Genomic DNA, 143,340 nt, shown 5'->3' with positions numbered 1-143,340 from the left:
ATTATGTTGGTGCAGAGGTCTATTAAAAGACAATAATGTTTTGATTCAAATGGTAAAAAAAGTAAATAAATATACAAAGTAGTAAATATTTTCCAGATCCTGTTCCAGAGGATCCTATATGAAGACAGTAGTATTTTTCAGATTGTGAAAAAATGTGATTAAAGAGGAATTAAGCTCACCCTGTATAGCTTATAAAAGTATATGCAATACTATCACAGAGTACATGAAATCAGGTAGGTTCTCTGGGACTGGGTGTAGTAAGGGGATGACAAAAAATGTTGCCATGTTTTTCAATATACATGAGCTAATGTTTTTTCTAAAAATATTAGCTTATCTGATGCTTTAATGCATCCAGTATCCTTTATGCAAATAACTTTCTCTTGATATCTTTTGATGAGTTAATTCTTACTATTAGTTGTGAGAAGAACCATGTAATAAACAGCCATGTAAAGATGATGAAGCCTCTACAAACATATTTTTGAGCCTGGTATTTATTCTGTACTCTATATAGCAAAGTATAAAGGGACTAGAAGATGAAGCCAGGTCAGGAATGAGATTTTTATTACTTATGCACAAACATGCCAGGGTAAACTAAGTATATTTGTGAAGTCTGGTTTTTTTTTGGTCAAACTACAGAATAGAGGGTTACCCCTTTTGTACACTTGAACAAAGGCTTTTAAGGACTGGCTTAAATGAGTAACAAGCTGCCTATTAATCCCCAAAATGATGATATAGCAGTCCTCCATATTTAATCACCTGTTCTCTGTTCATATTTATTTTTTGGGGGTGGTTGGGGCTATAAGATGGTGTACTGTAGGTCAGACATCTCCCAAATGAAAAATGCTAACCAGAAATGTGAACCCTTTTCCACATTTGAAGTTACTGAAAACTTACGAATACAAAAAAAAAAAAAGGGAAAGTCCAGGAGACCACAAACTACAGAAGAGAAACTTGCAGGATCAGACACAGTTTAAATAACCTTGTTGAAAACGTACAGTAAAGTTTAAATATAAAGCTAAACATAGCGTTGCATAGGAACTCGAACAGGAAGTGGACTGAAAAACAATTACGAGCAAAAAGGGAAATGAACAAGTCTATCTGATCTTTCCAGCTGACTTAAATGTGAACACTAAAAAAAAAAAATAAAACAGTGACAACTAATTTGTGATGTAAAATTATTCCTGTTTTAATTAAATTAAAATAAATGAATATAATTAATTATCTAGGTTGGGAGACGCATCTACCCAGACAGAATTCCTCTCTTAGACCCACTGAGGGGAAGGAGGTGGATCAGGCTGACCTAAATTTGGTTCACTGAAACCAAGGGTAAGATTTTCAATGCTGTCCAAGAGATTTCAACTATATCCCGTCTTCCGACTCCCTGGCTATGATCCCTGGAGCCTTGCAATGACTTTTCTTCTACCCATACTATTTTTCCTGCTGTGGTACAGCATGTGAAGTCCATATGCTATGATTTTATTTGGGTTGTCTACTTGTTAACGACATTATATCAAGTAAGGTGTGGGTCAGAAGTTACTCTTATACTACTGCCCACCACATTTTTTTGATTCTGTGCTCAGTGTCCTTTTGAAAGTTCATGAAATGGAAGCAAGAAAGCTTTTGTTTCTGCTGGGTTTAGTCCCTAGCCTGTATTAAAAATTGTAATACAGAGCTGCTGTTCGGGTTATGGAAGAACAGCGTTTCTGATATATTAAACAAAGACAGCAGACTTTCCAAGATTTTTTTATGTAATCTCCTGGCCTGCCAAGTGGCCCAGCACATGGTGTATGCAGATGCACTAGAAGACAGACAACTTTCATACCATAAATTCCTTTGCTGCTCTTCTGCTGTGAATGACAACAATATTTTCCACTCATTTCAATGGCAACAATTCCAGTCTTATCACAGATTGCCAGTTTAGTTACTCATGCTTAAAGTAGTTTGAATTTTAGAATAACTTTTTCTGACCCTCTTTTCCTTTTTGTTTCTTTGCTCCACAACCCCCTCTCCTCCCCTTATTTTTTTTTTAAAAAAAAAAAAAGCAATTTGCTTTCTGCCATTTGGTTTCTCAGCAGGGCTGTTATCAGCACTAGTCACTAAGGGAGGACAGCTGGCAAGGGAGAGAAAAAGTCAGATCCTTAAGAACGTAACCGTGGATTTAAACATGTGAGCCTGCACCATAAATTATTTTGTTATGCAATTTGTATCAAACTCACTCCGTAAGTCAGGGGTATACCCTGCAGCATGTGAAGTTCATGGAAACAGACAAATAAGAGCCAGAAGCACACACTTATACAGATAAAGCAAACGATGAGACCATTTGTTGCAGAGCGGCATTTGTAATTCTGAGAACTCTCCCCTCATTCTGAAGCAGATAAAGTGGTTTGCAGAAAAAAGACAAGACTCACAGCTGGAGGAAACACAGGTGTCAAAGTCTGTTGTTACTGCTTTTGTTGTGGCTCTAAACAGACAGGCATTTTGATATGCAAGAAAGACAAAAAAAAAAAATAGATGCTTGGTCTAAGTCAGCCCAGGATTAAATGGGTTCAGCAGCCAGGTGGGTCATATTTTCCTCTTGCTTATTCTTTGTGTGATTAAGTCTTTCCTGCTGAAAGCAACCCAGATACTGTCATGCGAGATGAAGATCTGGACCACTGGTTTCAACCCGACTTCAGCAGCAGTTTCAGATCTGGCTTCAGTAAGAACTGTCCTTAGACTAGAGCTGAATTTGACTCACCGCAAGGAAACTTTTTAAGCCCCCTTTGCTGGTTTTTCTGCCTGGGCATTATCTTGCTGGCTTGCTCTAACACAGTCAGCAGCACAGTTTCAAACTGAAGACACCAGTATAAAGGGGAGCTGGAGCTTCCTGAAACCACTGCCTAAAAAGTCAGCTTGCCCCACGTACAAACCAGTTGACACAATTACTGATATTCCCCTTTGGTTCAAACCTGTACTAACTAGCAAACCTTGACAGCTGCCTCTGTTCTTTCCTATTACAAGGCTCAGAGGAGAAAGTTGCAGGGAATCACACTCTGCACTGGCATCCCAACGGTTTAATTGAAGACGAACACTTTGTTCAACTCTTGTCCTTTTCCCTGGGGTGGCCAGCATTGCTTCAAATGCCTGCTGACTTAAATGGCGACAGCTGCAGGACACAGACTCATGTATCACAAGCTGCGTGCAATAGGAGATAGCTGAAGGGCAGAACTTCAAAGACGCTGGTTGTAACCACTCGGACAGCACAGGGCTGCTGCCACTGCCAGTTGGTAGCTCCAAGCTCAGATGTGGGGCCGTGGCCTCACAAGCAATTGGACATTTGCCACATCTTGGAGGTGCCATATATCTATCCCAGAGAGAGGCCGGAAGACAGAGGTGGGTACAGTGCTGACTGCTTTAACTTTTCTATTGGCCTTGTTTGGTTCCTCCAAGACCTGATGTACACCAACGTGGGGATCCTTCTCTTTTGAGGAAGGAACTGCAGAAGAACTGACCTGATTTTTGCTTGCTTCCTCCAACACATCAGCTTCAAAAGATATGTTGAAACTTTTGAGGAATAAGAATAACCACAGTTTAAATATTATTTCTTGGCACCTGAAGAGTAGCTCACAATTATTCTGCCTTCACAGGAAAATTATCCACATCCTGATCAACATCAAAAACCTCAGGCACTATTGGCTGAGAAAGGCATATTGACCTCTAACGCTAATTTGGATGTATAATTTATTTTCATACACATGGAGATTCTAGACTCTACAGGGCAATGCAGATTACTGGGTGTATGGTAATAGTGCTGAAATGGTACCTTACTTACCATGCTTAGAAAATGCCTTCATGGGGCTTGCCAAATCGCTTTCCACATTTCCGTCGTTACATATGAGATTCAGACCTCCTCACCCACATACATTTTATGTTTCTAGAGGTTGGCATCAAGCCTCTCTCTTGCTCTGTGACCTCTCATACTAGTTTCCCTTGGCAAAAAGGGCTTCGGGGAAAGACGCAAGGCTGCTCTGCAGCTAGAAATAGTCTATTAAGTTGGGCCCTCCCTCAAAGCAGCTGGGTTGGAAGGTGCACTTTCCCTGGCTGCAGCCTCACCTCATTTACTTCCATCCCAAAACCAAACCCACAGAGAAAAAAGTTGAGCAGCTTCCCTTCTCACTGCTAGAGAATGAAGGAACTACAGCAGGATTAAAAACAAACATCACAGACACGTTATTTAACTGCGGAGCCACAACAACAGCCCTATGTTCTTATTTCCTTCCCAAATTCTGCTTCTGGGATCATGTCATTAACAATCTGTCAATGTTCCAAATTAAGAGCAAATGAAAGGTATAACAACCACAACTGGTGGCCTAGTGTTGTTGGATGTTTTGCATAATTTACTAGCCCCCCCTACCCCCTTTTCTTTTTCCCTGCTGAAAACAGTGGGTTAATCCACTCAGTCACATAGGGCCTGCAGAGTTGTGGTCCAGATGCAATTGGTTCTCAGGAGTCTTCCATAGGTTCTTGACCCTGTAAACTATTTTGGACCAATTTCTTCAGGAATCCATATGGTTTTGTACCAGAGATACTGTCCAACAATGGACCTCTACGGATGCCATGTTTTCCTGTGATCTAAACAGGGATGTTCTGGAGATACATTGTAATTTCTGGCACAGTACACTTGAACCACTTCTTGTTCCCACAACACACCGGGCAATTCTGTTTAATTCTGATGCTTAAGCTCGGTAGAATGCTTGTCAGCAGGTATAGTTGTCATAACTCATTAATGGATAGCTTATAGCAGATTTGCCGATAGAAAATGAACTCCTTTTACTATTTCTGCCCAATTAGGAAGATTCTTCTTTATTCAGGTAGTGAGGAACTATGACTACAAGCACAGGCACCAAGAGACCTCATTCCAAAATCAACACAAGCGGTTAGGGTGAACGACACATTACTAGTGGAGCTTGAAGAACACAGATATGCTGACCGATACAAGGCATATTGGACTAAGTTTGTTTATCTCTTGCAGGGTGAAATTTTGCCTCCAGATAGATCCATACAGCACTATTATTTTAGACACAAACTTGGCCCACTAGCCTCATGTTAACTGTTCAGGAGTCTGTAGTGTAAAAAAAACTCGTGAAGTGTTGAGAGTACCACATACCTAGAGCCACAGAAGGGTGTCCCCACAGCAGTACAAGGGACAGAGAAATCCATGCAAAGATTTCTCGTGGCAAGGCATGATAATGGGAGAAAACATCCCTGCGCTTCTTTTGTCTTTCCAGAGCAAGGAACATTCCACCTGTCAGCTGTCTGCCAAGTTCCAGGAGGCTGGAAGCAAGCTGGAAATCATACTACCACAACTGCAGTTGAAGGAAGATCTGACTTAAAACCTTGCTACAATGAAAATCCATCTACCAGTACTGGTCACCAGTACATTAACAGGTTCTAGTATCAGTACGAGCAGCAGAAATTTGAAGGCATACCAGAAATTTTAAAGAGTGCCTACTAACTTCCAGAACTCTAACAATGCAACAAGGAATAATAAAAGAATATCTGGTATACTTGCAAATATTTTTCTGTCTTCAGCTGATGAGTTAGGTGCAGAATCCTTTTGGCCACATGAATGCAGTGTTATGACACTATATAGAGTCTTTTAAAAAGTGAACCTTAGAGATCCAAATTTCAGAAGGCAAATTATGAGAAAGATATATCTTTCAACTATGATTTTTTCAGGCAACTTATGACTGGAAACAATTGGAGTTGGTCGCACTGCAAGCTGTTGTAAGTCTGTACCATTCTGCATTCTGTCCTCAGGCAGCCATATCAGTTAGGAGGCATGTTACAGCTTTTTATTTATTCTAACCTGCTTTGTTGTTTTCTGCAGCACAGAGATCATTAAGAAAGAAGTTTTTCAGATACAGAAAAACATAACCCAAATTTTTAATGACCTCTCTAGTTCAGCTTCCCACTGCATATGCAGCTAATTATTTTTCACTTGCACATTTCCTAGGCCTTTTTTCATTCTGATCAGCCATGGAAACTAAGAGCTACTAATAAAAAGTGACCAGTCCTCTAAAGATTCTGGCCCCTGGGGAGAGGATGTACTACGTGCTCAACCTGTGAGGCATTCTTCTGCTCCTAACCTTTGAAAGGTCTGAAGACAGAATGGAGGTGTCATCTCTAAAATCAGATTTCCCTGTTCAGATTTGGATTCCAAACCAAGGCAGGAAGAGCAGAAGTGAATACTCCTGGGATTTCTGAGCTGCACCTGGCTATGCCTCCTTCGGCATTCATTCCATACACACAAGTGAAGAGGACAGAATTTGAGACAGAGGAGGCTCTTTCAGAGCAGAGGGGAATTTTGCAAGCGTTTAGGGGAATAAAAGTAAGTCAGAAGCATTATAACTCTGTCAATAATGCATTATACTTGAAAGGGCCTGGGTATATCTATCACTTAGCAAGTTACAGTCTCCCTTTTAAGGGAATCTCTGTATATAAAACCCTTACCTGATCTGATGGACCAGTGCTTTCAAACTAGTCAGCACCTGCTCTCAAACTTGATATACTCTCAAACTGTTTTAAGTGAAGCCAAAGGATCAAGACTTAATTAGCAGTGAAATACTTCTTATACTGATCAGTTTGCTCCAGATCTCCTGAGGGACATAGATTTGTCTCTATCTGGAATCTCCACCCTACCCTCAGCTGCTTGTTAGGAGGTTTGCATTTTGTCATTTGGCAGACACTTACCTGCCGCATGTGCTGCGATGGAAGAGTGCTTTTGGCAGCAGAGGCTGCATGGCTCTGGAAGAAGGTGAGGCAAGTTGTAGCAGCTTCATCTCTTAAGAGCGTTCCAGCTCTGCCAAACCAAACAAGACAAGGTGACATGCTTTTCTTGCTGCTCCTTAGTAGACAGACTCATTAGTTTTTTGCTGGTCCCATAAGTTGCGGGGGTTTTTAATTTTTCCTTTTTTTCCTGCAGGGATAACAGTCATTCAGGTGTAACGCTTCAATTAAAAGGCTTTCCTTCTCTGGCAGTCACAGCAGTGAGAGTCACACCTCTGCTTAGGAAAAAAGCTTTGCTTCCAGCAGAAGCACTAAAGATGAAGGTGTAGTCATTAAGGGTGGGATTTTCACAGGTGTTTGATGGTATCAGGTGCCCAATTCAGTCTCAGGCTTTTGTATTTCAGGCAATATAAAGGTACCAAGTATTGTCAGAAGGGAATGATGATACAAAAATTGAGGCAATAGGAGTCCGAACGCCTTTACTGAATGGTTCCTGTTAATAACAGAAAGAACATAACAAACTCCATCACACTCTAGAACAGCTGGGCCCTGATGTCTTGCTTGCTTGCTGTGGCAAGGACACTTTTTTGGTCACTTAGATAACACAAAGTGAGCTAACCTTGTCATTCCCTTAATTTTAACAAGTCTCTAAACACATCTGTCTAAATATCCATGACCCGGAGGGGAAAAAGAATATATTTAAAATACACAATGGGTGCCAAATCTAACTCATCAGTCTCTGCTGGGATTCCTGAGAGTCTTGGGAGGTGGGACCTGAAGCAGTTTATTTTGGCATCGTTCTCAGCTAGGGAATCTTTTGATAACAGTGACTCTGGAATGGACCGATGCTTTGAGAATAAAGTGGGGTAAGCATTAATGGGAGAGCAGAGGGAAGTCTTATACTGCAAAAGCAGGGAAAAAGTGATAAAATTCATCTGACTTCCACTGCTTTTCATTCAAGGACAATAAGAAGGAAAGAAAAGGAGTAAAACACAGTTCAAACTTCCAGTCAAAAAAAAATGAGACAAAAAAGTGAGAAAGTCCTTTTTATCATCGAGGTAATCCTTCTGACTACACAGGATTGCACTTATCGCAGTTTAGGTGCTTTGTCCAGCATCCCCTTCAGTCTCCAGACAGAAGGAAACTATACCAATCTATTGGTATTGGTTTTGAGATGTTTTTCTTTGAATAAAAATGTTTCCATCAATAATTTCAGGCTACTAGCACTGCCTCTTGTAGCTCTGCCCCAGGATTCAGCCCAAGGAACAAGAAACAAAGGAAATAAAGAAAAAAAGTGCTCCTGTAGTTGGAAAGCTCATTTACCTTTTGTCTTCTATACTCATTTTATGGTTCCAGTGTTTTTTAAAATACTGTTTGATCTGGCAAGCAGTCCTAAGGTCTTACTAAAGTTCCGTTTCCCTTTCTAAAGCACGAAACCAACAGAGTAATCAAGGTAACCGTCAGTTATCTATCACTTTTTTCAAGTTGTAGCTGCAACTAGGATGTCAAGAAAAGAACTGGGCAAAAGAGTTTTCAGCTAAATGTGGTTTCTTATCTTCCCACAGCTATTTTAAACATCAGGCCGATGTTTTTAGCTTTGTCTGGAGAAGGAAAAAAAAAAAAATTGTTGCTAGATTTAAAAGTCTTCCAGAGTAACTGGAGAGATGTCACTCAGGCACTCAGCTGGGCTGTGGCGGATCTGGGACCCATCTCCTCCTTTGCCTGAGCAGCGTATGAGCCAGTGCACGCTGGGGTATTAACCTATCTGCCAGGCTGTCAGCCTGGGGCCTAGGGTCAGGCTGTCTCAGTCTCTCCTGCTGAAGCTGCTCTATTTTACATAGAATAAATCATTCATTAGGGCTCAGACAGTGCGCAAAACAACTTCATCACTAAATGGTTAGACGAGTCATGGGGGATGCAGGCAAGGATTGCGGTCCCTGCTTCAGGAGAAGCTTACGCTCAAATTAAGTAGTCAGTGTAACACAGATCTCATTTGTCCTAGGTGAGTGCACTAAGACACAAAATGATTCCCCCCATGGCCTCCAAAATATTTCAAGTATTATCCCAATAGAAGCAGAACAAGAGGAATTAAGAACTTCTCTCTCCTCCACCTAAATAAAAGCCCTAATATCTGAGTGGTAATGATTTAAATGTCCTCAAGCTGAGGAAGGAATTTAACTGTGGCCTCCCACATACAAAATAAATGCCGTAATCACTGGGTTCTTGCATGAAAGCATTTACATCTATTTTGTCGTTTCCTCTCCTTGAAAGTGACATAAAACAAAACATACATTTGATGCTATTTCGTGCTGAATGAGAAAAATCCGGTGGAAAAAAAATACTACACCACTGAAATTAACTTTTAGTTAAACTCAGCTGAATCTCTTCTCTAATTTTTCCCATTTAGCTACCAACCAACATGTAATACCAGTGGTTCACACAGGCATAGCCCAAGTCTTTGTTAATCAATGAGGTGATTTAACTAAAACCTTTTGTAAACAATCTGTTTGAAAAGCCAACACTTTCCTGTGTCGGAATATCCAGCCCTTCTTTCTTAGGGACTTATGTTTGAACACGGGAATTGAAAAAAAAAAAAAAAAAAGCAGTTATTGATTCAATCTTGTCTTGTTCAGTCTCAACTTGTAAGGAATTTCAATTAATTAAATTGGCTACAAATATATAAAAATATGTGCATATATGTGCGTGTGTGTGTTTGTATTTTGCTTTGAGAGAGAGAGATCAGCTAGGAAATCACCTGTTTCCCACTACTGGCACCAGGTTCTCAGAGTTATGCAGTCCTCATTTGTATTGCCTGCAGGTGGTTCACCAGGGCACTGGGTTAAGCCTCTGTCCCATCAGCCAGACAGGCTGGTACACTGTGTCCAGGATTTCACCTGTAATGTTGGGAAAAAAAGGAACGTTCTTAAATTTTTCATGATCTATGGACTACCTCTTCATGTTTTGTCTCTTGTTTTTGACATCTTCATCATGCCCTCTCACTTCTGCTCCTGCTTTTCAGAGTCCCTACCTAGGATCTGTCTCGGTGATTCTCTGCTGTTGACCAATTTGGCAAGACACCGAAATCCTCATCCCCCACTTCTAGATTCACCCACCTGAATGGCATCTCCAAAAAAAATTAAAAAGCATTCCTTATTCATAACTGGACAAAAGGTTCTTGCCATAGATACTGACAATGTCCATCTCATTTAATTAGAAGTTTTATGCTTGGATAATGAAAGGTGCTGAAAACATGTTCACTTATTAGTCCTGACAGGAATAGGGTTGGTACAATCCCTACCAGGACATCCATAGGAAAAATTGCCTTTTTACGCTCTGTTTTATAGTCCTCCACCTCTCTAGAAGGGGAGAGAATATGGAGAGTCTTGAAGTATGTGTCCTTTCCTGAAAACAAAGGAAGGTTTCTGAAAGATGACTGGTATTATCCTCACTGTCCTTTTTAGCTAAAACTAAAAGGAGTTTCTTGGCATGTGAATAAAACAACTGGCCGTAGTTTACAAAGACTATAAAGACTGAAATTGAGCTTGCTGAAAATTGAGCTTTTCAGTCAAAATTCTTTTGTATTTTAAATGATGAAAAGAGGAGAAAAATGAAAGTGCTCTGTCCTTTCAGGAAAGTCGGAGCTCCAGGCAGGAGCTGACATCCCCAGAGGCAGGCTGGTGGGACACTGGGAAGGCAGACCAGCAGGACAGCCAGCACGCCTGCCATCCCATGTGTCAACGAACTCAATGGGTTCCTGGAAAATAATTTGATTTCACCCAGCCAGCCCTTCCCTACAGCAAAGCGTTGAGTTTGAACATTCGGGCTGAATTTTTGAACAACCCTTGCTTCCCAAGTACCCTTTTTCTGCATTCCTTTTGTACCACCATTTTGCATGGGCCATACACGACATAAAGTAACTGGGACTGGTAGATGCAGTTCTACGTGTTACTAGTACCTTTTAATAGCACGAAACAGTTCAGTTCCCTTTGAAGGATGTCAGATGGTTTGTCACAGTACATTTTGGTGGTAGATAGAAATCTTATGACACGTCTAGTCAGTGGAGTACATCTTTCCTGGAAGGAATTACTTTTTATTCACTCAGGCACCCAGTCAATACCTGGTTCACACTATGCCTAGCACAGAGGGTAGGTGTCTGCGTGTATGCATGCATGCAGATATGGACCCATTTGTGGGTAAACAGAGCGGCAACGCTGCCCTGAAGAGTCTATATTCTTTTAAAGCTTTTACAATCTTTCGACACATCTGTCACATAACTCTCCCTCTTAGCATCCTGCTGACCTCTGCAAACTCACGAGCGCTAACCCGCTTCTTTACACCTGCCTGCTGTAGCCATTCGTCCCTTTACGGCTGCCGTATCAGGCACAGATGAAGTTTGCATGCTACGGACTAAGCTTCAGCAAATCCAAAGGCATTGGTGAGCTTGTGGTGTTACCAGAGAGACCTTTGAAACCTGCAGGCAGGTCTGCTGAGCCACTTTTTTTCCAACCACAGCTTGCCGTGGCCTGTGGTTATTCACCATTAAGGCCTATTCAGCAGCAGGACTAAAACACAGAGGCAGTAAATCCCGCTGAAAGCTCCTCCATATATGACACACTTTATTATAAGAGAATAAGGGGTTCAGCTCTGTTGGACCAAATCAAGTTGGCCTGTGTTAAGTACCACATTTTAGATTCAAATCCCTGCTAAACCCTCTGCTTACGCTCGTGGTTAACATTATTTTTATATCTGTCTTCAGAAATGAAAGACAGAAGCAGCTCACACATAGCAGCAACAGCATCAGCAGCTTTTAAAGGCCGACTCCATAGATTAAAGGGTGATACACTGAGCACCACCACCCCAGTGTCTACTGATTAGGTTGGGAGAAAAGCTGAGTGACAAACATGTTTCCAATCTGCCTAGCCCATGCAGCGAAATGGAGCAATCTGGCCTGAAAAGGGATTTAGACTTTTGTTGTGCGCAAGGGGGGAAAAAGCTGATTTAAATCCATCAACAATGCTCTCCCTCTTGGTGATCTCAGAGATAAGGAACAGAGTCTGGACACAGTTCATATCCTACCTCTCACCAGGCCCCACACTTCCACTCAAAGACAAAAGCTGGCAGATGAGGGTAAAGGATGCTGTCTTGCTATTGAGCAGCCTGCTCACTTAAAAACATGTTGTACAATGCATGGAGCCTGCCTGGGGCATTTGATCTAGCAATTTTTAAAGTGAGAGTGAATCCCCAGCCCATAGGAAGAGAAATATAAGGCCTTTTAGTTCACCAAGAACATTGCTATTAATTACGTGGCGCTGTGGATGTATAGCACTGCATGCGTAAAAAGGATCTTTAGAGACAGACAGAAAGGTCTTGCTCCAACTTGTTTACAGTCTAAACCAGAAAGACATTACACCAGAGAATAACGACAGCCTACAGCTCTTGTGTGGGGTAGGCAGAGGTAGAAGTGGGGCGGACAAAGAAGAGACATGGCAAAAAACAAAGGCGAAGGAAATCATGTTTCTAAGAGAGAGAGCTATTAGATCCCCTTACAAGGAAAGCAAATCACATGGTTTCCTTTATTCTGGTTATTTAATATATGCCATTCTGTGCATTTCAGTGTGACTGCCATAAGGATTGAGCCATTACATTCTCTCTTTATCTCTTGTCACAAGGACTGAGAATGAGGTGATAACCCATTTTTCTGAAACCTCTCTCAGACCCTTGGAGGGAAAAAAAAAAAAAAAAAGATTTTGCCTTGTTTCATCTGAAAGAGATGAAAAGGTTAAAAAAAAATGCAGTTCTGGTTGCCTATAAGCATATCCGCTCTTTGCTTATTTTTAATTGACTTCGTTTTTTCAAATAAAAGCGAATGAAAGAAGGGATGCATGCGCGGAAAGTCAATCCGTGCAAAAGGCAAAGGCTTGTTTTCTTGTGGCAGAAATGCAGATGATGCCCTCTGACAGTTGTGAAGAACACCAACAAAATGGTTGCTGGAAAATAGCAGCAATCACCTCTGTTACTCCATGGATGCCCCTCGCCATAGGCATTAGTGCAGAGCTTTCTCGTTCACAATTATTAAAACAGACTTCAGCAAGCCCTTATTGCTGCCATGTTTGGAGAGCAGCATTCAGATGCAGATTGCCTTAAATCCCATCAACCCATTCAAGCGTTTGTACGCAAGTGTGTCTGCCTCTGCGTGTACGTGTGCATGTGTTTGGGTGCATTTATCCACATCCTCAGTGCTCACTGTGCGCACACCTTCTCTTCACCCCCTCATTCGGAGAGAAAGAGCTAATATTGTCAAAGACGAGAATGTGAAATTTTCCAAGCTACTTTGTCAGATGTTCGTGTGTGCGTCTTATAAATATTTCATACCAAATATTTAACATTATTCCTTCCCCAATCGGATCAGCTTTGAAATGCTCCTCAAAGTGAATTCTCCCCTAACAATGGCTTGACGCAAAAGCCTTTTTTCTCTCTTAAGAAGAGGAGGCTGCACATGGTCTGCTACCATAGCAGCATGAATAGTTCTTATTTAATGGAAAATAAAAGATACTTTACATTAATTCAGTGGGGGATGGAAAGCTGGGCACATGCGTACCTTGTGCTTCAAACATGGAGGAGCATCATACCTTGACCTCCCCTCCTCTGGTCCCATGATTATTACCCAGCTTGCATTAGAACTGTAATGGGAAGTGACAAGTTTATGTAAATGATCCACACAAGGATTTTACTCTTGTAAAACAGAGCAGTTACTCTGGGCTTTCTAATTATTTCATGCCTTGTGGTTCTGTGATGGGGCAGAGATGACTATTACTTGAAAAGTATATTGTGATTGACAAGCCACTGTCCCCCTGGAACTCATTAAGGCCTGCGCTTTGCAAGAGGGGGTAGAAAACCCTACCAGGCACACCACATGCACACAAGCACGCGCGCACACTCGCCCCAGTGCCGGTTGCTCTTTCAGATCATTTGTTGGGATTTTTGCGCTGGTAGAGAGAAGCGCAATCTGCATGTATCTCAAACAAGTACCACCTCCTGGCTACAAATTGACCAATTATCCTCCGCTCTCCCATTTTGAGTTTAAAATCTAAGGTTATCGGCAACAGACCTGGCAGGCGTACAACGGTCTTTGGATTTTAGCGTGCTGGATGGAAGAAGTCAGTTGTTTCACAACACAGCGCTCAGCAGAGTGGGGAGCGGAGAGGGGCTGGGGTAAGGGAAGAAGGCTGCTATAAAAGCTGTCACTAGTGCGTTTCTGCTGCCACGCAATTTGTGCAAGTGCTTTCCAGTACGTATGGAGAGCCATTCTGCTGCCTCGGCATGACCTGTTCGCCTTTCTTTCTTAATTGATTTTTCTGGCCTTCAAACTTGCAAACAAAATGACAATTTGTTTGGTGAAAGTAGAGCCCCTGTCTTTTGAAACGTACACCACGCTCCAACCATGGAGAGAGGAAAAATCCTATTCAGCAGCTGCATTAATGCTTCCCATTGTAGAAGTGGTTTTGAATTCTGCTGCTGGTTTGGGATGTAACACAGTTTAGCATAAAATCAATTCATTGTTAACTCCATAGTGGTTGGATCTTATGGGCATGCAGCATTTCTTACTTTTAGTTTACTTCTGATTGAAGTAAACCCTCTGTGAGGCTTAAGAAAGGCACACGGCCCACTTGAATTCTTCCATTAAAGAGCACTAGCACTTTGCTTACTTCAAGTTGTTTCAATCTTTACAGATAACAATAATAATAAAAATAAAATAATAGTAATAAAAAACTTGATGTCTTTTCAGTTTCAACCAGGAGTTGGATACTTAATTCACTACCTTTCTAGCAACCCACTTGACTATATCTGCAGGAGAAATTTATGATCTCACTAGTATGTTCCATAATAGCATTGCAGTGAGATAACAACCACCCATCATCTCTGTATAATACCTTTGTTATGTCTAATTTGTCAGTAGATTTCCCTCCAAAACAACTAGGTCATGGATAGTCAATTAAAAAATAATAATAATAAGATTCCTCATGATCCAACATATAAAGCTTAGGCCAAAAGCTGTACATCATTGATACAAATATCAGCATAAAGGTAGAAACATGGGAAAAGAGAAGAACAAAAATAGAAAGGAAAAAAAAAAAAAAAGGAACACATGGAAAAATCTCTGAGGTCAGTTATATTTTAGAGCAGTGAGAAGTGAATACACCAGGGACTAAGGTGGATTTTCAAACACGCTGAGCATTGGCTTAATTTGTCTCCTTTGAGGTGACTCCTCCATTATGAGTCTCATAAGTGCAGACGTAGATTAGTGCAAGGATAGTCAAGCTCTGCCTTTTGAGGTACATGTAGTTTGCAAGCAGCTCAAGAGCACTCTCAGGCTGACAATCAGTCATATGGCCAGGAACAAAGCTAAGTAGTCCTGTAACTTCCGTGCCAACCCAAATCTGTGGCTGTAGGAGGAGGTGAGTTAGCAGGGAGCACAGAGGCCACTATTGCTAAGTTTCTTTGGTGTGCGGTTTTATAATCTCCATCCCTGCTTTTCCAATGAGAGACCACAATCATCTTTTGCTGGTGAACTGCATCCACTGCTTCCCCATCCTTGGCTCTCCAAGATACAACTCTCATGGCTTCCAGCCTCTTGAGGAATTTGGCATATGGCTCACTGGGGAGGGAAGTGGCTTACCGTCACTCCGGGTGCTCACCTGGTGCATATCTCTGTTGAGTCAGACTTCTTGGAAGTGACAGGAAGAACCTCGTTTGACATCTGATTTTGCAGGCCAGCTGCTAGAAAATACATAGTTTTATGTATAAGCTTAGCAAGTGCAAACCAAGAAACTCTTTATCTGCAAAGCAGAACTGTCCACTAGCCATTTACCACCAGCACAATACTTTTCTACTAAGCAAATTTTATCTTATCTCTGCTCAACCCATTCAAGGTAACACTCCAGCAATAGCTCATGCTCTCCTTGAGTGTCCTTCAGAGGCAGCAGTGGAGAGCTTCTGTGCTTGTGTTGTTTTTTTTTTATTGGTACATTTCCATAGCAGCTGAATCTATTGCTTATGCATCTTCAATAGCAGAAAATGCATGGGCTACAGGTAAGCCTTCTGCTGCTGTGATTCCCATCCACAATTGGATTACAGGGCAGCTTCTAAATACCTGTTCCAAGAACCAAACTGAAAACAGTGGAGCCCTGAAAAGGCAGAGGACCCTTGAAACTGAATCTTTTGGGGGTTTGGACCCTTCTGTATCCAGGGGTTAAGCAGACACTTTTTCCGTCCTACTGAAAAAAAATTTGTCACTGCTGTAACCAATTCATCTCTGACCACAGAAATGCAGAAAGAGTGGATAGAGTTCCAGCTGAAAACATTTCAATAGACAAGAGCATTGTAGCCACTTCTACAGGTACTGTCAAAAACTTAATGAATAGAAAAGAGCCTAACTACAACCTGAGGAGAAAGCTCAACCAAATTCACAGAGCCACTTGGCACTGAAAGGGACTGGCCAAAATCTATCATATGTTCAATTATGGTCATAATCAACGTGCCTTTATTTTAACAGCCCACTTGCTCTCAAAACTATCATTTTGAGGAGTACAAGATACATATTTAAAGACTGAGCTCTAGCAAGTCTTAATCATGAACACACAGCATCAGCAACAGGCACTAACTCCGTAGGAAGTGCAGCAGAGAAGAAACTAACAGTTTATTCAGAAAACATCTTGAAGTGTTTGGTTGTAAAGAGGCTGAGCCATTTGCTGCAGTGCTGGTGGTAATCAGGCCTATTACGTTACGCAGAAGAGCTGCTGTCAGTGAAAGTCATGGCATAAGTGCCTACAGCCTATACTTCACTGAGTCTATAAGATTATCTATGGAAAAAGTTAAGATGGCACAGTTCATATACGTACGTTAGTTCAAATATTTATGGAAACTGCGCTTGTAAATCATCCCAGTGAAAATTCAAGCTAACATACTGCTGGCATGTTTATCTAGTCACAGTGGAAGTGCCTGACCTTTGCATTGCTTTATGTGGGTAATACAAACTGCTGTTAGTGACATTTAGGTTAAGTTTGCTGACTTTGGAAGTCGTATCGTGGAAGTCACATATTATTTCCCCTATCTCAAATCTCAAACTGGTCAAGCCCAAAACTCTGCTTTGCACTGGGAAAAAGGTATACACATACTAAATCTATATGTGTATGCATATGTATATATGCAAGTACATATTTATAATATTTAGTTGTATATACTATAAAACTATCTATGCATAACTATAAAATGTGCAGGTGTTTATGGTCATGAGTCCTGGCTACTTTAAGTAGCCAGGAGATACAACCAGAGGAAGAGTTTTAAACTTGAACTATCCATTTGGTTTAATTACATTATAATATCAGAAGCTACAGCTAAATACATTGATAATCTAAATCCTACCTACATGTAGCAAGACAAATTCTGTCAACTTCATTAGCTGAAGCTTAGAAGTGTTCCGTGTTAAACACAACCACATCCTGAAGGTCTCAGTAAAGAACATTTATTAGACACCAGTCCTAAGCATTTGGGAGTAAAACAGAGACCATCCTGTTTCATCACAGAAGAAAAATCATGCAAGGTTTCAAATCCAGCTGCAATTAAATCATTTGGATCTAAAATCTGTGGCTGGCCCTTCTGTCTACATCTCTGCTCTTTACCTTGCCCCCATCCTGCTGTGAAACGTGCAATAATTGCAGAGCAGATTAGTTTTTTTTTTTTTTTGACTTCTTTTTTTTTTTTTTAAGAGCATGACATGGTCATTATTAATGTGGCCTGGTATTAGTCTGTTTTTCTTTTCATCTTTATCAGACATCTATCTCTCTCTCAGAGGTCTTGTTTACATAAAACAGTGCACTTGGATGCATGGTGCTTAATGAGTTTCTGTATAACCAGAACAGAGTGAGCAAAGTATGCCACTCTTTCTAATTATGAATCATTTGACTGCATTAAGAGAAAGAAAACTTGAGGAAATGATGCCAGAAAGCTTCTTACCATGTTGGTTTTTTTTTTATTTATTGTTAAAAAGAACAGCCATAAATTATGAGTTAGGACAATGTTGCTTTGGCTCCAAGCAGAAGCAGTAGGAAGAGAAAAAACCCCAACTGTGCTCCTATTTCATGCTACAGGATCAGTGAGTGGTTCCTTCCTACATCCAGAAGGCTCTGCCAAGGATGGTATAATAAAATCAGTCAAACTCTGGTCTGGGTGGGTCTGTCTGAACTGGGGATGCTGAGAACACTTCCCAGCTACAGCCACACATTTTCTCTTGGATGCTGATGGGCCTTGGGTGCACACAGGCAGTCTGATACCCCCGATTTCCTTTGGACGAAAACTTAGGCATCAGGGCAGCGATGGAGTCGTGCTGTGCCCGTGCTCTGGCCTGCAGCCCACTGCAGAGCTCACCAACCTCGCTGCCTGCAGCACCCAGGCATCCTTTGCAGCTCAACAGACCTGGGCATTTCACCACAAACTGCTAGAATTAGGAAGATTCTCGCATTTTGAACTTTAAAATTGCCCATTTGGTAAGATATTCCTCTCTCCAGTGGAATTTCCTGTTAAAATCAAAGCCTTGGTTAGCTGTAAGAACAAGGTAGATAAACTACCCTAGCTTCCCATTTGACTTGTGGAGCATTATGCATTTGCTGTGAGGTAGGACCATTGGGAAAATCACAAGCCACGCAGAGTGCAAGAGCTCTGAAGCTAGAGACGTGTTATAAGACGTCAGAACTAACAAGGGTTATAGCAGAGAAAGAGTTAACCCAGTCATGTTAAAGAAAGAAAATGCTGAGTGCTTTAGGAAACCTCTTTGGCTCTGCTTATAGGTGTAATTTGGCCAGTACATTGGTGTTGATCGCAGGCTGAGGAGACATCTTTTAATGTTAATTATTTTGGGTTTTGTCTACATGCATCATCTTTTTTGGAGTTAAAAGGTCACCTTTTTATTTAATTATATCCAATTTATTTCTCTGGATAAAGACTGATACTATGCAAGCACGCAGGATTACAAATCATGATACACACTTGAGAAAACAGAAAGACGGAGATGAAAAGAATTCCAGATAGTCACGAAACAACATTAAAACATAACTCGGTGTGTTTAAAAGACTGGTCTTGCCTTGTAGCTAAGAGCATCAGCACAGTGCAGATAACTTTGTATTCCTACTGAGTGAGGGACATGAAACTAGCACTTTGCTCAAGAAATGCCACTTAGAGGGCTTGGAGTTCTTAAGTCCAAGAGCTTGGGAAAACAAAAGCCTGCAATAGCTACAGAAAGTCTCAGTTGGTGTTGGGAATATGATAAAAAGAAGCAGAGGGTCCAGGAAAAGAAAATTAAGTACTTCAAGAGTCAGAAGAGTTTCAGAAACCCAAAGCAGAAAGGAAACAAATAATAGTAAACCATAAAAAAAAAACACTTTTTTTTTTTTTTAACATATAGAAAGACTTATTTTGATGTTTATGGAGCAAGAAGAGGCAGGATCCTTCTTTTGTTTAGCTTATGGTTGAATTCAAAAGCAACTGCAAGAGAAAGCCCAAGTGTGTTGGGTGTTTCACATGTTCATCTTAGACTGAAATGCTCCCGAGCAGTACGCTGTTCCATTTCAGTGCAGCAAAAAAATCCCAGGCTTTCTAGTCAGATAGGCTATTTATTTCTGCAACAGTCTGATTATTATGAATCTGCTCCCACAGGCTTCATGCAACCCCTTCCTTAAGACTATTTCCTATAGCTCCATAATCCACAACTCTGTTCCACATAATAACAGGCTAATCACTGCCCTACTTTTAAAAATGCAAAATATTTTTGACATGCTGCATAATGGTACTTCCCAAACAGCCCATAAACCTGTCCAGAGGATTCCTCCTTCATTTCCTTGCTTTGCTGTTATCTTTCTCAGCATCTTGTCTTGTAGAGTTCAATTTAGATTGCGATGTCTTTGGGCCAGAGGCCACGTAAATCACCTGTGGCTCCACACAAATATTAAGTAACAGCAGAGCCTGACTTTGGAGCCATAAAATGCTTTCCAGACTCGAAATCCTAGAAGTCATCTCAGACTTCCAGGCATTCCAAGGCGGGTGACAAACACACTACTCCACAGTCAATCAAATAAGTGAGAAGAGAAGGTGAGGGAAAAGGGAAATTTTTCCAGAGCCTTCCTGAGCATTTTCACTCCATTGCGTGAGTCTTCAAGCTACAAATTCAGGTTCCTGATCACACAGGTTTGCATCCTAACTTTTTTTTGAAACCAAAACTTTAAATCCTGCTTCTGTTTAGGTCTAAGATAATTTAGTATTATCAGGCAGGCTTTGCATCTAAGACACGTGGTACTCTCACAAATGTTTACCATTGGGGACTTTGCCATCAAAATTAACATGTGCTCACACAATGAACTTGGCATCCTTTGGGCAGTCGCCTTCCTTCACAGTATTAGGGTCTGCAGGAGGTCCACACTTATCTGATAAAAGTTATGTTACATTGCAAGAAGTGCCAAAAGTCCGAATTTTGCCAGTGTCTTCAAAAAGCTGTGGCAAGGAAAAGCAGCCTGAAGCAAGGAATGTGTAATTCAAGCACACAATAAAAGTGTTGAGATCTTAAGGAGAAAGGAAATTACTTAAACCCCCACTTCACCATGTGATATCCCAGTGCCCAATCACAAGAAAAGGTACAGGTAAAGAGGAAGAATAAAAGCTCATTCCATCTTGAGCAAAACATGTCTGGGAAAAAACTTTCTGGGTCACCCAGGCACCTCTCTTAACCAAAAGGCAAGGAAAACTCGCTGTAGGAACTCCTGAGGGCATAAGAGCCATGAAAGAAATTACAGAAGTTAGTTTTCAGGCAGACTCATGCTGCAGTGTGTGGAATAACGCTTCCCTTTGATCAGCTTTATCCAAAGAAACTCCCTGGCATGAAACAAAGAAGGCATTCAGGGATGTCTCACTGGTCCATGTCAGGATGCAGTGGTTGCCTGCAGCTGCGGCGTGAACCAAAGCCTCCTGATCCTGTTCTGTCAGCTTCGCATCCAATTTTTGCTATCCGTGAATGAAATGCAAGGATGAGGTTAGGAGTCTTGCTCCTAGTTCTTTTGTTTGTTTTTTTTGTGTGTGTGTATGTGTTGTTTTTTTCCCCTCTCTCCAGTCATAGAGTAAAAGAGACGGCAACACACACCCAAAGCATGAGTCATGTACATGTACTAGCAGCAAACAGCCATTGTTTCAAACTGTCCTAGGGACGTGGATTGCAAAGTCCAGATTTGGCTCTGGATTTTTTCCCCCCCCAAATCAGAGCTTTTCAGATGCAGAGCTTAGTTTGGTTCGATGCTTATGTAAGAGAGGTTGGTCCTGGTACACCACAAAGGCCTCCTGCCCTCCCCGGAGGAGAATCCCACCCTTCAAATTGCAGTGCACAGGAAACGAGGGGAAGAGAATGGAGACATGCATGGCCAAATCCCCCTCATTTTGCCTTAGGGGGTTGCACATGTGCAAGCCGTTCAGTCTGCGCTGTGTGCTGTACCACTTCAGCACAGAAGTCTGTTTTCCTGTGACTTTTTGCCGGCATGCTAGACACTGAAAGCTGATGCAACAGAATGGGAATAGGGAGCAGGTAATTTGCGCCCTTCTGTTAGGGAGCAAGCAACTTGTTAATAACGTGTCTTCCAGGCTCAGCACTTTGTCTAGTGCAGCTCCGCTTTATCCAGTCTTATCCCACATAAAACACTTCATTAAAATGCAGTTAGGGTTATCAGCACTTGCTGCACAGATACACATCAAACACTTGGCCTTTGCATAATAGGGTGCCCGGCTCCCGTGTATTAGAAGAACAACTCCTAAACTCCAGGCTGTGAGGTGGGAATTACCTACTCGCCCCAAACACATTCAAGTATTCCCATATAAAAAGCATTCCTACTAGAGGAAATAAGTCATAGTACATCAGTAGCGTGTTGTACAGGCTCTCCCACTATAAGATAACTGGGAAACACAGACGTGAATGTTATTTTTCTTAGCACTTGGAAGTTGCCATGGATATCTGGTTTGTATAACAATGCCCCCTTAATGACAGTGGACACAGGACAAGTCTCAGGTACCAGGACATACCGAGTAAGAGATGCACGCGAATGGTGCTCACAGAGGCGAGCACCACAACTCCTTTAGCTCCACAGCTCCTGCAAGAAACTGCAATTTTGATCTGCTCTGAAGAGCTGATACGGTGCCTGGCTGTCTTTGTTGTAAGAGTCTGGGAATTTCCTGCAAAGCATGTAATATGCTTGAGGCATCAAGTTTTTAGCATTTATTTGCCAAAAAAAGGGTGTATTATTTGGCATTTTTCCATGGTGACTTAATTCAAGGGCTATGAACAAAATGGAAATGGAAAACACCTTTCAGTTACAAAATGCCACTCACATGCACTCTGAATCCTGATAGCTTAAGCCACAATAAGCACCGTAAGAACCAAGACGAAACCCCAGAGAACTTCATAGCAGTTAAATGTTAGCATCATTAAGCTAAGGACAACAGAGCCCTTTAGTCCAGTGGCCGATGCAGTGGGGTCAGTGTGAAGAATATTGGCGTTTGTCCCCACTCTGGGATCCTGGGGTGAATAACGTCCCTGCACCTCGTCCCAGCTTCCCCATCACGAGGAGATGAAGCTTAACCTACCCTGTGGTCAGAGATGGGGCAGGATTTAATACATAATACTGCAATCTCAGTTTACCTCAAGTCCTTAAAGTTTCTTATTGCCTTTTCTGGAGTTACGGGATTCTGTAAAAGTCTTCCTTTGCTTAAAATAGGTTTCAGCCTTTCTTCATTATGAAGTGTGATGCCACAAGCCTTGAGTTTTCAGGAAGGCGACAGAGAGGTGGCCGCGTTATCAATAACCTAATCTTATTTAAGAGCTTGCCTTGCTTTGAACATGGAGATTGCAATACCCCATACAGGAAAAGTAGTTTTGAGATACCTAAATGAAACACTACAGAACCAGGTCTTTCAGATTTTTTTTTGTCTGTTTGTGATTTCTTTGTGTTGAACTCTCCATATCCCAAACTACCATGAGGGGCAGCTGCTGAGTGTTTTTTTGTTGTTTGGGTTTTTTTTCCTTTCATCGTAGTCCTTTATGCAGACTCCACAGAAATGGAGGCACTATCATCACTAGCGATTTCGATAAATGTCTCGGTCCTGACCTTAATTCATCTTTTAACAGGCCTGAAGAGTTGCTAACCCAAATCTTAAGCTACCAGGATAACTTCAAGAACGGCTCCAGTTTGGTACAGAGCCACCTGTCCAAGTCAGGACGGACACAAAAAACTTCTTTTTTCTTTATTTCTTTTAATAACTGTCCCAGTGTGGAGAACAGGATGGTCCTATAACACTCATACCCTGTGAAGACACTAAATCCTCTTGCCTCTGCCTGCCTTGCTTCTCAGACTGGGATTTCCTGCAAGGAACGGTGAAACCCGCTGGTTGCTCAAATCAGCTACTTGGTCTGATGAACTTCCGCAGACAAATTTTCATGTCTGAAACAATCAAGCTATGGTCAAAGCTTTAAGTATCATGAAATAGATACGAGGCCAGCAGGGCGCTCAGGAGTTGATCACACAGTACTCAACATTTTGGAGAGCCCGGATTTATCACAGTCATTGCCAGCATTCATTTAAAACTGATCCTTTAATGCAAATGTTGGCTGCAGATTTCCTTGAGGATATTTGTAGGATTACAAGTTTACATGCAGAGATAGCTGGACTGATTGTTAGATAGCAAACAAGGGACGAGTGTCCTCGGACTTTCTACGAAGTAATGCTCTTCCAGTTACTATCTGATTAGTTCCAAATCTTCATATAATGCAAGCTATAGTATCCCATCTTACTCAACAAGCATTTCAAAGCCTAGTTCGCTACACAGTTCTGTAGAAAAATGCTACAGATTTTTAAATAAACTCTTAAATTGCTGTTGTCATTGTCTTGACTTTCATTGTGTTGAATCTCATACAGCCAGCTGATGTTCAAATGTGTTTTGTGATTTCAATCTTCTCCCTTAGGCTTACCCACAAAACTCTACCACATACTTATTCAGCAAATTAACTAAATTATTTCCTTCCCGAAGAAAAGCTTAGATCTTCATGGGGAAGGCTGATGGGTTTTGGCAGAAAAGTCTGGAATTATAGAGTCACTGACTAACTGTAAATCAGCTACAACCACGGATCAAGGAAGTGTGGATTCAAAGAAGACCATAGTGAGACAAATCCTGACTTTGTTCATAATCTGTAACTTCACTGACATCAGCTGAACTACTCCAAGTTAGTGAAATTTAGCTCCAACTTCTTCAAATTCTCAGGCCCACAGTACGCCAAGTTATACATATCCCTCACAGAAACTTTCTTTTCACCACAGCCAATTTGCTCGGCCAAATTGCTCCCTTTCGTGTCCATTAAACATACTGATCATAAGCAATATACATCAAATAACCTATACGTTAAAATTTTGATTTTTTTTTAATCTTTAAGAAGTGTTGTGAAGTTCATTATACACAAAAATCAGAACAGGGCAAATTCTCACTCAACACATCAACTTTGAGGAGCCACATTTAAGCAATAAGGGAGTCCTCACTGCAGCCATGAGGAGCAGCACAAGTCACAGGAGCTTTGGAAGCGACACGTTTTGATGGCCAGACATGGACACGCCAGTCTCTCTGGACAGGAAAGCTTAACATCCCTTTTTTCCTAGGCCTGATGCCACTGTCAGTCCCATTTACACAACCTCAGCTGGATAACCCGTTCTGAGTCCTCTAACTATTGACCCATATGGCCTTCAAGTCAAAGGTGTGGAGCCTCTGCAGCAAGGATGTCCTTTCCCCTGTAGCCCCCCTTCCCCTTTTCCTCCAGCTCTGGATATGCCCAACAGGACTATAAGGCAACCAGCTGACCGAGAGGATTACCCTTCTTTTAGCAGCAGCAGGAGCTATCTCGTGGCCATCCATCCATTGCACACAGGAAAGGGAAGATGGATGGCCTCGCTGGGGATCACAAAGCCCATGCAATCCCGTGCAGCACACTTCTCAGCACTGTTTCAGAGGCTCTTGGCTGCAGGTTCATGCTTTGACCATAAATTTCAGTACATACCCCTCACCAAACCTACATAGCTCCTGGGTGGCCTTTTTGACAGACACTGGAGGCTGTCCCCCACCACATACCCCAGCGGAGGGATCATCCGTGGCAGAGCTTGGGTTGGGAATGAAGGGTCTCTGTTTCCTTCATTTGTAACGGAGGGATTTGAGCAGGAGCTGAATCCTGTCAAGCGCTTCCTGTCCTGCACACACCCTTGTCAAAGAGCTCTTCGGAGAATACAGAAAGAGGATTAATGCTAATAGGTATCTGCCTGTCATTTCAAAACCTCAAGCAGCACTTGCTGGATTTTTCTCCATAAAACTCTAGTGCCCAGTAGCGTGAGGGCACCTTGGTGGTGACTCTAGGGGGGATAGCTCAGCAAGCCACAAGGCAACATGCAGCAAAGTGACCCTGAGGGGTACGAGTGCAGACCATGGCCCAGACACCAGACTGCAGTGAAGCCTTCTGGAGCAGGAAAAAGGCACCTGTCTAAAGCCATTCTGCCACCAAAGTAGGTTTACCCAATTCATTCCTTTCAATCATGGGCTGTAATTCATTCCGCCGTGCATTTTAGAAAGAGCCACCGTGGGACTGCATTCCCTCAGCGTCAGTAACACAACACTAGCCCCGCAGTCCTCCTTACGCAGCACCTGCGCTCAGACTTGCACCTGTGTAACAGACACTACATTTCTGGGACCAGGCTAATAGCTTCATTGGTCAAGCCCTAATGAAGTGCCCAATCTTAACCCCAAAGGAACCTTCAAGAGGAGCAACTTGTGATCCTCAGGAGTTCTGTTTTACTTAAATGAAATTACCAGAGCAATGGCAGAGCCCTTGGATATGTCCCATGTAACTCTTGGAACAGGGCAGCACAGGAAGACACGAGGTGTAAGGAATTGATAAGACCAAGAGCTCACCAGCTGATCACACACATTAACACTCAGCTCTCAAAGAACAAGGCTGCCTTTCAAAATCCCTGTGGATTACTGACAATGCACAAGGGGAGGCCACCCATTTGCAATGCCTTGAATTTTTCTTTGCTTTGGCAAGGGGAGGACTGTCAGGACATTCATGCTGAACCTCTTTGAAGAATACCCTAAGGACTCAAAGATGAGTTCCTCTGGCTCCAGGGACAATTCCCCTACCACTGTACTCAGCAGTCTCTTGTCCTCAGCTTCCTTCCTTCCCCTACATTCCTAGCTCACCTTCTGCACCTCCTCCAGCTATCCTAAAGAAGCGGCCTCCCAAAATCTAGGTGAGGTGTGAAATTTGACTTCAGAGCCCCCCCACTGGCAAACTTCACATTAGTCAGACGGCCAGCCCAAGTACCCAACACCTACTCTTCATTTGACACGCTTCTGCCCTTTTAGTGGTATAACTAATGGTGGGTTTGGCATTACACCAACAGCAAACACACCAGTCCTCTTTATTCCATTAGTTTTTTTCTTTTATTATTTTTCAGACCTAGAAAAATGCAAATTTATTTTTTCCTCCTCCCTTGGGTGACATGCTCTTTGAAAGCCACAAAAAGGCCTGCAAGATACTTGCCAGCAACTGGGAAGCAGAATGTGTTTTAGAATAGAGAAATCGCCAGACACTGAGGTTTGGTGCTCTTCCTACGCAGTTAGCAACTTCTATATCTTTTGCAGATTACGCTTTGTTTATATTTACATGTGCTTTAGCAAAGAAAATCAGGATTTTTTTTTTCCTTTTTTACACTAAATGAGCATTTCTATAAAGCTCAACACCAACCAGACTAGGCATCAGAAAGGAGTGCATGGATATATTTAAGACACTGTCAAAAATAGACACTGTATAAAGTATTCCAGTTGAGTGTGGGGAAAGGACGTGTCTGAACCCTAACTGTGAAGAAAAGAAGAAAAAGAGGACTATTCCAGCTGTTTGTGTAAAAACAAAAAACTGCAGAGAGTAGAGAAACTGGCCAGGCTTGTAGCTGTGAAGGCCAGCACTCCCTGTCAGCCCCAGGCCGACAGGCTTTTATTCTTTAATGGCTTCATGCCCTCTAATTAAGTTTTCCAAGTACAATCCTTTTGAACAAATGTTTACATTTGTCTTGTTAATTCCCTTTACTTAATAATCAGAGGCCCCTGCAGTTACCTCGACACACGGAAGATAAACCAAAGACATGATCATATCAGGGGGGTTGACATTTAAATACCTGATTTGCACAAACATATCAAAAGTGAACACCTGCAGACATAAAAAATGGATGAGCAAAACTGACAATGCACATTTAAACTGCAACTCTGAAAACACAACTTGGGGGATTATAAACTAAGGCATGACATGGTCTCACTAAACACCTTATTTAGAGCTTTTTAAAAATACCTTGCCTGATTTTTTCTTTAAAAACAGAGTTACCCAGAAAAGGAGGAAAGATGCCTTTTACTTATGACATATCGGACTCAGTCATTTGTTGTCTGTGCTGCTCTCCTCTGGAGAAGTCATTAAATCTCATTTGGGCTATATTTTCTCAACTAAATGGGGGTAAACAGCACTTCCCTATGTCACCAGAGTGCTGTAAAGGAGTAGGCCCTTGAACAGTTTTGAGCAGGTCAGAGCTGTGATGATTTAACTACAGAAGTGCCTGGACAGCTGGACAACTGAACTAGAGGCAAGAGAGGCAAACAGATTAGAAAAGACAAGCAGAAAATAACTTGTTCTTCATAACTTATCTATCCTGAGAGGTAGCATTGAAATCTAGGCCTCTAAGAAAAGGAGCATAGAGCCACAGAAAAATGCATAGTTGTGTGGGAATCAGTAACATTGGTTTGCTAAATTTTTTGTTTGTGGGTTCTTGTGATGGGAAACGACATAAAAGAGATCATTGCTGCTCCTACTCTGAAAGAAAAACCCCAAAGATAAAAGCCAAGGAGAAAGACAAAAGAGGCTAAGGGGGATGGAAAATGTATCGTGTCTTTTCACGCAAGAGTTGAGGATATGGATTAGCAGAGACATGAGATGGTTGGTCAGAGGGTTGTAGCATGGCAGATGTGGCAACTACCAGTTCAACTGAGGGCTGTCAGACCGATGAAGGCAGTGCCACAGCTAGCTTCATGTTGTCCAGGGCTGCTAACGGGAGCATCACACGATCCCACCAGGCAGTCAGTCATCAGCAAGGTGAGAGGCTCTCAGCTTGCCACTCAGCAGAACGAGGGTCCCAGTTCTCCTCCACAGCAGGCATACCTTCACCACGAGTCTACTAGATATTTTCACCAAAAGCACGATGCCCGCCTATAGTTTAACTTGTAATGGGTGTTCAAGTTTTTTCCTCCCTCCTATCTTATATACCACATACCTGCCTAGAGCAACATTTTATGGACAGATATAAAACTTAGATAATGAAGGTTCATTGTAAAAGTGCTGGCACAACTGTTATGAACATTGGACAAGCTGGCGCCTCTGTAATTAAGTAGATATTTAAATGGGCAGTTGCTTGTTCAGTAGCATGACCATTTGAATACAAGGTGTGTAGGTCATTTCTCAACACCTCATGCTACCACCTTATCCGGCCAGCTTTCACCAAATGTGAATGACCACAGGAACTGCTTTTTGCAGTAGCAAAGGAAATGCTGGTGTTATGTCATCCTCACTTGCTTCACGCCAGGAGCCACATGCCAAGCTACTAGAAGCAGCCCAACAAAATGGCTGTCTGTCCTCGGCACTAGAATCATGAAATTTAGTGAGTCCTTCTTCTAATGGCAACCTGTTGCAGCTCTGGGAAGCTGCACCTTCATCTGTTTTCTGCTCTTTCTCCAAGGGACCTGCTTATACCTTCTTAAGGCAGCATTTCTTGATTCTGGTGCTTCCCCCCATGCCAGCTCAGCTGTGCTCCCTTTGCTAGTTGTGACATGTAAGGTACCCAAGCAGCTCACCAGCCAGTGCTGCCTGCAAGCAACATGTTCTTCTGATGCACTTGCTGGACTGGAAGTACTCCAAGCAGCCTTTGCTCTTGTTTACCAGGTCCAGTTTCAGAGAGTTGTCTTAAAATCTGGGGGAAGGAGGGAGGTTTGAAAGTACTGAACCACCTATAAACAGCGCTACATGGACTGACTTTCTTAGGGTTTGCTGAGACCTTGCTTTGCATAAATCCCCTTATTTTCCTTAAGGAAGTAAAAGCTGAGGCAGGAAAAACAATTTACTGTCCGGAGCCAATATCTTTTCTGACTTGAAATTTCTTAAGCTTTTTGATACAAGAACTGAAGGACAATATTTAAAATGGTCTATCTCAGAGGAAAATACAAATCCTTAAATTTTGTGAAACAGCTGATACAAAAATAAACTCCTAAGATACTGGCATCACTGAATTCTCTTTTTAAGACACATGTGCACACTTCATCTACCTCTGCAGGCGGAAACCTATGTGCTTGCTACATGTCTCTGTTCTTGCTTTCTCCAAATATAATCAAACTCACTTTCTTCACACGCATTCTGCCTTTTACCAGATAGGTGCTGTAGGGTCTCAAACACCTAATCTGTCTTAAGACATTGTTTTTTTTTTAGAATGCCACTGCTTATTTCTTCTTGATGAGCTCTCCCCTCTTTCTTGTTTTGGCATTGCCCCTTATTACACAAACTTTGAGAAGTAGCTTATCTTGCATCTTTCTTTCTCGCTTATTTCTCTCCATCCCTCTGTATTAAATTAAACAATATCATTATGCAGTAAACAGCCCAATAACCCAAGTCAGCATATGGTATTCATAAGCTGTTACTGTGCAGCTCTAAATCTGTCACAGCCCCCATTAAGTACCCTGGGCTGTGCAGCAAAGATACGACTTCAACCGCAGCAGAAAAACCACCCTCCCAGAACGAAACAAAGGTCCAAAAATCACTGGCCTGGCCTTCACAGTGGTCGATCCTGGTGCTTTCAAACAGGAGCACTCAGAGCACAGCTGACAATACGAACGCTGCTGCCGGGCCAATGCACCTGTCCCAAAGCCTGCCCCTGGGACATCCTTACTCCCAGACCAGCAGGAGGAAGGTGTTATGGACCACCAGAAGAATTTTTTTGATGCAGACAAAGGTGCTGGCACGTTTCTCCCCAGTTGGCTTCGCAGCACATTTGGCTCACAGGGCACGTCCTGCCCTGCACATGCCAAACTGCTGCCTTCCTGCGCGCTTTGCAAGAAAAACAGGAGATGACAACAGGTTGTCACTACCAGGCCACTAACAAAGTTCTCGTTACACATATCCAAATCAAATCGTACCATGAGCATGGATAGAGTCTGCTCACACCATCCAGAACAGGGCCACAGAGCACAGCCTGCTTCTGCCGGTAGGCCTGAGCTCTCGACACTCCCCCATCACAAGAGCACACAAACCGTCTCGTTACCAAACTTCAAATGAAGGAATCATCTCATCAACATGGCCATCGAGTCTGATGGCTCAGTTAGTTGTACATGCACAGACAGTGGCAAAGGCAGAAAAAAAACAACAAAAAAGCACGATACACTCCTACGATGTGCTTGGTGGCGCTATACAGGTTACTTCTGGAGCTGTATTAACATATGACCTACATTTCAAAAATTAATTTTGTTCTTCAGTTAGGTGTTCAGGTTTTATTTTTACTCCTGCAGGCAATTGGTACTATTGCATGTGTATTAATATATCAGCTCCACCAGGCGTTTCCCCTCCCCTCCAGTGTTTGGAAGGGAGGTTGAAGCAGCAAGGGGAGGGTCTTCTCATAATCAAGGTCCAAGCATTGCTGACTCTCCCGTTCTGCACACTGCAACACCTCTGTCAGCAAAACAGCACCAGCAACTGATGAGTGTTCACACGGGACCACTCAAAGCTCTAAGGACAAAGAATTATCTCTATTGGAAATGGAGAAGGAGGAAGAAACTAAATGAGAAGGCAGAGCCAGTTAAGATTTGCAAGAAAGAAATTATAAAAGGCTATAAAAAAAATCAAAAGGAGAAAAGGAAAAATAAGATGATCAGAGCTGGAGGAGGGTTGGAAGAATTAAAGGTTTATACAAACATTTGAAGGGTAGAGCACAAATTTTGAGAGCAAGGGGAGTTGATATGAAATTATAATAGATGTATTTTTGAAATTGCCTAATAAGCAGAAACTTTCAAAAATAGGATGTGGTATTTGAGTTCTGCTCCTTTCTTTTACAGGTAAGGTTATATATGGGAATGCTACAGGCTGGGATGATATCTTAATGGGTGTGGGGAATTATGACACGTAGACAATTAAACAACTTCTGAGAAAGAGTTTAAAGGTGGTTGGGAAGTGAGAAAATACAAGGAGAAAAAACAGATACACTGAGTCTCAAGCAAAGAGTGAGTGATTGCAGCAATTGTCACCCGGCAGACCACTTAAAAATTACTTGGTAATTTCAGACACCAAGGAAATCAGAGGAATTAGTACTGAGCCCCTCGTGTTAAAGGTGAAATCTGTTATTTGAAAGACTTCTGTGTATACTTGTGGCATTCAGTCTGGGGCCAGCTGTCAGAGGCTGCATCATACCCTCTGAATCAGTACTTGAGAGGAGGACACTACAGAGGCTAACAGACTGAAATAGGATACTTACACAAGAACTAATCTCTTCACTGAAGAAACTCCCCCTTCCCTATCTGGGAAATTTTGTTCAATCCACTTCGTTTCACAGCATCTTTTGTACCTTTTACCTGCAACCAGTTTCAGAGAGCTCGTATCATTTAAACTACCAAATGGATATTAAAATACTGTTCTCCTTTTCGTTTGGTAGCGGTTTGGAGCAGAAGCTGTCCGGTTACTGTGCCTAATCCGGTGAGCCCTGGCCAATACAAGCAACCTCTAGCTTCTGGCTGAACTAGCCCTTCGGGGGCTCATCACCTGCCCTGATGTGTACTACTCTCAATTAAAGATATCAGTGGGTCCCACCTAAATCATTCCCTAGCCAGAGACAGGAAGGAATGTCACGCAACTCCCATCAGGCAACCTACATGGATGCACACCCTCCATCAAACGGCACCACGTGTGCTCCTCACACAGCGATGCTGCCATCTGGGTCACGCAGCAGGACTGGGTTCCCTTGCTTGTGTGCTGGGACGGGAGAGGATTTGCATGACTTTTAAGGCTGGAGTAACAGGGAGCAGATTAGCAGGACCGGGGGACTGCTGGACAGGGAACTCTAGCAAGTCGTACCCACACCACAAGCACTGGGACACTATCTTCAGTCTGCACAATATCCTGTGCAAGGTGGGATGCCCTCGTGACCTACATGGCAGAACTGTTTATCATCTTCATTATTTTCTTGCCCTCCTGTCCCCCACATAAAGCTTGAATAATATCCATGCTTTCCACACTACTCGTGGAAACTGTGGATATTCTTTAATTTTCCTTTTTTTTTTTTTTTTTTCCTTCAGAGTAGGCATTTTCTTTTCTCAGTTTGGATAACTCCAAGACAAATTTAACAAGAAACTCCTTCCGTAATGCCCTCAGGAGAAAAAAGAAGAAAAGTGAGGTTTAGACATAAATGAAAGATGACAGCTAAATCTTTAAAATCATAGAAACACTAATCTCTGTTAACTACAGTATCTGCAGATCACGTGAGTTCACTGATCAGAGCGTGCTATTTGTCCTTCTAAGTAAAGAGATGCGTTTTGAAAAGCTCCAGTGTGAGCCAGTGGTATTGTACTTCGTGAAAATAATTAAAATGATAACTGTAATCACTACCAAGAAATACTTACAATTTAATTAAAGGCAAGGATTCTTTGTCAGTGTCTAACTAGAGCTCTCAATGGATGTGATTTTCAGAAACACTGTAATTCCAGAGGGAAAAAAGTAATTTTGGTCTTTTTCTTTGCTAAGTTACCAACTCATGAGAACAGATGATAATACACAAGCATATCTAGTTCTCAGAGGGATTTTTAGGTCATCAAATCTAGTCCCTTGTTCCACAAAGGAGACACACCATATAACCTTTTTTATAAACACATACCCAAACCAGTGCTGGCTGCAGTGGTGTCCTTCAGCAGTACTGGAGGAGACGTGTGCTGGTAGGTGGTGGGTCACAGGGTCAGCTTCTGTAAACACCTAGTCCCACAAAAGCAAGCAGCTGAAGCTTGAGAAGCTTGACTCTGGAAACACTCCTTGAAAGGTTAGACACAGATGCCTCTCTCTTCTTTTAAATGTCATGCTCAGCAATGCAAACCAAAACAAGTAACGCTCCTACTCGCACCCATTATCATCAGCAGCGCTTGTCAAAAGATGATCAGTATCATTCATGTATGGGAAACCAAATGAGCATTAAACAAATTCAAGCTTTAGGGCTCTTCCTTTGCGAGATATCATCAGATATTAGCCACTATTTCTTGCCTCATCACATGCCGATCCCTTCAGTAATCAGGATTTTAATTACACAGATCTGTCTCTGGGTATTTTTCTAGCATAACTACTAAAAGGCACAAGTGTACTGAACTTGTGGCTATAGAAGAGATGTGCGTTACAGACAAAATCCAAATCGGAATAAGGTTTTTAAACTCCCCAAAGTTTGGGTGTGCAGAGATCTACGGCTTTATATCAAGCTGTTTAAAGATTTGGTTTTGTGGCTTTTTTTTTTACTCTGACCCTAGGAGTTTGATAATTAGATACGTATGCATATGTCTGCATATGCAGACATTTGCCAGCTTGATATGAAAGATGTTAACACTGGGAGTTTGCAAAGTGCTGGCTCTTGCCTTTGAAAACTTGTTGCAGGGAAACCTGACAGAGCATCTGACCTGTGACATTCAACTCAGAACAGGATAACTTCAAGCAGCTCTGAAGCCTGGTTACTTCTGCTAAACACTCCACTTTGATTGCTTAATAACCCCTGTCTGGTAAGCCTTCAGCCTGAACCAGGAAAACCCCCAGGTCCAGGCCCTTTCAGCATTTTCCCATTCCTGCCCCTGGTCTCAAACACAATCAAAGAGAGCCTGACACTCTAAAGATCAAAACTATGGATAAGCTCAGCTCTGTTTCAGGGGAAGCAGGGGGAAGGCTTTAACCTTGTCCAAGCACAAGGATTTTGCAAATCTCTCCACAGGGCCTATGTTCCCATCTTTTCAAGGTGGAATAGTTTTGCAGTGACACATGGACAGCGGCTACTTTCATTAATTTTTGTACTTGCTACAGAAAGAAACAAAATAGTGTTTGCTAAGGCTGGAGACAAAGTGATTTCAGCCTTTGAGACACAGAAGACTTGTTAGCATCCTACCTGAGCAGCTGACATCACCCTGTGCTAAGAAAAGCTTGGAGCAGATTGCTCCCAGGACAAGAGCTGGACTCACAATGAACCAATACAGGAAAACGTGATCGGACATGAGCCTCAAGCCCTTCCTGCTGCAGAAAAATTAGTTCACAGTTTAACTTCTTTATTAGCCAGCTTTTACTACCACTCAAAGGCAATATATGGATTAAATTAAGATCCTTAACAAGATAGTTAAACATTACCAAAGCCCTGGAACTGAATTAAGATTAAAAGATAGATTCAAGGGATGCGGGGAGGAAGAGGCAGACAGTGATGCTTAGTAGACAGAAATATCCACAGATGCAACTGAGGAGCAGAGCTAGCCACCTTACATTTTGGTTAAATAACTTGGGAGAAAGCATGTTGCGGCATAGGAAAACTAGAAAATCCCAACCCTTTTCTTACTATTCACAACTTATGCTTTTTTACTTCCATTATTTCTCTCTCCTCCTCAAAGTGCAAGGCCCTCTCTTCCAGCAGTTTCACAAACAAGTTTTGTCTTAATCTCTTTAGGATGGATGTTACAGATGCTGCAATGCCCATAACTCAGAAGTTTTTTTCAGAAGAGGTAGGCTTACAGTCCAGGTGCTCGGAAGATCTCCTCCGAATAGCCCGTCTCTGCATCCACTATAGGGAGATTAAGCCCCTAATTCACAGCACTTTCAATGCCTGAAGCCAGCTGATGCAAAGCCTTCCCGCTGTGATACCGCTCCTGCTCCCCTTAGAGCATCCTGCGTGCAGCGCTCTGGTTTGGAGGTCGTGGGGAAGACCTTCAGTTCACATCCAAAGACATGATTTAAAGCAACGTTGAGCACTTGCCAACTTCCATCTCTGAAGGCAAGGCAGAGAGACTGCTGGAGATCATTCAAAGACAAAATTATAGAAGTCTTTCACAGTAACATGGTGCTGATGCAACCATGTCTTCCAAAACTGAGTGATGCCTCCACTTTCATATCGCTGGGGCCACGTGGTGAGCAATGCAGAAAACACCAAAGCCAACTCTTCTGCAGCAGACCAGAGCTCATACGAGACAGGCTTCGGTTGCTTTTAATTTTAATTTTTGGGTTGCTTTTAATTTGTAAAATATACAGCTTGCCCTAATTTATACACACTGCAGCATTAGACAATTAGACATGCTGAAGTATTATTATTCGCCTGATTCACAGCGGAGCGTCCTCGGTCTCCGCTCCCCTTCTCTCCCCTGAGTGTGGACCATTATCCTCATTTTTGCAACTCATATAGAATAGGCATCCTGCAACTATAATTAGTCCATTCCTTGCTTGTTTTAATCGTTGTATTTTCTAAACTAAATCTACTGTTCTCAACTATCTTAATTATTGGCAAATTTTTGCCTGCCTAGGACACTTGTTTCAATCACTTCTCCCCTATTTTCATGTTTTTGTTGGGGAAGGAAAGATGCTCAATTTCTTGACTAAAATCAAACTTAAAGTCAAACTTAACTTCTGAGCTTAGGTATACTATATATATTCTCATTTTCAAAAATTACTAATCTTTTCCAGAAAGTGTCAAAAAGCAGAAGAAAGGCAGCTGGAGAAAAAGTATTTGCAGCTGCTTTATAAAGCAACTCTATGAGGTTTACAACTTTTTCCCAAGACAGAAACAGTGTTTTCCCCATGACCTCAAGTAAAATGAATATAACGCACGGATCACCAACAGTAATGCGTGTGCAGCCAGACACTTGTAAAATGTTGGTAAACTTTGCCAGAGACAGCACATGTAAGAAGCACAAAACACAGCAGCATACTGTGAAATGCAGTACATATGGAATGCTTGAGAACGTGCACAGGAAAACTTTTCTTTCCTGACATTATTTTGAGTGGTATGCTACTTTAAGGTAAAGGCAGCACCCCATACTCATGCCAACAAATCGGGTCATGTGTTTATGTATTCCTATTTATTCACAATATTAGATGTTTGAGAGACTTTAAATTGCTTGCTGCGACTATTTTTTTGTGTGTGTGTCTAAACCTACACTGCATTAGTTACCATTAATCCTGCTGTGTAGCTCCCAAATGGGGAGAAAAATAACCACTTTCTTGAAAAATGCCTAAAAATGACACTACTTTAACATCCATCATCGTACTCCTGCCTAGCCCTAAGGACTTCTTGTGTAATCCTTTGAGAAACTTGGAATATCTGTCACTAATAGTAGAAACATCCTATTTTAGATCTACATACTTGAGATACTTTAGATCTAGTTTTAGTTTATCCCTAAACATTTTCTGCACATCAGGCGTTTATAATTTTTGAAGAGGCAAGTAGGGAAGAAAGAAGGAAATAGGTGGCCAGCTAAACTGTAGCCTAAGTTATTTTCTGAAGATTTTTCAAGTAAATTCTGGTGAATTTATTAATAAGGTGGGGAAAAAAATTGTAATTTGTCACATGAAACTTACCATGCCAAACACTGGAATGGACTATTAAAACAGAAACCCCTAGCCTACAAATTTACTGTTATCATTGAATAATATTAACTAGCAACTCCCTCATGCTGGGATGAACATAACCTTTGTATGCTTTTTCTGAAGTGATCTCTGCATTAAAGTACTCTCACTTCTGAGGATCAGTATTCCTGGAACTAGACAGGCATGTTTCCGGATTGCCAAAAGTAGAAATAAAGAATAATTCAGCCTATCTGATCAAGGCAACTTCATGTTCTGCTCAGGATCCTTTCAAAAAATATGTGACTGGATTAAATTTTGGATCTATTTGGATAGTTCAGAGTTTTTCTGTCTCAAAGGGGGACTGAATGGCTCAAGTAATAATATCTTGTCTGGCAAAAGCTGGTGAATTTGCTGCAACTGACTTTAACAATTCAGATCTTCCTTATTTCTTTACTCACTCTTCAGGCAGGACACGAGTACTGGGAGTTAAAATCTGCAAGGATTGCTTCTCAGAGCTGAACAGTTTTGTTGCTCTGAAGATCTATTCCATTTTTACTAACGCTTACTCATTAGAAGTAGCACATCTGAGCAGAGATATGGCCAAAAGGGATAGATATCTCCACTCAAAAAAAAACAAAACAAAAAAACACAGAAAAGCTTTAACCATAGATTAAAATGGCCAACCTCAGACAACAGCAAGGCTTAGTTGAGAACAGCCAGGTGTATCGCCATTGCAAGTACCTGAGAGGCATCAGTAGTTTCCTAGCAGCCTCTTGTGCCATTCCCAGTTTCTGGAGCTCAGCAGTGCCACCACTTACAGCCCCTCAGAGGTGGGGAGGCAGGCAGCCCCTGCACTCTGCACTGCATCGGTGGGGAGCCCAGCAGGCTTCTGGTGCATCCATGCTCTTGTTCCTTATGCGGACTTCCTGCAGCAGAAGGGAACAGGCTGTTCATCATTACAGTCAGCCACCATCTGTAGCTAAAACATCAGATGGCAAAAAAAAAAATAGGAGAGGGGAGTTGCTAATCTCTTCCAACCCTATTTTTTCAACAAGACTGAGATGTGAAGTGAAAGGAAAGATAACTGGGGTAGAGTGAAACTTCAGTCTACAGAGCCAGGTGGCCAAACGCATCCAATGGCTCATAGATGGCCTGTCTCTAGCAGGGTTCCTGCTAGAGCCTGTTCTTAAACACACCTTGAGAACCCAGCATTAGATGAAATTATGTTTGTCTATGACAGAAGTCACTGGTTGATGCAAAATATATTTCATACTAGCCAAATCGCAGAACAAAAGTCTGCAGGCAAGAAAACAACATTACACAGAAAAGAATGAAACTAGTAGCCCAAACTGAAACACCATTTCCAAATCCTATGTCATTGATGATCACGATGAACAAACATTAAAAACAAAAATCTGCAAAAATCCAGCCCAACAAATGCAGATGTTTTTCTTAAGGATCTCCGTAGCCCATTCATGAAATTGGGCAATTACCTTACAGGGTTAATAACAGAGTTTAAGCTTGGGACTATTTCAAACAAACTTGTTCCAAAAGACCCAGAGAACAGAAAAAAAAAAAAAAAACTAGAAAAAAATCCAAGACTGTGTATTTAATCCACAGCCTGAGTGGAAGCAATATGATTTGTGATTGGGATGTGACCGGAGTCATTGAACACATCAGTATTAACAGAACTCTTCAGCCCCAAAATGAACTAGCAAGAAGATAACCAAGTATCCAGCAGCTTGAGCCTTGTATTCTTCAAACACTATGCCAAGTACTCAAGAAACTTAACATGATTTGGATCTCTACCTGTTGGATAGCAGGTCAGTCTTTCATCAGAGTCACAGACCTCTGAATATCCACATGCACATTCATTCTCAGCTGGTGGAGCAGAGCACACATGGCAGCCTGTTTACCTGACACAGTAGCCTACTTTGCAAAAATAGAATGTCCCTAGTCAAAAAATATCAAAAACTTGAAGGAGTTAGGTCAACTCCAGTCTTACAATGAACTGGGCAACTGGGAGGAGAGCATTGCTCATGAAACAGACAAAAGAAAACCTTCTCAGTATCTGATTTATTCCTCCACGCATTTGTTATTCTTTGGGTTTTATTTCTAGACCAGTATTAAATATCCTAGGCTATGTCTCCAGCACTTCTGGAAATTAATCCAACTTAGAGTTGTCTCTAGCACATCTATACCATGCTTCAGTATGAAAAACCTGGGGACAATGGGGCTTTCTCATTCTCAGGAATATAAAAGCAACTTAGGATGCACTTCGGAATCTGTTCAGGAAAACCATTCCATAAATGTTCTAGTTCGACTACAGGAAACCATGACTGTTGCTCTCTGTTATGCCATTTGGCCCATCTTCAATTTTATTTTTTTTAATACTCTTCAATAAACTACTAGATCTATATCAATGATAAAAGGGAGAATCATTAGAATTCTGGTATAATTATTAGGATAATATATATGCAAAACTACAGATGAATGAAATAGAGAAGCTAAACAGATACAGTACATAGAATCTAAAATATCTCTCTGCTGAGTTGCAATGGAGATGAATAAAGATAGACCTTTTTACAGTATTTTGCTGGGGATAAATAATGCAATTAATCATGTGCGCATGAGTTTGGAGGAGAGAAAGAATATTATCCCTTCATGTTCTGTACACTGGAAGGTTAAACATCATTTCAAAGTGTTTCTTGGCTGAATCTAGTATTCCGCTCTTTTGAGGAAAGTTGCTGGATCCCACTTAAAAGACTGATAATCCGGCAAAGAGGAAGACCACATTACCACAAGTGACTAAGAAACCCTCTGACTATCAATTAGTAGACAACATTAACCAACAGGCCTGGCAAACTCTAAAAAATAAGTTAGCATTATCTTATGGTAATTGCAGGACATGCTACTGTTTAAATCACATACTGAACATGATAGATCAGTTCCCAGTAAGGAAAATCTCTTGGGTATGTACTCTAAAACCCTCACTCACCACAGCAAGAAGTTTCACGATCTGTCCCTTACACATTGACTTTATGTCTGAAGTTGGACTGCGGCAATGAGTGATTTTTCAGGTTGGCAACAAAAAGGGAAGGACAGGATAGGATTCTGGCTGCATCCATTCGAAAGACTTAATTTATTTTCTCACAGTAGTGGAAAAAAAAAAAACATTTTGCTGGGCACTTAACTTTTTTTTGTATGAAAATTTGTGAGTGCTCAGAGGGAAAGCAAATGAAGCAAAGGGACAAACCCACAAAACTGCAGAAGGCCGGCAGCAGCTGTAGCCATATCCCACTTAGAAGTGGACAGCACACTGACCTGCCTCAAACCTCTTCTCTGTCTGAGGGACAATGAATCCTTACCACATACCTCTCACAAGAACAAGCTGCCAAAATGGTACCTGGTGCTACAGGAGACAGGGACCCAGGAAGATGGTGCTAGTGGGCACTGCATGGTCTGATAGCAACGAGGAACCACTCAGAGAGGCAGAAGCCAAAATAACCCCGCTGTGTCCTACAAACAGGCTTGCAGGGTTCAGCAGGGGTGGTGACTGCCTCTGAAATGCTTGGCTTTCACCAAATTACTAGTCTCTCATATCAAGTGCTTAGATAACAGTTGAGAAAGCAATAGTAGGATCAGCTATTTTGTCCGAACAGGCACCAAGACAACGACTTTCAGAGAGCAGGCCTCCACTTTCCACCTACCCTCACTACCTTCCCCTCCCTCCACCCCCAACCCATCTACCCAAAAAGCTTATCACAAGCCCTATAACTTAACCTAATACGTGGAAAAAAACATAACTTGAGGAAAATACTCTTCTCTACGTTTTCCTCAGCCTACTCCTGTTGGTCCCCTCTGTGAGGAGGCAAGCAATTCACAGGCTAACTCATCCCACAGGACCAACATGAAGCCAGGAAGGGGACCAGTAAAACCGCTGTCTTGCACTTGCGGAGGGCTGACTTTGAGCTGTTCAGGACACTGGTTGGCAGAGTGCCTTGGGAGGAGGTTCTGAAGGGCAGGGGAGTCCAGGAAGGCTGGGCACTCTTCAAGAAGGAAATCTTAATGGCTCAGGAGCAATCTGTACCCACGTGCCCAAAGATGAGCCGGTGTGGAAGAAGACCAGCCTGGCTGAGCAGAGAGTTGTGGCTTGAGCTTAGGAGAAAAAAGAGGGTTTATAATCTTTGGAAAAGAGGGCGGGCCACTCAGGAGGACTATAAGGATGTTGCGAGGCTGTGCAGGGACAAAATGAGAAGGGCCAAAGCTCATCTGGAGCTCAATCTGGCTACTGCTGTTAAAGATAACAAAAAATGTTTTTACAAATACATCAACACCAAAAGGAGGACTAAGGAGAATCTCCATCCTTTACTGGATGTGGGGGGACACTTAGTTACAAGGGATGAGGAAAAAGATGAGGTGCTTAATGCCTTCTTTGCCTCAGTCTTTAGCAGCAAAACCAGTTGTTCTCTGGATACCCAGTACCCTGAGCTGGTGGAAGGGGATGGGGAGCAGGATGTGGCCCTCACTATCCACGAGGAAATGGTTGGTGACCTGCTACAGCGCTTGGATGTACGCAAGTCGATGGGGCCGGATGGGATCCACCCAAGGGTACTGAGAGAACTGGAGGAGGAGCTGGCCAAGCCGCTTTCCATCATTTATCGGCAGTCCCGGCTATCAGGGGAGGTCCCAGTCGACTGGAGACTAGCAAATGTGATGCCCATCTACGAGAAGGGTTGGAGGGTAGACCCGGTGAACTATAGGCCTGTTAGTATGACATCAGTGCCAGGGAAGCTCATGGTGCAGATTACCTTGAGTGTCATCATGTGGCACTTACAGGGCAACCAGGCGACCAGGCCCAGTCAGCATGGGTTTATGAAGGGCAGGTCCTGCTTCATGAACCTGATCTCCTTCTACGACAAAGTGACACGCTTAGTGGATGAGGGAAAGGCTGTGGATGTGGTCTACCTTGACCTCAGTAAGGCTTTTGACACCGTTTCCCACAACATTCTCCTCAAGAAACTGTCTGCCCATTGCTTGGACTGGCGTACGCTTCGCTGGGTTAGAAACTGGCTGGATAGCCAGGCCCAAAGAGTCGTGGTGAATGGAGTCAAATCCAGTTGGAGGCCGGTCACTAGTGGAACCCCCCAGGGCTTGGTACTGGGGCCAGTCCTCTTTAATATCTTTATCGGTGATCTGGATGAGGGGATCGAGTGCACCCTCAGTAAGTTTGCAGATGACACCAAGCTAAGTGCGTGTGTCGATCTGCTCAAGGGCAGGAAGGCTCTGCAGGAGGATCTGGATAGGCTGGACCGATGGGCTGAGGTCAACTGTATGAAGTTCAACAAGGCCAAGTGCCGGGTCCTGCACCTGGGGCGCAACAACCCCAAGCAGAACTACAGGCTGGGAGATGAGTGGCTGGAAAGCTGCCTGGCCGAGAGGGACCTGGGAGTACTGGTTGGTAGTCGGCTGAATATGAGCCAGCAGTGTGCTCAGGTGGCCAAGAAGGCCAACAGCATCCTGGCTTGCATAAGAAGCAGTATGGCCAGCAGGTCTAGGGAAGTGATTGTCCCCCTGTACTCGGCTCTGGTGAGGCCGCACCTCGAGTACTGTGTTCAGTTTTGGGCCCCTCGCTACAAGGAGGTGCTTGAGAGAGTCCAGAGAAGGGCAACGAGGCTGGTGAGGGGTCTGGAGAACAAGGCTTAGGAGGAGCGGCTGAGGGAGCTGGGGTTGTTCAGCCTGGAGAAGAGGAGGCTCAGGGGCGACTTTATCACTCTCTACAGGTATCTTAAAGGAGGCTGTAGCGAGGTGGGGGTTGGTCTGTTCTCCCATGTGCCCGGTGACAGGACAAGGGGGAATGGGCTAAAGTTGCGCCAGGGGAGGTTTAGGTTGGATATTAGGGAGAACTTCTTTACTGAAAGGGTTGTTAGGCATTGGAATAGGCTGCCCAGGGAAGTGGTTGAGTCACCCTCCCTGGAGGTCTTTAAGAGACATTTAGATGTTGAGCTTAGTGATCTGGTTTAGTGGAGGACTTGTTAGTGTTAGGTAAGAGGTTGGACTGGATGATCTTGGAGGTCTCTTCCAACCTAGAAGATTCTGTGAGATTCTGTTATCTGCCCTCAGAAAAGGTGCTGCCAACATTTCCATGAGCAAGCTGGCTGAAGACTTGCCTACTTGCATGGTTGTCAAAGCCTCCTGAGGTCTTTTCCTTCTGTTCTCATAGGAGAAGGATCAGTTCCTGCTCTCCACTTTTGGGAGATTAAGCCCTAAGGATAGGCTGTTGTATTATTGAAAATATCTTTCCAACTGTGTCACTCATCACACCGAAGTATTCCTGCTTTGGAGTTCCAGAAAGTCTTCTGTGATCCTCCCTCAGCATGCTCTGAGCTCCGATGATCTGCAACCACCAGATAGCATTGATGCCCCCTAATGAAAGCAAGCCCTTCCTTTTTCCTGGCTGTGAGGCAGACTCTGACTCAGCAGAAGCTACTGTATGGATAAACATAGTGGGCCAGATTCTTCTTGACATGAGCAGCCCTTTCACACCCTTCTGGCAACGCCAAAGGGCCCCGATGTGATCACAAATGTGCTTTATACCCGCTTTAAGGTCTCGTTGCAGTGCCAGGAACATGTGAGGAAGCCTCAGAATAAATGAAATCAGGCCCGGTAAGGACAGAAATGCTACAATGGCATTTCTGTGGGAACTTTCCCAAAAGTCATCTCCCACTGAAACTCTACGCTAGGCTGATGCTCATTCTACTGGTCACATGTGGCTCCCAGATCTTTTCAGTTCATCAGCCTCTGAACATATGTGATGGCGTCTCTGTGTGGTGGAAAAAAAAAAAAGAAAAGGTGGCTCCGCTTCCAACTCCACAAAGGATATGAGCAAGCTGTGTATGCTTCTGCAGCCCTTGTCAGTCAGTAAAATTAGATCCTTACAGCCCTCTCGCTTGAAGACATGTAGCTAGCTAAACATCAGGCAGTGCAGGGCTGTATTTGAGGCATGAGTACAGCAGCAGAATGATAAGAAAGCTGGACTGGTTTCTGGCATTGCCAAGATCTTTCTGATAGCTGGTAATCTCAACCAGCAGCAGCAAACAGAGGACAAGGATTGTGTGGAGATATAATAGGCACTTCTCAAACTATTAATTCTAATATAGTACTTCCTTTTTATGACCTCTGGTGAGCTTTAAATAAAACATAGCAACAAAATACCTGCATTTGTAATTATTTTAAAGTATATATCCATGGTTTTGTTTCTTGCTTGCTTTTGAGCTTTAAGATGAAAGCAAACAGCCTGGGGTTATTCTGAAGATAATCTAGGTATATGAAACTTTTGTTAATTTTACCTATAGGAAAAATAGCCTACTTCTTTCCAAACCTTCAAAATAAGGTTTCATACTACTACCAATGCAACATAATGAACTGATTGTTTGGGAAGTGCAAGAGGGGCTAATTTTCCAGAGATTGCTAGTGCCGTCTGTGGTGCAATAGGGTACCTTCTAAATGCTGAAGATTACACTCAAGCCTTTTAGAGCACTGCTGCCATTCCATGCAAATTCCTTTGCTAATTTTATATCAGAAACATTTGCAGTGATCTTTTTAACCTCTGTCTGTGTCCCCAATGAGAGGGAAGCTGACTGAAAAATGTAAAGAGACCGATGAGCACATCTATGAAATTTAAACTGAGGACCACCCCCCCCCCCAAAGATATATTCATCACTTTTGACATTCACTGACTCTTTTCCTTTAAAATAAAAAGTCAAGAGCTTTAAAGAAAAATTAGGGAAAGCCGCCTGAAAGGGTTAAACTTTTTCCCTACAGCCTCTCTAAGCGGAACTGATATTCTTAGTCTGACTTAAGGATATGGAATAGAAAGGCTGCCAACATCTGTTGTGGTCAGAGACAGATAAAAGAGACTAATTCAGAGCTGGAAGAACCCATGTACAGCATTCTGTGTTGCATTACCCTCTGCATAAAAGCACGCAAAATAGCATTTGATAGTATGGAAGATAGGTGCTCACCTAAACTTCTCCACCATAGGGACCTAGGAGTTTCACACATATGTAAGTTCCCTCATCACCGCAGAGAGGGAGAGAAAGCACAACATGACACATTTAGCTTCTAACTGGGGAACTCTGGGGCTGAAAATATTTCAGAAACACTGAGTTTATAATCACACTGCTATGTAATAGGACCATATGAATGAAACAGAAAGGAGACAGGTCATTTGGGAGCTCACAGGTATTGGGAGCGATATCAATTTAGCCTGCTGGCCATTAAAAACTTAGCACAGAACAAATTAGGATACTAATTAACTTTGGAAGTGGATTAACCCAAACTCCATGAAGGCACTCAGAGCAAGAGGATCCACAGAGGCTTGAAGAGCTAATATGATTTACAGTCACACCCCAATTCAGTTCTTAAATGTACTTCATGTAGACAAGCCTTCAAATTACTGTAATCAGCAATTATTTCCAAGGAAGCCAATGGCATTATGACAGTATATAACAGGCATACAGTCAAAATCAGGCCCATAGACTACAAACTGCAAAACAATTGCATCCATCTATATTTACTTTTGCCAGGATTGATCTCACTGTAGGACAGGAACTTCGATATCTGAAGTGCAGTTTGAATGACAGCCATTTTACTGCAGGAAAAGAACATTTTACATACAGGCAACTTAATTACATTACAAGTGAGACTACAAGTGACACCAAACGTGTAAAGTCTAAATGCTCTTCTGCTGTGAGTTCTGCTGTCCTTATTCCAAACAAGCATCCAGCTTGCCTCTTTCATAGTAAAGCAAGATTTATACCTCACCTTTTGTATGCATCAGTAGCTAGGATGCACATGGAATTAAAACTCCCTGTCAGGAGTGGGTGTTGCTTTCAGGAGCACAGAGCAGCAGGAGCCAGAGGCACCGGGCCCAGCTTCTGAGAAGCGCAGAACTAAAGAAGTCCTGCCCTAATTTCTGCTCCTATGAGGTGATCTAGTCCTTACTCTAATGGACAACTGAACTGAGCAATATTTCTTTTTCACCACTTACACCCTGACATACCCCTAAAAACATCTCCCTTAGCTTTCAGAAAACATGCAGAACATTGGCAGATATAGCATCACCGATCAAAACTCTACCAGTTTAGAGAAATTCTCCTTTAGCTACCTCCATCCATTTTAAAATTTTCTTTGCACATCTTGGCAGTTAGAACTTCACCAAACATTTCTTGCTTGATATAACAAAAGAGAACCAGATTATGAAGTACTGGCTTACATCTGCACTAGATCAATAATTAAGGATTCTTAACATAAACACCAGTTTCTTCTCATAGTTGCATAATCATGCAAGCCTTTCACAAAACAGGTGTAAACTTAAAAGCTGGCTTTGTGAACTCATTCCTTCATTGCTGAACTCTTAATTAAATCTGATTTTTCAACTCAATAGCATGTTTGTGTGTTAAATATACAGATTATTAAATCATACTGAGTTTTTACCACCATTACAGATACACTTTTTTGCAACATTAAAAGCCTCCAAATGTTCTAAATTATTGAGTATTTAGTCACACGTTTTTCCCCCCAAATATATGTTTTGAATAACTGATCTTTACTTCAGATGCATGGAGATCAATGATTTAAAACATATTTTGAGGTTTAAACAACTACACCATGATTACCTCTTCCGTAATCTCAGACTGCATATCTCAGAATCAAGATGCACACTGGCAAAGACATCTCACTATAACTAAATGAAGCATCTGATACAGCTTTTAAATCCCACTGCATTTCTCAGTTGCTAAACAATATGCCCAGTAGGCTAATAGCAGTCTGTGCAAGGTCTGATCCCATGGGATTTTGCCATCCAAAATCTGCCAGCCTCTAGATCTGTATTTCTATGACTGTGAAGGCAGCTCCCCGTAAGGAGACATGGTTTGTGCAAGAAGTAGGAGGATTTCGTACACCACACAAGTTCTTCATGTTCCACAGTCCAAAATAGACTTATCTGGAGCCAATTTACTGAATTTAATTTATACCAGACCCGTGCTGGAATGACTTGCACTCTTGCGGCTCTTCAGATGTATATCCAATAGGGAGCTATCACTCTGCATGAGTTTTAATACAGAGGTCCAAGTACAAAATCCAGTACCCTGAGACACCATGTGGCTTAGGAGCTTTCCTTGAGAGAAGCAGAGCCAATAGCTCAGCAGCCAGGTTATATACATTATGGAGTTCTTCCACTTGTAACAGGTATAATATGGGTTATTTTCTTTTTAGGATTTGACAGTCTTCTCCAACAAATAACGAGGTCAAATAGTTAATCACTTTTTCAGCCTAAAAAGTTTTCAACTTAGCTATTATTTCAGAAATACAGGCCTAGTCCTTAGAGATGCTGAGCATTGGCTACACTATTGGAACAAATGCATAAGGAATATACAATTTTCTTCTGAATCTGTACAGCCCTCATAGCCTTTTTCACAGTGCTTATAAGCATGAAATTCCAAAGACACTATACAAGTCTTGTACAGAACTGGACACGAGATGTATAGATTACATGCATGTAGCCTGAACAACAGTTTGTACATAATTAAATACACCAAACTTGAAATCTCATTCTAAAGAGTTTTGTTCTCTTTACTAGAGAAAGGTCTTCTGCATATAATCTGGAACAACAGGCAGCCAAACAACTACATTGTACTCACCAACATGAGCTGTGCATTCTTTAAATTTACTTCTCAGGCAATTTCAATACTGATCCATTCTGCAGCTGAAAAATAAGGAAGTGGGAAACCACTTTTTATGTAAACAACCAGCATGAAGCAAGAATAGTCAGTAAAGAATATCCACTGTCTTTGAAAGAGCAGTGCTTCGGAAAGCATACACAGAAGGTATGTCTTTACTGCACCCTGCAATGCAGTGAAGCTTTTAGTGAAAGAATTCCCACCCATACCAGAAGCAACCCAGGCAAGGCAGCATAAAGCTCAGCAGGTGACCTCCTGATACTCACTGAAAGAGACCCACCATAAGCAGAATTTAGTTAATTTCGTTGCAATTGCAGCACCTAGAAGTCCTTAACATAAAGAAGCATGACATTCTCATTACATTTTCCTTCAGACTGATAGGATCAGCTTTTGTGCAACACTTTCCAAATATTAATATATAGAAATTAGATTATATTCACCTGCATGTACACCTTAGAACATACCACTGCTGTACTATCAAAAGGCAACTTTTAGCAGCCTCGCAACAGCACTGTGTCCTCACTATATGCCTGCATTTCAGCAGGGGGATGAGATGCTTTGAACCTAATGCTACAAAGTCAGTCAGTGAGGGAGCAAAGAGGCAAACTTACACCTGCAACACCATAGGTCACAACCCTGATTTCTAGAGCAACCATTTTCCTTGGACACAGGAAAGGAGCTCCCCTGTACTTCGGTGTCCGCAGTCCCTAAACTGCAAAGGGAGACACACAGCTTGTGGGGTAGCAGAGCAGCAGGAAGTTCTTCACTGAAATTAAAACAAGTAGATTTTCACTGCTTAAACATGCAAATGGCTTACACATTACTGCAACATAGCAGGATCATATTAATTTTAATAGGCCTGCTTCCCCACTGGAAAGCACTAGAGATCTTTCCTGGATATTTTTTGCTAAAATAGCTCAAATTGTTACACTGTCAGGCATGGTATCAGTGTTTAAGGCTCTCCTGTTGCAAACACTCACCCACAAGCAGCAGTCTTACCTGCTTTGATATTTATCAATGATAGGAAAGCCCTTTTAAATCCTCACAGTAGAAGAAACAGTGTAATGACCCTAAAGTCAGGGAAATGTAGTTACTGATTAGCAACAGCCCAAGAAAAACAAGTGTCTGCAGGAGAAGAAAAAAAAAGGCAGTCTGAGGACCTTCAGAAGTTTATCTCAAAGACATCTGAAAGCCCAGAGAGTATTTTTGTTTGCTAACAGTGCAACTATGAATGTGTTTTCCTCAAACGCCTGTGCACCAGCACCTCGATTCAGACCCGCCTCTCATGAGGAGACTCACAGCAGCCATGTCTTACCTGCCCTCACCAGACACCTACCAACCACCCTCCTCCAGAGCCTGCCACAAGGAAGGAATAACATCCCACCCCAGGACAGCAAAGCTGGGGGGGCAAGGAGGATTTCAGACATTTTCTGCTGTTTTTTGCTGTGCCCATGCAGTTCCCTCACTCCCTCAGGCCAACACCAGGCGGCCATTATCTGCTCTAGGCCAGTCACAGCTGGTTCAGTCAGCAGCATGAGAACCCTGCTACACACCAAAACCTGACTATTGCCCCCCAAAATCATCACCCCCAAACTTGAAAACACACACTGCATCCCTTTGTCCCTTCCCAGACCTTTTCACCAAAGGTTTTACCAAAAAGGCAGCAGCTACAGGGTAGGAGACACTCCTTGCTCCCCCTCTTCCAAAAGAGCAGATACTTCTGAAGGCTGCTGTGTTGGTGGAACTGTTTCTAGGCTATTAAGTTGGTATAAGTATTTGAACAGCATTTTGCAATATATTAATAATATTAATATATGCAGATATATTTTGGCCTTATTCTCCCACACTGCATCTAAGGTGTGTAAGCTGGTAGGAATATCACCTTCAGGAAAGTGACAAATATTATTACTCTCACAAAACCACACATTGAATATAAGATGGCTATGAAGAACACAAGCTTGTTGTAGACCATCGATATTTTGAATAAGTTAAAATAATAACATCCATTCAACATGAAAGCCTGTCTCTAACAGCACCTCTACTTGGCACCAAACAGTCATAAGAGTCAAGAACCATATCTCAAAAGCCTTGTAGTTAAAGATAAATATATATGTATTTCTCAAAGAAATCTTGCAGGATCAGTAAATATTATGCTCTTACTTCATAGAGAGATAGACTTCTCTGTGCCTTTTTGAACAGACATAGACAAGGCCTGCAAAGTTAAAAAGTAAAAGCTCTAGCAAGACTAGGGATTAGAGTAAAAAAAATATGGAGAGTTTGCCTCAGTTTTTCAACTACGCATTTAATCAAAAAATACTATTTCTATTCAAAAGATACTTAAACAGCTCAGACGTTTCCTAACCGCTCTTCCATCATAGCCCCAACTTTCCTCCATGATGCAATATCTTCTCCCTTAGCAAGGAGGCAGTGACCATGCACAGCACAGCAGGGAAGATATCCAGTTTCCCAGCCACTCTTTTAAAGTTTCTTTTGCCACCTGATGTGAGAGACAGCTGGGATGAATCTTCCAGAATTGCTCCACCCAAAAAAACTAGGCTGAATAATTGATGTAGGCCTAATGACTGTCAGAGTGGGACCAAAGAGGTAATCAATCTTCCAATGCAGCAGCAGTTTTGCCTGCTAAATGGAGCAGTAAAGTCTTGCAGAAGGCCTAAAAGAGAACTGTAGCAAGCTCGTTGCAAGGCACCTGTAGAAACCTTTCCAATCTTCTGAAAAAAAAAAAAAAAAAAAAAAAAAAAAAAAGCTGCTCCCTCTCCTCCATTGGAAACACCTTCCCAATTATGTGCTGCTTGCAGTCAAAATGATGTTGGCACTTTGATGACACAGATCTTTCATGAACAAACAAAGATCATGAAAACAGTCAAGAGTTGTCAGATGATAGGGAAGAGCAAACATTTCCCCATGGCAAGGAAAAAAAGCTATCATCATCAGCCTAAAAAGACAGGGGTTGATTTTTGTTTACAATACTTGAATATGAGAGCAAACTGGGCCACCCATTTAGAGATGGATTCTGCTCCTTGATTGCACAGTTATTTTTAACTTCTGTGTTTTTATAACAAGTCTGGCTATGAACTTTGCTACAGTTCCTCATACAAAGAGAATTCATAGACTTTCAGCAAGACTGCTGTATTTTAGATTAGATGGCAATTTTATTTGAAAAGTGACAAAGAAAAAAGTGGCTTCTCTAGCTTGGCAGATCTGTGCCCTGTGCGTATTCAGTTATAATTTATTCATGCTGGTGATGAAATACATTCCCCTGGTTTTTAGTCACTCAGCCCTGCAGAGCTGGTGGAACTCAGAGAGAGAAGAGCAACCGCGTTTAAGGGCTTCCCAGAACATATCTGTGTGAAACTTGAATGTTTTTTATTTATTTATTTGTTTGTTTCTAATTTGGTTGTGATTTCTGTAGGTAGAAAGTAGAGGTGGATGTCCCCTACATCAACCCAACAGAGGTAATGCGCATCCAGATGTTTGTGCCATCAAGTCCTGCAGGTGTGGCACATCCCAGGACTGTGACAGGCTCCACACAAATCCCCGAGCCCCCTAGTTCCTGGGAGGTACCAGGCAGAGCAGCTGAGTGGGTACATACCAACTTGGCAGAGCATTGTGCACCACCGTCAAGGCACAGTGATGTGGCTGTCATCAGCCTGGTGTCCCTCAGAAGGGTGGCCCCACTGCACAGGCTCTGCAGGCTGCATGCGTGTGTAGTGCTATCCAGGAAATCACAGGGAAAAAAAAAAAAAAAAAAAAGAAGAAGAAAAAACATGGAAGCTTTGATGTTCTTTGGTCTGATTTCCTCAAGTAACAGCAGAATTGCTTGTAGTACAAAGTGGTGAAAAATTCATGGCTCAGACTTTTCACCCTGAAAGCTGCAAGACCTGGTTTCTACCAGGTGATTTTGAAAATAATAATAATGCATTGGAGGTGTTCTCATTTCTGACCCTTAGGATGTATGCCAGTTATCTTGCCAAGCCTCTTCTGTATGCAAACCTGGAGGCTAGAAATTTACTTTTAAGGAAGACCTATTCAACTAGCAGTAGGTAACACACTATGAGATTCACCATGAAGAAAAATCTATGAGATTCTGACATAAATCCCTTGTCTCCAAAAGCAAGGGCTTTGAACAAAAATTGTGAGATTTATGACAAAAAGCACCAGGGCTGTCAGCAAGGCATATAAAAATGCTGTTGAGGTTAAGCAAAAGCTTTACAAGACGTAGGTCTGCAAAGTAAGCAAGGCTACATTTTGGCCATAGAACCACCTCTGCCATTCAGCCCTTTGCCACAACAGTCAGCTCTGCCTCTTCCTGCTTGGAAAGCCCAGTGCAAGCAAAGTTGTCATGGAAGTCACAATCTCAACCAGTTACCATGTATATCGTGTAATGTTTAGGCCTCCCTCATTTCACACAGTATAGGTCAGTTCCTCCATCTGTTACATCACGGGAGAAAGTCATAGAATCATAGAAACACAAGGTTGAAAAGGACCTACAAGATCATATAGTCCAACCATCCTCCTGTCACCAATGCTACCCACTAAGCTACTAAATCCTATCTCGTAGCACCTTGTCCAGCAGCTTCTTGAACACTGTGAGGGAGGGTGTCTCCATTACCTCCCTGGGCAGGCCATTCCAGCCCCTGACCACTCTTTGAGAGAAAAAGTTTTTCCTGATATCTAATCTAAATCTCCCCAGGCACAACTTGTGGCCGTTTCCTCGAGTCCTATCATTAGTTATCTGAGAGAAGAGGCTGACCCCCTCCTCATCACAACCTCCCTTCAGGAAGTATGGAGAGCAATGAGGTCTCCCCTGAGCCTCCTCTTCCCCAGACTAAACAACCCCAGCTCCCTCAGCCGCTCCTCACCGGACTTGTGCTCCAGGCCCTTCACCAGCTTCGTAGCCCTTCTTTGGACACGCTCCAGGGCCTCGATGTCCTTCTTGTAGTGAGGGGCTCAAAACTGAACACAGTACTCAAGGTGCAGCCTCACCAGAGCTGAGTACAGGGGTATGATCACCTCCCTGCTCCTGCTGGCTACACTATTTCTAATACAGGCCAGGATGCCATTGGACTTTTTGGCCACCTGAGCATACTGCCAGCTCATGTTCAGCCGAGCATCGATCAACACTCCCAGGTCCCTTTCCTCTTCACAGTCTTCTAGCCACTCTGCCCCAGGCCTATAGCACTGCACGGGGTTACTGTGGCCAAAGTGCAGGACCCAGCCCTTGGCCTTATTAAACCTCATCCCATTCACCTCAGCCCAGAAGTCCAGGTTATCCAGATCCCTCTGAAGGGCCACCCTACCTCAGGCAGATCAACACTACCTCCAACCTGGCGTCTGCAAACTTACTGACTCAGGGTACACTCAGTCCCCTCATCCAGGTCATCAGTAAAGATATTAAACAAGACAGGCCCTAGTACCGACCCCTGGGGGATGCCACTTGTAACGGGACACCAGCTGGACTTAACTCCATTAACCACAACCCACTGGGCACGACCCTCCAGCCAGTTCTTTACCCAGAGAAGAGTGTATCTGTCCAGGCCGTGGGCAGCCAGTTTCCCCAGGAGAATACTGTGGGAGACCATGTCAAAGGCTTTGCTGAAGTCTAAGTAGACTACATCAATAGTCCTTCCCTCATCTACCAGTCTGGTCACACGATCATAGAAGATGAGGCTGGACAAGCACAAGTCCACTTACTCAAGCAAGGGAGGTCTAAGCTTGTCGTTTGTAAGAAAATCTGTAGGTCCAGTCCCAAATTTTAACAATGCTCCTGCCAAAAGACACATGCAGAGAACAGAAGGGGAGTGGTCCTTCCTATCCAGAGATGCGTGGGACAGCCTGCTTTTAGGAGAAGCAATGCTCCTGCAATGTGTTATGTGTATTCGTTTGGGGGTATGAAAAAGTGCTATTCCATCAGGTAAATGACACAGATGACAAAGATGCAGCAGAAAAATTTCTGCCTTCCCAGTGGCTCCCTCCAGAGTCTAGATTTTAGCTTCCTAAACTTTAGGGGAAAGTTTTACTTGGAGGAGCACAGGGGTGTTGATGGGTTGTTGTTGTTGTTCTTGTTGTTGTGTAGTATTTTTTCATTGGTACTGAATTTCAGTAGATTCCCTAAGATAGAAAAGTTTAGAAATCAAGCAGAAAAATATATAAATAAAATGAGAGAGAAAAAAAAAAATGATGTCACCCTCAAGCAGTTCCATCAAGGGATGACATTTTAAATCACATCATGTCTCACACCCATTTCTTAGTGCAAAATAAATCACTTGAACAGAGTGCAAGCCAATTTTTACTTTAAAAAATGTTGTGTCCTAAGGCTCTCTTCTTGAACTTCAAAAGCGTACTTCATAATTACTCTACCTATCAAAGGAAACTCAATATTTCACCTCCAACCTCCCTCTGCTTGTGTTATAATTTTTAATTGTTAATAAATTATATTAATTTTAAACTGGTTATTCTCTCTCAAAATTACATATTTCAAATGAGTATGGAAAGTTATTTTAAATTAACATATTTACCTTAAAATTATATTTTAGTAATTTGTTTATGACTTTTCTTCCCTATTAATTCTTATATTAGGATTTCAACCTTGGGATACCCCATTTAATTTTATTCGAATACTGCTGTCTCAATTTAAGAGCCTAAATCTATTTCACAGAGCTTGAGATTTCTAGAAAACAGGTATTTTTGTTTTGTTAGCATAGTTATATACTTTAGTTTGGAGGCATCACTATGCACTGCATGGGCTTCTGTCATCACAAGCTTAAGACACAGGAAGAAAATCTGAAGTCATATTTACCATCTAAAAGCGGCTTTTGCAGGTGTGTACAGCACTTGTAAAGAATATGCATATCAGTATTTCTGGTGGGGCTATATTATTTTCTTTAGCTAGCAGATATATTACTTAACGCTCTATCCTTGCAAATGCATTCAAGAAGGGTAGACATGGCATCTACTGCAGATGCACTCTTTTCTGTAAAGGTGAGTCTCCAAAGGTGAGGGTGCTTCTGGATAAAGAAAGCAAAGTTCCTGTGTGTATTAAAGAAAGCAAAGTTCCTGTCTGGTAATAAAGGCATCGTTCTTAATAGTGTTCAACAGCCAGCATTTAGGAGTACTCACTGTTTTTTCAAGGCTGGTCACATGCTGAAATGAGCAAGTAACTACTGCAAAATGGTAGAAAAAAGCCAGCATGCCAATTTTAGTATTATATATAGCAATGCTCTTCAAACTCTAGCACATGGCAATTACCCTCATGGCAGGACCAACCAAAATAGGTGGCAATGACCTGCACCTGACAAGGACCTGAGGTGGGACAGAGGCAGAGAAGTTCATGCCCAAGTGATGTTGAGTTTGCCTCTTGGTCTCCAAGAGTCAAGCAGGACTGGAGCACATGGCAAAGAAACAAAATGCACCCAGTTGGTGAACTCAACTACTTGGCTGAACAAACAATTCCCCCATTAAAAGGAAAATCTTCCCAGGTATGCTTTTGGGATTCCTGGGCAGCCCATGGGAAAGAAAAACAAAGCAGAGACTGTCTCTGGATAGTAAGTTGTGAACGTAACGTTAAGCACAATGTGTACAGGACGCTGTTCAGCGCCAAACAGATACCCCCATAGCCTGCAGTTTTCAAAACTAAATAAATACTGGGACTATCTCAACATCCCTGTGTTACAGAGCCACATACAAAAGTATTTTTTTTTTCCAATTATCGGTAGACAACTGCAAATTGTCCATGTTCAAAGAACTCTGGCTATCTAAGGTGTGAAGCAGTCGGTACCTCAGAGATTGCTCCGCACTAAACCTACCACATTTTGTCACCTTTCCCTCATTATTCTGCATACACAATAGTCTTCCCATATGAAAGAAATCCGGGTTTTGCTCGCTCTTTAGTAATTTCTCTGTTCAAAATGAAACCCACAGAGTCAATTACTTTTTGTGAGTTCTCATGACACCCATTGCTGGTAGATCATGGGAAGACTAAATCACAGGAAGAAGCACAAGCAAAGTAAAGCAAAATAGTTTCAGACCAAATTTACACTCTTGCATAAATCTCAATACACACTCCCAAGTCCCAGCTCATCGAGATGAAAATGCAGCTCCTAATTCTTTCCATATGCCTCAGACAAAACGTTATGAATGAAGCATAGCTCCCTGTCCCACTTTGTTCCCTTCCAGCGCAACCCACCCAACTCTGGATCAACCCGCTTGGTTCTAGCTCCGTCTCGTCTGTTTGGTCGAGGCAGGCCGGGGAGCCGTGCCAACAAAGACGCTGCGATCCTCCTCGCTAAGGGGACGGGCGCATGAGGTAGACGGCAGCATGTGCTGGAAGGCTCAGAAGTCAACACATGTGCTCTTCTGCAGCAAAAAGGCAGAGGGAGGGAATGCAAGGAACGGGGCAGTGCAGTTCTGCTCTTTCATGTGACGAGGGCTTCCAGAGGAGCGTGTTGCAACCAAAGGGAGGCACAGAAAGCTTTCTGGGTATTCTAATTTATTTCTAATAGTTGTATTCATTTAAGGAGCAGTGTGTTTTCTCTTGAGTCTGGCATAGCCACTGGCTGAAGCAACAGATGTACCACTCTGATGATCCTGAATAAAGGAAAAACATCTGTCTGCGGTAGCTTTTTTGGACTCTGAGGACCGAGTGTATAAGCCTATGGGAACTTCACAGGCACTTGAAGTCCCAATTTATTCATTGTTGATTTATTTATATACCTTTATGCAAGAGCCTTGGTGGTACACAGCAATGTATATAGAAAAGTTTTAGCATATAAATTAAATTTTAAGACACTGAGTTACAAAAAAAGAAGAGGCTTTAGGTATCTGTGAAGTGGCATGTCGTTAGACATTTGCGTATTGAGGCGGGCATCTGACGTTTTATAGTATACACAATTGACACATCTGGGAAAATGCATGCACTGCCAGCTAAAATGCCTAATCTCTTCTTTAGCACATCTGTGGTTTAATTACAAAACTCAGCGAACAATTAAAATTCAGGTCAGCACACAGCAGCAATACCATCCTTTGATGTGGGGTCAGTATTGGTCACAGTCCTGTTCTCATTATATAGGTTAATCAACTTAGTGGAGTAACTATGACAGGACTGACCAGAAATCCATGTAATTACCAATGCTCTGAGAGCAGTGGCAAGCAGGGCTGTTTTATTTGTCCGATACACAAATATTATTTCTTCTAAATAAAAACCAGCTAGAGATCATAGATCCGGAGCTGTTGCTCTGAGGCAGATTTGTTTATTCGGCGAATAACTCATTACTGCTGTCACTCTCCTTATTGCTATCCATCTGCACGCGCCCACGCGGCAGGGCGCACACCCCCCCCGACACACGTGCGAGCACACACCCACACGGTAGCCTTAATCTTGTAATTAGATTTGTACTGGTGACTACTTCTGCCCCTGCAGCATCCCACTGGCTGCAGTTGGTTGTGCTCTGCACCGACTTGCAAAGCCACCGCACAGATCCGGTTGCAGCAATTTGGGATGAAACAACGCACACGTTACTTTTCGTCTCAGAAAGAGGAAGGCACCGTGCGGCACTGGCACGGAAGGGAGTGGGAATGTATGTTTGAGACTGACCCAGTCACCTCCACCCATTCATCCATCTCACGAGAGCTGCTTGTTGTCATCGCAAATTTGGGGGTAACTTTCATCCAGCACCAATTTAACAGAAGCGGATCGCTGTGGCCAGATCAGATGTTGCTTTCTCTTGCCCAGATGTAGATTCTCCTTGATACCTAAATAAAGTAAACTCACCCCAAACCTCCGACAGGTAATCCTGAGTCCAGCTTGAGGGATATAGCCATGGCCCAAACGTCCAAACCCTCCACACGGGAAAGCAGAAATTCCTGCCGGCTTTCTGGTAGGATGCGCAGTGCTTGCTGCCCGGCCCAGAAAGCCAGGAGTTATCAGGCTGCTCAGCCTGGGATTTTCGCAATAGGCACCCAATTCTCCCTGAAATGAGAGTGACAGTTAGGAGGTTTGAGCCGGGATTTTTGCAACAGTCACCAAACTCCCAGGGAAATTCGGTGAGAGCCGAGAGTTTTGATCCCCCACATGAAAGTTGACAGGAAATTAATATGCATTTCAGTGGGGGTAGGACTAGGTCCGGGTGCCACACTCCCATAAGCTCTTTTGAAAAGCACAGCCTTAAAAGGTAATATTCTGATATCCTATGTGAGGTTAGGTAATTTTTTTTCTAAATCTTAAAAATGTCTTAGTTATAATTTTCTCCAGCCTTTCAGTCCCTATGAGATAAAAGGAGCCTGACTTTACAAGCAGCAAGATTTACCAAAGTAGCCTCAGAGAAGTTTGAAAACACCTTCTAAAACACTTCCAAATAATTTTCTAGTTTTTCTTCCTGCACATTGAGTGCAACACAGACAGGCGGGTAGGACTGAGCGAGGAGTCCCGGCTGAGCATTTGCTTGGGCTGAAGCTCGACTGTTTGGGAGCACGGCGGTAACCCTAGGGGCACCCTCACCAAGAGCAGCAAGCCAGACAAAGGGGACGATTAGCCAGCAGAGGAGCCTGTGGACATATGCCGAAGCACAGCCGTAAAAGAAATGACAGCATAGTACAGCGTGGCATTGTGGTGGCATGCTGTGTTTTCATTAGGGTGTGTCAAAATTTTAAAATGGGACAATAAAGAAGGAAAATGTTTTTGTAATAAACCCTGGGTTGTCCTTTTTTAAGGGAAAAGTTTAATTGCTGTAGGGGGCAAGGACTGTGTTTTATTAGGTTTGTTGTCTGGTGTCTATCTCGTTGGCCTCCTTATATACTGTATTGGAATAGCAATAAATAACAGGAGCCTTTAAGTGTTTCCACAGTGCTAATATTTACTACTAGTAATAGGCGTCGATGAGCAGATCTTTACTGCTCCTTTTCTGTTTGAGTCCTACTCCCTAAGACGCTCTGCTCTCTCATTCTCCCCACCCACTACATTTAAACTAACAAACCAGGTTTTCTTTATGTCATCTCCATCCATCCCAAGAGCTTTGATCACCAAAGGGAACATGCCAGCGCTGGCAGTGTTCTCATTTGAGGGGAAACATTGATATTTCCAAGTTATTTTTGTTGTGTGGCTGAATGACAGCAAGCGTTTTCAATTGTTTTAGTCTTACAAGAAGGAAAAAATAAAAATAAAAAGCACTCTGGTCAGGATAGCTTATTTAGATTAAGTTTAAAATATCATTTATACTTTTTCTTCTTTTATTTTTTGAAACTACTTTTTAACTGCTTCCTAAAAAAATAAAAACAAACCTTCAAGAAAAAATTGTTTGGAAATGAAACACTGAAGCTTCTTGTTGTAGCAGGAGTCAAACAGGACATATTCATATTTTGCTTTCTTATTTTCAAATGAAACTCACTGAAAAGTTCACAAACCCACTAAACATTCACATTTTTAATAAAAATGGCATTTTTGGTGGAAAGAACATTCAGACTGATTTTTCATTGACTAGTGCAAGCTACCAGGGACTAGCACAATGTCTTCTTGCTGTTTCTCACTCCTGATTTTGCAATTTTGCTGCCACCCATTCTGTGGTCTTCATCTGCGTCCGGCCGGTTCACTGTGGAAAAGCACAAATGGAAACTCTTAAGACCCTCTTGAACAGAGCTAGGGGAGTAACAATACGCCATTACGGCTTATGTACGTATGCGTCCGTAGCAGATCGGGTAGCGTCCATGGCCAGAGCCATCTCTATCACAATGCACAGCACCAGAGCTGGTCCCACTCGAATTATTTCTCTTTATCTCAAGATACCTCCCTTGGCTTCCTTGTCACTCCCAAATCTGAGAAACATGCACAGTCCAAGAGCAGTGCTGTGCTGAGCCAGCAGGAGGTGCTCCTATAGCAAGAAAATCTGCCCAACAGACTAAATCATAGCTATGTGGCACCAAATTTCCTTGCCATTACAATATAGGAAGTCTTTGGCATACTCAAAAAAGGGGGTCCGGTATGGCAGGGAAACTGGTTTGAGCTATCCTACAGCAGGAGCCTAGACAGATGCAATATTTTTCTTGTTTTTAAGTTATTGTAATCAAGCATATTGCAAAAGAGGAAAAAAATATATGAAAATATGTTATTAGGTCCTAGTAGACTTGCAATTTCTGAATTTCTTTTACAAATGCCCATAGAGTATTCCGTCTTTATCCTCCCAAGTCACTGAGAATAACACATCAAAGAGCATGTTTGCATTTCTATAATAGATAACAGCATTGACATAAGCTTCAGGGTTCATACAAACTATAAACTGAATTACCAATCTCCTATCTCACATATTTATAAACTGTAAGTCAAGCCTGAAGAAAAAATTCCAACTCCAGGTGAAATAATTATGCTGGGGCTTTTGAAGAGTCACTTCTGAGCTACAGTCTGAATTCCGGTGGACATGAATTATCCTGTTGGCTTGCACCAGCCTCTGTTTGTGCAGCAAGAACCAGACAGCAGCCAGGCCTCTGCCGGCCACTGCCATGGTGAGGCTGGGAGCCCACTGTCGAGCAAGCCTGGATTGCCTGGAGCTCCCGCTTACGAATCTGAAAGCATAAAGCAAGACACCTTTCTCCTTGTACCTTAAGGAGAAAGAACACAGTTTCCCTTATTTCCAAGAGAGCTCATAGAAAGGGCCCATTTTTGGAGAAACCAGGCACCATACACCCTTCATGGACACCAAAGCATCAATAAAGCCAGGGCACCTTGCCCCAGAGGTCAATGCAGCAGGCTGAGCGCTTGCAAGAGATCACGGGGAACCGAGCAGTAAGTATGCCCTGACGTTGTGTCACTGGAAGAAGTCAACGAAAGGAGCTTTTCACCTCTTGCTATGAGCTGGGCCGAGCGTGACTCACCTAAACCACCGGGTGAGAGCGTGGTTCTCGCGTGAGACACACTTGAGTGAAACACCAGGTCTGGAGACGACGTGAGTCATGCGTGCAGCAGCTCTCTGAGCGGCCCTGTTCAGTTTTTGTGCACTGCACTGTCAGAAAGGAGAGCAAAGCAAGAAGGAAAACATTGCCGAAAAGGGTTGTACCGTCGCACACAACTACCTTCACTGAGAAACCAAAAACCTGAAGCCAGTGACACTCGTGGATCTCAAATACTGGTCTGAGCCACCAGCTCCAAGTCACGGCCCCTCAAAAGGTCTCTGCTGCTGCTGCTGCTGTTCAGCAGGCTCAAAAAGGGAGGAAAGACAAGGTGTTAGAGGAAGTAACAGCGTGGTCTGCGAGACAGGATGTTCTTGGGTAGTCTTACAAACAGCAACTGGAGTCTAAGGTGGGCACATCTCTTTGTAGACCTCATACAAGACCCCGATTTTGTTATGTGAACTCAGCAGGGCACAAAGATCGTCTGGTTCTGGACTATGTAACAAGGCGTGGGCATTTAAGGCACGGAAAATTACAGGGGACATTTATCATGGTTTTGTGATGAGGATTCAGACCTCTCCTCTTAAGGTCCTTAAAAAACGATCTTGTCAGAAATAGCTCTCATTTTTCACTTAGTGACTTTACACTGTATCACCCCTACAGTTCCTCCAGATAGCACAGATAAGAACAATCAATTTCCTTGCACCATCCCCTGTTGCATTATGCAAACACTGGAAATCCATTAAATCCAAGATTTTTAACTAACTTGCAACTGAAACCAACTAGGTTTTTTTGTTGTTGTTTTGTTTTGTGGTTTTTTTTGTCAGCTATAGGATGAAAAGCTTTTCTCTAACGTGTGGCTAATTCACTGAGCATTTACTAATTTCAAAACCTTTCCAGACAGACAGGACTGCTTCCAAACCAGACCAAACACAACGTACCTGAAGCTTTGCTGCTTGGTGACAAAATCAGCCTGTAATCCGCCTGTACTTTTTGGAGAATGCCTTACCCTCGCAAGCATGATCGATTCATGTTTGCTTGCTACCGCACCAGTAAGAACAAAGTTGGCAATAGGATTTGGGGTCGGATCGGCGAAAGGATTCTCATGACAATGGCAGCATTCACGAGCTCTGTCAAAGCTGCATGGTTTATTTAATTCAGCAAACACTTAGCTTTGGCGGCAGAGAACGGCAAAGCGATGTAGACAGAAATATTAAGGTAGAAGTGCAGAGAAAAAATTTCTCCTGGCTAGACCATGACTAGATTCAAAGGGAAATTGAGGGGGGAGAGGGACTTTTTTGTTGTTGTTTCTGGGTTGTTGTTTTTTTTTCTGAAACAGAGTCCTGTTCTTGTGCTGCAAGTGGCAGAAACATGAGGTGAGGATCATTAAGCGATGAAGGCTCTGAAGCTGACAGATTACAGGACAGATTTGGCTCAGCCTCTTTAACTTTGCTCCCCTGCGAACTGAAACACTGTTTTATTTTTCTCTTTGGAGACATTATCTAAGAGGATCAATACATGCGAGAGAAGCATGTTCAGCTTTCTGGGAAACCAAGACATGGCCCTGAAAAGACGCTCAAAAAGGCAGTAGAAAGTACTTGATTCTTGAATAGGTTTGTGTTTAAAAAATTGGACTGCGTAAGTGAAAGATGAAAAACTGTTCCAGTAGAATGTGCAACAAGCCCTGAAAATGGAAGTTTACAAACAAGAGCCCCTTTGTTCAGCGGTGCCATTTCATTTGGGGTTTGGAGGCTTTTTTTGTTCATTTCTGGCTCCAAATTGCCTTAAAAGAAACTAAAAATAAATCTTGCTCCGAAATCTGGCTGAAACATTATTTTTAGGTTACAACACACAAGAAAGCACATGAACATGATGAGATGGTACATTCGGCCAGCTCCCCTATCAAAAGATTTCCAAACTGCTAGCAGTATAGAAGTGGGGCAGATCTTTCCATGCATTGGGGAAATGCCCCCCACCACCCCAAAAATGAGGCTGGTCAATAACACAGTGGTGCATGGAGTGTTTCACATGCCTCTGCATAACACCTTACTGCCAGTTGTCTTAATTTTGATCTCCAAATGACTTGCAGCTTTCCTGCTTGTGCTACTCCATAACCATCATGGCCGGTGGAGGTGCTGGAGCCAGATCTTGCGCTGTTTGAAGGATGAAGGGCTTCAGGGTACAGCATTTGTAGTGAGGCTCCTTCACCTTTTTGGAGACATCACCCCGGTCCTCCCATGGGAATATCAGCAAAGCCTCCTGTCCCTCCTGACGTACCGCAGAGAATATATATACAGACAGCAGTCTGCAGAGGTGGGTTTCTGAGACAGGTGCTCGAAGCTGAGTGAGCAGCTTTGTGTTCTTCTAATGGTTTCATTTGGTTTAGGCACTTACGTCAAGGAGCCCTACAAACTTAGAAAGTTGTCCTTACAGTTTTTGTGTGTGTATAAGTGAAATAAATTCGTATTCCTGCAAAATTCCTGCCAATTAAACTTTCCCGTTACATCAACGTGTCTGAATGGCCAGATTTACTCACTGTTATTAAACCAATGGTGGACCACTTACAGAAACCCTCCTAAGCTAAGTAAGGATGATTAATTGTATAGCCCCACCATGCAACACAACAGGTTATTTACACAAACAGCAACTTGTGCAGAAGAAAACCCTTAAATTGAAAGGAAAAGTATAGCCAAGAAGTCCAGCTAAACTGCATCGCCCCACAGCTGCGTGAACTAAACTCCTACAGGACAAGGAGATAAAAACAAGTAAAATGCCTTGGGTCAGCAGATTCCCTCCCTTCCCAAGGAGAAGGCAGAAAACTTCAGTATTTGAGGGCTCAGAACCTGAATAATGACTAAGAGATACCGAAATCGGTGCATGCTTCAACACCAGTTGTGCACCTCACCTCAAGAGCCCTTCAGACAAGTGCTCTGCACCACTGCACCGACACAGGCACGAGTGACGGCTCTCCATCTTCAGGAGAGGTGGCAGAATCTGGCCTTTGGGTCATATGGGAAAGCTCCCCACCCCGCCAGCTTGTGCCTGCCCTCTCACAGCACGGAGCAGGGTGAGGGAGGACAGCGGTGGCTTCATGCTGGCGAGAGCAGAGAGCAAGTCACGCACATTGCACAAAGAACCAACCTCGCGTTTTCCCTGAGCTGGCACCAACACCACAATAAAGTATGGGGAGGTGGCTTTTTCTTTCCCCTTACTGAGTTCATGCTATTTTCAGGTGGGAGGCACACTCACCAGCTGGTACTGGAGCCCTGGCACATCTGGTTCTGACGACAATAGGAAGAGAAAGACGTGCCAAGAACACTTTACCTGAGCAAAGAGAGGAGGTGAGATAGGTTTATGCTGCGGAAATGCAGGGGAGCTGTGCTCCTGGCTCAGTAAGAGGAGGGCTGGACCTGACCACGGTGAGGTCTGCTTGCCTAAGCCACTGCCTTGGCCACAGAGATGTTCACACTGATACCTCTCAGGATGGTTAAGTGTGCTACACATCCACATACACGTACACACAGGTGCACATACATGTATTCAGACACCGGGATCGGAGTCCCATTGTGTTCCTCGCTGTGCAAACACAGAGGACACCATGGGCCAGTTCCAAGACCCAAGTCTCTGAAACCACAAGCAAGGATTAATTTTAAGCAACTGCTGCCAAGACTGCTGGAAGTATGTGCCTGAAAATCCTTTCATTGTCCCTTGTGTTGGAGGCCTTGAGATTAGTAATTAGCAACCAGCCTCCTTTGGCAGTGTTTTCTCTGCTTTACCATGCAACAATTGGCATTAAACACTTGCAGGTCTTCATCAATATTGTTGTCTTCTTTGCTGGTGTCATGTCCAAGTCCCATAAAAATAAGACGAAGGGACAGTAAGGGACCTTGGGGCAATTTTCAGCCCATCCTGCTGTTGCACATAACTTCGCAGGCAGAAGGGCCGTGCCCCCACTGCATCCAGCACAGAGGGAAAGACACCCCAGAGGGCAATTGCAAAAGCAGTGCCACTCTTGCGGTCAGACCTAGGATTAAGCCCCAAGCAAGCATTCAGAGAAGGTCCTGTGGACAACACAGGCTGTGCAGGCATCTCTGTAAGCAGGGAAGGTGGGGAGACCTTCCTTCGGACCCACAACTTCAAGCACAGGTCAGGGGTGCAGATGACATAAAAAGAGCTCATCGCAACTCTGTGCAAGGGCTCTGTGCAAAGCAACCGAGCTAACGGCCCCTAAAAGCTGCTTCGCACCTTTTCTGTGGATCCGCCTCTGTGGTCTGCCAGAGGATGTTTTCCAATGCATCCGTAATAGCTCCTAAAGCATCATTTCAACATCTATGTACAAAACCTCCTGACGTGTCAGGTTTTAGAGGACCACGAACTACCTTAAAAACGCAACATAAAATTAAAGAATTAACTGTTCACAGCTCCCGGTAGGGAATCCAGTAATTAATATACAGCTTAATCTACGACTTCTGCTATCCTTACACAGCTCTAGCACTTTGGCCTGCAGCCCCTTTGTTTTAATTGCTCTCGCTAAAGATACTGCTCCTCTAATGCAAAATAATCTGGTGAATCCTATGCCCGTATCAGGGCTAAATGCAGGGTTTGTTAGACAAAAAGACAGCTCAGCACAACAAGGTGTTTGCTTGAGTTTGAGGGAAAACAGAAAGGTTTACTGCAAGTCAAAATAATGCATTGAAAATGAAATTAAATGCCACTAAAAGCTAATTTTTATGGTTATTGAATATTGTTTTTGTTGTGGTCAACGTTTCATGGATAATCTTTTGTTAACATATAATAGTGAGCCACAACTTGTCTGCATGCCAGTGTTACCCTCTTTAAAGAAATATAAATACCGTGCAACACTTCTGATCTTTCTTATATAAAGATCATTTTTTTATGAAACACTATTTAGATGCTTCATGGCCAGCAAACATAAATAAATGTTATTAAAAGTAGTCTTGGCTGAGAGAGAGGTCTGAAAGACTGAATTCCTCGAGGGAGAAGCAAATAAACCAGGGAAAGTTTTATTTCATTATCAATGTGGTAGTGGCATGCACACATCAGCTGGTATTAATCTTGGTTATAGCTTGAGGCTAGTGACTGACGGCATGCTGTAAATTCAAATTTGGAAGGAAAAAAAAAAAAAAAAGGTGATCCTCCTGATTAATATATTAAAACTCATTTTAAGTTGGATCAGATTGCAGACATCTGACTTTCACGTCACAGCAAGTGTTTGGGTTGGTTTCCGCTGTTTTGGTTTTTCCAGGCCGCTTTCTTCTGCTGCGTTACGTTCCTTGTGCCGGGACGGGCTTCCTGCGGTTGGAGGTTTAGGGACTTTTTAAGCCGGAGGTTGTATCCAAACGGTCGTGTTTCGTAGCCAAAATGAATTTGCCTAATCCTTTTCAGAATCCATTTATAATTCAGGCCTCCATAACATTCTATGGCAAGGAGCTTCATAATTTAATTACACATTGCATGAAAAGGTAGTGAAATTAGTAAAAGTTATTACGGTCTCTTAGCCAAGGAGAGCATTATTAGCTGGAGTCCCTTGTTTTGTTGAGAAGCCTTGCTGGGTGGGAAGGAAAGGCTGCTCCTGCTGCTGGTGGTTTACCCAGACATGCAAGTTACTCTTGCTTTCGGCCGGGAGCATGGAGGAGAGGAGGCAAAGCAAAGGCATGAGAGAAAGCAGGGCTTTCTGCTGGGATATGAGCAGCCGGGGACAGCCGAGTGATCAACCACGGACCCTGGCCTGCCTGGCTTCCCACCTCCGCAGGCCGCCCGTCCTGCCTCAGCAGGGCCTCACCCCTCACACAGGGCTTATCCCTAGCAGGGCCAGCACCCGCAGCTCTGGCTGGACTCAAGAGATATTGCAAGTGGCTTTTGCCCACATCCATCCCTTTGTTCCGCCGAGCCTTTGGTACAGTTTCGGAAATATTTGACTGAAACTGCACAGGCCACGGAGGCAGCAGCCTGCAGGAGCTGGATGTGGCCCTCTGCGCTCCCGTCCCCCTGGAGGTGCACGTCCTTGGACTGCTACCAGAGCCTGAACCATGGGGCTACGGTGCTGAGATAAGAAGGCTCTTGACAGCACCACAGGCTCCTGAAAACTCCTCTCTGGCTACACCACAGGCTCCTGCAAACTCCTCGCTGCGTTTTTCTGTCACTCGCCTAGCAAACGCTGAAGGGCCGACTGCCCTTCACCCACTGCCGTTCAGCACCTCAGCCAGGCAAACCGACCTCTGCTGCTTCTCTGGGCGGCGAGAGCCGACGCTCGACAACAAATCCCAGCTCCAAGCAGCTTCCCCAGCACGCAGGGAAACTCGCCGCCTCACTGCCAGCTCCCGACACTTCCCACGGGGGAGCGTTTCCCTGGTCCTCTCCTTCTCCATCCAGCTGCGTGTGCACGGAGGACATGGTCAGGCAGAGGTCAGGGCGTTGGAAAAAGAAAAAAAAAAAAAAAATCAAACAGGAGTCACGCACGCGGGGAGCACATTCACCACATTGCTGAACTGTCTCACCAGCCCGGGAGCAGCCTCCCACACGCCCGCACCGCCGGTGCACAGCTGCCGCTGGAGAGCTGCCCGCGGATCCGCCGCCCTCCCACCTCTCTCAAGGGACCTTCTCTGGAGCCACCAGGCGTCTGCTGGCCACGGGTGGCTGGGCACGCAGGAATCCTGTTGCCTAAAAGTGAGGCAGGGTCCACAAGGTGCTCCGAGTGTGCCTTGGGAGTGCAGGTCAGTGTTTCCAATGCCAGAAAAAAAAAAAAAAAAAAAAAAAAAAAAACCACGCTGGTGCGGTGAGCTCTGTGTCTTAATTCTGTGTTTGGCAGGATACGTAAATTGGGTTAGGTTGAGTTCCAAAGTAGGCCTAGCTACAGCCAGGCCGAGGGCTTTTGCAGAAGGATGACTTCTCCACAAAGCGCCCTGCACACTTCTGGGACTATAAATACTAATTATGCGCCGTACCAGCGAGCACCGGTAGGAAGAAACCTTTTCAGCCCCAGGCTCCCAAGAATGTGTGCACAAAACCACCAGCAAAAGCCCTTCCGTGCCTTTTCCCTGCTGCATGCAAGAAGCCACAGCGTGAGGTGTTCACCGACGTTTCTGGTCAGGGCCCCAGGAGCTGGAGGTGCCGACCTCACTGGAGGGGTCTCTAGTTGTCACCCCCCGGCTATGGTATCCTGCCTCTCCAGGATGGGGAAAATCACCGCATATGGGCCACGTATAGCATTTATTTATCTGGGAGCACAATTTCCACCTCTGAGGAAGGAGGACATGTTGACGTAAGTGGGCAAAAGTGCTACTCTGCAATTAAAAGGCTTTCCTTCGGCTGGGATCTCTCCTAAGAGAGATGCTGCGTCCCACACAACTCCTAAAGTTTGGGTTTTCGAAGGCCCCCTCGGGGATGCGGTACCGCGCTCCCTTTGAACATCCGCTCAGTCCTTTTAAAAACCCTGGCCTCAAAATCCCAGCTGGGGGGCAGCGAGCTGCTGTGCTCTTCCCAGGTCTCACCTTCCCTCCACCGCTCGGCGCGCGTTGGGCGCTCGGCGCTGTGCCTCCCAGCCCTGCCTTCCCTTTCATCCGCACGCTGCGGATTATCCCATCTGATGAATCATCGGAAACAATCCTGCGGTGGCACGGCGCGATGCAAGGGTTACTTGGCAAGCTGTTTCGTGTCACCGTTTCTGGGAAGAAACCGTGCCGTTTCCCCCTCTCTTTCGCGATGCGCCGTGGAAGAAAGCAGCCCCTGAACTGCTAACCGTTTAATCTCAAAATAAGATAACCTGAGGTATTCACGAGAGCTGAGCCACCACTGCCTTCGTCTAAACAAAAGTTCTTACAGCAGAAAGCACGCCGCTGGGATTTGCCCATTCAAATCTCATAAAGCCCGTGTTGCCGCGCGGGCTAAGAAAACCTGGCTCTTTAAACGAGGTAATTCTGGGCTAAGAACATTAATGGCATCCCAGAACTGGAAAGCTGGATGTGTAAATTAAAAAGCAAAAAATCACATACACACTCTTAATATCCTAATACCTATTACACGCGATCTCTTTCAAAGTAGCTTTCGGTGAGAAGCGCGGTTATTCTTTGCTATAGCTGCTAGAAACGCAGCCGGGATGCCCTTTGTTACAATTTTGAAGTCGCATCCGCATTTCTGAAAGAGTCGGGATCACCGAGTTTCGGCACGGATTAATCCCGTATTGTCTCTTCCTCTCCCCAAAGCACAGATCTGTGGCAAGTACAGCACCGTTCCCCCCGCTCGGCAGCAGCATCCCCGTGCTTCGCCTCCCCAAACCCGGACCCAAAGGCGAAGCTGCCAGCTTTGGGGTCAGCCCAGTAGTACCCACATCTGGTGGGGAAATAAACCCGGGGGGGGGGGAAGGACATGACGGGGGGTGGTGTTTCCCTGGAAAACCTCCCTCCAAACTCCCCCACCGCCCTGAGGAACACGGGGGGGGCTTTCCTGCCTCTCCTTGCCCCGCCGGGGAGGGCACGGAGGGGGCGCAGCCCCCCCGGGGGGCTCAGCCCCGGCCGGGCCGGCCGCAGGGACGCGCCGTCGGGCGGCAGCTGCAGGCGGAGCCGCTCGGCTCCACAGCCCGGCGCTTTGAAACAAAAGGCTTTTTTTTTTTTTTTTTTTGTGTGTCCTTTAAGAGAAGAACTCCAAACGCACATTTGCAGAAATATATGTTTTGTTTTGCTTTTTTTTTTTCCCGGAGAAAACGAGCTCCATCCCTCCGCTCCCTCCCCACCATGTGCGCAGCGCTCCCTCCCCCCTTTTTCTCCCCCGCGTCTCCGGGCTGGATTTTCTTTTTTATTATCATTCCTTTAATTATTATTATGACTTTTTTTTTTTTTCTCCCCCCCCCCCTTATTTCCACGCACGTTTCGGCTCCGGCTCCCCAAACTCTTTGATCTCCCCTTGCCGTCTCCTTACCCGGAAGAAAACCCTCGCCCGGCTCAGCTGGGAGCTCGGCGCACACGTGGGCGCCCTGGCGCGCCTCCATGCTCCTGCCAAATTTAGTCGCACAAAGGGCCCGGGGGGGGGGGGGGGGTCGGGGGGGGGGGGGGGGGATGAAAGGGGCCGCCGGCGGGACATCAAAGGCTCCGCCGTCCCGCCCCGGTCCCGCCCTCCCCTATATACCGGGCGCCGGCGGCTTCGCACGCAAAGGGTGTCCCCCCCCCCTCCTCTCCTGGCCGGGCTTGGGGCACCCGGGGGGGGGATTTGGGATTTGGGGAGCCTGTGCGCCCCCCCACCCCGCTAGGCGGGCCCTGACCCCGCTCCGGGGGTCGTCCTGCGGGGTTGGCATCGGGGGTCCCGTCCCCGTCGGTCGCGTCCCCCCCCTCCCCGCCCCCCCCCCACCCCCCCTTCCCATCCCCGACCCGAGGGGTGGGGGCTGAATTAAAAAAAATTTAAAAAAAATAAATAAAAAAAGAACAACAACAACAAAATCACCCAACATCACTACGCCGGCGAAAATAACCAAAACGGGCTAAAACGTTACAACGCCCGAAACGGGGAGAAGAATAACGATTTAAAAAATAAAAAACCCCAAAGAAGCCACCCCCCGCCCCAAAAGATGCCCGGAGTGCACCGAGAGCGGGCGGCCAGCCCCCCCCCCCCCCCCCCCCCCCCCCGGCAGCCGCCAGCTCTGCGTCGTCTCCAGTGAAATCTGGCGTCGGAGCTGAGGTTTCCTGAGTTTATCCTCTTGACATAAATCTTGCCGGTCTCCACCCCCGCCGCCCCCTTCTCCTCCTGCGAAGCCCGGCCACCGAAACCTGCTCCGGGACCGGCCCCAGAGCCCGGGACGGGGGTGCCGGGACGGGGGGGGGGGTCCGGGGGGTGCCGCCCGGCTCCGGTACGAAACGCAGCATCCCCGAGGTGCCGCTTGCTCCCCGCTTGTCGCCTCTCCCCGGCCCTTTTCGGGGTTTGCAGTTCCCCCTTTTCCCTTTCTCCGTTATTTATTTTTGGTTTGTCCGGCTGGACGAGCCGCGGCCCCCCCCGTGTCCCCCCCCCCCCCCCCCCCCCCCAAGGTTTCCCACTACCTGCTCCCCGTCCCGGGGGGTTGCGGCTCCCTGGTCCGCAGCCGGTTTTTAACCACTCGCCCGTGGGAAACACGGGGTTTTGCACCAAAAACCCGCGGGCAGGGACATTTCGGAGTGTCCCCACGGGGGGGGCCAAACGGGACGGCCACCCCCGGGGTCCCCGCGCCCCTGCTGGGACGATTTGGTGGGGGGCGTGCGGGGGGCGAACCGGACCGCCCCGACGCCGAAACCACGGGAAGCGGTTTGCAGCGAAACGCGCGGATTTGCTCGCTGATATTTTCTTAAATTTTGATAGATAGGTGGATAGATTTTTAATTATTAGTTTTTTTTTTTTTTTTTTTTTTTTTAACGCGTCCGTACCCGGCGCCACCGGGGAGCTAACGGGGCAGCGCGACTTCCGAAGGGACGGGACGGGGAGGATGGGGGGGGGGGGGGGGCACACGGGGACACCCACCCACGGCTCCCCAAAACGCCGGCCCCCCCCTCGCCCCCCCCCCGGTCCCGGTGCGGCTCCCCCCGGCGGCTCCTTTCATCCCCGCCCCGACGGCGGAGGCAGCGAGGGAGGGCGGCGGGGGGGGGGGGGGGGGGGGGGGGGGCGGCCGCTTTTTTCCCTTTCCCCCCCCTTTTTCCCCTCCCTTTCTCCCCCCCCCCCCCCGGGGCTGTTTCTCCCCCCCTCCCGGGCCGAGCCGAGCCGTGCCGAGCCGGGAGCCGCTGGCGAGGCGGCGGACAAAGACCTGGGGGGTGCAGCGTTGTGCCCCCGCCTCGCCTTTTGTCACCCCCCCCCCGTTTTGTCCCGTCCCCCCCCCCCCCCCCCCCCCCAGCCATTTTAACCCGGGCCCGCCCGGGTGGCTGCGAACTTCGGGCGGGGGCACGGCTCGGGCCGGCTCCGCTCCCCTCCGCGACCCCTCAGAGGGAGCCGGGGGCTCGGGGGGGGGGGGGGGAGGTTGTGAGGGGGACCCCAAAGGGGTTTTTGGCCTTATTAAAGCCAGCAAAACCGGGGCGAGAGCCCCCCCCCCGGGGTCGGGACCGGGAGGGAGCGGGGCTCGCTCGGCCCCGAGGGGGCGGGCGGGGGGGCTCCGGCTGGCGAGAGCCGCCACCCCGAGGGCTTGACGGGGCTTTTTTTTTTTTTTTTTTTCCTTCTTCCCTCCTCCTCCTCCTCCTCCTCCTCCTCCACCTCCTCCTCCTCCTTCGCCTCCTCCCCCCGCTGCTCCTCCCGCTCCCCTTCCCGCGGCGGGCCGGCGGCCGCAGCAGACGCCGCGCTGCCGGGAGGATGCCGCAGCTGCCGGGGGCCGGGGGCGGCGGGGGGGACCCGGAGCTGTGCGCCACCGACGAGATGATCCCCTTCAAGGACGAGGGGGACCCCCAGAAGGAGAAGATCTTCGCCGAGATCAGCCACCCCGAGGAGGAGGGCGACCTGGCCGACATCAAGTCCTCGCTGGTCAACGAGTCCGAGATCGCCCCCGGCGCCAACGGGCACGAGGTGCGGGGAAGAGGGAGGCAGGGAGGGACGGAGCTGCCCCCTTTTTTCCCCTCTTTCCTCCCCCCCCCAAAAAAAAAAAAAACAGCCCCGGCCCCTCACCGCCGCTCCCGTTCCCGCCCGGGGCGAGGAGGTCCCCCCAAACCCCCCGACGGCACCTGGGGCACCCCGAAACGAGCCCGGCAGCACCGGCGGGGGCAGCCGCAAACTCTCCGAGGGATTTGCCCAAAAACTGCTTGGGAAGAAATTCCCGACGCTAAAACAACGTGGGGCGAGCCGGGGACCCGTTTGTGGTTGTTGGTTTTTTTTTTTTTTTTCCATTTCTTTTTTCTTTTCATTCCTTCTTTTTTCATTCCTTCTTTCTTCATTCCTTCTTCTTTCATTCCTTCTTCTTTCATTCCTTCTTTTTCCTTCTTTTTCCTTCTTTTGTATTCCTTCTTTTTCATTTCTTCTTTCATTTCTTCTATTAATTTCTTCTATTAATTTCTTCTATTAATTTCTTCTATTAATTTCTTCTATTAATTTCTTCTATTAATTTCTTCTTTTTTTCTTCTTTTTTAATTTCTTTTCTTCCTTCTTTTTTTTTTTTTCCTAAAGACCTGGCAACCCGATTCTCACTATTATTTTTGGTAACTCTGTGTAGCGAGGGGGTTTCGCCCGCCAAAGCTCGGTGTGTTTTCCAGAAATAAGCCCCTTTCGTTAAACGCAGGGCGCTTTGGCTCTGTGGCTTCGCAAAGCCACACAGTTGTCGTAAAACAATCGCTTATACAAACGATCCTGGTGCAGTTGCCTTCCAAAGGGCTTACGAGGAAAAGCAAAGATGCTTATCTCTTGCCGTAACTTTCTTCTGTCCCCAAGAAGATGTAAGCCCCGTGGCCGATACGTGAGCATCCACACAATGACTTTTCTTCTTTTCCTTCTTCCTCTCCGGCGGTGGATTCCCCGTGGTCAGGTTTCCAGGCAAACTCAGGCGCAGGATTCCTACCATGACAAAAGCAGAGAGCACCCCGAGGAAGGTGAGTACCGCACGGTCCCGTCTTGCAATATTGTCCCGAGCCCCCACGGGCTGGAATTTGGTTTCTCTGGGGAGGTGTAGATTTAGTATCTTTTGGGGAAGGGGGACGCCAGGGTGCTTTCAAAGCACTTTTGGAAAGGAGATGGATGTACAGCACGTTTATCTCAAGTGACCAAATGGTATTGCAGTTGTCTAGAAACTGATAAGTAGGCCAAATGGATCCTCGCTGAAGAAATAACTATTTTTAGGATATCAGCTTAAACGCATCTATCTCCCCACTCAGACGGTGCAGCTGAGTTGTATTCAGAAACTGTGTGCTTTTTTCCCCTTAGCCAAAGTCTGTCCCTTAAAGCCCCTCTTCAAATCTAACATTAACAGACCTCTTGCCTTTTCTAATGTACCAGCCGGTTAATTTGGGTTGAGGAGGACAGAGGAAATAACAAAGTTTGTCAAATATCGCTTAGGAAGCTGGACATGTGTACAAAGAATGAGTGTTGTGAAGGACGGAAGGCTGTGTTTAAAGTGAAATGCTTATGATCGTGAGCTAAGCCAGATCATAAATGCCATGTAGAGACAGGCACCGTTCAGCCCTGGTGCTTCCCGGGACTCTGCGGTGATCTGTCACAAAACTGGTCGTTAAACAGCCTACAAGCAATAATGCCCATGCTGCTGGCATTTTGGCAGTTAGGGGGAGGAGATCAGCTCTGCACAGTTTTCCCTTCCGCCTTGCATCCTCCTAAAAGCTCACCTGCAAGTGGTGCCACTGCCAACGACTGTCAGGTGGGAGACCTGTTCGCCCCCTCCGGTGCCCATCCCTTTGCAGGGCCCAGGGCCAAGTTCTTTATTTTCATACAAAATCACCTTCCTCACTTGGCTTTCCTCTCAACTATGGTGCCATGCCTGTTACACAGCTTCCCCCCCGCTCTCCCCCAAAAAATAATTCACGAGGGTCTCCTTAGAAGCCAGCCCCTGCCCCCTAATTGTTCCCGGTTAGCATGGCCAGCCTGAATTGTTCGCTGCACACAGAGTCTCAGCAAGAGAAGGAAACAATTATATCTAGTTATCACTGCCCCGTTCCTCCCTTTCCTAACAATGATGTTGAAAACCCATACTGACAATACTTCTGAATCCACAAATCCTAGAGGGATGTGTAAAATGGGGGAAAACTGCTACTTGAGAAATGTCTGTCCCTGCTGATGTTTCTGCCTATTTGAATGGGGGCTTGGCAAAATAAATGGGTTACTCTGAGGGTTTGTCATACAGTAAGTGTAAACTCCTCGCTGAATGCACGTAGTACTTGAAGAATTAACTCTTCTTCAAAAAAAAAATATGTTATTGTGAATTGCTGCAGACTACTTTCTGCTCGAAGTAATTGCCGTAAGCAAGGAAACGTTTGCATGCAGAACATTTCTGTGAATGCACAGTACCTGTTTAAGTGCTCTAACTTACAAGAAATGCATGTGTGGGGAATAATGTAATCATTGTTTCCTCTTCCATAGGAAAACATCCAGACAGTGGCTTATACAGCAAGGGACCATCCTACTCCGGTTATTCTGGGTATATCATGATGCCAAATATGAATAACGACCCGTACATGCCTAATGGATCTCTGTCGCCACCCATCCCCAGAACAGTGAGTTATCTCTTCCAAAGACGGGTTTTGGCGAGCGGGGTTTCCTCCTGCTCGTCCTGCAGCGCGTGAGCACGCTGTGGTTTCGGGTAGCTTCAGCTAAGGTGAAGGCTGCACTTCTGGAGCCTGCAGCCGGCGGGGTTTCAGAGCTCGTGGAGGTGTCGGTCGTGAGCCTGCTGGAAAAAGCTGAAATCGGCGATTAAGCTCAGCCAGCGTCTGACGTCCTTTGAACAGGGCCGGGGGCCGGGGGGGGAGCCCTGGTTTACGACTGTAGGATAATGTATGGCGGAATGATGTAAATGCCGTCTTTGTAGTCACTAGGACAGATGTGAATTTTCTGGCTTTAACTCTTTGTTTGGTGAGGAGTAGCGAGGGCTGGAAGCAGAGCTGCTTGAGTTGCTTGTCAGTGAGATGAAAAGGCTTGGTTCTTTTTTCTTTTGCCGTCAGATATGGCATTGCTCTTTGCTGATTGACATTTATTCCTGCCATCGGCTGCTCCATGCAAAGGCTTTATGCATCTCTGGGAGTCGTGCTCTGAAACACGCGGTGTAACTTCCTCCACGCACTGTGAAGTGAAACGGTGCTGTAGGAATTCATGTCAGCCCTAGTGCAGAGCCGGAGGTACGGCTTCCCGTTACGTTGTGGCGGGCACCGATTCCTCCAGGTCAGTCCCTCTGATTTCATTGCTGAAGAGGTACCTGGACGGATGGATTTTAATGCATTTCTAATTTGGGGCAGTAAATTCCTCTGGCCACTGGGTATGCAGAGAGAGAGGTGATGGGGAGACAATATTAAAACGAGCTGTGGAAACTATATTAGTAGAATGAGAGCAGAGTGAGAAACAAATTTGCTCGTAGGCATCCTACTGAAGGAATGTCGCTGCAGTCATATGTGCTGCAGTACGAGAAGTTGGATGCTGCTATTTCCTCATGATAAAGCAGTTTTCCTTCTTACCGGCTCTTAGATTTTTATTTGGCAGCCTTTGTCAAACGACTGGCATTATTTTGGTCCCCTACGTTCTTGATTTTTTCTTCAGGGCTGTGGCTTTTGACTTCAAAAGCAAAAGGACGGGGCCCAATTAGTGTCGGCGATTTAATGGTAGCAAAGGGTGGTAAAATACCGGGTGTTTACTTGGGAAGGACTGAGCAGTCTGGCAGTCCAAAATTCCCAATTCTGCTGTCATGACATGTCGCTGCTCACGTCTGAAAGATGCAGAAACATGCACCACGTCTTGCTTTCCATAGCTCTGCGTTTAAAAGAGACGGTGCGTGCGCGGGAGTTGCTGCTCGGGGGCCTGCGTTCGTTTAGGACGGGGCACACACACAAGCTGTAGCACTGGCAGTCCCCCCGTGCGGTGACCATGATTGTTGATATTCGCTGTTGTAAGCACTGCTCCGTGGAAAACTTTAGCTCCGATGCATCGAGGGGGAAAGGATGCAGCGTCGTGAGAGGGCACCGAGCCCCAAACCTGTCCCTGCAGAGCCGGGGAAGCTGAAGGCCTCTTTCCCCCGCTATGCTCCCAAGAACGAACCCGGTGCTGGCGCGAGGCTTGGAGTCACAAAATCTGGTTTAATTATTCACTTAGGATTTTCTGCATGTATGCATGTAGGAGGGCTGCTGCTTCTTACTGCTCTGGCATCGATTTTCAGAAGAGCATCAGCTTCTTGCAGATGTATCCTGCTCAGGTAGCTCAGGTACTGGGGGAGCCCACATACAGGGCTACATTGGAGGGAAGGGGGGCACGCATCTGCTCCCTGGTTGTAAAGACTCCTGCCTGGCATCTAAGGGGCTAATTCAGCTCGGCACTGCTCGTACATGTTGGAGCAGCACCACTAGTTCTGTAAAACAGCGCTCGGGGAGCGCTGCAATGTTGACATAAGTCTGGAGTGCCTTCAGTTTAACCGCAAGCCTACACGCTTGAGTTATTAAATAATATTTTTTGTTTAATTGAACTCTAATCTCCGCCGGTCCCGGAGCTGACAGCTGGCTCTTGACGGGCGTTGCGTCCAAACTGGGGTCTCCACGCTCTGCCTTTCACCCCAGCACCCCCAGCCCCACCTCAGCGGGGCATCCTTTGCCGGGGCTGGGGCAGGGGTCCCCCCGCGGTGTACCTGCGCCCTGCCATTTGCATGACAAAGCCGCCGCTTGCTCGCTGCATCTGTGGCCTGGAGGTGTGGGGCAGGATGAAAAAGCAGCCCCGGGGCCCTGAATTTTATTTATTTTTTTCCCACCCCTCTGGGACACCTCGTGTCCTTCCGAGGGTTGGCGCAGGGGTGTGAAAAAAAAATGCATCCCCCGGTAAATGGTGACTGCGTGGGTAAATCTGTGCTGGTTTGTTGGGAGCGTGAGCCAGGAGGAGTAAGTTGTTGTTTGCTCGTCAGGCTTCGTGCTGCCCTGCTTGAGCCAGACCTGTAATCGAGGTAGTGGGTCAGCTTTGCTGGAATGGGAAAAAGTTACTTTGAACAATGTGTGCAGAGAAAAAAATGTCCTTTTTCATAAAGAACCGGGAAAGGCTTTACACTCTTGCTCTGTGAAATTAACAGTACAATTTTAATTGTACTTAGTACAATAGTCAGACATACTACGTCTAATAAACCTTAAAAGAAGAGAACTGAGGTGTAATTTCAGGGCAGCTTTTGGAGGGAAGAGGGTGTATGAGGAGGATTTCAAATTTTGATAAATCCACTGTGGTCAGAGTGGTCTCACTTTCCCTTCTCCACCTTGTTTCTGTATTCGTATGTATTTTTATTTCCATTTTACTGGCAACTGCTTTGCCCTTTTCAAGTGGGATTTGCAGGAGAGTTAGCTGCAAGTTCACGCACAAGCCGGCTGTAGCAGTACATACTCTTATCAGCTAAAATCACTTATAGCTGGGTAAGTGGAAAGGCAAAGCAGTCCGTTTAGGTAGCTGCAGGAGAGGGGGCACGTGATGACGCTCAAACCGCAGTAACACCTGGTGAATGTGCATCCTGTCTGCTTGAGATATCTTTCGGTGGTTTCTCAACATCACGGGCGTGCTGAAGATGGGAGACGGAGACAGCTGTTTGTTTTCTAGCATGTGTGGGTTTCTCTTTTTCGTTAGTTTTGGGGCAGCAAACCTTTCTCATCTGTGTGATGGGAATGTGGAGACAAAGGAGGAGGCTGCAAAAGAGCCATTGCTGTTTCTTAAAATCACACAGAAAATTGTTTTGTCTTTGTTCCCCCCCCCCCCTTTCCCAGTGAATTAAACTTTGTTCTGGAAGCTGCAGGATTTCTGCAACCTCCCTTTTGTCCCTTCTCATCTGTTCTTGGGCTCCGGGTTTATTACTTTGTGGCTAAACTGTGTGTATGTTAGCAGCTGGAGGTGTTAAATAGGTTGGAGGATACAATCTATAAACACCTTACAGTGACTTGCAAAACATAGCACATCCGTTTGACAGTGAAGAGGAATTCTGCTAGAAGAGTTTGAATGCAAAGGGCAACACTTATATCCAGGGCCCCCCTCCCTGCCCAAATTTTGGGTATTCCTGGTGCGCATCTGCATGGTGATGAGCATGGAGGTGGCCCCTGTCCTGAAGAGCTAGCATCCCAGGAGAAATGTGCAGGTAGCATGGACAGGAGGAAGCAAGAAGGTAGAAATAGCAAGAGTGCGTTGCTATGGGGTCTCAGTGAGAGATTCCCTAGCTGCATCGTGCTGTCCCTCAGGAAGCATTGGCTTGTGGAAGATTTTGGGGACCTTGAGAAGAATGTACTGGGGTGTTAGTGCTAGCATATCCAGCCTGGAAAACAGTGCCTGGCAGAGCTGCAGAAGGATACGAACATGGTTTTTAGCAACGCTGTCTTCCCGTTCCCCTTGGTACCTCGCTGCAATGGCAGGCATTGCAGGGGTTGCAAGTTCTCGTTTTGGAAAAGGGGGGGCAGAAGTTTCTGTGGTGCCTCTGGGTGGGCTTTTGTTCAGAGCTTGGTCTTGTCGACGACCCAGGCAGAGTCCTCGTGCAGATACTGTGCATACACATGCTTATGTCCATTCGTCTGTGTGCTTTTGTATGTATGTTCGTGGTCTTTCAGCACATACTGGTGAAGAAAACAACCTTTCTGCTTTTGCTGCCTTCCCCCTTTCAGGGTGGTACAGCTGGTAAATCTAGCTAATTGTGAACGGGTAAAGGGGAAAGAAAATATTCCCCTTGTGGCTTGGTCCAGAGGTGGGTTTCACGTGTGTGTGACTTCAGCTGAGGCATGACCAAAAACCCCACCCACTGCAAATAATCAAAGCTGGAGCTTTGGTGTATCAACATGTGTATGTACGTGCCCTAAATCTCATTTCTCTGTATATCTAGGAGCTCATTCAAGGTAACCTGTAAAAGGTGGGGCTGCTGCTTTCATTTTCAGGTGGTGTAAAAGCAAAATGTCATTCTTCTTGTTTTGGTGCTGTGCCACCTCTTCTGCAACTTAATTCCTGTCCAGAAAAAGGTGTTAATAAGAACAGCTTGTTATGGGCTTCAAGTGCCAGAGAGGATAGGGCTCAAGAAGGCCTGAAGCTCTACGGGTTCAGGAATTAAAAGAGGAAAAGACTTTCTCCAGATCCTTGCAGTGCTGCGTGGCTGCAGGCACTGAAGAGCTGGGTACTGCTGGCCTGGCTCCTCCAGAGTGCTTAACTTCTGTTTATGGTTAGGGAAAGCTCTCCCGATACGGGAAGGAAATAACCCACACAAAAGCATTTTACTGCTGCTGTAATATTTCTGAAGACCTATTAGAGGCATGCGCCTTCTTTTATTTTATTTTTTTTTTTTTTGAGCCATAAAATAGTGTCTGTGTCTCTCAGAAAGAGACATATGTGCAAGAATACGCTGCGGAAGGAATACTGAACAATTTGCAGCCCGAGGTGCGTCAAATCCCCAGCTGCTGCCCCATGCACAGCACGATGCGCTGGGATCTTCCAGACGGCCCCGTCTTGGCTGGGGGGCAGCTATCGCCAAGCTGGGGGTGGCACGTGGGGTGTGAAAACCCTTCCCACCTCCCCGTTGGGTTTAGTCCCATTTCGTAGGCCCCTGGGGAAGGCAGCACAGCTGCTTTGCATGCTGTCCCTGTCCTGGCAGCCGGGGATTAGCATCTCTGTCACTCCGGCCCTTCCTAAGCATTGGATTCACTTAAGAAAATTGCATTCAGAATAACTTAATCTAGCAAGCCAACGGCTTCTATTTTAAGACTTGGATCTTGTGGATGTGTTTATTTAGTTTGGGTTTCCCACTTCAAAGGAATCTGTCCTGTCAGCAAGAAAGTGATTGAGCACTTAAATAAAAACGTATTCATTGAATCTTTGGGGCTGAACGAAAAGTATGGTAGGGAGTTAACTTGCGCGCCAACTGTGCTGATCGGCCAGGGATTGTCCTCGTAAGGGGGAAGAGACACAGTCTGAACCACGCCAGGAGGAATCTGTCCCCTGGCTTCTGCTGGTGGTGTTGCCAGCTGGCACTTGAGGTGATGAGGAAGGACCTCGAGTATCTTTGTCTGTGATCTTCAAAGTTACCAAATCCCTCATGCAAAAGAGCATTTTTGTGGAGCTGAAAGGTCGACTCAACGTTCGTCTGTTTTCTTTGAGTGGCTGTGAGCGTTGGTGAGATTGGGGCATAAAATCAATAGGAGGACCTTAGTGAGCAAACATTACAAGTGTAAAGTTACGAGGCTTTGATCGAATATTCATAATACGGGCAGTTTAACAGGAGAAGTAGGCGCACTATTGACACCACTGGTAACACTTAGGACAGAGCATCACTTTGGCCAGGTGCTGCTGGGCAAAATCCCAAATGCACCTGCCCGCCCAAGCACTCTCTGCAGTCTGGCACCTTCCTTTCCACCATGCCACGCAAGCTGGCAGGCAGCACCAATGTACTGTAATGTCCCAGTAATGTAATGTACCAATGGCCCTTAGGAGCCTGATTTCGTGCATGCTTTTGTCGTGCAGCACCTTCTGAAAGCACTGGCACTTGGAGTGAGCACGGGTGTGCGTGTGTGCTCCTGTTTGCAAGGGAACTCCAGTCATGCTGCCTTGGCGAAGAACAAAAGAAGTCTATTTGTTAGACAATTTGTTCTTCTGCTTGCTTTCTGGAGGAAAGCTTTAAAGTGAATCGAAGCAGACAGCTGCACATCCAGCCTGGTGCTGGGCACTGTATGTACTTGAAGCTTGCAATTGTGACCCTTGGGAACCATGACAAACCCTGCAGGGACAGCACTGTGCATGAGGTGTAGCAGAATTCAAAGTCCTTGTGCCGAAATCCCATTGATACTGATGGCAGCTCAACTTCCCTCTTAGCTGACCTGAGCAGAACTCTGAATGGGAGGGCACAGTGGTTGTCTGGAGAAATGAGTCTGGAAATGGTCTGACTGGTCAGGTACATCCAGAAGGAGACACAAACAGGGAAAGGGGCATGGGGCTTTTTTGGGGCAATTTTGTTGGCTCAGAGATGAAGAGCAATGAATTCTAAAAAGCTGTCCCTGTAGTCTGTGTGTTTTGAGTCTAGAGTTTGTGCTCCCAGTGACACTGCCTGCTCAGAAGTAACTCTTTTTTAGTCACCTAGCTACGCTATGAAGCTCTGTTTCTACTATTTTCTGCCTCTTTCTGTATTTCATAGAATCACAAAATCATAGAATGGCTTGGGTTGGAAGGGACCTTAAAGATTATCTAATTTCAACCCCCCTGCCATGGGCAGAGACACCTTCTACTAGAGCTGGTTGCCCAAAGCCCCATCCAACCTGGCCTTGAACACCTCCAGGGATGGGGCACCCACAGCTTCTCTGGGCAACCTGTTCCAGTGCCTTACCACCCTCATAGCCAAGAATTTCTTCCTAATATCTAAATCTAATTTTCATTTAAAATCATTACCCCTTGTCCTATCACTATACTACTTGACAAAGAGTCCCTCCCCAGCTTTCCTGTAGGCCCCTTTTAGGTACTGAAAAGCCACCGTTTACATTTAGTACCACCAGTACATTTAGGTACTGTAGGCCCTGGAGCCTTCTCTTCTCCAGGATGAGCAACCCCAACTCCCTCAGCCTTTATTCATAGGAGAGGTGCTCCAGCCCTCTGATCATCCTCGTAGCCCTCCTCTGGACTTGTTCCAACAGGTCCACGTCCTTCTTGTGCTGGGGGCCCCAGAGCTGAACACAGTACTCCAGGTGGGGTCTCATGAGAGCAGAGTAGAGGAAGAGAATCCCCTCCCTCGGCCTGCTGGCCATGCTGCTTTTGATGCAGCCCAGGACATGGTTGGCTCTCTGGGCTGCAAGCACACATTGCCAGCTTGTGTCAAGCTTCTCATCAACCAATACCTCCAGGTCCTTCTCATGGCTGCTCTCAATCCATTCTCTACCCAGCCTGTACTTGTGCTTGGGATTGCTCCAGCCCAGATGCAGGGCCTTGCCCTTGGACTCGTTGAACCTCATGAGGTTCGCACAGGCCCACCTCTCAAGCCTGCCCAGGTCCCTCTGGCTGGCATCCCTTCCCTCCGGTGTGTTGACCACATCACACAGCTCGGTGTCGTCGGCAAACTTGCTGAGGGTGCACTTGATCCCACTGTCCATGTCTCCCACAAGAATGTTTAACAATGCCAGTCCCAAGTTTCAAAACCGCCTCAGATTTTTCTTTGTGATTGTTTGTTTTCTCTCCACAGTTTCGGCCTATCTTCATGCCTTGATCTTTCTTCATTCCCTCCAAATCTCACACTCATCTACCATAAAAATACAATACAGGGCACAAAATTAGAAGCATCAACATTTTTCAAATGCAGACCATACTTGGGGAGAATTTCTTTCCCCTGACAATGTGCTAAAACGCAGATAATCTGTGTTCAGCCGTGCAAGCGTGTTTAGGTGTTACAATGCCACACTCTAGCCACGTGAATAGGGCCCGTAAAGTTTAGCTCAGATTTGCCAAGCTGCAATTACAAGTGGTGTTTGTGTATTTTGTCGCACGTCATTCCCACCCCAGTGCCTCACGCTGGGCGAGGTCCCTGCCACAGATGGGCACTGGGCGGTGACAGCACGGCAATATGGTGGCAGGCCTCGCTGCGGCCTGCCTCCCTCCCACCTCCCTGCCCTCTCCCCAGGCTGTCTGTGGCATTTCTGTGTCCTGAAACACAAAACATGAGGTGAAGCAGGACTGTAGCATGCCCAGGGCACATTTGGGATGCTTGGGATAGACAAGGAAAGGAAGAGTGGCTGCACCAAGCTGGTGCTTGCAGAGCTTTCGTTGTACTGGGATTCGTGGAATAATGTCTTGCAAACTTTCAAATTCATTTAGGTTTTGAAAAGGTGGTTCACTTAACCATGTTCAGCCCTGCGTTACTTTGCAAACAGTGCAAAAAGGAAATAAACCATACATTGCACACACTAAAATACATTTTGAAAAATATTAGCAATTGAAATAACTTAGTCTATAAAGTGCTCCTTTTGGTTTTGCTGCCCTCTGACACTGTAGCACTGAGTTACATTTGTGTGTGCTCCTGACTGCCGGGCTCTCTCCTGCAAAGTAAATTTGAACTGAGCATGTTGGGTTTAAAAAAAATATGTTTCTAAGTCCACTCTCTCAAACAAATTACTCCATGTCTTAAATACCCATGGTACAGGGAGAAGAGCAAGCTGTGATGGATCTATAGGAGGAAAAAAGAAAGAAATGTGGAAAAAAAAATAGCTTTTGAGTGCGTGGAATTTTCTGATTTTGTTGTGACTTTTTGTTGTGGCTTTTTTCCTTCTCTCTGTTATTTTAGGAATATTTCTCAGCTAATAGCTCAGAGATCCTGTTTGAGGTGTAAATCTCCAGAAGGAAAATTCAGAATAGGAGAACTGGAAAAAAAAAATTAGAAAATGCCAGTTTATTAGGCGGCTCCCCCAACAGTTTGACAGCACTGTTACTAACACGTTTTTTTAAACTGGCAGCTACTAGGCTTCTTATCAGAGTGACCTGTAACAGATGACTTCATACTTTGTAATAAGGAAATAGTAAGACAGTCTAGGAAAGGTGGTCAAAATGCTGTTTTGTTCAAAGATTTTTTGAATGAAAGGGCCTTCCCAAAACAGCCTGTACAGAAAGCTTTCTCTCTTTCTTTGAAACTTTAAATTTTTCCTTTTTAAATTTTTTTCAGGGGTTTATATAAATGACAATACTACGCACTAATGGGGCGGAATCAGAAATATCATTGCATCAGCAAATCTGGCTTAGTCAAAGCTGGTTTGATGACTCTTGTGTTTGGGAAACAGGCAGACTTTTTAAGGGAGAGAGATTTCAGAGGGGTTTTGTGGAACTTGTCCTCCAGCTCCAGCTGCGCCGCTGCAGGTAAATATGTCCAGTTTGTTAAAGAGTTTTTTTGGTCGCTGTCCAAAAAAATGCCCTGCTCTGCTAAATGAGCGTTTCTGGCTGATACCTTCCGGACAAAGCATTTTTCCAGGTTCAGTCCTGCTCTGGAGGCAGCACTTCCCAGCCACAAAGCCCTTAACGCATACGCTTGCTGTGGGCTGACTTTGATCTGTCCTGTGTCACCTGCACTGGGTCTCAATTTCAGTGCCGGGTGACTTCTCACCACAGGGCTCGGCTGGCTGAGGTGCTGGCTGGGATTTGAGCCTAGGGGGCAAAGCCAGGGCTGCAGCAGCTGCCTGTAGCAATGCAAGTTGTTAGGCTATGGCTGTTCTGGGGGTGGAGCAAAAGTTTTTGCCTGTGCAATTAAGCATGAAATAGGTAAATCCTGTGTATAATTACTGAGCACCGAGTTGAGCGCGAAGACGTGACCCATGGAAATGGCTGTGGGGCAGTGGCTGTGGGCAGATAGCGGGAAGGTGTCTGGCACCCTGCCCGGGGGGCACTGTCTCGCCTCCCCCCACCCAAAAGCAGGGCTATGAGCCAAGAGGATGGGTCTGCAAACAGGGAGCCCGACAAGCAACGTTTGTTTGGAAGGTGATGGCAGAGGTGGGAACAAAATCCATGTTTCCTGAGCATCCTTCAGGAACCCACCTGGAAGACAACTCCTTTATAAAGATATGGTTTTGTGGTTTTGTGATTTTTTTTTTTTGCCTTTTTTTTTTCCCTATGAAAACAAAACAGAATTCTGAGAATGTAAAAACTGGCATGTGTGTGGAGGGGGTGCTAAGAGGATTTCCCAACATCTCCATCTGATTACAAGCAATACAGATAAGAAAGTTCCTGGCAGCACTGGCGTGGCCGTTTCATACCCAGCCTTTCCGCTAAGGACCAGAGAATCCTGATAAAGTTTTTCAGAAAAAAAAGAAAGGAGGGACTTAAAAAATTACCTTAGAAACTTTTTGGCAAAAAGCACACTTTGCTTTTTTCCCATTCTCCCTGCCCACCACCTCAGCAGCACCAGCGTCTTCCCCCTCTTTTATCTGTTTGCCGTCACTACTCCAATGGCAGGGGGGCAGACTGCTTGCCCCCAGCATGGTTACATGCACCTCTGTCTCAGTCCCTCTCTCCAAAATCCTGCATAAATGGGGCCAGGGAATGAGCACAGCGTGCATGCTCCCCCAAAAAACTGCCATCCATCCTGGGCTGCTTCAGCTCCTGGGGTCAGGAGGCCGGCCGTGCCATACAGAAGGCTGGCTGGAAGCCTCTCCTGGGCTGGGGAGGGTCTCTTCAGTTTCAGCTGCAAGAAAGGAGCAAGCTTTCAAGCACAAGGATCAAGTGGATCCTCTGTAAATGAAGAAAAAATGTCCCTGGAAGGGAAAATAAGCAGTAATTACAGAGAAAAATACTTTCTCATCACAATAATGGCTTGATGCTGAAAGGTAGGGTTGCGGCATCATATAGACGTGACTCCCTGATGCTGTTTCGGAGACCTTTGCGAAGCTGTGCGTATTGCCCGCTGGGTTGCTGGAGGCTGGCGTTCACTTGCCGAGACCTGGGGCTCCCCATGGGACGTGGAGATGACTGTCCCACCAGCCCAGCAGCTGGCTGCTCCGGCACCCGGTGCTTCCCACTCCTTCCTCAGCACCGCTTGATGAGGATCCCTCCAGGCCTCGGAGCTGATGCTGGAGCCGCAAAGAACGAATCCCGATTTAAGAAAACAGGAGTGCAGAGGAAGCAGTAAATTTTCAGGGGAGAGCTGGGGACAAAAGAAAAAAAAAATTGACACCTTGGCTTAATGTTGAAAAGACTTAATGCTGTTAAAAAATAAGCTTTTGCACCTTGGTAGGGAAATTGCTTGCTACATTTGGCACCAGTTTGAGCCTCAGCACGGCTGTGTGCACGTTAAGGAATAGCCAAAGTAAAACTGAGACAGTTTCCCAGCCTTGAAATGACAAGGACATTGGCGCTGTGTCCGCAGGGAGGGAGGGCAGATCCTGTGCAGTTGTCTCTGAGTGGGGTTTTAATGACTACAGGGAGAGAAGAAGCACTAGAACGGCAGAAGGAAAATGCCACAGCTAGGAGGAAATTATTTTTATTGCTAATACATGGGTGCTCATAATGTCTAATTCTTTACAGCTTATAATGTTTAATTCTTTACAGCTTTTGCTTTATTTGCACATTCTTCGCTCCTCGCCGCTCTGCACGCTGTAGTGGCAGCGAGCATATTTCAGAATTACTGTTCTCAAAAGCCTCTATTCAGTGGTTTTGAATGAATAAAAATGTTTGTTGAAGCAGCAGCGGTGCTCAGGGCGGTCAGCGCCCGGACAAGAGCTGTGGCATGTCCCTGGCTCTGCCCTCCCTGTGCTTTACATCTTCCTCCTGCCCTCTCCTTCCCACCGCTTACTTTTAAGACTTCCCTGGAAATATTTTCTTGGGACAGCGTAGGCGTGTGTTTAGTTAAAGCCCAGGGCTGCCTTTCTTGGTGGAGGTTTGCCTTTGTGTTCACTCGTGAAGCCAGAGGAGGAGAGGGGAGGAGGGTGGGAGCATCTGACACCCCCAAAAGTGGCACTGCGGCAAGGCCAGTTTCAGGGCAGCACTGCGGCTGTCCGTGTGGCTGGGGAAGAGGGAATCTCAGAGGAAGCTTTGCGGTGCTTTATACTTTTAGATCACTGGTTATCTTTCAGATAACTAATGGGGATTTAATGTTCCTTCACCACGTGTTGTGTCTGGTTTAGGATAAGCGAACCACTGTCAGTTTACTACAAGGAGCTGCAGAGGGGAGGCAACACCCAAGGCATCTGTATTATTTTGCCTTGCATCAGGTGCTAAAAGTCACTAAACGCACCGTGAGTCACAATATTTTTTCCCAATTTGACTCGCTTACCCAATCATATTTTTACTCCAGCCTTCAGGCTTGAAAAAGCATGTGCATAATCAGTTCATTTTGTGTGGTCTAGGCTATAAAAATGCCCCCTCTGTTCTTTCCATATGAAAAACGTGTTTTTAATTTTGGGAAACTTATATAATTTTCTGTGCTTTCTTTTGTATTTCAGATTGAAAACAAATGCTGCCTTCCCCTAACTTTGCATGTTCCAATTACGGAGTTGTGAAAATAAGTCATCCCTCAGCTTTTGTTACTTTAAAACAGCTATCGGTGATGTCAGAGTCAATACTAAAAGCATTAAGAATGCTGGCAGAATGTAATGCAGCTGCAATCCAACATGATGTTGGAAATGGGGTTGAGAGCATAAAGGCTTTCCATATTCCCAGGGCGCACAACTGCTCGCGGCCTTGGCTTTGATCTCTTCAAAGGCTGCTGCCTCCTCCTCGATGGAGAGACTTGGCTGCCACTCGCTCGCATTGAAAAAAGGCAGAGGTCTCTATTCAGGCAGAAATCAATCAGTGTGCAGGAACAATTATGTGTAATTCAACCATCATGAAAACAGGACGAGATTATGGGTTTGTTACCTGAGTGACTGCGTGGAGATGGGGAGCAGCGGACGCCGGCGTCCCGCTGACACACCGCATCTCGGTGACAATTAGGGACGTGTGAGCAGGGCGGCGGGCGGGGGCGGCGGGATGACAAATGCTGGTCACGCTGTCCAGCAGAGCAGAAAATGAGGTTACAATTGGGAGATAATGTTTGCATATGTAACCATATTTCAGCAAGCTGGGCAACTTCAGGGGACAGAGGAGATGGGCTATCGTAAACAACGCCGCTGCGCGCCGCGGCCAGGAGCTCTCAGCGAGACGGCCGCGCGACCTCGGCGTGAGAAATCCGGGCGCCGCGTCCTAATGAGCTGCTCGTGGGATGCAGCCTGCCAGCGCTCGGGGGTGAGAATTTCCCAGGAGTAGGAGAAAAACCCTGGCTTCGGCCCCGGGGGGGGGCAGGGGGAGCAAACAGGAATGTGGGCAGCGACGGCGGCTCGCTGCGGATGCGTCCGTCCCCTCTCGGTGGGGATCTGCTTCGCCCCGCGGAAGCGTGTCCCTGAGCGAGAGCGCTTTTCGATTTGCATGGTAACGTTTTGGCTGTAGTAGGCTGCCGGGGGTGTGACGTGATGCTCAAAACATCTTCTGATGTATAATGGCCTCCTTTAATTAGGAACTTGCTTTCCCCCCCCCCGCCTCCCCGCCCCGAGCGGTGAGCAATAGCGCGCTGTCTTGAAAAAGAGGAGAACCTGCGTGCGTAGTGTCAGCCACGAGAATATTTATTTAAAGTGTTATTGCCTATAAAGTCTTAAAATAGTTTTCCTCCCAAAAAGGCAAAATAAAACACAGATGACTGATTATAAAATGGTATCCCTGCTCGGTTTGGTACACAGGACGAGCTTCACCTTTTATACAGCTCAGGCTTAGACATCAGAGGCGCAAGAAGCTGCTTTGAGTTACAGATCTTCAAACAATAAGTCAAAACAAAAAATCAATCCCTCCAGTCCCTGGGTGCAGTTAGCTAAAGATAAAAGAGAAAAATAAAGTTATGCTAAAGCAGGTAGAGGAAAGGAACAGATATGCCAAGGAAACACAGAGGACAAGTGCAGAGCTGAAGCGGGCCCGGTGCGAGCCAACATCAATGAATTTTTGTCTTATCAAAAACTTTTCGGGTTGCCAGTTCTTTTCAGGCTGGATCCACTCTGCTCCACGGCTGCCTGGAGCCTTGTCTGCTGTAAGGGCTGCTCTCCCCACCCTCCGCATGCCTCCTTGGTACCCCTCAGTTCGATCACACCAGGGCTAGGCAGCATCTCACACACGTGTGAAACTGCGCTGGGAACGGCAGCTGGGAATTAAGGGCTCGGGTAATCCCTTGTCGTTACAAATGCAAACTGAGATTTCTGTTCAAATGTTTGGTGGAAGATGCACAATCTCAAAAAAAAAAACCAAAAAAAAACCAGCAAAGTCATTTCGCTCTGGTGATGTGTCCCCCCCTTCCTCTGCCTCCCTATAAATTTAGATGGCAAAGGAATGTTTTTAATGTAGGAAAAAAAAAAAAAAAAACAGGAACAATGTGATTTATGCTTGTTGGCAGCCGATTCGTGACATTTTTGATGCCGGTTAGCTGTCTTGACTCAATCAAGCACTTCGCTTAAGCCATAGCCTGCAAGAAGGAGAGCATTGCGCCCCGCAGTCACATTATGCCTGCAGAACTCCTCCGTGCGTGCAAAGCCATCTGGTTCGTAGAGGAGGTGGAGAAGTTTCGCTGGTGCCCACCATGTCCACGGCTGGGACAACAGAGCAGAAAGGGAAGTGTCGTGGCCCTAAGCAAAAAGTTGGGGGATCTGCAGATGAACATAAACCGGGGCGAGGGTACCGACGCTGGGTGTTGCTCGTAGCTGAGGTTTGAGGAGGGGATTTCAGGCAGCTGCCTGCTAACCTGGTGCTGATTCTTCTCACTTCGGGCTGCTTAACCGCTGCCTTCCCTGCTCTGAGAAAAACATAAATCACACTTTTCTCTGTCAACAAAGACATCAGCCGCTACAAAGATGTTTATGGGATTGCAAGCTGAACAGGAAAAGGGTTAATGAGCAGAGATGTTACTATGAGATACGGTGTGGGAGACGTGCCCCACGGTGCGAACAAACGGTACCTTCGGTCTGGTGTTTCGGTGAGCTGGAAGTCACCGTAGGTAACCCTACTCAGGAGAAATGTTCAGCCTTCAAAGAAAAAAGAAAAACCGCCACCACAAGAAAACTGCAGCGCGATAACTATTCCCATTCATCCCTGGGTGGGCAGCACCTTAAGGATGCGTTTTTTTGATTGCTTTGACAGCTCTCCCTAGGGTTGCCGGCCGTGGGGTCGAGCTGGGGCCGGAGCTGCCCTGCTGCAGCAAGGCGGTGGGTTCCTCCAGTCCCACCTGGAGGTGACATCTCCTCAGCAGCAGCCCTCGGCCTCTCTGAAGAAATATTTTGTGTTCTGCAGAGGCGCAGAGAGGTCTGGGGCTAGGTGACGGAGATCTGGGTCGTGAGATGTGCTTCTTTCTCATTAAGGGGAGGAGGACGGGTCCTGCTTGGGGCTGCCAAGGCAGCGAGCAGGAGGTCACTGTAAGATAACTTCTGGACAGAGGGCACATGGTGCCTTCTGGTCTCTTCTGTTTCCTTCCTGAAGGGTGCCAAGCGCAAGCTCCAAAATACTTCGGTTTGAAGCAGGGTGAGCTGGGAGGCTTTCTGCCAAGCACGGGGCTTAAACAACCGAATCGGAAGCAGAAAGTGCCTCAGCTGAACTTGCAGAGCGTTTTGGTTGCTTTCGTTCGAAGCGTGTGTTGAACGGACACAGAGGAGTGAGTGGAGGTGTGTGGGGGCTGTAGGGTTGTGCCTCTCCTTCCCGCTCCTCCTGCCCCTACCTAGCCACTGTGGGGAGCACCAGCCAGCTGCCCGTCCCGCTTCAAACCTGCAGAGAAACGCGCTGGCCAGGCCTCGTTCCTCCTGGTGTGGGGCTCTTCTCCCTTTGTCTTTCCCGATCCGTCCGAGCCGAGCATCCCAGCAGCAGCGGCAGCAGCAGCTAATTGATTCGCCTGTGTCAGCTCGTCCGGCGCAGCGAGCGGGGTGTACCGGCGGCAGGGAGGAGCCGCTCTCCTGGCAGGGAGCGAGCGGCACGGTGGATGCTCCTCGTTTAGGGCAGTGCCTAATTGGGGCACGCCGCTTTCGGCAGGCGCCTTGCACAGAGACAACCCCAGCATGCCAGATGGCAATTCGGACACCCCGTGATACGTGTCCCTCTCTGGAGAAGGCATCCCGGGATGGGTCCTCCTGGGAGCAGCACACACGGCCCGGGCGACGCAGGAGCAAAAGGCAGCCCTCTGTAGACGTGCCACCCCAAAGGCCCCGGTGTCCCCGGCCCCAGGGGACGTAGCAGCAATTATGGGGTTGTGCAGCTGCTGATTTGCATGTCTGCCTGCCCGGAGCAGCTCTCGTGTCACCCTGCCGTCCCCCCCGGCGCGGCGTTGCTTTGCGGGTGTCTTCTGCTCTCCCCCGGCAGCCCGAGCAGCTGGACCTGGAGAAGTATCGAATTAGCTTTATTATGCCGCTGATCTGAAGTCATTACTGGTGTAAGCCGATGCAGTCCCATTATTGTTGATGGGATTGTGGCTCTTCATGTCACAGGTGAATTGGGCTCAATTAACCGGAGCCGGTTGGTCTTAATTAGAAGCTCGGCTCCTCCCGGAGGTGGGACGCCCCGGCCCTGCCTGGCCACCCCGGGGGGCTCCTGCCTTCGCTCCTGCTGGATGCCACCCCCTGCAGCCTGCCCTCCCCTTCTCCCAACAAAACCATCTTCCCCCCGGCACCAGCCTCCGGTCAGGCAGGACCGTCCCGAGGCCGTGCCCATCTGCTGGCCCTTCCTACAACGCGCTGCCTCCCGCTAAATATAGCGCCCGCCTGGGCCCTATTTTGGGCGCCCGATTTAAGCAGTCTCTTCGCTGGGAGCCCTGCAGGACTCCGGGGCCAAAGCCCCGCAGGAGGAGCCAGGAGGAGAGGAGCCGCCGCGGCTCGGCTTCCTGAGGGCTCGCGTCCTTCCCTGGCCAGGAAGGATGTGCTGGGGACAGAAAGCTCGCGTGGGGCTGCCCGGCCGGCCGGCTGCTGCGAAACAGGCGGTGCGACAGCTGATCGCTGCCTCCTCCCTGGCTAATTAAGAGCTCCTTCCTCTGCCTGGTCGTAGCTTTTTTAATTTTTTTTTTTTCCATTTTCCCCCCTCCGGAAGCTCGTGGGAACGCGGCCGTCGGAGACCTCTGCCCCTGGCGAGATGGGGCCGAGGGTGGCCAGGGGGACGAGGTCGTCCGTGTGGGCGAAGGCTGGTTTGGTGCTCGGCCTCAGGCTGATCCCTTTCAGACCACTTCCCCCCCCCCCGGTGCCTTAGGGTTTGGTAGGGCTGTTCTCGCGACCCGGCGCGCGTCGTCCCGCGGGCCGGAAAGCAGCTGCAGAGAGCCAGGAAGGGGCGAGCAGCTGGAGGCGCTGGCGGCATTTGGAGGCGGTGGAAGTCGCGTTTTCTCACGACCTTGCTGGGGTCTTGCCCTTCCCTGTCCACGTATCACCCTCAGCAGGGATTCACCGTCAGGGCAGGGGACGGGGGATGAGGAGAGCGATTTGGGTGGAAAGCAGTGGGTCGATGGGGAGCTGGATGGGCCGGGGGCTGCTTGTCCGTGTCTGGTCTCTCCAGGAGGGCATCCCGTGGTCTGTGCCGTGCCCCTTATTTCAGTCCCTTTTCACGGGGCTAGGCAGCGTTTTGAGCTCTTGCTGTGGATACTCAACCTGGTTGTACCAGGGGTGGCTTCCTGAGCCATCCTGCCTGTTACCTCCACGGCCTTAATGAAGGACCCCTCGTTTCCCAGCGGGTGTCCGGGTGCGAGACCAGCGCTCAGCGCCTCGGGGGCTGCGATACCCGAACACCCCCGTAGCTGCTCGAAGCGGGGAGCGCGGGAGAGGAAGGTGCTGCTATTTCGGTTCCCGCGGTGGTTCGTAATGGGTGCCTCGGTGCCGAGATAAGATGTGGTGGGTGGCATTCACATCAGACGCTGCCCCACTCGCGAGAAACAGAAAACAAACAAAAACTGAGATAAGCAGTACTTTTAAGGAGGATCAAAAACTCGTCTGCGTGTTTCTTCTCCCTGGGAGAACCTGTGGTCCTACCGCCAGATCAAATGCAGGGTTAGGTAGGTATGTACAGGGCTCTGGTGAAAAAAAGTAGCAGCTGAACACTGCTGCCAGGAGGATATGACAGCTTTGGCGTGAATCATCACATCGGCGCACCGAAAAAGTATTCTCTGAAAAAGTTATTTTTGTTCCAGTGGAGGTGCTCAGCCATTCCTGCACTGCGTGGGGTGGGAGGCAGTGAGGTGGCTGCGTTTTGGGTGGAAAAGGCACAAAACAGCCTCTCGTTGCCTTGTCTCCTTAACTAGCTTGCAAAAGTGCATCCTTACTTTCTAAGCCTGCTTTGTTTTCATGTCAGTGGAGCTTTACCAGAGCAGCTCATTTGCACTTGATTTATCACATACCTCCCTGCTTTTTCAGCCCTGTCACCTCCGATGGGTTGAAACCCAAAGGCGGGATAAAAGCACGGCACCTCTGAGCCGTATTTTCTTGCGGAAGCTTTACGTGCATCTTCCCGTGGCTTGCATAGCTCGCATACAGCGGGGCTGCTCCCTGCTGCTATTGCTGTGCAGCAAGTCACTCTCTAAACTTAGCTCTGATCCCAGCCGTCCTCCCCTGAAGATGCACGCCGCCTCAGCCCGCACCTCGGAGGTGTCCTTACGGCGCTTGGTGGCACCCACCCGTGCCCCCCTGGCTGTCACCCCGACGGTGGCCACGTGGGAGGCTGCAGGAGCTGCCGGTGGGGAGGGCACGGAGCCGGCTCTCCCGTCTCAGAGAGATCCCATGCCAGCTGGGTAATGGGGAGAGATTAATGACTGCCTTGGAAGCCAGTTTTCCAGCACGCCGGCCGGAGGGCAAGCATCATGATAGTTGCAGCAGCTGGTTTGGAGAGGAGGGAAATGAGGGGAAGATAAAATTGCACGCCCAGAATGCCAGGGTAGCCTGTGTCCGTGCTTTGATGTCTTCTCCCTCCACACCCTCCTGTGGGTTAAAAATGAAACTAGACTGCATTTATCATGGGTGTGTGAATATCTGTATTTAGCTCCGGCAAGCAAGCTCCTGGGCTGGATCCTCGCGTGTGCAGCGCCGGGGAGATGCAGCTGGGCCAAACGCAGGGAGGGAGGGGAGCTCTCTGTGCCCTGCTTTCTGGGGACATGCGGGCACACACACGTCGTCCCCCCTGCCCCTCGTTGTGGGGTGCCAGGGCAGAAGAAGGGGCTCCTCCAAATTGCCGGGTGCCTGCGAGGAGGCAGCTCGGGGGAACGGAGCCTGGCTCCTGCTATCGTGCCACGCCGCTGCATCCACTTCTGCACGGCGCGCTTTAATCAGCAGCCCTCCCCCCGGCCCCCGGGCCTCGAAATTCCACAAAACCCAATTAACAGAGATGAGAGAGCTCTAGCATGTATACATATGAAATTTCAGAAGGCTAAAAAAGAGACTCCTAATACCATAAAGCCTGCCCTAAAGTAAAATTTGCATCTGAAATCTACATAGCCAACCCCCGCGAGGAAGGCGGCATCGCCGAGCACGCCGCCTCTTCCCCCCACGGGGGGAACTTATCCAGGTTGGGCTGGATTTGGCTGCAGCCGGCTTGCGGATGGGGAAACCTGCGCGAGGCGGCTTCAGGGACCGTGCCACGGCCACCCCCGGGGACGAGCAGCGGCCCCGAGGGTCAGGAGAACCTCCCCGGGTCGGCTGCCCAAAGCAGCCAGGTGGATGCCATGCTTGCGCAGGCTCATTAGGGGAAGTGCTCAAGACTGATCTAATTAGCACCCGCAGACTCGGCCCAGGTGTTTCATGCTTTACTGACCCAGCACCTCACTGGCTCATTCCAATCGCCCGTCCTGGGCTGCTTGGAGAAAGACACTCCCCCCTCCTTCCAAATAATTAAAAACAAAAAAACTCAGCAAAGCCAGTCCTTTAGGTACAGGTTGGGGGGAACTGGGGGGGGGAAAAAGCTTCATCCCCTTCTGCTCTTTGTTTTACTGTTTGGTTTGTGTCAGATACACACTTTCTCCTCCTATTATCCTGCCTGCAGCTTAATTTCGTGCTAATTGGAGACCGTGCTTCTGTGGCTCCGCTTGTTTCTGAAGCTCTCCGTGCATGCCTTCCCCATGAGCGATGCACAAGGAGCCCTCTTCGGTTAGGGGAAACGGAGCGGGAGCCGAAGCCTCGCGCCCAAATTCCTCCAGCGGTTCCTCGGCAGGGCAGGGGGGGACCGGGCTGCGTGCTGGCAGCACAGGTAAGCATTTCGCTGCCAAAACACGAGGCCTCAAAGCTGCTTTTTTTATTACCTCCGGATTCTGCAGAGGGCTCGTTATCTCACGCCGCGAGCCAGCATGATCAAAGCCCCGGGAAAGGTCAGGCATTCCTGCAGGAGCCGCGCTCAGCCAGCGCTCCCCCAGCCCACGGCACCTCCCGAAATCCTTTATCTCGCTGAACGAGCCAGCCTACAGATTAGCCAGCCCTGCCTCAGCTTGATGTCGAGAGCACCTAACACCTGGCCTTGGTTTGCTGAAGAGGAGAGGGTTCTTTTTTTTTTTTTTTCTCTTTACATTTTGTTTTGTTTTTATCTCGTGGGGGAGGCGGCGTTTCCTTCCTCTAACCGAATGCAAGGGAGCTCGATGCTGAGAACAGGGTGCATCTCTGCGCTGCGCCGAAGGAGCTGCCTTTCTCGTAGCGTCAGCTCCCAGCTTGACGCAAAGTGATGCAAATGGTGAGTTGCCAAATTTCCCGCACCTGAAAAACCGTCCACGGCGTCTTCCAGCGTCGCCGTCTCGTTGCTTTGCTAGACTGGCGATTAATTGCTCTTCTGGGGCCTGTTACCTTGCAGGAGCACTTTTTGCTTGTCCTAACGGGTGTTTGTACACCTGTGGTGCAGCACGAGCGGGCTGCCCCTGTGGGTCTGCGCTGCTGGCAGCCCTGGGGCGCCAGAAGTCCCTGGTGGGGTGGGAAGCCTGCTGTGGTGATGGTCACTTCGCCCTGGCAGCGGGTTGCGGCCTCTGGGAGCTTTATGGCACCGGTTGAGGTAAGGGGAAGGTATGGAGGAGGGTGTCTCTTGCTAAATCCTTCACCGAACTCTTGTGCCACCAGCTAAGTTTCTGTCCGGTGAGCCGCTGAGGGGCGTTTTGCAGAGCCTCCTGTGGCTGCGTTTCTCCCCAGGGGCAGGCATGGCCTTTACTGCGACGAGAATTGCCGAGGAGGAATGTGGCTGTGATCAGAAATTGTCCACCTCTGCCGTGCTGTGGGGAGGAGTTAATTGTGCGGGGGAGCGTTAATTGCCTGGAAAATCAAGCCATCCCTAATGACGGGGCACTGGAAAACTTCGGAAGTGCCTCTAACGAAGTAACGCGTAACTGGCTTCGGGCTCGGTTGGGTTGAGGTGTGATTGCAGGGCAACCCCTTGCCACAGGCAGGGCTCTACGTGCAGCCCTAGGACCATCTGGAGGGGTGATTTACCAGGGGCTCAGGCAATTCAGGCTCTCTTTTATGATGTTTAGACTTTTACCCATGTTATAAAGTGCAGTCCAGGCTTTTTATGAGGATGGAGGTGCCTGCTGCACAAAACTTAGGCTGTGGGCTGGGTGTTGTTTCTTCTTTTAAGAGTGATTTTAAATTTTAAAGGGCAGCTCTTGAATTAAAAAAAAAAAAAATCAAGTCTAGCAGCAGGCAGGAATATCCCACGCAGGATTTAAAGGGCATCACGTGCGTTGTGCATACCGACAGCGTTTTATTTAAGCCCTCTGGCACCTTCCTGGGGCGAGCGCGGAGGCTGGAGCAAAGCCAGAGCAGATCTGGTGCCACCACTGGTGGGAAAGTCACATTTTGGGTCCCGAGGACCCACTGCATGATGAGGCTGCGTTTTGGCAGGCACAGGGCAACTCTCAGAGACTGACCTAGCACCAAAGCCGATGCAGGAGCATCCCCCAAAGACTCCCTTGTTGGCTCCTCTTGATGCTCTGGGTCTGCTACCTGATGCTGAGCGTCCGTACCTGGTCCGTATGAGGTGCACGAGTGTGAGGTTTTAATTTTGACAGCTCCCTGACCTGAGCCACCTCCCGCCAGCAGCCTGTGCTGGGAGACCCTGGCCCCTTTTTTACATCTTCTGAGACAGTGAGATTGGGCAGCTGGGGATATTGGCATCCACGGTGTGGGCCAGAAAAAGTGTTTGAAGCCCTGCTTCTTTGAGCCCGTGATTCACTCTCTGCTCCTGCTGAGCTGTGCACTGTGATAGTTGTACTTTTAGCTACATGTAAGTGTAATTTCGGGGCGTGATTTTGTGTCTCACGATCGTTACAAACCCTCGTGGGACTGATCCATAACATTAAGCTAGCAGCTCTTCATCACTTTTGTTTGTACTGAAGTCATCTTGCACAATGTGGCAGAGAAATAATTCCTGTTATGACCTTCTACTGATGGTTCAAATAACCTGTCTAAGAGACATCCTGTTTCTGGAGGGCCCTATTGCTTTAATTCCTATTAAAATTGGTTTTGCCTTCTGTGGAACAGTGCTGCAGAAATTAAGTACTTGCAAATGCGTTTTACCTCCAGATATATGTTGCAGCTTGCATTTTCAATCCTGGTGAAGCTTTAGCAGACTGCTACTTTTGGCCTAATCATTTGTACGTTTTTAGGGATTTTTTTTTTTCTTAGTTTAAAAATGAATATTTTATTTTAAGCCTTTGGACCATCTTGCCCACATCCAGTGATGGATGTCTAATGAGATGACTTTTTACCTCCACTAAATGGTTATATTGTTTGCACTGATGTATGCTAAGACTTGGTGCATTAAATCTTTGGTCATTAGCAGATGCCATTAGCAGAAAAGTCCAAATCACTTAGAGCTGTGACTTAAGACTTTTCATTAAAACCTGAATTTGCATGTTATTGGATAAATCTGTTAATACGGTTTAGCTGGACTCAGAGAAGTTACTTGAAAACTTTTTCCAGTGGGTATGCAGGGTCAGCAGTGCCTGGGAGCCTTGGATTTCGAGGAAGTGCCCCCTATGTGCTTGCTCTACGCCCTGCTGTATGCTGGGTGACCTCTATTTTAATCCCACCATGTTCTGCCAGCCCCCCAGGCTCTTAACTCCATGGCTCAAAACTCCTGGCTGCTGGACAGTGCATGGATGGCCCGTCCCATGACTTTGGTGCCAGGCAAAGGTTTCCCCATGGGAGCATTTTGGACTGGAGTCCTTGTCCTTGCCTTCGTGCGACAGAGCTAAGACGTGCTCCCCGTGCATGTATGCTGAACTCGAACTTCTGAACCAAAAGCGTGTACATTCCCTGAACCAAGAACATCTCCATTCAGTTCACCTCAAAAAATCCCTGCTCAAAGAGAAGCTGACAGTTTTCAGCCTTCTTGGTCTCAGTTGGCCTCTGTTATGGCACGTGACATTGAGTAGGCTGTGGTATGGACACCACGTAGATATATACTTGGGAGTGCTCCTATTTTAAGTGCTTTCGTCATACTGAAAGGCATCACTGCTGCACGGGATGGGACTTTCTGGGTTCGCCCCAGGATCCTCGGCCTGCATCCTGTGGGACATGAGGAGACCGACAAGGAAGAGTCGCCTCATCCTGTGACGCACGTCGTCGGCCCAAACAGGAACACGCAGGAGCACCAGGAACACGCAGGAGCACCGGCCTTCAGGGGGTGCCCTCAGGCCACTCACTCCCGTACCACATTTCTGTATTTATCCACCCGACGGCCTCTCGTTTGCCCGAACAGTTTCCAGGCTTGGTTTGGAAACTCCCCAGGTTGAGCGTTGGACCAAAGCGCATCCCCTTGCGCAGGAGCGTGGCATCAGCTTGAGCTTGTGAAAACCACGGTTCTTGTGTTCCCCTAGGCCAACAGAGAACAGAAAGGGCTGTAAGCAGGTGGGAAACAACGGGGGGGAAACACCTTTTTGGCTGGTGTATGGTAAGGGAATGGCAGGCTGCGTGGGCAAAAGAGCCTTTGCTTAACCCCACGGAGCTGCGTATCTCCAGTGTTGGATGAACCATTCAGGATGGACAAAGTTAAAGGACCATCACATGGGAACCGGAGCTTAAAATGAGCATCAGCTGTTGAAATGTGGAGCATTTACTAGGAACTGATGACCATCAGGAGGACCCGTTGCTGTGCTGGGAGAACAAGATAAAACATTGCAAAATATTTTAAGAGAAATAGCTTTCCGTGCGAGTGTGCTGCTTTGCTGGTGATTTCATGCCCTATCAGTCGTTAGTGCGTATTTCTAAAACTAATGGGCTGTGCGACATTAAACGTAATCTGCACACATGTGCTCTGGCAGCACGTAAATAGCAGCGCCTTGTCCTCTCTCTGATAGCAGCCTTGAAAGAGCTGCCCGGCTCCCCGCGCGGTGCCGCAGCATCTCGGGTCTCCCAACAGCCTTCCCGAGAAGGCGAGAACAAACAAATTAAGGAGTCATGAGAGAGTAGAAAACTCAGATAGCAGGGGATTTCTAATCAAGCTATTTTAATACTGGGTGTGCTTTAATCACTCGCTTAATGGCGGTGCTTAATGAACACTTGAAATAAAGTGTGTTTCTGTCGGAGATTCAACAGCCATGTTTTTAAAGCTGTCTTGAGGGAACTCAAATGTTTATTACAACTTTTCAGCAAAAAAGCAGTCACGGTTGTTCTATATTAATTTCCAAGATTGGAGGAAGGAAAGAAAAAAAAAGTTGCAAAAAGAACAATAAGGTAGACCTGCCATTAGTATAGTGTTTTCTCACTAACATCACAATTAACCTGAATCCAGATGCTTATTGTAATCCGTCTAGATAGATGCTTATCCCGGGCTTTATCAAATCCCATTCACTCTTTTCTTTGCAGTGCTCCCCTGGCTGCTGCACTCGGGTTTTTATTGTGCACTGACGCTTCAGGCTTCAAGCAGTTTGCCCTTCCTCTTCTGGCATCCCTGTACACGATCTGTGTTGCCAGGCTTGACACCCTGTGGAATAAGTGATGCAAGATCTGGTCCAAAAAAGAGCCCGGCATTGTTGCTGCATGGCTTGTGCTCTCAGAGAAGAGGCTGAGCACCTGAGAAACTGCCTCTCCCATGCATTGCAGTGACGGCTGCTTGCTGCTGGGCTGTCTGGAAAGGAAGGAGGTCTTGGCAGCTCAAAAATGGGCACAAACTTCTCCTGCTCCCAAATAACCACATGAGGCTCTGGCAAGGATCTCAAGGGTGCATCCTTTGCACTCTGGTGGCTTCTCCACAACTCCTGGGGGTCTCCTGGGCTGCATCTCCACATCCACTGGCACAAGGTGTCCCAGGGAAGGGGGAAGCGTGCAATGACTTACAGTAATTTTCTTGTTCTCCCCTTCCCTGGGTCCCAGCACTGAATCCAACTTAATTATCCGGCCATGCACTGAAACAAAGGACTTGAGGGAAAGGGGGACTGGGTGCAGTTTTCTTCTGACCTTTGCTAGCGACCAGTTTACTCCCTGAAGCATGCAGTTTTGAGGATAGTTTTGTTCTGAATAAGTATTACCAGTTGCAAAGCTGCAAAATGTGATGTCAGAAGGGATGCAGGGCTTGACTTTGCCATCTTACTGTGGCAAGTCCCATGGGTGTCACCCCTGGTGTTTCCAAACAGGAAGGGTCACCAACATAAATGGCCCTGTGCTGCCATGCTGGGAAGCAGCGTATAAAGAATGTGACTCTTTTATTTGTCTTTTATAATTCGAAATATTGCTGCACCCCTGTTTCTGAGGGGGTGAGTGGGGTGGTGCCTGTGGGCGTGCTTTCAAGGTGAGGTCAAAAGTAAGGCTTCAAATCCACCGCCTCCATACCTGCTATGTCATTTTCTCAGCTGCACTGTCTAGCAATTGGAGAAGATTTTGAAAGTTAAACATAAAGTGATCTCTGCTGTCAAGAGCTTGTAAGGAGGTTGGCTTTATACATAAAGCTATTTGCTGTAAATAAGGTTGCTGCACCTCTGCAGATCTGCCTATGGAAAGGGATTGTATGACAGCTCCCAGGAAGACAGAAAATTGTAATTGCAATTATTGCTAGTGTTGATTACCTGTTTCGTCTACTGGTAACTAGTTCTGGCCAAGACACCTTACTGTTACCTCCTCTCCTTCCACCTCCAGCCCCCTGTGCTAAAGCTTGCCCAAGACTGCGGGTCTTCATACATAGGCCTGGTTTTCGCATTGCTCCAAAACTATGCTCTTCTGGCTCTTGCATTTCTATTGCAACAGCTGGTCATCAAAGGCATAAATGCAGAGTTGGTTTAGCCATTAAAATGCCATCGCTATTTTGAGATGGCAACTGAAACTTCGGTCTCCTCAGTTTGCCAAGTCCTCCTGCCTAAGAATGATTTCAGGGCCCTAGAAACTAGACGTTAAACAGGCTAAAACAGGGACAGATTTCCCTCGTCTTTGCAGGCCAAGGCATCCTGAAGTCCTTTGACAAGTCATTGGTCTTTGTCTTTTTTTTTTTTTTCTAAGGTAGACCCACAGCAATAGTGGATGGGGTTGGGTTTTTTTGGTGGTGTGTGTTTGGAGGAGCTGTCTGCTGCTGTGTTTTCCCCTCTCAATCTAACATTTGCTGTCAAAAACTTGAAGCCATGCTTTTCAAAGTGACCCTTTCTCTCAGGAACAAAGGGAATGCTTGCATTTGGCCACACAGGTCTGTTTTTCTCTTTCCTTAAGGTGTGTGTTGGTTTCTTTTGTAAATTTGTTTATTTTCGCTTTAATTGAGAAGACTATCTGCTAGCGCTTGTACCCAAGGTACAACTTATTGACAGTAGAGAAGTTGACAGGAGACAAGTAAGGAGGCTGCAGCATTTCTTCTAGAAGCGGATAAATGTTTAAAGGAGGGGGGAAAAAAAAAATCAGAGCACTGTTTTGGGTGTCGCTTTTGACTTTTGGCTCCAGGATCTGGCTGGAGGACGAAGTACTTCTTCATCTGTGTGACCTGGCGGTGGGGAGCCATGGCAGGCCTCAGGCCAGGCCCCGCGGGCAGCCCGTGTCGCAGCCTGCTGCTCACAACGCCACCTCCCTGCTCGATGCCCCTTTAATGTCTTTCTCTGGAACAAATGCCCCCCCCCCGGCTCTGGCCTGCCTGCCAGGTGCTGAACCACAGGCATTTTTGCTGTGGCTGGCTTGGGATTTTTATTGTTTTTGCACACTTGTTGCATACAGGATACCTTACAGGTGCAGGCTGAAGCTTTTAGCTAGCTGTTTGGGGAGGTGTTTTTTTTGTTGTTTGTTTGGTTGGTTGGTTGGTTGGTTTTCTTTTTCTGGTAGTCTCGTGTTTCTTCCGAAGCACTTCAAAAAATGAGATAAAACCGGCCTGGATTCAGACTGACTCCAAAATGCAGCATTTTACCATCAGCTCACCAGAGATTAATTTAAACTGTCTCAAAGTGTCCTCTGCAGATGAGAGAGAGGGCAGCGCTCATTTAAAGTGGAGAGGATCTGTGTGAGTCCAGCTGCTTGGGTACATGAGTTGGTAGCCAACTTGGAACCATAACTCATAGAACATCCCAAGTTGGAAGGGTCCCACTTGCACCAAAACACTACATTTTGGTGGGTGGATGCAGTGTAATTTCTGTAGTGCACTAGTTTAAGATCCTCACGTAGGACGATGAGTAATTGTGTAATACGCCTTTCTCATTGAAGGCGTAGGGTCTGATAGGGATTTGCAGGAGATTTTAACATTGTATTGAGGAAAAAAGGTGCTCAGTGCATCACGCCCATATAAAATGTATGTCTTGTCAATGTGACAAGGACTGAGGGACCAAGTTCCCCTTGTGTGGAGCTCAGTGTGGTCAAGGTCAGCAGCCCCTGCTTTGGGCCTGTGCAAACTGCTTGAGGTTTCCTGCAGCTAAAGCACCGTGTTCAGAGACAAATTTGGGGAGAATTTGGGGAGACAAATGCACACAGCCCATGTTGCATGGGCAGCATGCTTGTGGGAGGAGGAGGAAGCCCACTGATAAAGAAAATACAACTTAATGGACTGCAGTAAGAGAAATCTAATTAGCATCATCTCTTGCTTGAGCACAACATAGGATTTTGGCCATATAGCTCAGCCCTGGAAAGCCTCTGGTGTGGTAAAGCCCTGGGGAAAAAACAAGGAAACCAAGCGTGGACGTCAGCAAACAGATCACCCGCTTGGGCTGACTTACGGGGCAGGTGTGATAGCAGAACCAATGGAGTCCTTGAGGCTTTTAAAAAATATGCCAGCAGGCCTTTCTCACGCAGGCCTTGTTCTGCACGTGTCACCCTGTGTTTTCTGCCCATCACACACGGTGATGGTCATGGTGGGACCACCAGGTAACATGGTGCTCAGCCAGACCACCAAGCCCCTGTCTGATGGTGGATATGGGTGCCCAAAGCACTGTGAGACAGGCCAGAGCACCTCTATTATTATCATCATCATCATCATTATTTTCGTTATTATTTTCATTATTATTATTGTCATTATTAATTTATTTTGCCAGTTCTGGCTCTGCAGAAGACCTCCGAATGCCGTTAATGGAGATACACCCTGTTTATATGTTAATTTTAAGCCCACTGACAAGTGGTTTGCTTTTCTCCTCACTTCTCACAGTTCCTTCACCCGTTGAAAACCACTGCCATGGGCTTAGGGGATAAGGTGCTGAGAATTAGAAAATAAAATCGAATCTGCAGGATGCTGAGGAGCGAGGGGGTACATGGATTGGCTGACTGAAAGTACAAATGGATGATTTCTGAAAGCAAGCAGCCCTGATACCACGGGCGTGCATGACAATTACATCCAGTATAATACAAAATGTTAATTACTAAATTTTGAGAAATTAATGCTGATTAGCAGCTGCATGTGTGACCTAAATACATCTATTCCTTGATCTTTATTCATAATGTACAGTTTATTGTTGATAAAGTAATTGCTGAATGGTGGGCTGGCCCACGCGTCTTGTAGCTAAAGACTGAGGCCTGATTTGTAAATCATCTGAAATTTGTTGGCATCTGCTTTTGTTGAATATATACAGATTGGGAAGATGAATAGCAGCCTGTGCTATCGCCTTTACAACTCAACTCATACATATTCTTGAGAATTCGTATTGCTTTTATTATTTGGTCACATAAATGGACCTAATGCTTGTTGGCTTTAAAACACCTACTAGTGCTGCTTTCTCTCTCCATCTTGCAAAATATAAGACAAGGCCAAAGCTTAAATTAAAATCCTCAGGTTCTTATCTCTTTCCCACAGGAAAGCAAATCTGTGTTGAAAACCGTAAAATTAAGAGGAGAGCAAGGATAGCATAATTTAGCAAAAATTCATGGCACCAGATTCTGAGCTATATGACTGGAGGGATAGGTCAGACATTAAGAAGATACTGCCTGCTAATGCAAGTTCCTTAAGGTGGTGCTCTGAAAACAAGGAAAGCAGAAAATGCTGCACTGGTTCCCATTTGCTCCTTTTTCCTCTGCTCCCACCAGCCTTAACAGTAAATTGAGTTGTCCATTTAATAGCCCTCCTGGTTCTAGAAGTCCAGAGAAATCCTTGATTTGTACTTGGAGTATTGTCATAATGTCTATTTGTGCCAAGACTTGAATAGTGAGACTCAAAATTAATTTCATTGGGTTCCTAAATGATTTTTTTCTTCTCTTAATTCCTGGCATTTGACAGGCTGTTCTTGCTGAGATTTATCAGTGTTTTTGTCTGAAGGCCTATTGCTTTCTTTTCTCCTTTTCTTTTTTATTTTATTAAAAATCTGCTAGTTGCATGATTGTTTTTGCCTCAGGGCAGGGTGCAGGGTGGTGGGGTAGAAACTCGGAGCGCCTCTTACATGCTGGGATGGTCGCTGCGGTTCTTCCCGCCATGGGAAAAGTGACATTTGTTTCAAGCTGCGTTAGCGTGGAAGTGTTGCATTGGCATGGATGAGTCCCATTGCCTTGCAGCCTTCATTCAAGAGCGTGGTTTGTGGGAACATCGCTTGACAGCACCCCTTTCGGGACCCTGTTGGGTGTTTTCAGCACTTTGATTCCTCCCTGGGGTGACATGGCAGAGCTCCCAGCCATCTCCGCATCTCCTTCCCAGCTGGCCCCTCCAAAAATGCCACTGCCAACATGTGAAATCAGGCTCTTAAGGGTGACTTTGCAGATAGCTGCTGCACAGACTGAGAGATTTCGACGTGAGTTTATAAAATTGCAAGGGGAAAAGCCTGATGCACCCTCCAGCTTTGTCGGGCAGTCGTCTTTGCTGCGCTGCGGTCCTGCAGAAAAGCAGGACCGTGATGGAGAAGAGGAGCAAAGCTGATAAAGCTGATGTTGCTGTGTGAGCCAGAGATGTGGCAAATCTTCGCTTTAAACCTTTTGCCTTCAGTAATATGAATATATAAAAACCATATTTTGTTACTGCATTTTTATTATTATTAGATTTTTAAACGCAGAAGCTACATTTCACTAACGCTATTTTTTTCCCTTCTCTTGCAGTCCAATAAGGTGCCAGTGGTACAGCCTTCTCATGCGGTTCACCCCCTCACCCCTCTTATCACCTACAGCGATGAGCACTTTTCCCCAGGGTCACACCCGTCTCACATCCCCTCCGACGTCAGCTCCAAGCAAGGTGAGCCCATCCCAGCGCCCCCCATGATGCTGATGGCTTTGCTTTTCATATTTGGGGGGGAGAGTTCCGGCCGTGCATGCCCGCTTCCAAAGACAGCTGTTCTGCTGTGATGCTGGTATTTAACTTGGCTTTTTAAATCTTCGTGCTCTTCCTAATGTGATAATTCTGGCTTGTTTTACTCATCAGAGCCTTTTAAAATCTCAATAAGCAGCGGCCAGCCCTCACCGCCCCCTGTTGTGCCTGAGGCTTGCAACGCACAGACACAGAATCAGCAATCATCCCTCACTTTCCCAAAAACCAGGGAAGAGCACTTCAGTGCTGCGGTTATCAAAGTGCTGCTGTTTTTCCCTTTTAATCAAAACTGAATTCTCATATTCTGAATTCTGTCTGAATTCCTCCGTACAGTAGCTGGCATAACTGAAGTGTTGTCCCTAAAATACAGGAGGACAGTCTAGAGCCTGCACAAGTTAAGGCTTTGCAAACGTGACTTATTTTTTTTAACCTTCTTGCACCTGCTGCCTTCTGCAGAAAGCATCATTTTACATGTCCGAGTCACGGGTGTCCATTTTCTGCACGCCCCTAGGACTTCTCAGAACCAACAACAAACAAACAAACAAGCCCAGATCCTCGTCTCGTGACGTTAAGGCTGCCCGGCTGCTGGGGGCAGGCTGGGCTCCCTGAGGAAGCACCAAGCCTGGGACTTGCACCCAGCACTCCCTCTGGACACGTGGGTGATCCCAGGGGTTTGGTGCGGCCTTTGTTTGCGCTGGGGTGAGATAAAGGAGCTGGAAAGGCTGGGGTGAAGGGAGATGTGGTGGTTTGGGGGCTGCAGGAACAGGACCGACCCCATCCAACACGTGTTTGGGTGAGCAGCCCAAGGAGAAGCCTCCGTGGGAGAGCTGGTGGTGAGGAAGGAAGGAGGGGAACAGAGGGCAGATGAAGCTGTTCGCTGTAGTCAGGATGTAGCTGCTGGTATGAGGGTCTGGGGCTGGTCCTGAAGGGGTTTCTTCTGCATGCACGTGTCCCACAACAGCTGGCTGAAAAGTTGATGAAGCTCTGCCTTACTTGGACACGTGTCCTCACACAGAATTGTCCTGTTTGTTTGGAGCAGTGTTTGGCCACCATCACCCAAGGAGAGAGACTTTTTTAGTTCTGACTTTGCCTGAATGCTTTATTTTTATGTTGGCCTTGCTATGCCGATAATAACATGGGCTACATCCAGATAATACCATGGCCTTGTGGCCATGTGGTGGTTGCTTGTTTTTTAATTTACTCTGGCCTGTAAGTGCACGTAGAATATTTTTTTCAGAGCAGCGGAAGCAAACACAGCCCCCCTTCTCCTCATTTGTCTTCCTATGTTGCACGAGTGCCCAGGAAGAGGATATTTGTGCTCGTGCCTTGAAGCCCCACGGGTGCTGTGCATGTTAGAGTGGGGGATTTGCACCCCTTGCCAAAGCCAGCTGCGGCTGGTGGGGCACATCCCGATGCCGCAGCCCTGAGCTCAGAAGGCTTTGGCTTACTCCGTGATGGCAAGTTATTTTTCTCCTCATCTCCTGCAGACCCATCCTGGAAACCTTGTTTGTGTTTGCTGCCCATCCTCTCTTCCCACCTCGTTTCTGTCTCTTCCCTGCGCAGCCCGTCCCTCACGCACAGCTCTGATATTTCTGAACGGGCTCCTGACTCCTGTGCTCAGCGTCTGGCGAAGATGCCGACGGACAATGCGGGCTGGAGGCTTCGTTTTTATTTTATTTTTTTTTTGCTGTGACGGTCTCCTTGATGTGTGTGGTCTTCCCATGCTCCCCATTCCAGCGCCGCGAGCATGTCAGAGCAGCCCCAGTGAAGTGGCCCGTGCAGTTGCTGCTAAGGGAAAATTTTCCCTCAGGTCCTTTGCCAAACGCCTCCGACCATTGTTTCTGTCCTCGCCTCCCAGCATGGGGCTGGAGCGCCGGGGTGCCCTCCTCCTCCGAAACCCCTCAGCAGGAAGGCGCCGGGGGGGCCCAGGGTGGCTTGCCCCCAGCGTCCCGTCCCGCGCCCCAGGCACCTCAGGATGGACACATGGCCAGCACCTTCCTCCAGGCGGTCAGCTCATCCTTCCCTTTAAGTCGTGTTGTTTTTAACCCTCCTGTGAGCAAAAGCTGGCCTCTCCCAGGGTCAGAAGTGCGCATTGCTGGGGAAGGAACAGGCTGGCTCCTCACACGGAGCTTGGCCTGGCAGGAGTGAGGTGGAGTCATGGCTCCCCAGGAGGATCAGCTGTCACTGAAGATGAGAGGCCAGGCTTGGTTTTCACCCTTTTATAACCGCTCTGAAAGAGTGTTCCCTCACTGTTAAAAACCCTGGAATACACAAAATGTTCTCCCTCCTGTCAGCCACCAGCTGTTTTTACGCCTCTGAAAAGACAACTGGCCAGAGATTCGATCCTCAGGCTGTGGTCCTAAGTCTGAGAACTGAGCTTTTCTGAGGCACCCAAAGAGACGGAGTCAGCATTACCGCCACCACTGTTGTTTTCCATCCTTTCCCCTGCACAATCCCAAAAGAAATTTCTCAAATCTTATAATTAAATTCAGAAGATTTAAATGCAAACTGTGGGGTGGGGTGGGGAGGAATCAGCAGCGTCAATCTATAAAACCAAGTCTCAAGGTAGCGCACTCAGTCTTGGACGTTTGGAGTGTCACTACATAAATATTTAATACGCTTTTAAAGCAGCTGATTTAACATGTGAAGTAGACTTAACAATTCCTTCTGCTTCAGCCTCCTCTTCCCCAAACACATTTAAATAAACCAATGTCTTTGTGGCCTCTGCAACTGTAATTCCACGTCCCTTGGGGGAGCGAGTTTGAGGTGAAGAATGGAGACCAGGAGCCCTTTGGGGGCTAGGATTAGCTTTAATCTTGAGGTGATTCTTACAATTGTAGGACTCTGTGTTCTGGGGAATGAGGGCTGATGGATCGTTTCTGATGGGACTCTTTATTTTTCCATGAAACACTACCATTGCAAAACAGATTGACCTTGGAGCCCACAGGAGTCAACTTGATGAAGAGCTTAGTTGGAGCTGGAGTGACAATTGGAAGCCAAATGAATCATATCAAGTGTGACCATTACAGGCCTGAAAATGATTCTTAATTAACCACTGATCCTCTGTGGTAGCAAGTTTCCAAAATCTGTGAATCCATAAGGGAACCAGTGGGAACGTACAAGTAGCAATTTACCTAATCTAATAACTCGGCTGTGCTGCCTCTTTGACAATGCTTTATTTTCCTCTTGCTTCGTGCTGTGTGTTAGAGCAGTTCCTCAGGATTCGGTTGGGTTTGGTGACAACACTTAGAGGATGGTATTGCCTAAAGCACCTGACAGGAAATCTGAACTTGTGCAGGTCATTAACTGAGACATTTATTGCGCTTTTTTCTCCCCTGTGTTTCCGTTTGAATCACAACACCGTACGCAAGGTATTTATTATTTGGAAGGTGGCATGGGTGGCCTTTTGCTTCAATACTGGCCATAAAGGTGGTTGTTTCTCACCCAGGGCACTAATTCCATCATAGTGCTGGCTGCGTTAGCTGTGAACTGTAGCTCGCATTTGCAGTATTTTGAGGGGAAAGTCATTCATTCTTCTGTACTCTTTAACAGGCATGTCCAGACATCCTCCAGCTCCTGATATCCCTACCTTCTATCCCTTGTCTCCAGGGGGGGTTGGACAGATAACACCACCTCTTGGCTGGTAAGATCTTTTAGCTTCTTTTCAGACAAGGTGCATGTTTGTACCCTCCGCTGTTGTTGAATCAATCGCAGCATTTACAAAATAAGAATGTCGCTGCAGTAAGAAATGACTATGTTATTTAAGTTTAAAAGATCAAAAAATCTTGATCTTTGAAATGAATTGAATCTGGTTTTTGAACACGTACAGAAATTGAAGTGTGTAGTTTTCTCTTTGAAGTCTATATATTTCTTATGGCTCAGATTTGTGGCTCTTGGCATTTGGAAAGATAGCAGAAAACAGTTCTCAATGAATTAAATGTAAATTTTTAATAAACAAAGTTGCAATTACTGAGGGGAGGGGAGGTAAGAAAGAACTTTGAAGTGTGTGGGGGGGAAGGCTTGAAACTGCACCAGAATGGAGAACAAACTTTTGCAGCTTTTTACAGTTTCTGTACGGAGAGATGCCTCAGTTATTGGGAGATTTTGCTTTTCTTGCTAATATTAGCACTTGAAGGATCTTTCTCTGACGTTGAAGGTGTCATCTTCCTTTTGGAGGAAACGCATGGTACTTTCACAATGCAATCAGTTTGACAAGATGCCTCACGTCTGCTAGGGGTAGATAGGTACTAGCCCTCAGTTCTGTCAGAGCAGGGAGCAAGTAAATTCAGCAACGGTTTAAGTGCTTTAGAATCTGTGTCTTGACTAATGTGTGCCCACACAATGAGAGATGTAGATTTTTTTCATGTGTCTGTGTATGGGAGGAAAACATAATCCAGATGACAACAGGCAGAGAAAGTAGAGACCAGAAGATGGTGAAATGCTTCATTGCTGGCAAATCTTTCAGGAAGGGCCACATGCCTTTTTGTAGCAAATTATTATCAGATACAAAGCTAAAATATGGAAGCATCTGACTTCCCCCCCCCTTCCCCCCTCATTGCTGCTGGGCTGACTCACCACCTCCACCACCACCAGGCAGCTCCTGGCATTCATTTTCCAGATGTGGTCAATCATTTCTTTTGAACGGTTTCTCAATGCAGAGGCTGGCGGGGAGGGGACTGGGAAGGAGGCTTAACCGGCATGAGAAAGAGGAGAGATGAGCTGTGATTTTACAAGGTTTGGGAATGTGTTTGGTGCTGCTCATTGGCAGCTGGATGTAGCCAGCCTCCTGTGTGGTAGCGCTGCTGAGACTTCCTCCGCTTTTTTTTTTTTCCTCTTCCCTTTGAGCATTACTCGTTGCCAATAATTTACTCCAAGTGTGAAACCCATATCCTGAACCCTACAAAAGCCACTCTCCCTTTTTCCCCCAGCTCTGAAAAGCTGCTCTGCCCTTCAATAAGTAATTCTTGGAACCAAATTGATGTGTGTGGTGGCCTTGCTGGACTGGTTCAGGTATTTGGGCTGAATTTGCAAAGGTTGAACTTTTAAGTAAAGATGTGCTAAGATGTGTTGTTGTGGGCTTTTAGGTTGTTGTTTGGTTGTTTTTTTTATCAAACAAAATTAGAGTTTCTTAGAAAAGCTGGCCACTCGTTCCACACTGGAGAAGATACAAATGAAGAGAGCCCTAAGTTTTCACAGACTGGATAAAACTGTTCAAGAGGTTTTCTAGCTTGGTAATTCACGCTCCGGTGTTCTTGCACTGATCTACAGTGGAATAAAATGCCTCTTTTGTAAGAGCTAGCTAACCAAATCCGATTGCAGTGCGTTTATATCTAGGTGAGAGAGTGTGTGTACACGCCTGTGTGTTGTAGGGGAGGAAGGTTGGTTGTTTTTCTTTCCTCCCCAGTGGAAACCTAGATTGGGAACCTTTCAGTAGCGAGGGAGAAAGTCCTAAGTGCTCAAGTATTCGTTAGCTTTAAATACAGCCAAACTCTTGAAAATTTTACCTATTACTACTTTTGTTTCACCCTGAGTTCCCATCAAGTGCTTACAGCTCTAGAGTAACTATTGAATACGGTATCATGTGATTGATGGGTTCCTTTCTTCTGTGACCTCAGGCAAGGTCAGCCTGTATATCCCATCTCGAGTGGATTCAGGCAGCCCTACCCATCCTCACTCTCAGTCGACCCTTCCATGTCCAGGTAGGTGTAGGAGGTGAATGACTGACTGGGGAGTAACTGCTGGCACTAGAGGGCAAGTTGCTCTTCTGCTTGCATCTTGGTCTGCCTTTGCTTGCTTTTCAGTCAGCTAAAACTTTATGCGTACATTTTTATTTAACGTATATGTGTATATACAGTTTGCCTGGATCCCACACTGGTTTCATTCAGCATTTTTCTTGGCAGTCTCTGAAGTATTGCAATTAGGAGCACCGGTAAATTGTCAGCAGTTAATTGATCTGTTTCGTCTGAAATGAGTCATTAGTTCCTTCCTAGATGCAATGTATAACATGCATACTTTGTTTTTACTTACACAAGTATGAAACCAGGTGGATTGTCACTCTAGTCTGCACTCTGTAGTTTTAATTTCCAAGTTGTTGGTAATTAGTCTCGAATCATTTAGGTATCACTCCATGTAGAAACTTGCTCGCAGGTAGATATTTCATAGCCCAAGGCCACTAATGGCGAGGGATGCCAACACGGTGTATTCGTACTGGTGTGTGACTCAGGCACTGTCTTTATGTCTAAGTGCAAGCAAGCAATGCTAACTGAGACTTGGCCGTGACACACTCCAGACCTCCTCTCCTCTGCTTTTGCACTCTAAAGACAGCTTCTGCATCCTGTGCTTGGTGTACACAAGGTTGCAATGTACCGTTCTTGTTTTTTTTGTGTGTGTGTGTGTGATCTGTAGAAGACACATCCTCTTGCACGGGGAATTAAGACAGGCCACTTGATAAGTGGTAGGTCCTCTTGCCTCTGTTTGCGTGGGTGCCTTTGGGTTATCGCTATCCCTTCACTTCTTTGCGGGGAAATGACAAGCATGTGCCTGTCAGGGTGACTGGGAAGAAAAGCCATTCTTTCTGTATAATAAAATCACCCAATTGGTTACAGGGCTTTGTGTTTGCTTTATTTTGATGGAGTGGAGGATAAGGCCAAAGGGACTAGGGAGTGGAGAAGGAGAGGCTGAATGCAATTCCTTAACCAGCGCTCATTCAGCAAACCTTTAGCGCGTGAGCTTGCTTGTGATGTTAGTGGGGGATTCCACCAATTCAAAGCAAAGCATGCAGGTTTTCCTGTGCACTTGGGCTTGCAGTGCTCAGCACCCTGAAGGTCACTCTCAGCTGTCCTTGAGGATGAGCTGGGTTAGCAGGGTGGGATGATGGAGTTAGTGGTGCTGTTTTGTTTTTTATTTTCCTTCTTGTACAGATGGAAGGAAGTTTTACTTAGGACAAGTCTTTCTTTTTTTTAATTCCTTCTTCCAAGATGCAGGAATTTTTCATCATAATTAGTTTAAGCATTTGAGGGGAGGATAGTGAGTTTAGGTGATGCTAAAATCTTTTCGTTTAAGTACCTCGAAAAGTAAGAGATTCCATACAGAGCTACCAGGGACTTCTTGAAAAGACTTCTTCTTTTATTTTATTTGTTTCTGCATGGCAGTTCCCTCCTTCGCATTGGCTGGTGGTGGATATTTTAAGAATGTTTATATCTTGGTGTGGAAATACAGTTTTTGGTTAAGAAATGTGTATTTCTATTGCTAGTCAGTGCAACAGTACGACCACTAAATGTTTCTCCTGTGCATTGATAAAACTATTTGCCTGAAAGGTAATAAAATAACTTATTTAAAACCAAAACATTGACTGATTTTTGTTTTTCTTGAATAAAAGCAGCTACAATGCACGAATCTTAGCCAAATATTTTTCATGCACTCTTAAAGAATTGTCCTTCCCTTGCAAGCTCCATGGTGTTTGCATTCTTGGGGCATCCTGCTGCTGTCATATTTGTTTGATGCCTGTCTTCAGTAGGGTTATAGACCTTCCTATGTTTTTTCTTTTAGGTTTTCACATCACATGATTCCTGGTCCTCCAGGCCCTCACACAACTGGAATCCCTCACCCAGCTATTGTAACACCTCAAGTAAAACAAGAACATCCGCACAACGACAGTGAGCTAATGCATGTGTGAGTCTGCCTTTCCGCGCTAAGCCCTTTATCAATAAATGTTTGAGAACTAATGCTATCTGAAGAAATGTCAAGGTCTAAAACAAACGAGAAAAAAAAGAAATACCTTTCATGACATCTCTGAATTTTGACTCCTTATATAACTAAAAAAGGAGATAAGGGCGACTTTTTAGAAGAGTAGTGAAACATGAAGCCGTTGCTCATTCCAGTCCAGCACTTTTTAGCTATCAGCAGCAATCGTCTTGATTCCAACATAATCATGGACCAGTCTACCTGAGGTTGTTGCTTGAGTGTGAACTCATGAGCTTCTACTGGAAAAAGTCTGAACTGCAAAATCTACTAGTAGAAAGCAACATTGTTGCTTAGTGCCTGGAGGCAAAAGGCCTAAGAAAGAAGTAGATGAGGAGCTATCCTCCTGCCTGTAGCAGTGGCCTGCAAGGGTACTGCAGATAACCATTCAAAACGAGAATAGGGGAGATAGGTGATGAATCTGGAGCAGATTCACAGATCAAATGTTATTTGCTCATCAGCCAAACACCTTACATTAAGTCAGTTCTCTGAAAAGACGTGAAAGGGGATGGGACATAACCACTGAAATTCATGTTCTTCGGAGTTATTTCACTGTAACCACTGATTGGAAATTTTCATTTGGGTGGGGTTTTTTTAGGCTGAAGGTAAATAGATGCTTTTTTTTCCTCCTTCCCCCTTCCCCCACCACGTTTTAGGAAGCCTCAGCACGAACAGAGAAAAGAACAAGAGCCAAAAAGACCTCATATTAAGAAACCTCTGAATGCTTTCATGTTGTACATGAAAGAAATGAGAGCGAACGTTGTAGCAGAGTGTACTCTGAAAGAAAGCGCAGCTATCAACCAGATTCTTGGCAGAAGGGTATGTACAGAAGGGTGTGTGTGTGCTCACGTGTGCTGCTAATTTGTGTGTTTCCCTTTAGTGGGTGTGATGGCTCACTTTCTGCTTGAGGTGCTAACTAATGTGCAACTATCAAATTAGCTATAGAAGATAAAACATGCGACTGAAAATAAAAGCAAGGTCTTGATTTTTTTCCCTCCTCATCAAACTGGCGTCTGTTCCATTCATGTCAGCACCTCAGGCAGGAAAAATTATCATCGACACGTGGAAGGAGCATTCAAATCACCCTCTATGTCCTCCCTTAGGCTGGGATCCATTCAAAGATGAACTCTGAACGTCAACGGAGATAGAACTGAAAAGTGAATACAACCAGGGTCTGATTGTAAAATCACATAGATCGGCAGGGACCTGTGGAGGTGGTTCAGTCCAACACCTGCTCAAAGCGGGTCCAGTTACCTCAGGTTGCTCAGGGACTTGTCAAGTTTTGAATACCTCTAAAGTAACCAGCTGAGTACTGATGATCCCAGAACACATCCCAGAGCCTCTCAATGGCCTTGCTGAGAGACGTTTGGTTCTGTGGCATCGTAGGCATGTTTTTTTCTTTCCATGCTCTGAAAAATTGCAGGCCAACCCATAATTACAAACTTCGTGCTCACTGTCAGTATTGTTCTTCCAAAGGGAATGCAGCAGAGATACGTACCCACTTTGAATTTGATTGTTCCAAAAATTAAAAAAGGGATGACATTTGTAGCAAGTGGAGTATGGATTCTTGAAATCCCCTTGCCCAGTGAACCCCATTTTTGACTCCTGGCTAAGTCAGTATCAAGAGGCACTACAGCTCTCTGAAAAAACTGTGCTTTTAAGTGGGAAGTCAGTGCACAACTTTAGCTGCTTCTCGTCTGAAGACCTATTTTACCCCCTTAAACAGTGCAGAAATCTCTTGTTGCTTGTCCCGGTTCCTTTAGCCCTCTTCTTTCTCTCTGATGTTCTTGTTGCTTCCTCTTAAAGGACACCTTGCTGCTTGCATTTTCCATCCTTGCATGCAAGTCTCTATGATCATGTTCTACATTCTCACCCCCTCAGTAATTTGTCTTAGTTGCTGAGTATGTGAGTCTTGTTTTCTTGACTTGAGTGGTGGCAGTGGCTTGTTTAACTCCATTTTGCTAATGAATCAGACCTCAGTGCTCTGCTCCATGCTTTTTCCACTGCTTTGACTTCTATTTCCAAGTAAAAGTACCTCAGGTTCCACTTTTCTGTGGTACAAACAATGCATGAGTTATCCCATATAATTGCAGGGAGATTAATTATTATCAAATGTTTTGTGTTCAGTCATCCTGGTCACTATTTACTATACTCTCTGCCACTTTGGAACAGGAGCCTCTGTTCCCAAGAGCTGACGCTTTGCATGCTGCTGGGCTCTCTGATGCTACCGCTTAATCCGGAAGCCCAAGGCTGGAAATCCTCCGCTTTAACTAAGGAGAGCTTTTTCCTCTCCTTCCCACCCACCTTTGTGCCTCTGTGGGCTCTGGGTTTAAATTATCATTACTCCTTCACACCCAGCAAGCAAGGGTCAAAGCATAAAAACAACTCTCAGTGAAATGGCAGCCTTAGGGACCTTCCAGGTCTGCAGCAGGGAAGGAAGCCAACTTCTAAGAAAAAAACCACCTTCTAATCCAGAGATTTCTCTGCATGTTTTGGAGTCCCAGTTTTGCTCTTTTCTAGCTCAGAGAGTTTTAAATGCGGGCACTGAAGCCAGCGAGAAATGCAAGTCCAGTGGCACCGCCATACAAGGAACAGTTTTGTAACTCTGAGTACAAGTGACAATAGAAAATGAAGCAGAAAGAGGCAGGCAGCTACAGAAAAGCTCTATATAATTTGTAAAAAATTCTAACAATGTTCTGAGTGGAAAAATAACTTTCCATTCTTAGATTTTTTACCTTCATATTTCTGGTAAGGCAGCTGTTCTCCGTCTGTCCTCCTGTTAGCAGCAAATAATGTCTGCAGAGAAATGGGCCGTCCCCTTATCGTATTTTCTTAAGGTTTTTCACTCCATTTGCACTGAACCAGAAATGTTCCACCTGTCACTGAGGCGGTCTGACCCTTCTTGTCCTGCCTCTTGCTGTACTGAAATTTGGCTGCCTCAGTTGCTCATGTGGAATTTTTTTTCCACAGTTGTAACTTTGCTTTTATCAGATTACTTGCTATTGACTACTTAGGCGCAAATGAAAAATGCTCATTCCTTGAATGCTCAGTACCTTCCAGTTTTGGAATGTGTGTGTGGAACGTGAGAGCTGCAAACAGGCTGAGAGCTGCTGTGCTCTCACTAACACATCGAACTTGTCAAGACAGACAAGCCCTTTAGTTCACATCTTCCAACATGTAACAAAACAACATATTAAATCAAATGTGATTTGACCTGAAATCCCAGTTCTGTGAATTATTCTTGCATGACTCTCTCACTGATTTCAGGTCTGTATTTCTAATATCTTCCTTCCTTTTGTCGTGGCCCCCCTGCCATCATCCCTCTCTCCCCCAGTGCATGTGGTCAAACAAGAAGACACATCTAAAGCTGCAGCAGTGAACCCAATTCTAAATAAAACTCCTTTTCTCTTTTTGGTTCAGGTCTAATAGATGTTCCCACAACTACAAAATTATTAGATACCGATGTAGATGGTGCCTTTTCATCTGTGCAGGTTTTTGGTTTTGTTTGATTTTGAAATTAGATAAAGAAAGCAGGAAATTTATCCTTTCTTGGCCACCCAGGTCAACGCATGTAATTTGGAAGACTACAGTGCTGTGGGTTTTGTACGTTAGAAACTTTTTGCAGTTTCCATTTTCTTTTCCTTTGTTACAACAAGAAATCAGAAGGCGGGTACCTTGGAGCTCAAGCTTGGAGGTTGATCTTGGAACAGAAGCCTGCCAGTGCCCTGAGTGCCCTCCGTGTTGGTACTGCAAACCTGTGTGTAGCTGCTGCTTAAAAGCAAGACAGCAATCCCTTCTGTGGCGGGGAGCTCTCTGCCCTTCAAAAGCAGCACAAACCATTCTGTTTTGTCAGGAGCTGGAGTGCTTTTTTTTTTTTCTTTTTCTTTTTTTACGTCGTGTTGGGAGAGCATGGTTCTGTGAGCGGATTATATGGTGAGCCCTGTTTCCATAAATGATTTTTGTCTTGCTCAAGGCACTTGGCAGTTACAGAGCTGACAAATGCCTGAAAGTTGTTTAATAAACACGGGTGCTTGTAACTGCTAATGAATTTCATTTTTGCAATGGAGGACTGAATCAAAGTCACAAAAACACTTGCTCATGTCATCTGTTGCCTAGGTATGAGTTATTTCCAGGTCTAATGCAATGTTAATTTTGTTTGCAGTGGCATGCTCTCTCCCGTGAAGAACAAGCGAAATATTATGAACTAGCTCGTAAAGAAAGGCAGCTACACATGCAGCTTTATCCAGGCTGGTCTGCAAGAGACAACTATGTAAGTCGCTCAGTTGAAGGTTCCTTTACCTAACAGGTTTTTTTTTTTTTTTTTTTTTTTTTTTCGCTTTTAGCTTGTGGAAATATCTGGTAGGAGGGATGGTGAACAAATATACAACATAAGCCTTATATTTGTACTTCAAACATCCAGAAAATTTAACATTTTGTTGTTGTTGAGATGCATCTTATGAAGGTCACAGTTTTCGAGGAAAAAAAATAGCACAGAAACTTTTTCTTAGGCAGTCATCAGTACTGTCTGAAAGCTTATGTTCTACTGTACAGATGTGAATTTTCCATTATTTCTATTTGATCACTTGCTGTCCAGAAATCTTCTGTAGACCTGAGCAAAAAATAAAAGGGGTGCCTCCCTTTCAGGAGAACCTAAAGCCCAGGGGTAGTGGTGTAAGCTGAACTTCAGTTGGAGGTAATTCTGGATGCTCCACCCCTGAAATAAAGCCTGCCAAATTTGTATAGATAAACCTTATGATAGATTCTGCTTTTATAGTTTGGCGAGGTTAAGAAATTTAGCTAAGTTTTTTTTTTTTACGATTGCTCATATTTTATAATTAAATGTCAAACACTATTACCACGTTGCACAGCTTGCACTGCACAGTTATACTAGTGTGCTTGCTATAAGCAGTCAGTGTAGCTGTATGTTACTTAATGAAGCTCAAAACCTTTCTGTCCCCCATCAGGTGTAACATTATTTACTGTGTTTCGAAGCGTACATGCTATATCTGGCTCAGTTTCCCGTCTGCATTAGGTGGACTATGGTATTTCTCCAGTTATGTCTTGTGGACACTGAGGATTGGGGAACGCCTAAATACAGCGTTAACAGAGACTGCAGAAGTACTCAACATTTCCAATCCAACACAGCTACCGTTCAGTTCAAACAAATTTTTTTTTTGTTGTAAGCCAGAGTCTCTGAGGGAGATTTTTGGCACGGAAGGTGTTGACACAGAAACCATGTGATCATCTCTGAAGCAAATGCCTTGGTCTTGCTGACATCCGTGCCCAGTTTTGTAAGCACAAATACTACTGTAAGCCCTGGCAGCCTGTTTCAGCCTGTTGCTGCCTGTTTTACACGGCCGTCTTTCCTAGCAGATGGGCTGTCGTGACCTTATGCAGGTAGGGTTTATTCCCAGTAACCAGACAGTGTCAACAGAGCTGTCTTGAAACACACCTGGGAACAAACAGGGCCTTGGAGATACATTCCCTGAAAGTAAGGGGTCTTCAGTTATCGTGAGCTTGCTGGAGAATGAGACTGCTTCAGAGCTGTGTTAGCTCACGCTTGCCAACGTCAGCCTTGCACATTGTGGCTGGCTTTTAAAGTAGCAGAAGAGGTCTCCTTCAGTAGCTTACTTTACTTGGGGAGCACTGCCCTGTGACACCCGGACGTGTTGACTTCGTGAACCCGATGTGTTTTGCCACAGCGTGCTGCCATACAGCACAAGCAGCAGACCTGTGGTTTCCTAAATGCCTCGATAAGACATTTTGCGTGCGTAAGGTGGCACCTACAAATTCTCTCTTAGATGTGCTTCCTACTTACATCCCGTGTAGCAGTATAGCTCTGACGTACTCCAGCCCTGTGTTGCACCAGAGGATCCTGCTGGCGTTCCTCCTGCAGTCCTCGCAGCCGCTCCGGGAACCCAGGCCTAAGCTGCAGCAGTGCTGAGAAGGCGGTCATAGGAGACCGCAGATTATCACTGAAACCTTTCAAGGTCTAAGTCATCCTTTTTTTCCTCCGTTTTTGCTAACTTGCCGTCAAAAATGAAACTATACAGTTAGCAGAGAGATTGCTGCAATATTTTGGGGTTGAAAGTGAATTAGAGATGCCCTGTTTCCTGCAGCTGATTTGACAAAACAGTGACTTCTAAGAAAAGGTACTACTTGGTTTTAATTCTTCTGGTTTGGTTTGCCTGGTTACTCAGGAGTTCAGAAGTTTCAAGAAAATGTCGTGCGTTGTTGTTAAACTGCTGACAATATCTGCGCAGTTTTTATTGTGTTTTTTATTACTGACACCCAGAGCAGTCCTTCAAAGGCGTGTGACAGTCATGAGAAGAACAGTGTTTTCATGCCGTGGTGGTGTCTGTGTATGCCGGAGCTGCCGGGAACTAGTTTTCAGGCCAGCTTTTTCCTTCTTATCTTCCACTTCTGCTATCCATAGATGGATCTCAAATCAGCTTTCAGTATGTTTCAGCTGAAGTCAGCCAGACTTAGAGAACAAAAGAAAATTCTCCTTGCGTGATTTTTCCATGTAAACATCTGCAGTAACGCGACGCCTCTGCAAAGCAGCGTTGTCTTGCTGCCTACGTGATAGAGCACACCACCCTGAATTTCCCAGCGCCCTTAAAATCTGCTTTCCCAAACCTGCTGTCCGTCTCCTGTCGCCCCGCCGAGCCGGCCGAAGGGAAGACACATCCCTGCAGCTCTGCCCTTCCCGTCTGCGGCCGCCCCGCGCAGCACGGTGCTGGGACACGCGTTGGTGGCTGCCAGATGTGCTGGCACCCTAACCTCTGCATGGGGGGCGTAGGGCAGAGCCAGCGGAGCCACATACCACAGCCACGCCGAGCTTGGCCGGAGCTCATCTCTTCAAGCCTCTCCCTCAGCTTGAAGGTTTTCTTAAAATATAAACGGATATAAATTTTCTTTTGCTTCTTTTTATTTCTTTTGGAAAAGTTTTGACTGACAAGGCTGGCAACGCAGGGCAAGGAAGAGAAGTTCTGTGGCAGAATATCAAGGTGGCAATTAGGGCGACGCGAGATGACTGAGGTTTAAAATTGTGGGCCTAAACTGATCCTTTGTTTTCTGACAGACTGTGCGAACCGGGAGCTCTGGCCTTTTCCATAGCTGAGGGCGCGGGAGAAGGCCGACTTTGTGGGTTGGCACGACGAGCCCGTGCTGACACACTGGTGCCAGCGTGGTGTCCAGCAGAGACAGCTGCCCGAGGTCCGTTTCTGGCCTGCCCCTCGGTCACGCCAAGGGTACCGCACCGCGCTCCAGCCCGTGACGTGCGCGGCGCGCTGCTAGTTCGCCAGGCACGGCCACACAAGGCTCGGCTTTGGTTAAGTTACAGGCGTTATCAGCACGGTTTTAGCTGGTTGGCTTGCACCCTGGGGACAAGCCGTGGTTGTCCTAGGTGCTTTCAACACCTTGTCCGCTGCTGCCATGCACGACAGCGTAAGTATCTGAATGTGTGAAGGGTTCTCGTAAGAGCCATAAATTAGGATATCAACATTTGTGTCATCGGTTTATTAAGCACGAGAAGTCTTTCGGATGCTTGTGGCTGCAAGCATTAGTTGAAGAACTGCCAGAAATTGTATTTCAATTTGGATACAAAAATGTGTATTGCTCGTGTGCATATTTCTCCGTAGATGCTGAGAGCAAACCTTGTTACCAATGAAACAGTTGGAAGTGGGTTAGAAAGGGTTTTAACTGCTCCAGAAAAGATGTTTTTTTTTTTTTTCCCTAACCACTTTTTCAGTGTCCAGCTGGCTTTCATTTCTATGTTGTGAGGCAGGGGAGGGATAAAAGACATTGTGTGTGTGTACTGGTATGGTAAAGTTGCCTGTTTTGCAGGGGAAGAAAAAGAAGAGGAAGAGAGAAAAGTTGCAGGAATCAGCATCAGGTAGGCCATGACCAACTCTTACTTAGCACTCACTCCAGGTATATTTCAGAAACCAGGGCTTGTGCTATTAATTTTTACATGCTGTTCTCTAACAATTTGCTTCTGACTGATGTTTTAAGATACTTCACTTTGAATGCAAGCTTGTAAAGAGGCACACAATACTTGTTTCCTTTCCCTTACCCCTCCCCATATAACTCTCCTGACTGCATCAACATCTTTGGCTGAACTTATGCCTTGCTGCAATCACTCTCCTGCTTTACCTTTGCTTTTCTTCCCCGTCAGTTGTATCATCCTTAGACTTCATCTCAAATGCTGTGTGGGACCATTGGACACTGGAAAGTTTACACTGACCTTTTTGTAGCCGCTTTAGTTTTTATCACTGTATTTTACATTTCCATCTGCACTAACAGCTGCCAGTAGGCTGGCTAAAAGCATCAGTGAGGTCTCCTCTTTGCCTTTAAAACACATAAAAAGAAACACTGTTTTCCCCAACATGAATGGCTGGTATAAGAACCATAAGAATTAAAACCCAAAACCAAAAACGCAAAAAAAATCCATGTAATGCTGTAGCAAACAGACTTATTTGGAATGTGCAAAAACTCTGTAACAGGAATTTGTTAAAGGAAAACAATCTTCTACAGGTACAGGCCCCAGAATGACAGCTGCCTACATCTGAAGCATGGTAAGAACATCTCTAAAGCTTTCCTGATAAAACTGAACTGTAAAATAAGCTTTCTTATAAATTTTATGCGATAATATGAATTTAGCAAAAATTGCAGAAGTATCATATCCCAAAGTTAATGTGACTTTGACTACTGATGGTTTTTATACCGGCTATCTACTAGGCGTCCACCATTTCACTTCTTAACCTTAATATTTCCAAACTGACCATACCTCACTGACTCGCTGCAAGTCTGCCTGTTAAGCACAAGGATGGGTTTATATGAAGCAGTGCAAACCCTCCCAGCCAGCAAAATGCCACAGCTTAGAAAGAGCAGGCTAGAAGCTGGCTTTGGAGTACATTTTATGTGCCGACACTGGCTGGCGGGGTACACTTTTTTAAAAAATTGTTTATTCACCTGTATACTAACAAAACATCTGCTAAGAAAATGGGACTGTATTTCAGCTGTATCAGATTTTTTTTCCCTCGGTTGTGCGGTGGTATTTTGTGTGCGGTGTGGAGTTTTCTTTGTTGTAGTTCCAGCCTGTGTTTTCTCTCTTCATGCCACCTCCAGGAGGTGGAACCACACTCGGTATTGCACATATCCAGCAACACCATCCAGCCGGGTTGTGAGCGCACGCGGTAACCGCAGTGAGATCCTCACTTCTCAGTGCTTGTGTTGGAAGGCTGGGCCTTCTCTTCGTCTCAGTGTGATATGTTTTCTGGTAGGAATGGAGTTCATTGGACATTATAGGTACTTCTGCGCAGTCTAATTAACCCAGACTGCTCTTGGGAGATCCCTGAGAATTGCAGGAACCATGCAAAAGTGACGCTCTCCGCTGCCGTATGCATTACAACAGAAACGGGCTCTTTCTCCCCTCTCCCTCTGACTTGTTTTGCCACATGATCCCCTTGGCACTCGATAGGCAGCGAAGCAACCTCCTCTTGGCTGTCCCCTCTGCTCAGACTTGCAGCCAGAGGGAGCCAAGTTAAGTTTGTTCCGTGCAGTGTGTCCATCGTCAGCCAGCCAGCACGGTCCAGGCCTCTCCTGTACTTAAACCAGCAGGCCAGTTAGGCTAAACTTGCTGAGGTTTAAGGGTTTGCTGTTTTGGTTCGGTTTCGTAAAGCTGAAAAGAAGGGAAAAGACAAAATGCATGCTTTTTTTCTTCCTGCTAAGGAAAAGGTTTTCAGGCAAGCTGACAGCCTTGCTCTTTGCGATATGCCTAACTCGTGCTGATTTTGGGTGTGGATTTGCAGCATTTGGGTTCTGTAGGCGATACAACAAATGTAGCTGTAAAGTGTGGCTACAGTGACTGTCCCAAGTATTATACCTATAAAGCAACAAAAAAGAGCAAGTGCTTTAACCTTGACTTTTATAATTGATACTTCGGCTTAGCTGCCCAGGTCCACGATTGCTGTGAGTACTTTTCCCTTTGATGTTAACACAGCACCAGCAAACAACACGCGACTGGTACACGAGCTACATGATTTAACATTGTGCTTTGGCATATCTTTTGGCATATCTAAGTTAGTGCACAGAACTTAATTAGGAATGGAATATGATTAGGGTTCATGTGACAGTTAAAAGCTGGGGAATGTTTGGTTTCTTGGATGCGTTACACTCTAAGGATGGCTGCCTTGCCTACACCCAGGTACTTTTGTTGGAGTTTCTGTTTGCATTTCCCATAGTAGAGAATCAGTAGAAATAGAAGATGATGAATATGTGGGGTTTCTTTTTCTCTTCTACCTCTACATCCTTTCTGTCCGTCCCTTAAGTTCCGTAATGGTGTGGAAACTGTTATAATATCCTTGTCTCTGTCCTCATGCAATTTATACCATGAAGTGTGAGAAAGGGAGGCATCGTCTTGCACTGAAGGGGAAGTGTGCTGGTGACTCCACGTGGGCGCGCGTCAGCAGCTTCACCGAGAGTTGCATGCCGAGTGAGTGCTCTCCTCTGAGACGTACAGATGTGCTCTAGCTGGAAGTAAAGACACAGGATGATTTAGGGAACCTGAATCAGCCAGACTTCAAAGTAAACTTCTGAAGGTTAAGACTCCTGCCCTTTGCAAACCTAATCCAAGGAATGTTTTGCCCACAAGCGTAATATTTTACCAGGCCCACAGCAGAGCTGTTGTAGTCTTTACTGGATGGAGATGACAAGTTTGGGAATGCCTTTCAGTGAGCGCCGCAAAGAGCTCTTGAAGACAGGAAAACACTAGCTTCCTTACTCGTATGGCTGGTGCAAGGCAGAGGGGGAAGGAGGGTGGGAGGTCTGGGAAGGAGACAAGCATTCTGTTATCTGAGAAGAATCAGAAATGAGTAGGTGGCAAGACCAAAGAAAGAATCTCGAGATCAGCACAAAGGAGATCAGCCAGGGCTGTAATTACGGTGATGTAAGTGAGAAGGATGAAATGGTGGGAGGGTTGCGTGGTGGGATGTTCAGAGGAAAGTAACGGAAGAGATATGGAGACATGCAAACAGAAATGATTTAAGAGACTGTGAAAGTGTTTTTTTTTCTTTCTCCATGAACACTTCAGAACATAACTGATTTTTAAGACAGACCTCTGACCAGGTTTTTGGCTTGCTCTTCATTTGAGCGGTGAAATCAAGATGATAGCATGAAGTTGCTCCTCTTCCCAGGGCTGTACACACCAGGACACTCCTTACAGCTTCACTGCTTAGGATTTAGCTGAGTTCCTCTATGCCCTCCAGCCTGCTGAACTGCCAATTTGTAAAAACGCTTTAGTATTAGAGAGTTTTAGGAATACTGTGACCTGGTACTCTAGTCCTTGACAAATTACCCAGGGATACTCTTGAAGAGCTGCAGAACAGCCTCCAGGTGGGATTTTTGTCTTCGGTTCATATGGCCCAACACAATGCTTCAATTAGCTTCCATTTGTTGAAGAAGTAACTCTTATTTATTATTCTCTCCTTTGAAATCAACTGAGAGTGGTGTAAGACCAGATAATGCTAAAAAATGAGTTTGGAAAAAGCCAGGAAGAAGGGGAAATGAGGAGAGCTAAGATCAAGGACAATGTGAAGACTGCCTGTTGAATACCTTTCAGAAAGACTTTTTTTTTCAGAAAGTCCTCTTCCAGAAGATTTCTAAATGGGAGCAGTTCTATGACAGAAGTGGTGATTACTAATTTCCTACCCAATTTGACTTTTGGGACGAAAAAACAATATTTTAGCATCTCATGAGTATTTTTAAATCATTGAGGTAGTAGAAGGGTGCTAAGAAATGCCCCTGATCATTCCGCAACATGGAAATAGTTAACTTTTTATGCCTTGCTGTGCGTGGTAATTGCAAAAGGCACGTCATTTGATATATGGCAGGATGCAATTGGGAAGTCCTCACAAGCTACATAATTTAACATTGTGTTTTGGCATGTCTTCAAGGGCTAAAAAGAGTGATAGAGAAGTGTTATAGACATTTGAAAACCTGTGAGAAGTGAATTTGTGGCTTGCAAAAATTCTGTGACAATTAGCATCCAGATTAGCAAAGTTTTCAAAAATGAGGAAACTTGACTAATACTGATTTACAATCAGAAGCACTTAAAGGGATCAGATTAAGACTGCTTAACTTTAAGCAATGAATAAGCTGTAATGTTTCAAAACTCCTAGATGGAAATTCTGCAAAGGAGAAACTTTGGATAGCGCTGTAACAAGAAATCTATGACTGGATTATCTTTTGCTCGTTACTTAGACATAAAGTGGAGTTAGGTTGTGAAAGCAGAATATAAAGTGGGCTGATTTACAGCCAGCACGCTGTGGAAAAGAACCAGCTGATGACTGCGGTCATAGTTGACCGTGGGTTTCTGGCCAGTGTCCTAGAAAAGAGATGCAAAGGGGATGTGGTACCTTGTTTTCTGAGGCACATTTTCTAACATGGCTTGTCCAGCACGCTTGAAATTGCTGCCGGCGTAGTTTAAAATGAAACAAACATCTCACGCCTGTCCATACCCCTTTACTCCCACATACAGTGCGGAGGATCTGTGCAGAAGTTCGTGTGGGTGACAGTCTGCGCGGTGACAGTGGCGTAGGGACATGTCCTGATTGAAGATAAATGTTTCCTCTGTGACCTGTGTTTCCCTGTTCCCTCTCCTGCCTATAAACGGAGGTTTTCAGTATAGGCAAGAGGGCCAGAAAGGAATGCTACAACACGTCACCCTCACCTTCTGTGCTGTGGGAGAAAAGCAAAAAGGGGACCTCAGCAGCAGGACTTTGCCATCTCCCGGCCAGGATTGACCACTACTAGCTACTACTAAAAACAATTAGTTTGCTGCTCTCCCCTTCAAATTGTGTGGCTATTATAGCACAGCATCTTTCAACACTTAAAGCCATCAGCACAGACAGGTACATGGCATCTTTGGTGGCTAATTCCATGCAAAGGTTCCCTCAGCTTAAAAAAAAAAATCACAAGAGGCATTTGGACCATGCTGACCATAACATTTCTGTAAAAGCTTGAGAGCTGGGGGAATTTATAAAAAAGACAATGAAGAGAGTAAAAAAATGAAGAGCATTTGATGGATTGAAGTATTTATATGATCAAAATCGTTACTAACTTCAGTTAGCATCAACCTTTTTCAGCCAAGCATAGGAACTTCCAAAGACAAGGGGTGCAGCCCTCACACGGATCCCCTCCTGCAACTAATTCTAACCAAACACCGAGCCTTCCAGGGTGGGAGATAGGAAACCTCCATTCTTTCAGGCTCTCCGACATCAAGAAAAACATCAAAAGAGCAAACATGAAGGGAAGCCGGCTCCTGTTTAGGCGGCAGGTACAGAAGGGCACTGACACCTGCTGGGAGAGATGCAGCAGAGCATATGGAGTTCCCCATTTTCCTTTTCCAGCCTGCGAAGGGCGGGCACGCAAGCTATTTTAGGTGCAGCCAGCGACTATGGGAGGCATAAGGGCAAGGCAAGGTAGGGGCCGAGCACAGGTTTTCTAAATAAGAAACAGAACGCTTTCAGCCAGACAGTCAACATAGGCACGGGATTGACAAAACAAGGAGACTCTGCCAGTATTTACAAAATGTTAGTTTTTGCAACCAAAGGGTTTAAGGAGGTCAGCAACGAAGGCAGCATTTCCAGCCTTAAATGGCAAAGGGCAAAACTAGATAACTCGGCAGGAGGACACCTACAACCTGTGCGATCTGCCCGTGCTTGAGTTGCAGATGCTGCTGTGGCGTTAGAGCTTCTCAACCACGCTTAGCAGAAATTAAAAGCCGTATCGTTTCACTTCTAAGGTGTTAGCAGTAGGAGGCTTGGGCTAGAAAGAAGGAATAGCATTGTTCTAACACCCTTCCTGTGGGATAGGGTGGGGACAGGGAGTAGGCTGCCGAGGCACCATTCTTTTCTGGCTGAAAGCTGTGTATGTTGGTGGATTTAGTAAACTTGCCACCAGACTGAGGATTCGAAGGTCATGAGAAAACTGTGGAAACAAACTGTTTCATAAGGAAAAACCATAAGATTTTAGAATGCAGTTTCATTCCAAATTGGAACAAAACCTGAGCATTTTAGCGCTCATCTCATGTCTGTATTGTGTTTTCTTTTTGTAGTGGGCTCACATGGCAAAGTTCAAAGTGGGAGACTGACGTGTTGTTATGACATTGTCACAAGTCTTTCCCACTTGTTTGTGGAGACTAAGCTTGGGTGAAGTCTGTCCTCTAATGCCAACAGAGTTGCATGTAAATGCAATTCTGTCAAAGCTTGTCTAGCAAACTAGCATTGTTTAGTTTCTGTCGGCCTCTGACTTTCAGAGATTGTGACTGAATTTAAGAGGTCTTCTGACATATGAATGCAAAGCCAGCCATCCTGATGACAAAACCAAAAAACAAAAACAAGCCTAAACCAAAGACTCACTGGTTTTGATGTTGCAAAAGTCACTGCTTGTAGAGCCAATCTTCCATAACATCAGCCAGTCCCTTAATCCTCTACTTTAAGAATTTAAATGCAAGTTATCTTTAAACCCCCCTGATCCTTTAGCTGCTTGTTAAAACTGTACCGTGTAAGAATTTAGAAAGTGTGCAAACTGGAAAGCTGTACAGGGGAGGAAGCTCACAGCCGAAGCGCTGCTGTGCAGCCAGTTAAACATGAGGCTGGCAGCCCGTTAGACAAATCGGGTTCAATCTAACCTTTCAGGCACCGGCTTTCTGCTGTTGGGTCCAGCACTTCCAAGAGCTGTGAGCCTGTGAGCAGAGGTGGCATCGGTACCGGTGCGTGAGTGTGAGCAAGGCTGGAGGCAGCTGCCCCTAGAAGCACCAGCAGTGACCACCTCGCTGAGCGGGTGCTCCTGCCACGGACATCACTGGTGCGGGTAAGAGAACGAAGGAGGCTTGCCTGAGCAGGGAGACATCGCTTCTGAGGTTGCTTCCTCCCTGCAAACCTCAGCTATGGGTTCCCTCATGAATATTTAGCTCCCTCAGAATTAAGCTCTGGAGTTTTGGGAGCCTCTGGGATACTGAAATTGCATGAAGTGAAATGTTATTATTTCCAAAATAACTACACATAATTAGTTTTAAGGTGCGTGCATTTGCTTGTTATTAGGCGAGACTGTGTTTTGCTGAATAGCTGCTTTCCCCCCCAAAAAATGTGTGTCTTTTGAGATGCACAGCAGGAGGCTTGTGTCTTTTGGACCACTAGGCTTTAAGACCTAATTGCGTCAAAGTGAACTCGATGTGTGTGAGCTCTGCAGTGGTTTCTGCGCACAGCTCCTACACCGGCAGTGGTGCTCTACGGATGCGTGACTGTAGGAAAGTTGGTAAAGCTCTGGAATATACTTTGCTTACACCTCTTACTTTTGGTTGCATAAAATCAATTATTTAAATTATTCTATCCATATATTAGCAGATGTAAACATTCAGACTATCTTTCCAAGTGCAGTAAAAACTCTAGCTTATATTTAATTGCGGCAGAAAAGGTGATCGACAAAGGAAACTTTACATGTGTTATTTCTTTTCAAAAATTTTCACTTACTCCTTTACCAGTACCTCACATCTTTTCTGTTACTGCAGGTTAAAACTGCAGCAGCAATTTCAGTGGCCCCAGGAACAGATAGATCTTTCTTCCAGTCTCTCAGTCTATCAAATAAACGGGGCGTGGAATTTTGTTGTTGTTTTTAAATTAAAAAAACTAAATAAATCACAGGCATGAAGTCCTGGCTAAATGTCTTTCCCCTTTCTTAGTGCTTTAACACTTACGATTTCGTCATTACTTTCAAGAGAAATGAGACATGAGGGGTTCATTTAATTATTTCATAAAGCAGAGAGACTTTGTCTTGGTCTTCCGAGTATTTATTAAATGCAATAAAGATACAAAAGGGGCACAAGCCTATTTTTTCTTCCCTTGCAGATCACTCTTAGCATATTTTTCTTCTTTAAGAAGCTGCTGGAGATCGCTGTCTAGAGGTAATCTGGTTTTTATTACAAACACAGAGCCTCCCCCCCAACAGGAAAAACATGTCGTGGGTCTTCCAGCACGATCGCTTTCAAGATTGCAGCGCGGTGCAAGAGCTCCAAGTTTCACGCTGCCTACACCGGGGGCCTTTGATAAGAGCCACACCTGCTTTGGCACCGCCGGCTGGAGCTGAGCAAAGTGGGAGCTCGAAAACACCGGGGCGTTCCCAGCGCGGCTCCCAGCCTGCTGTGGCTCACTGCAGGGGGATGGCGATGGCATTACCGCTCCTCACCTCCCTGCACCTAACGCTCGGGGGTGTTGTTGGTGCTGGGGGCTCCGCTCACCGCCACCAGCAGCGGGCTGGAGCTAACGGCAGCAAGGGTGGGGGGAAAAACCCTCTTACCGCTGACGTAGCTTCAACGTGGCAGTATCTGTTACGGTTTTAGGGTACGATTTTATGTCATTTCTTTGGCAACAAAGGCAGCTTAAAAGGTTTCCTCTGCTGCCTGCTGGTCTCCAGCTCTCGCAGAGAGGGCTTTTTCCTGTCTCCCGTAGGTCTCTCCATCCATGTGCTGCAACAGCTTGCGAGACCCTGCAGCAAATCGGATTACTGAAATGACTGGGGTTTTGCTGGGAGGTGGTTTTTTTGTTTAGAAACAACAAAGGTTGCGGAGTGTTTGTTTTTGTTTGCCCAGAACGATTCAAGGATCTGGTTTGGGCTAACCCCACAAACCATGGCACAGCTGGGCAGGAAGAGGAGCAGACTGCAGCGCCGGCATCGCTCAGCTCGGGCTTCAACCTCTTTACAGCTCCGCTGCTAAAGACCATACAAAGGGGCTTCGCAAACAGAGGGAGCCTTGCTGGTAAATAATGACCCGGTTTTGCGTCGTCACGTTTCCAGAGTATTGGATAAATGCTGTCAAAAAGTCGAATTTGTTCGTTTGGGACTTCAAAAGAAAAAGGACAGTTTCTGTTGTCGGGTCGCTGAGTTTGCCACGTTGTTTAAAGCGCTGGATTAAAACCCAGGGCTGGAGACCGGTGCTTTTTTTTATTGTTTTTTTAAATACATGTAACTGCTGTCATCTTGCATCTTTTTACAACTGTATAAATATAAACAACCTGTGGTGAGGGAAGGTGTAGAGAAAAAGCACCTGGCTTAAATTTTTTTACTTTCTCTTGCCTTCTGTGAAGAGTTAGATTTTTCTTTTACCCTGTCCTTACTCCTGTAGTGACCCAGACACCCAGCTTTCTTCCGTAACCTCTCCTGATTAGCATGACGTGGACGAAGCTGCCTAATCCCCTCTCCCTTGTTCGAGCAAAACGGAGATGAGCTAAGGACTCCAGGAGAAGCAAGGGGAGCACAAGGCGCTTGCAGACCCACCCTTCAATCCGGCTCGTTCCCAAGAGCGGGGAGGAATTTTGATCTCCCTCTAGTGCTCTTGCCCTCAGCCATTGAGCCCAGGCTTTTTAGAAGGCTTTATTTTTATGGTAGAGATTCCTAAAGTGCAGTTTTACCATTTCAGTAGTAACGCTTTTCTTGTTACTCTGACTTATTGTTGAATTTTATTTCTGTTTCTTACTCGAGGTAGGTTTTTTTCTTTTTTTTTTTTTCCTTTCCTCCTGCAGTCAGATGCACACTGCAAATGGCACAGACAGTGCCTCCTATTGTGGCTCATGCTCAAGACTTCACATATGTAAAATGTGACTTGCAGCACTTTCTTTGAAGCCTAACCACAGCCAGGGAGCTGTAATTGCAGTCTTTGATTGCGCCGACTTCACTTGTGGATTGGGCTGTGCTAGGGCATGCCTTGCTTGGCCAGACTTCAGCTACAGCCCCCCAGTGAAGCCTTAGATGTGGGAAGTCTTCAGTCTCCTTAGCTCATGCCTGTGGTTTCTTGAAAAGAATCCTGATTTGACCTGTTTTATATCTGTAAGGCAACACTATCGTCAGTCTTATTTTTTAGGTATTATTTGGTTTATCAGCAGTGGAAGCAATTTCCAGCGTTCAGCCTTAATGTGCAGCTGGGAAAAGGCTGGGTTCTAGATGCTGTTTTGGGGACAGCCACCGTGTAATTTTCTGTGTTGCACTATTCTCTTAGAAAAAAAATATATATGTGTGTGTGTGGGGCTTCACTGTGCCCGACCCCTCGCAGAATTACAGCAGCATCTGCAACCTCGCTATTGGAGACGGGCAAACGAGGCATGGGGAGAGGTTGTGGAAAGGAGGCAGCTGCTGCGAGCGCTGCTTTGGGACCGAGCGCGCGGCGCTGGCCCCTATCCGAAAAAGCTGAGGGCCAGAGCAAGGCCGCGGTCGTTATTTTAACCTCCTGACTTCAAAGACAGCTTGCTGGTACGGGAAGGGGGGAGGAGGCAGGGAACCATCTCAACAGAAGAGCATTTCATTTCCTTCGGTGAAGGAGACATTCCTGGCTGCTAATGGGGAGTAGCTCTGAATCACGGCACTTGTATCAGGCTGCTGTGAACTACTGGCCTGGCGCCTCAAGGCCATTCCTCAACAGGAAGCTGAATGTTTTCATGTAAGACTGAGAGGAAAACCTTCCCAGGAAGAGCAACCTGGACCAAACCTTTGAAAATCCAGGATGAAAAGGCACAAAATAAATATAAAGCTGCAGGGTGCTCTCCCCAGTGTTCCTCTGCTGTTTGCTTGGCCTCTCTTTCGTGCTCCTTGGAAAGGTAGAGCCCTTCGTAGCGCTTTGATCCGCATGTGTTATGGAGCACTGGGCTTTTTTTTTTTTTCAAAAAAAAAAAAAAAAGCAGGAAGCTAAGAAGGCTTTTTTTAGTCGGGACTTGGGCTGGTTTTATGAGGAAATAGGAACTGAATTAGTCAATACAGACCACCTCTGTTGAAACCACTGGGTTTCCAGTGGACTTTCAGCTGTGAGGCCGCAGTGGCTTTAAATGCCCTTTTGTGGCTACAGGCAGCAGGTGAAAATCATTTGTGATGTACCAGGGGCTGGTGGCGGCTGGGGGAGGAGCGCGTCCTTCAAGTCAAAGCTCTGCAGTACGCTCCAGCAAGCTTCAGCATCCTCAGCTTTCCCTTCCACTCAAACCACGGTCACGGAGGTGGCCTCTGCTGAGGAGTCAGCATGGTTGGTAGGAGTGTGGGCTCTCAGATCTCGTGCTCACCAAAAGCAAGCGGTCCCAAATCAGTCTTGGAGGCTGCCTACCTTGGAGTACATCAGCCCCTGTAACCCCTGTGCAGTGGCTGTACTCAAGCAGCACGGGCAGAGTGCTTTGTGGTGCAGGGGATTAAGCTGAAGCTGCAGGGTATGGGACTCAGTTAAAAGTGGCCCTTGTTTAAATACTGCAGCTGTAATACTTGCTGATTATTTCTGCTTGTGGCTCTTACAGGCTCAAGCAATCAACCTATTATGATTAGTCTAACAGGATGCATGCAGTTGGGAAATTCTGTTAACAGAAGTTTGAGTTCTGGTTTAAACAAGCCAGCTTCTTCATAAACTTGTTCTGTCTTGCTTTTCAGGATTCAAAGTGTCAACAGTGTATCTGTGTCTAAGTAGTTTGTGTTTCTTCTGGTGAAAAATTCTCTCACCTTCACCACCAAATTGCATTCACATGCTGATTTTGGTCATTCCTCGAAGCTCTGCTCCCTGAAGCCTCTCTCTACTTGTTGGGCAGTTGAGTAGTACCTGGAGGTTAGCGTTGGTTTTTGGGCTTCCACTACTCCTGAGTCCAGCACTGGCGACCAGGCATCCAGCCGTGCAAAAAGCCCGACTCGCGCGGCGGTGGTGGGGAGCAGCCCCTGCTATAGCCCGGTCGTCTGGGGCAGGAGGGCAGGGGTGGTGGCTGGTGAAGGCACCTGATGTAAGCCAGAGCCCCAGCGATGAGGACCTGTTCCCCTCTGGGGAGAGGAAGGTCAGTACCTGTAGGCTTGCACTCTTGGCCTTTTCGCGTGCTGTAAGAACGTAAATCCTCCCGAGATCCCAGTGAGCTGGCTGGCTGGCGAAGAGCCCTGTTTCTGAAAGATGGACTGTACCAGAGCAGACTGACTCCCCCTCAGTCGCGTGGTTGCGGGGCAGGGTCCGTGTTCACGAAAGCCTCTCCCACCAGATTCCTCTGCCCAGCTGCTCGCAGAACACAGCATTTCTGTGTTTCCACAGTGCGGAGCTGGAGGCTCTGAGCTAGAGGTTTAATTGACCTTAACAGCTGCAGTAAGAAAGCCCGAGGATGTCTAATTTTGTAGCAGGTATATGGGTCAAATGTTGTAGATAGATAAATTAAATCCACTACAAAAAGGAATTACTTCTGTAATATGTTGAATGTCTAAGTAGCTTTAAAAGTACTTTTTAGTTGTTGTGGACATCTATTTACAATCCAAAGCACTCCAGCGTGAAACAAAGCCATGAATATTCTTGCAAACTTCAAGCAAGTGCAAATAGCGATGCTCCGCACTTAACTCAGACACTGCAAGCCCACGTTCCACTCCCGACTGTCAGAGTTACAGGGACCCATCACCACGTGTTTCCCAGAGGACAGCTTCTTCGAATGGCTTATTTTAAAAAGAGAAAAAACATAGGTTTCAAATCATCTTTATCTCTGTCTCTGTCTCTCTCCCGTCCCTGTAGGTGGGAAAAGAAATGCTTTCTCAACTTGCAAAGCAAAGGCGGCGACACCAGGACCCCTGCTGGAGATGGAAGCTTGTTAAACCCTAGGTGTGTCCTTCATCCACACAGGCCACCCCCAAGGAGTCTGTCTAGGATGTCATTCACCCTGATGTCACTGCTAGAGACACTGAATCATAAAGACAATCACTGCCAAAATCCTTCACTATCACAAGGTCCAGCCCCGATATAAATAGAGCAAACGAGCTCCTGGGTCAAGCAGAGCAGCTTTTGTCTTCACTCCACCTCTGCCTTGCACTCTTAAGCCCTCGTCTCATCTGTGTCCATGTCGAGTCAGCAAACAAAGTAGCATGGCTGTCTCTGCCTGCTTCAGCCAACAGAGTTACATAGACCGCAGCTGCCCCATACAGCACGTCGAGGAACGGAATTTGCCTGGACCAGGATGACACACTCAAACTTCTTTTTATTTAATGGTGCGACAGGATCAATTTCGGTTTTAGCTTTTTTAAGAAACTTGAATGCTTTTATATTTTAACTTTTAGTTTGTAATTTCCTTGGTGTATATTTTACTAGGTATGAGCTTTTAAACAAGTGTCAAAAATCTGAACTACTTTTTAAATAAAAGGTTTTTTTCTTTTTTTTTTTTTTCCTGCCAGAGGAAAAGCCTGTATGGAAAAAAAGGTGGCTTTTTTGTTAAACTATTTGTAACAAATAGTGGCCTCTCAGTCTATATAGTACAGTGTCATATAGAACTAAATAAATGTAACAACAGTCAGCTGGTCAGTAGACACGTCAGTCCTGCATCACCTACTCCGTAAACATAAGCAATACATCCAGCAAATCTGACTGCAGTGAGTTCTCCTTCTCACCCATTCCCCTTCTCCTTGTAAAAAGCCCAGCACTTGAATTATTACTTCAATTGTTCTGTATTTGTATCTGTTTTTGTTAGCCTGTTAGTGGGATTTTATGCCAGTTGTTGAAATGAGCATTGATGTACCCATTTTTTAAAATAGTAAGGCACAGCCTTTGCCAAAAATACTGTCAACCAATTTTTTTTTTTTTGTCATTCCAGTTTGAGTTAATGTGCTGAGCATTTGTTTTTTAATAAAAGCTTTGTAATAAAACTAAAGTCAATTGTCTGGCTTAAGAAAAAAAAAATTACTCACACTTGAAGGAGCTGAATCCCTAGAAAGGAGCTGCGAGCCCCCAAAAGTGCAGACACTTCTAAGGCTGCAGGCTTTTGGCTGAGGGGCCCCTTGAAGGAAATGCAATGCGTTTGGCTGCTTGCTCACCTGAAGCTGAGTCAATTTGGAAGGTGTGGAACTTTCTTCTTCCTAAAGGGAGCAGAAATCTTTTGTTTTCATCCCAGGAGTAAGGAATTAGCAGGCCCAGTGCTCCCTTATGCTTCTCAGTTAGAACTGGCCCAACTGGGAGTAGCAGGCTCTGTGGCTGCTCCCTCTACATTCAGTTTCCTATTAAAATCTCACTTGTTTGAAGCCAATGATCGATTCCCTTCCTTCTGGATGACATCCATGCCCACATAAGGGGCAGGAGCCTACACTTTTATTTCTTATGGCCCTGTAAATTCTCCAGCAATCAGGGACTGGAGCCATCTGCACGATCAGCTGCTGAGGGCCTGGTTTCACGCTGCCAGACCCAGAGCAGCAGCACGGCCTGCCTGCTGCTGGTGGTGCCCACGAGGCATTCCTGCGATAGCAAGCAGCTCCTCTGCACTCTTCAAACCTGAAAGCACAAGCGTTTGAGTCTGTCTAGCCCCAGACTACCAGCAACTTCACTGCTACCTTTCCCCTTTTGTTCACGGACTGGTATTTCACAGCTCTGACAGATACAGCTGCCTGACTTCTGCTAAAGGACTTCACATGGGGGAAAAGAAAAAAAGCCACTGTATCCATGGGTAAATTATTCCAATGGTTTGTAAGCACCACTGCAAAAGAAACGTTATGGACTGTAAACTAAATCAGCATACCTTGCATCTTGAACCTTGAGTGGTGTAGGACTGGCCTGAGTCAAGCTCAAGCCACGAGCAGTGACACAGGTGCATTAATCCCGAAGGAAGCTTCGTGGTCAGGCTGTTTGTAGCTGACCCTTAAACTCTGTTGCATAAGAAGAAATTTCATAATTAAAAATGTTATATAACAGCTTCCTTTTAAACCAGCGTGCACTGCACACAAACGCAATTGTAAGAATGCGACCAGCATATCAGTCCCTGCAATGGTTATTTCTAGCAACTGGTGGTTACTTAAAAATTTTTTTAAAAAGTGACCCAGCAAAGGAATGCTTTCAGACAGCAGGACAAAAGTCCTCTCAAAGAACAGCAACTACATACTGGAGTTTTGCAAGACCTGGCTTTATTTCCATTCTTGTCAGTTAGCCCAGCTTTTGCTGGAAACCTGTTTGGGGTTTGTTTTGGGGGTTGTTTTTTGCCCTTTTAAAAAATAAATAAATAAACAAAGAGGAAAAAGCAAATACTTTAGTGTAGGAATTGTTTTAAATTAAGGATTACTGCAGCGAGTTCTGTAAGTGACATGTTCCAAAGATAACAGTCCTCTTTAGAAACACAGCTACTTTAGTTGTTTGCAATTTTATTTTTTTAAGGCTATTTTAAAAGCCACTTACCCATTTTAGGGAAAAAAAAAAAAAAGTTCCCAATAGAAGCATTAGCCTTAGGTAGCACGGTATCCCAAGTACAATCCGTAGTCAGGTTGCCTGTCCTAGGGTTGAAAGGTCCTTCGGCAATAATAGCAAAAGGAGAAAAAGAATTTGGGAGCTAAAAATAACACCTCTGCTGTTACCACACAATGAGCAAGCGCCATGTGTTGGACTCATTCACAGATCAAAGACCTTTCACATAACAGCAGCTATGGAGAAGGTTAACTAACAGACAAGGCGTCGGGTGCTGCCCTGAGAGCACCTGGAGGAGGCTAACCATGCTGTCCTGGAATACCCTCTGTGATTCGGGTCAGGGTCTGCTCCTGCCCTGCATCTGTCCCTGCCATACCGAAATCCAACAGACCTGAGCCCTCCCCGTGCTGCACCAGCCTGTCCACGAGGCACAGGAGCTGGTAAAGACGGCCTAGTGATGACGGTGTTAGACTGGCAATAAAACCAGGCTTAAACCCTTGACATACTGAGTAAGTTATTCCAGGTGAGACTCAAAACCAGCATCTAAACTCCTGATGAGCAATTTAGCATTTAACCATTTCTCTCTTGGGTGCCTAAGGAGACAAAAACCACTCATTTTGCACAGAAAACATCTTAAAGGATTTAAACGTTCCTGTCGAGTGGCCAACCTAACTATACAAATGCTTCTGCAGAGGTGGTTATAAACCCAGTCTCTCCCTCCACACTCTGTGCCGCGCACTGCATGCCTGGCACGCCCCAAAGACGGCTCTGCACAGATCCCAGTACAGGTATTCCCGCTCATAAACACAGAAGATGCCCTGCTAGCTAGGAAACACGCGTCCCCCCCCTCCTCTCACTGAAGAAAACAGCAAAGGGGAAAGACCCAGAACAGGGCAGCAGGGCCAGAATTATTTATGGCTAATCAGGCCAACACCACCGGATGATCTGGCTCCTCGGGCTTCTGGATCACCTGGACCAGAGCCATTTCCCCTTTGTTATATAAAAGAACAATGCCCCGGGCTAACTTCGGCTTGTTATACAGCAAGTGATGACAGATTCACTAGTTATGCATACAGGGACTCCCCAGCTCTAGAGATTTATCTGCTGTTATAGGTTCCGCTTTGCGTTAATAAATAGAAAAGGCAGTAAGTTAGTTAGCTAGGTACCTTGCTGGTTAGGTGAATCTGCAGGGAATGTGGGAGCTGGAGGATTGTTCAAGGCTGTACGAGAGCAGAATCCAGAGCATCAGCCATCCGCACTCCTTTGAGAGCTCTGCAGCACACAAGGCTTTGAAGCAACCAGCCCCTGTTTTCTGATGGCCTCCCGCTCTGATCTACGCAGCTGCTAATTACGCTAAAGCAAGACAGGCAGAAAACGAGGGACACTGCGGAGACTGAGAAGTGCCCACTAGCCCCTCTAATAACGTAATTGCAGTTTGCTCCCTGGCACTCACGAGGGGGCCACGGGGTCAGGCAGCCTCCCCTCCAGCTAAGAGCACAGCACCGAGAAGAACATTACCAGGGGAAGGAGCCGCTCCGCAAACCGATTGCCAGCAGGCCGCCAGCTATGAGCACATCGCTCCTAAGTCAGGTCAGTGACACAACTGCTGGGCTAACAAGGGAGGTAGCCAAAAGAAGAACAGCTCCAACAGGGAAACGGCCTGCTGTAAACAGAAATTCTGAGAGGAAGCCAGCAACCTAGAAAGTGCCTGAACACTCTCATTTCTCTACGTGACAGGCCAGGAAGAGAGTCTCTGGATCAAAGTATGAATTTATGCCAGGAGAATTAGAAGTAAAACTTCCATCTATCAAATACCAGAAGAGCAACTCACCCAAGAAACTGGTCTACCCTATTCACTGTGCCTCGAAAAGGTAACGGTGACAAAATAAAATCTTCAGCAGAATAAGACAAATAACATACTCCAAAACTTAAAGATGGTCAAGACACTTACTCAGAGAAGCAACTCTTTGGACTGACTTCCCACAGCCATGAAAACTGACTGAAAAGTCCTGCAGGATATTAATTACACTGCAGTAGTACCAGCTGTGTCTTCTTCAAAGAGAAAAAGCCACAGAAACAAGGACTCAGATCCTGACAAAGCAACACGCTACGTAAGGGTTAGTTTTTCCCAGAACTTGCCTGTGAAGGTGAGGTGCTGGCTAACAAAAGAGGAGACAGGATGCACCAGAGCATGACAGTGGCTACAATGCTTGATTCATACAAAGTTTCAAAGCCTGAGATGGACAAGATTCTTAAAATCTAGTTGCTTCTTTTGCTACCATGAAATATGTTTCCTTATTCTCTCCTCCTGTGACACCTGTTTTATTTTGCCATGAATAAAATAACTAGTAGTAACTTCTTCCTCTCCCCCGCAATCCTAAATTATACAGGTAGTAATTGTATTTGCAAACAAACTGTGCCTGAGGAAACACAGACTGGCCACTGCTTTTTTTTCAGGCCTGTAAAAAACCTGCTAGCTCAAACTCGACCCAACTTTTTAACACAATGTCCCGAAAGAATTCATAGTGAAAGCATCTTAACCCAAGGTCCCTCAACAGATTTAACAATCAGTGTTTGTAGTCACCGTATGAAGGTTCAGATTTTGTAAGGCACATTTTGACATATGGCTTAAAAGTTTCCATTTGTGTGAGCCTGGTGTAACTGCATGACTCAGAACTAACACCACTCACACCGCTCAGTTAACCACTAAGCTTTCTCATTCTGCCTATGCCGGTACTCTCAATCAGTTACTCTGTGATTATTTTTTTTTTTAAGTGTAAATTTGCAGAAATTACTTACTGAAATAGAATGGCAAATAGATTTCTTAATATCCAGGCACTTGATTCTCTCTTCTGGTCCATTCCATTTCACTCCTGCTCTAGGGTTTCTCTGTCCTCCCACTTCTCTCATCTTTTGCTCTGCTCCTGCCCGATCTTCATGGGCAGCTGGGACTTCTCTGCTGACAGAACAGCACCGCTGAGTGCCTTCTTCCACTGGGAAGCAGTCTTTCCTTTCCAGTGACCTGACGCTCTGTTTCCCATGAGCATAAAGAGATGGACTTCAAATCTTGCACAGGTCTAACACCTATTCTGTATCTTCATCCAGTCCAGTTTGGAAATAAATACCATTTGATGACAGAATAGACAAAAAAGACTATTTTCAAGTCAGTTTAAGAAAAAAATTCCTTGCATATCTGTTCCTCAAATTTATTCTAGGAATGGCACTCCCTTAGCTCACAGATACATTGTGAGGATCAGATATGATTATATATACCTATATAAACTGCAGATGGAAGAATTACAGAATATCATAAATGAGATGCATACAACTGCACTAAAGAGGTAGTTATAACTGCTACCACACACTTACATAAACATGGAGTATATTATATTAATCACCCTACATTCAAAGGATTCTTCAGATCACCTAACTTCAACAGCTGTCTCGCTAGCTTAACCTGCCATCATTTTTGTTTGGGAGTTACCTCACTTTTAGAGGCAATGGTAACAACTTAGGGAACGGTAAGAGAACAGAGTAAGAGTACGGCTGTGGATTTAAGTATTTCCCCTAATGTATTTTCTGTTGTAGCATTACTCTTCCATGAACCCAGGGAAGTGTGAAGAGACATACTTTGATTGCAGGTTGTAACTAAGCAGAAATAACACCTAGCAGAAAAGAATGGGATAAATGTAACATCAGTGACTGCTACCTATTACTACTATGACTGCTGAACACTAAAGACCAGGCAGCACGTTTTCACCTGCACCTTTACTGTATTAATACATTTTTTTGGTAGGCACTACTGCCAATACTTGGCTAATTTGTGTGATTTATAGATGTGACAAATCTTAAACAGGACAGGAAAATCCACAAAGATCTTTGGACCAAACACAGTTGGGGCTGACTGATGTCCTTGTTAATTCACATCTTGAAATCAGTTCTAGCTAAAGGTATCTAAAAGCCTTTAACAAATGCTAGATTTCCAGCTGCCATGTCAAAGTTCAAATTTTGTTACCTCTTTCTCTACCCCTCAGCCGATCCAGCAGCGTCTCCAAAATAACTTCCTCCCCTGCACAAAACAGAGAAAACATCTCTCCTTCCCTGCCAGTAGCCAAAACTTATGCGGAATCTTAGTTTAAAATAAATAAAAAAAAAAAAAAGCTAGTTCCATAAGCAAGCAAGCCTTAGCAAACTGCTACACTTCAAGCAGGATAAAGTGCTGCATGGACTCTCAGTTTGTTTAGACTGACAATTCAATTTTAGCAAATTTAAACTAATTCACAGTTTCGATATAAATCAGTTGCAAACTAAGCTAAGCGCTAGCTGGCTTGTGCTACTCCCACATGACTTAAAACAAAATTCTAAGTCAAGCCAATACCAGCCATACCTATGCCTAGTCTTATCTGTCATTGCAACAGTTATTCCCTAAAAACATAATAACAACTATTTTTCAAAATTACAGTCTTCGCTGGAAGCTCTCCTCCTTGTAATGTTAGCTGCCACTGAAGAAACGCTCTGTCCTTTGCCAAAAAGCATTGAACCTGCAGGTGAAGATCATGTCTACCATACGATCATTTGACGTATTTTAGGACCAGTTCTCATTAATGCTTTCATAAATTACTTGGATGCAGGACTTGAAGGTATACTGAGTAAGTCTGGGGACAGCACTAAATGGGGAGGAGCTGTTGGCTCTCTTGAGGGTAGAAAGACCTTGCAGAGAGGCCTTGATGAATTCTGCAGCCGGGACAGGGCAACCCTGGCCTTACGTACAGACTGGGGGACAGGAGGCTGGAGAGCAGCCCCGCAGGAAGGGACCTGGGCTTCAGGCCCAGCGCTGCCGGCTGGGTGAGGGGAGGGATTGTCCCGCTCTGCCCTGCGCTGTGCGGCCTCACCTCGAGCACTGTGTGAGGTTTTGGGTGCCACAGTAACAGAAGGGCATAAATCTGTTAGAGAGTGTCAAAGGAGGGCGACTAAGGTGGGTGAAGGGTTTGAAGGACGAGGCATGAGGAGCAGCTGAGGCCCGTTGGTTTGTTCAGCCCAGAGCAGAGCAGGCCGAGGGGAGGCCTCATGGCGGCCTGCAGCTCCCTCACGAGGGGAGCGGAGGGGCAGGCGCTGAGCTCTGCTCCCTGGGGACAGCGACAGGACCCGAGGGAGCGGCATGGAGCTGGGACAGGGGAGGGTCAGGCTGGGGGTTAGGGAAAGGTTCTGCACCCAGAGGTGGTCGGGCACTGGGACAGGCTCCCCAGGGCAGTGGTCATAGCACCAAGCCTGCCGGAGCTCAAGGAGCCCTTGGACAACGCTCTCAGACACACGGTCTAATTTTGGGGTGGTCTTGTGTGGAGCCAGGAGTTGGACCTGATGATCCTTCTGGGTCCCTTCTAACTCAGTATATTCTATGATTCTCTATTTCTCACTATTTACCGTTATTCTTCCCTTCCACAAACATGCTATTTTAAATGCCACATGCCAATCAGCTAAACAATTTTTTTCAGCTACAAATCTGTCAAATACTTTTGTGGAGTGTAACGCCAGTCTTGAGGTAAACTACACACTCAATTTTTATTCTAAGACAACTGAACCTTCTTACAAATTTAGATCCAAGTAACAATACTGGCTTCAGTTCATAATTTGCCAGTTTAGTGTCAACAATAGCTTTTAGCCTTAGCCAAAAATAAAACGCAATGTCTCTAAGAAAGAGAAACACTTCCTCCTCAGTCCCAATTAATGTTTTTGTTTAAAAAAATAAATTAAAAAAAAAAAAAAGGAGATGGTATCAGGAAAACCACTTCTGTGAAATTAACAGCATCTTTTTCCCCACTCTCGTATTATCTCTCATTTTTAAAAGGAAATTTTACCACTTTAAAAAACCTCACCTCTAGTGCTGAAGGAATTAACTTCAGTATCTTGTCTCCTAAAGTAAGCTGTTTAAATGCTTATCATAGATCTCTCTTCACAGACACTGCCATTTCCCCAAAAGCACCCTGACTGTGATTCAGAAGCTACAGCCTCATGCAAATCAGCTCTCAATGAAGCTTTTACCCCTCTGTAGCCTACTTTACCCACACTCTTTCTTCAAACAACACTTACACAAACTTTTTTAGGCACTTAAAACATTATTTGCGTGCTTAACTTTTGCGGCTTTCCCTCTGATGCTTCATAATAGCATCCTGAAATTAATCCATTAGGAGTAGTGACAAACCCTTTGGCTCAAAAGAAAGTGAAGAAATCAGGAGGAAGTATTTTTTCTGACTGTTAGATGCAAGTTCTGATTGCTACTGTCTGAAATTATTAATTAGCAGCCTAAGAGGAGTTCTGTTCCTGTAACTGACTCTGTTCAAGCAAGTAGATAAGCAGCAAATAGAGGAGGAAAAGGCCGAAAATTGCTGGTTTCTTTTACATTCTCTCAACAACTAGGGCAGGGGTGGGGTGGGGAAACGTCATAGAAATCCACGCCAGTTCTCTTCTAGTATTCCACATTCTTTTGAGGATTAAGTTCAAGATTTAAATAAAACCAAGACCCCCAAGATCAGACTCTTAAATAAATACTTCTTGAAGTTCTGAGAGGCATTTCAGTGCTCAAAAGAAAAATCACTGGAAACTAGATGCCTCACCTGCTTAGACATTCTCGAAAACATCACTGGGCTTCCAACTGAAACAAAAGGCTTTCAGAAATCTCACCCTAAATTGCAAAGAAAAAAAAAAACTGCAACATCAGCTGAAAGGAACCCATTAGTCCTCCTGTTGTCTTCAGAGAAATACGTGTCAGAAACATTTTACCTTTTACAAGCTCTTTAGAGAAAACCAACAATTAAAAAGGCCTATGAAATACAAACGCAGTATATCTTACACCTGCTTATGTTTGCAGCTTTGTAGGACTCGAAACAGCAGGTCGCAAAGTTAATGTGAAGTAGTTGAAGATTCAGAGTGTAAGCAAGTGCTTCCAGTGGCTGGAGTGCTTCAATCCAGCTCAGGGCATCACCGCATGGGGAGGAGGAGTCAGGGAACAGAGCACTCCCTTCCTCAGGTCGCAGATCGTTAAGTTACTTACACAGACCCTGCCAGCAGCAGAGCAGACAAATCTCAGTCTGTGCACAATCAAGAACCCACTTATTGTAAATGTGTGGTTTTACCAATTTCTGTTGCACAAACATTTAATAGATTCATCTGACGATGCAAGAATAATTAAGCAAAAAAAAAAAGGGGGGGGGGGGTTACTTGGTGCTAATGCGCCACATGCAAATTCCAGCTGTTTACTGTAGACCTACCACCAAGCATACACTTCTTCCCACAGCTCATCAGAAAGCCTCTTGTTGGTGAAAGTGGTTAATCCACAAGATTTTTGTTGCTGAAGCCAAGACTCCAAATGGGGGGTTTAGGTTGCTAATGACAAAAATTTTGCATTCTTTAACTAGCAAATACTGTAAGGGTTTGTGCATTTACAGAAAACCACCCTAGAAGTGGTTGCTGGCAGAAAAACGGGACCAGAATAGCAGAAGCTGTTACCAGGCAGGACAGAGATGCACCAAACAAAGCAGCAGTGAACA

General features: G+C 45.7%; 1 protein-coding gene and 2 long non-coding RNA genes across 9 annotated transcripts; 1 reads left to right on the top strand and 2 right to left on the bottom strand.

Annotated features, from left to right (window-relative positions):
- Nucleotides 1-37,238: 37,238 nt before the first annotated feature.
- LOC106038622 (uncharacterized) lies at nt 37,239-57,462 on the bottom strand. The gene is made up of 3 exons (XR_010831292.1): nt 57,047-57,462; nt 47,221-47,285; nt 37,239-37,443 (listed from the first exon to the last, which is right to left on the bottom strand). It is a non-coding gene; the product is annotated as an uncharacterized lncRNA (long non-coding RNA).
- A 1,211-nt stretch (nt 57,463-58,673) lies between these two features.
- Nucleotides 58,674-69,177, bottom strand: LOC125183099 (uncharacterized). Of its 4 annotated transcripts, none has more exons than XR_010831291.1 (4): nt 69,085-69,177; nt 66,388-66,543; nt 60,136-60,263; nt 58,674-58,859 (listed from the first exon to the last, which is right to left on the bottom strand). It is a non-coding gene; the product is annotated as an uncharacterized lncRNA (long non-coding RNA). The 4 variants fall into 4 exon arrangements; XR_010831290.1 differs by having other exon boundaries at nt 60,136-60,258; XR_007164280.2 differs by lacking the exon at nt 60,136-60,263.
- Nucleotides 69,178-71,342: 2,165 nt separating this feature from the next.
- Nucleotides 71,343-133,875, top strand: LEF1 (lymphoid enhancer binding factor 1). 4 transcript variants are annotated; one of them, XM_066996415.1, is made up of 12 exons: nt 71,343-71,673; nt 72,623-72,686; nt 74,185-74,318; nt 104,652-104,784; nt 108,409-108,499; nt 110,472-110,555; nt 112,405-112,527; nt 113,253-113,415; nt 116,759-116,866; nt 120,445-120,493; nt 121,135-121,175; nt 133,157-133,875. In XM_066996415.1, exons 1-11 carry the CDS (start codon nt 71,464-71,466, stop codon nt 121,167-121,169), a joined length of 1,194 nt encoding a protein of 397 aa, XP_066852516.1. In that variant the 5' UTR covers nt 71,343-71,463; the 3' UTR covers nt 121,170-121,175; nt 133,157-133,875. The 4 variants fall into 4 exon arrangements, with proteins under 4 accessions (XP_066852516.1, XP_066852515.1, XP_066852517.1 ...); XM_066996414.1 differs by lacking the exon at nt 121,135-121,175; XM_066996417.1 differs by lacking the exon at nt 110,472-110,555 and having other exon boundaries at nt 71,344-71,673.
- Nucleotides 133,876-143,340: the final 9,465 nt, after the last annotated feature.

This window comes from Anser cygnoides, chromosome 4, assembly GCF_040182565.1.
Source record: "Anser cygnoides isolate HZ-2024a breed goose chromosome 4, Taihu_goose_T2T_genome, whole genome shotgun sequence".
NCBI lineage: Eukaryota > Metazoa > Chordata > Aves > Anseriformes > Anatidae > Anser > Anser cygnoides.
Note: the sequence above shows the minus strand (reverse complement) of the source record. Positions and strands in the feature narration are given on the sequence as shown.

What these genes read in the sequence shown, in the direction of transcription:
- LEF1 (XM_066996414.1), top strand. Translation starts at nt 71,464, where the DNA reads ATGCCGCAGCTGCCGGGGGCCGGGGGCGGCGGGGGGGACCCGGAGCTG. An exon ending in GACAGTGAGCTAATGCATGT is followed by an intron (nt 112,528 to 113,252) that starts GTGAGTCTGCCT and finishes ACCACGTTTTAG; the next exon opens with GAAGCCTCAGCACGAACAGA. An exon ending in GTTGCAGGAATCAGCATCAG is followed by an intron (nt 120,494 to 133,156) that starts GTAGGCCATGAC and finishes CCGTCCCTGTAG; the next exon opens with GTGGGAAAAGAAATGCTTTC.